Source organism: Embiotoca jacksoni, unplaced genomic scaffold (assembly GCF_022577435.1).
Source record: "Embiotoca jacksoni isolate LCO1_2020_lvr unplaced genomic scaffold, fEmbJac1.0.p SCAF_10, whole genome shotgun sequence".
NCBI classification, from domain to species: domain Eukaryota; kingdom Metazoa; phylum Chordata; class Actinopteri; family Embiotocidae; genus Embiotoca; species Embiotoca jacksoni.
Genome location: NW_027185230.1, coordinates 9,655,397 through 9,769,643, shown reverse-complemented (window position 1 = coordinate 9,769,643; position 114,247 = coordinate 9,655,397). Strand labels below are relative to the sequence as shown.

Sequence of the window (114,247 nt, the reverse complement as noted above, 5' to 3'; positions counted from 1 at the left end):
TGCTGCTTCAGGCCTGAGATGTTACTTTTTTTTCCTTTTTTTTAACGCTGATGTTTTTAAAGTGGTTTTTTTTTGTGGTTTCGTTTCCTTCCTGTGTGTGTTTTTTTTTTTTAGTGACTATTAAGTATTTTGAACTGTTGTCTCCTCTTAAAGTTCCTCTGTTCCCCCCTTAAAAGACAGAAAATGACCCACGTCAGGCCTCTAATGGTAGAAGGCATAAAAAATACAACAAAATACACACGATATGAAAGTAGAACATGCACAGGTTGCCAACTTGCATACTAAATTTCCCCACTGCAGGATTAATCAAGTCTTATCTTATAAGCTTACTACTATAAATCTGGCTTTCATAGCAGTCAGTGCACAGCTGCTGCTCAATAATGTGTGCATATAACTTTGTATATTCATGCCTGTTTTGCATGCAAATAGCTGTTGGTAGTTTCTTTTTTTTTTTCTTCTTTTTTTTTTATCACCAATGTTTATTGTGTGTGTGTGTGTGTGTGTGTGTTTATGGAGTGTTGTCTCTGTTGGACTGTAATGATATACTGTCAGTCTGCTGCTAATAAACAGGACCACAGTGAAGTTCAGACTCCACTAGCCATTACCACCAAGAAGCAGCTATATGCCTGTTCCCAGTAAAAACCAGTAGGAGGCAGTGTGGTATTTTGGTTAAATAGATTAACAAGTAAATGTGCCTTCATCACTCTTCAGAGCATTTAAGTTCCTACTACAAGATGCAATGACACTTATAAATTGTTTCCAGTTCAATCTGCAAGTTATAGGTGGTTATGTCCAAACTTTGAGTCTCTACTGAAGAACTGCACGTTGAGCCTGCCGTTCTTTTGGGATTCATATCGTAGCTTCTACTTCAAACATTCGTTCATCACAACATTGGTATTTTTCTTGTTTGTTGGATGTGGTCGAGGTTTAACAAAGTCTGCGAGCCTTCACTGTGATCGCTCAATGCAACAGATTCTGCCCAGTGCAACGGACATAGTTTTGGATGTGCATATTCAGATATAATGTGCATGCAATAAGAAAACCCAAAGAACAACAAAAGGAGTGACTGCAGCCATCAGCATTTTCATAATAATGACACACTTAGAATGAATATCTGCAGCTGGAGTCAGCAGAAAATAACTACAAAAATCTTATTTTTTGAGTATTTTGCTAATAATGTAACTGTAAACTTATTTAATTTTAACTACTCTCAATGCCACTAGAATTTGGTAACCACCATTTATGACTGAATCCCATTTAAAGTCTGGTTAAAAAAACAAAACGCCTGGTGGTTAATCATTAAGGGTTTAATGCAAAAACTCAGGGCTGTGTGGGATCAGATTTCATCGATAGTAGAACAAACACACTCCACCAAATCTGGATTCAAATGTTTGACAAATGTAAATGGAGAAATAGAGAAATTTCTTAATTGAAATAATCAGAACTGTTCTAACTTTGTCAGAAAAGTGTGCGTTCATAAAAGAGTCTATCGTGGATAGAAAAAGTATTAACTTAATGCTGTCCTCGGCTCCCAAAGAGACACAAAACAACCACAAAAAACTATAATAAATAAGTGCAGTGAGCATGGTTTGTGATTGCTGTGTGTCTCTTTCAGTCTTGAAGTCGTCATGAAGATGTGGGGCCTTCACATATCTGTGCCCCGAGGCCTGTTGTTCCATCATCCGGCTGTGTGTGTGTGTGTGTGTACACACATGACACACACTCTTAATCTTTCACACCTGCGGTCCCTTGTTTAAGTACTTTGTCATGCTACACTTGCGACACTATTTCCATAATTGATTTACAGAATCCAACTTGTCTGGTGGAAGAGAGGACACACAGCCACTGAACTGTGGGAAGCTTCATAATGGAGACACCACATCACAGCAGCCGTAATAAGCTCGGCCATCTTAAAACTGTTTCGCATGAGGACCTTGATGACTGGAGAAGAAGTGGAGGTTCTTATTTACCACATACCACCCCCTCTTTTAGACCCATTTACAGTTCAGTGCTGTCAAAGATGGGAAACTTCACAGAAATGCAAAATTCAAAAAGATGAAAACCTTTCAAGAAAAAAATACTTCCATTTTAATGAATGTGTGGGCAGCTCTATCAGACTATATCTTTTAAAATATGGCAGTACTCCAGCAGGTTAACTGTTCCAGGCAGTGCCAGTGACTGATCTGACTTCTCTTCTCCACCAACATTCACCACTCTGGTCTCCCACATCTAACATCACAGTGGAGAGAGTGAGCGTCCCTCCAGCTGCAGCAGAACCAGTGTGGACTGGACTCCTCAGCTCGTCCGGAGGCAGTACAGCGGCGGAAGCTCCACCTCACAGGGAACTCCTCAAAAATACAACGTATGTCCCGAAACCCCCTTTTAGTATTGAATGTTTTGTTATCAGATGAACTGATTATGTGCGGATGGTATTTATTCTGTGAATGTAGCTCAGAAGCCCATCAGCCTCTTCCTGGTTTCAAGCTATGGCCAGTTTGTTTTTGTCCATGTTTTCTCGTAATCGTAAGAAAACAGCATGCATATCATGAATCATGTGGTTACAGTCCATCTTAGTGGTGCATTAAATTATATACAGTATATATATATTTTTTAGAATGAAATAGTAAGAATATGTTAAAAGTTACAAATTACTCAACTTTTTGACTTTCAGATTTGTTAAATAGTTGAAATATACATCGAACAGTCATAACATTTAAAACCACTGACGGGTGAGGATTGTAATGTTCAGTTGTTCCTCAATTGGTCTGTCTGCTGAAACGTAGTTGTGCTGTATAGCTTCCTTGTATGTATCTTATTTTACAATGTAAACCTTCATTATGACTCAGTTGGGTCTTTGATGTTCACTTATCCATAACAAGCACTTTTATGATGGAAACTATGTTCTATTGTAAATCTCAATCCCAAACAAAACTAGACAAATTTTTGTTTCAGCCATACATGCAAGAAACCCCTCAAACATTTACATTTTATCAAGCTACTCCTAAAAAAGATTATTTCTGCCAAAGGGGGCAATGTTAGCGTCTCATGCCAAGGGTACATTTACTTTTCCCACAGAAGAATAGTACATCTCAGAGGAATAGTACATCTATTAATATTTTATATTGAGTAAATGATTAAAAACACTGTGTTTTTCCCACGTTTAAGTATTCCAAGCCAACTATTTTCATGATTGTACTTAACTTTCCCACAGTATGGTCCTTGTTGCTTTAAACGTAACACCAAAGGAGCAGCACGTGTTTCATGTTAAAACTTCACTGTCTCAGATATGTTTCAGGCCTGCATGCTGTAAGTTCAGGGGATGCAGTATGTCTGGGTGTACCACTGAGCACTGAGATGGAGCAACATAAAAAAAAAGAAAAAAGAAAAACGGAGTGCATTTCTTACCCCCACCCCCGCGCCTGTTGTAAAGACAGCAGAGCAGAACGGCGGCGAGCAGCAGCCTGAAATATAGCTCATTTGTCAGTGACACGGGAACGCTTTGACCTTCTCGCGACAGGCGGGCTCTGTCGACTCAGCGCTTTCTCTTTTCTCGTCGAATTACAGTCGTCATCCGCATGAGTGAGAATGCCCCCCCCCCACCCCACCCCCCCCACACACACACACCGCCACCATCCACGGGAGAAAAGCCCTGCGCACGACAAGGAGTAGCCTATAAATCGACAAGCAGGTGGTGTGGGAAGAATAATATTTAATACGGATGTAACTGAGGAAGAAACACAAAACGGGCTGGTCTCGACCAGGTTTAAAACGTCCCTTTAAACTCCTCCAAAACTGGACTGTTGCGTCGATGAAGGCGTTAACATTTAGTACGGAGGTGTTCAGGATGATTTAATAAGGAGTAGGACCACCTTTTGTCTAAATTTAGGGAAGCAAAAAAAGTCCTACATAAGATTGCGAATTCAGAAGACGTGGACAGCTGTCCTGCCTTTTGAGAACAAAGTGTTTGTGACGATGTGAATGCAAGAATTGTCATTTTGAAATATTGAAACATCCTGTAGCTGCTTCTGTAATATTAGTTCATATTCAGGCTGCTGTTTGACCAATCAGAGGCAGAAACCTGCTGACTGAATGCTGCACAATTCAGCTTGCAACCTACTGGTTTGGCTGCGACTACCAAAGAAGCCGTGAAGCCCTCCTGTTTACGACCTTGATTGAAACGATATACATGATTTCAATGAATAGTAGATGTTTATAGTGTGGGAAGAGAGAATCGGGTTTAATTCAGAGGCCTGAAACATAACATATTGACCCTGAAAGGATTTTACAGGAGGAAATGGATACGACTGAAATCCTTCCTCTAATTAACGAGCAGTATGCCATACACATAAGAGAACATTTGTCAGGTTGACTAATGTAAAAAATGCTTTGAATTTGTTTCTCAAAATTCTATACCTCATCCAAAGATAAACTCATTTTTTGCCGCTGAAGGTCAAAGGTCACCGTGACCTCACAAAACACTTTATTTGTGGCCAATAGTCAAGAATTAATCCGCTAATAAAGACAACATGTCACGCAAACGTCTAACGAGATAAAATGATGACCGTGAGCGCGTTTCACATTTGGTCCGGTTCTGAATTGGTGACAGTTCAGAGATCTTCTGTGTTGTCGGGTTGAAGATGTGTGCGAAGCATCAGCGTTTTTAGAATCTGTAGCTTCTTTGAAGCCAAACATCCATATTTGAGGCATCGTCTGCTGTCATGGCAACAACTTCGCGTAATTCTAGTTTCCCCCTCTTAAAGTTTTTTGTTGTCGTCGTTAGAAAGAAGAGAGTTGTGTAGTTTTTTCCTTCTCTGAATTGAGGGGCTAAAGGTGGAGGGTGTCGCATCGTCGGACTGTAAAGCTCTTTGAGAAAATTGTCAGGTTTTTGGCTTCATAACTAAAATGGAAATGATCTTACATGCTCTCACTTTTGTCATTTATCTTTTTACTAAACTCGGTAGTTCGCGACGTTTAGTTTGTGTTTGTGTACAGTTTCTGTAAGCGTTTATGTAAATACGTAAAGCATAGCCGCATTCACTGAGAGACGGGGCTGCTTAGATAACGAAAGCCAGCTGTGTAAAGTACTTGTGCTTTGAGTCTGTGTTACTCTGATCCGGGACGATGAATAAACAACCAGCAGGCTACACTAACGCGCCGTCCTCAGACAGGAGGCTCTTCCTTCTCTGTTCCTGCAGGTTTCCAGGGTTTGTGCGATATTTAGAAACGGTCAAATGTCACCCGGTGAGGCTCCTGTGTAATCACTGCTGCTGATCTCGTCATTTATTTACAGAACATGTTTTATTTGTATTATTCAACTCGAGCTGAAAAGTGTGGCGCCGGAATAAACCAAATAACACGCGCAGAGGCTTGTACGCTTACGCCTTTATTTTGTGTGTACAGTCGACCTTTTCGCTGCACACGTAAGGAAATCACCAGTGTTGCTACATTAATGATAGCTCTGCTGCACTCTAGTGTCAGAGTCGGTCAGGAAATGTAAAGCATCCATTTTTAATATCATTAATTATTGCTTTATTCTATAGTTACATTTTCTTTTTTTTTTTTAATTTTTAAATGACACTTTAACATGTTTTTAATGTTCCTTTATATCTGTTTTCATGTGAAACACTGCATTTCATTTTCTTGCTGTAAAGCACTTTTAAGCTGCATTTCTTGTTAGAAAGGTGCTATATAAATAAAGTTTATTATTGCTATTATTATGATTATTATTATAATTATAACATGTCCAAACATCTACTGTTAGAGAGGCCGAGTGCGACAGACGCTCGGTCTCTCTCCGTGGTGCTGAATTGTCAGAGCAATAAAAGCACAGGTGGAACAAATAACATTAACAGTTGCTCCGTTTCCTTTTAAATGTGTTGAGCAATCCTGAGTGAGACGTCATGCTCAGTTCGAGGGCTTCGTGAAAACAGATCCGGTCCGCTGCTGCTGCTTCTTCTTCTTCTTCGTCTTCTGCTGTGACACAACAAAATGTCGAGTGTAAAAAAGAAAAAAAAAAAAAAAAGGTCTGTTGGCTAATAATGGCACCGCTGGCTGGAAGAACCGTGACAATATTAAACAATCTTCACTGGTCCATCAATTTGAAAGCAAGACGATCAATACCGCTCTTGCGTTTGTGTTTAAATATGAAGCTGCATTCAGCTCTGTACAAACAGTGAATAACTGGAGCTCCGTCCAAGAACATCCACCCATCGACACTCGCAAAGCTCATTAGACTTTATATTTTGTTTTGTACAACTGTAAAAACAACAGGATGTGACTTTGATTTGTAGCTTGTTAGATAATGTGGAGTTTTATGGAAATTATAAGAAGTAGAAGAACTTGTTATTCTCCATTACAGAGAGATAATAGCATCTCCATTTAAAAATGAATGTTCAAAAGCAATAAATCATTTAAAAGGTTTGGATCATATCATGTTTATCCAAGGCTCACCAGGCCACTAAGTAATTAGTTTACTGGCTTAAACGTTACAGTTAAAAAAAAACAACAACACCAAAATAACTTTAAATAATTCAAAAGGGGAATGCATGAGCGAGCCTGGAATTATTTATGAGTGTGGTTTAATGTGCCACAGCGGGAGTACAGCTTACATAAGATGGAGCGCTGCTGTAAACACCAGCTAGGTGCACCTCACTCATTTTCTATTCTGCTGAAAGACTTAACTGTAGATCTGAGAACAACAGTGTTCTCACTGTCTCCTCGACACCGGCTGACAATATTAATAAGAGCAGCTCTTCCACATGTCTGTGTGTACTTATCGACGGCACACTGGTGTCGAGGAAACTCTGCGTGGAATTTATTGGAACGATGATTTGTATTTTTTTTTTTTTTTTTTCACTCCCCATTCACTCTGACCGTTCACTGAGTCATCCACAGGAGTGTTTGATGCCTCTTAACCTTCAGGAGACTGCTGGTAGTTTTATAAGAGAAGGACGTCTGAGATGGAGCTGCTGAAATGAGTTTAGAAGTCTGCTTTATAGATCTTCAGTTCAGTCAGACAGAAAAAAAAAAAGAAAAAAAGGAAAATAAGATGATTCACAGGAAAAAACGAGAGACCCACATCTTTTTTTTTTTTTTTTTTTTTTTGTCAATGCTGCATGTTGATGTAGAGAGTGTGCGTGTGCGTGCGTTTGCGTTTAGGAGTGATTGAGGTTGTCTCCGACTGTGTGCCAGCGTTCACTCCGAAAAATACTGGAAGATACGATTCCTCAGTCCACAGATAGACCTTTTCACTTCTAATCTTAATTAAATAGAAGACCAAGACAAATAGCCCGAGGCCATAAGTGGACAGTTACTACAATGCCGCGCTGGATTGTTACCAGGATGGTCATAAATCCATAAATCCAGTTACTGTTTACAGCCGGGTTTCAGGATAACTGCCTTCGCTATCCGATAGTGTGTGTCCGAGGAACGTGTGAGGAAAGCTGAAATCCTGCCTTGCGGTGCTGCGTCTGCTTTTCTTCCCAGTCTAAAACACGTTTTATACATCATCATATAGCATCACATTTTCATTTTTACATTTTTCGACCCAGTTTTATGAATGACCTATTTTTGTGCCTTCAATAATTAATGTGGGCGACGTATTTTAACTCCTGAGAAAAATATCTCTCTCTTCAGCTGCTAAACTCTCCACTGTGATCACTAGCTTGAAGCTCGTTTGGTGAATTTATCAAAGTGCTTCTTGTTGAAAATGTCAAACTTTGGTTTGTGCGCTGCCGTTTTGAACTGTCCAGTCTGGCATTGTGGCTGTCGCCATCTTGATTTTTTGGAGCCATAATTGACCATATTTGGATGACCTTAGCTAATGACACTATAATGACTTGTGGGAAAATAATTACTGACTTTTTATTTCAGGAGAGAAGTTGATGCTTTTTGAATGGGAGTCTATGGAGCTGGAGGCTTTTTGGAGCCAACCTCTAGTGGCACTTGGTGGTATTGCAGCTTAAGACATTTCTGCGTCGGCCTAATTTTTCAGACTTGGAAGCTACGAACACTTTTTTATACAGTCTGTGGAGAAGTTGATGCTTTTCAGATGGAAGTCTGTTAGAGCCAGAGTTTATTTTTTTATTTTCTTCTTGTGCCAGCCCCTAGCGGCCATAAGTGTTACTGCACTTTAAGACATTTCTGTATTGGCTTCTCTTCGAAAAAAAAACCTTCTCTTCTCCATGTGAAAACAAGATAGATTTGAATGGAGAGACGAAAACCAAAACCCCTAAAACGCTGAGAAGATTAGGTGATAATTAGGTGATAATTTTCAGTGTTTATGAATACAAACGAATGTCACAGTTCTCATTTATTACTTCATTCGGAACCAGCTGCACACACCTGACCATTGCCACCCATCCTGAATACCGTCCTGAATACATTTCTAGTATATCGGTCGCTCTCGGTTCACCTTTGCCAAATTTTTGACATATTCTACTAGAAGTATTCTACTTGTTTCTGCACATTGTTTGTGTGCCAACTTTGACTTTAACTCCACTTTCATGTCCTTGGATTGTTTTTCTGGGTCTATTAGACAACTGAACTGTCACTGCGACACCTTTTCTCATTCACGCGATCCAGATGTTATTTAAAAATATCTCCTTATCTATTAAATAATGCATGCAGCATTTGTTATTTTCCAAGTTTTCTCTCCAAAAATGGGACATGAATCCAGATAATAATTATTTCAGAGAAAGGTGGCCAAAACTGATGAGATATTTAAGTTAAGATGGTGGATGGTGAAATGGCTTTTCTATAATAAGGATAGAGATGGATGGGATGCCTCTATTAGTGTCTTTGTTTCCAGTACTCTGTCTGAGGGTGAAAATGAAGGTCTGGAAGATGATGCTCGGACAGTAATGGCTGCAGTGGCTTCTGGAGCTCATTATCTGCACACTAACTACAGCAAAAGAAGCCCTAATGAATACGCCGAGCCGGTGAGCAAACCGACAGGACGAAGCCACGTCCTCTCCTCGCTCCTCGCAAAATAATGGCCACTTGTTAAGGAAGTAATTAAGAGAGGGAATCATTTATGAGTTGAACCCGTCAGCTCTAACGACATGAGAGAGCCGAGCCGAGGACGTACCGTCGCAGCCACATTCACTATCCGAGGACTTCCCAGCTGTGAGTCGCACGCTGTTTTATTGATGTGTGACACATGCAGGAGTGGGAGGGAAAGCCGTCTTGGAGGCTCATCTGCTTGTTGTTGTTGTTGTTTTTTTTTTTTTTTTTTTTTTTAAGAAGGATCCTCAGCTTAATGCAAATCAGCTCTGATCAATGACTGAAGAAATGATGACACAAAACAAAATCGGCTCACCACAGATCCATCTTTTTCCTCTGCACATATGAGCAAACCTCCTGCCGCAGGATCTCAGCAGCACTTTGAAATCTTTGAAGGGTTCATGGCGACATTTGGTGCTGAATAAGTGCACAGTCAAACACTTCTATCTGCACTTTTACACATTTAAAATAAATAAATAACAGAATTCAAAATGCAAGTCATTTTAACCAATGCAGTTGTTAAAACAATGTCAAAAAATATATTCTTTATTTTAAGAAGGTTTAATATAAACTGCGTTTAAAAAGAGACAAGGTATGTGATGATGCTGCCTCTGCTGATGAAGGACACTGTAAGTGCAGCCCTGTTGTGAAGTGACTAGGAGACCACGTAGAAACAGCCCAGCTGCTACTTGTGCATATAGATCACGTATCTCTTCCATTTCCAGCCCGAACACACCTTTCAGCTTTGAGGGCACCCCTGGCTCGCTGCCTTTGGGAGAACTTTCTAACCACTGCGGTGACCTCGAGCTGTTGCTAGCTGGCTGCGTTTTAGCAAAAAAAAAAAAATGCTCCTGTGAGAACAGGTGGAAAAACAAAAGAGCAAAAAATGAACAGTGCATGCAGGTTTAATGGGAACGTGGCCATAGTTTTTATGATGCGGAAATCACGGCCGAGTTTCTGTCGGTGTCTTCGCTGCCAATAATGATGCTTCCAAAAACTAAAAGGAGTGTTCAAACTGTGTTTTTACCCCCAAATCCCATGTTGAAAGCCTCAGGTGAGCTACCATGTATTTCTGTTGATAAATTATGATTAAGGCACACAACCTTTTCGCATTGTGAAAATAATTAGACCGTGGTAGGAGATCAAAGTGTGGGGCCATCCGCACAAATATGAGCTTCAACTTTCTCTCCCTGATGCTGGACACCAAAAATCAAGTTAAAACTGCACTCTACATTTAAAGTAGCTATTTATTGTGACCAGTCCAAAGCACACCTGTGCAACAATTATCTTCCTGAAATAATCTTCCTGTGTCACACCTGTCATGTGGGTGGATTATGCTCACCGACACGGATTCAAACACATTTTTGCAGAACATATGAGAGAAATAAACCTTTCATTTGCATAGAAAAAGTCTTACTTTAAACTATGAAAAACCATGAAAAATTGGAGCAAAGACAAAGTGATATGTTAATATTTTTGTTGAGTATATTTTAGCTGTTTTACAATATGGGGAATTATTAAAAACCAGTTGGGGTAAAACTTGATTGAACGACCCAAAGCTACGAGTAGAGCTTCACGCAAGCAGCAGCGAAGACCATTAAACCATCAAATCTTTCCCTGTTTTGGATGTTTTTTGTGTTTTTGTTTTTCCGTAGATGATCTCTGAGAGAAGGAGACAAATCCTCGATGGACTTCCTGTGGTTGAGCAGTGGAGCGTCTCACCAGTCGGGGCGATGGATTCAGTCCACTTCGTCTCCAGGTAAGCACTGAGACTTCACCACACTCCAGTTCACAGGAAAAACACACTTTTAAGTAGGTGAACAGTTGCTTTATTTAATTCGGTTTATTATTTTCTCAGAGCTCTGAATTCTTTTATTATTTTGAATATTTTTCCCAACTTGGGTTGGTTGTGGGGCAACGAGAAGACGTTAAGTTTCATAAAAGACAGAATACAGAAAAAAAAAACCAATTGTCAAAATGTCTATTCGTACTAAAGAAGTTTTTATTTAAATTTTTGAGTATTGTTGTGGATCTTTAACTTTTTAAACTCTGTTTTTTTTTGTACAATATCACTTGTGTAGCCACTGAATACAAATTTATGGGGATCTAGAAATAGTCAGGCGGACGGCGTTTTCAGGTACACAATGTTAGCTCAATTAGCCACTTGCTAGCAAGCTGTTAACACCAGCTGTTAACTGCTGATAAATGCTGACACCTGTTAATTCTGCAGGCTAAATCAGTGCTTGGTGGCTAAAAATGAGAAACCTGCTTTAATCTACCTCTGCTACAAAAACACTCCTATGAATTTTCATCAGTAAATCTGCGGTGTTATAATTATAAAGTGCATCATGAGCCATGAGCCATGTAACATGTAGAAACAACAGGAGACAGTGGAAGTTCGTCTGAGATCAGTTCACTCTGCTGTCATTTTTCTCTCGTTCATTTGTGCGGTGACGGTCGGGGCTGCTGTGTGCTAATGACTCTCTTATTGACCGTGCGCCTCCGCTGCCCTCTTCAATGATGACCGTGCTGTTTTTAAACCCACCTCTGAGCTGAGTCACTGTGGCAGCAGATGAAATAAAATGTCTGTGACACTCAGCAGCAGGAAGTTGGTCAGTGACGGCAGTAAAAGATCACCGCTAGCCGCTGTTGGTCTCGTGTTCCTCAGAGCTGCTGCCGCACGACATCGGCGGACCGTGAGGTCGTTACAGGAGGCCCGAATAACATCGTAATAGGATTACTGCTGTCATCGACAGTTATTTCTGGAAGGCTCTGCGCTCCGATACTGGACTGTGGGCTTTGATTCTATTAAATACACGCGTGATATTCACACGCCGTGACTATAATCCCTTTAGAAAGGGGATGCATGTAAAGGATCGACGAGCGCCCTCCGTCTCCACCTGCTTCCACTCCTCACGCTAGATATCGCTGTTCTCCACCCGTCCGCTGATCGATGCCCGTAGTCTTTTTTCACCCTCGCCGAGGTTCCATCGTGTCGCCTCGTGTCTCCCCCGGACGATAAATCAAACGTCAAACCCGGCGAGGAGCGCTCGATACTTCACCCCCCGAGGTGTGCAGCCGACCCGACCGAGCTCTCCTCAGTGTTATCGAGCCTTCAAACTTCTTCTGTTCAGTTGTTGTGCAGGCGCTTTATCAATTGTACTTGACATTCAGTAATCATATTCAATGAAGCTCTTGTGTTTTGGGAGTAAATAGATATCTGTATACACATTTAGATGTAATAAATGTAAGGGAAGTCAAACAGAAATGTAAATGCCCTTCGTATTTTATGACAAATTGTAATTTTAGTGGCTGTCGTGACTTTTTAAACCAACTGTAGACAGATTTGTGGAAACGGCATCAAGCTGGAGTGTTTTTCTTGGCAGTGGCTGACTGACTTCTACATCAACAAGCCCACATAGGGATGTCTATTCATTGTTAATAATTTAAACTGGGGCAGCCCCGTCGTTGAATATCTGTGAGGACCCGTTGTGTTTTTAAGTTTGTTTTCCACTCAGGAAGTGAAAGCCAGCAGTCGAGGCGAAGTAGCCTTCACTTTGATGAGCAACGGTGCACGGTTTGTATCCCAGTAGGCATTACTTTATATATACGGATCAGCATTTCAAGCAAAATTAATATTTGAAAATCATTCTGAACTATTCGTTTTGAAATCGACTTCTTGGGTGGGACTTACCAGTAACTCCAGTTTACCAGAACCATAACAAATAGTTATTATTAATATGCTGAAATTATAAATTGCTTGCCCTCAGCTCTGTAAAGTGTAATATCGGGCTAATCCAACAAGGTTGGATGAATCTACACCTTTCATTCAGGAAGTAGTATGTCCTTGGAAATCAGCATTTGTGTCATGTCACAGTTAAGTTTTACTTTTTAATTAGCCATATTCTCAATTGCCGTAATCAGTCTTGGCAAAGCATTGGTATTAAACGTAGTCCAGTCCTTTGCCGATTTGGAAAATATCTCAGTTGTGTTTGCAGCTTTTTGTGCTAATTCCTTCAAGTGGTTAAAAATGTAATGATGCAAAAAAAACGTAACTCCATGTAAACAAAGTCTAATAGTTCCACTTCCTGTCCTGTGTGACTGAGCAGTTGCTGCTTCTGTAAGAGAAACCGTATTAAAGTCAGTTCTTCACGAAGACCACAACAGACTGTAAGAGTGAGGTGATACGTACCTTAACTTTGATATACAAGTAACATAAAAGATTGATCAGAAGTGTCTGGAAATCGAAAATTCTGTATGGAGAAGCAGAGAATCGGCGATAAAGTCATGATTAATAAACACTGAGGATGGATTCAGCTGACCAGGCATAAACTGACAGGACATGCTCAGTCAAGGAGGAGAGGTTCAAACACAATGTGTGGTGGAAACACAAAGAAGGAAGGAGGAACATTGAGTGAGGACAACGGTGTCATTTTCTGTTCTGGTGGAAAGTCTCCTGGATGGTTTCTCTCTTCTTCTATTATCCTTTCTTTCTACCTCTCCTGCTGTCTCTTCAGCCAACCTCTGGCTGACAAGGAGGGGAAAACCAATTAACATCACTGTCACTATCCATCTATTATCCTCCATCCTAATGGGAGATGACAAATTATGGAGTGCTATGTGGGATACTGTGGCCCACCTCTTGTGTGAGAGAGAGGGAACAGAGTGAAGGAGCTTCATCCAGAAATTACTTCTATAACATGTAATCTGGGTTTAATTCATCTTCTGGCACCTCTGTTCATTACATTTACAGATATGTAATATCACGTCAGTATGGATGTAGTTTAGGTATTGAAATTTGGTCCTGGATGACGAGGCATTTTTTGATACTAGATAGTGTTGCAGTAATTCAGTCTGTACTAAGTGGCAACCAGCAGTGACGTCACCCGTTGGTTTGTGAACGTTATGAAGCCTCCTGTTCAGCTTCGGAGTGGTTTGGAGCAGGAAGTGACCATATTTGGACGAGATGGGGGAGGAGCTAGTGGTGAATCTGACTGATCTGATTGAAAACCTGACGATACTACGTCCCGCCCACCGATAGGTGTAACCTGACTGCACCACAGGCCTGTCAATCAAACAGACACGCCCCCAAAAACACTTCTTTTTGAAGCATATTTTCTATTTAATGACAGATTATTTTCAGATGGACCTCCAGAAAACTAATAAGAAGGAGTGACTTTAGCTAACAACACAGAGACAACTGGTGGAGACATTTTATTGACTTTGTATTTGATGAGAGAAGTTGAATGGGAGTCTATGGAGCCGGAGGCTTTTTGGAGCCGACCTCTAGTGGCACTCAGTGGTATTGCTTCTTTAGGCCCTTCTGCATCAGCTCCTGCAGAACCTGCAGTTTTTCTCACCCTCTCACCACTTCCTTTCTTTTTCCCCTCACTTCTGGTCACCACCTCTGAGTTCTGTATTTCCTCATCTTGACCTCTTACAGCTGGATGTTTCAGCACCTCAGGGAGAAACTGAGTCAGTGTTCATTTCTCTCCTGATACAAATATCCACCTCTGCTCTACCTTGTGGGCACGTCACGGCTCTTTGTGGGAAAACACAATGTTCTCATCTCAGGGCTGGTGAACCTCCGGGCCTCCACCCCCTCTTTAATCTCGCCACCTCTTTGGCTATTAGCATCTCCAGAAAATCACGCATGAGAATCCGTTTCCTCATCTTGTATTCGTTCCCATTTGTGTTGTGATGCAGCTCCTGTCTGTTTTTTCACAGAACCCCGGCAGTCTACAGGTCAGCTCAATAACCTGGGAGTGATTACATGTTGCTGTGACTGATGTGCCCTCGCTGCACCGCTGCCCACTCATGCCTCATCGCATTAAGTTTCACGTGACACTTACTCACGCATGCACTTGACAGCATCCTACACACCCACACACCCACACACACACAAACACACACCCACACACACGCCATTTGCAGTGCCGGTAATTAGTACACACGAAGTTTGTGAAGAGAGGACTATCAAGATGGTATTTCTCCTCTTTGTTCGTCTTTTCTTCCATTTGTTCCAGTGATGGAGAAAGAAATGAAAGATGAGATGAAGGTGCAGCCCTGAAGTGTTTCATAGCATCATCAGGTTCATGTCAAAAGGGGGATGTTTGGTCCTTTTAATGCTCATAATATGGGCTGCTTCTTTTTGAAGAGAGGAAACACTCATTTCTGAAAAGGATAACAGGAAGATATTAAAGTACGTAACACAAAAATGTTGAGCTGATTGCTTTGTGCTTGTAGATTTTCAGTTCTTCTATTCAATCAAACCACCAAATAGTCACTTAAACAGCAAAGTGCCATCATCAATAATTACTGACAGTCAGGCCCTCAAAGCACAAATTAAGCAATAAAAACTAAATTTAATACTGAAATTAAAGACAATATTAAGCCAAAACAACATCCAAAGTTATGCATGAGCAGTCTTTAATACAATAAAAAAAAAAATAAGATCAAATTTAAAATGATAAATTGGGTCTAATCTGCAATACTTTAAGCAAAAATCTCAACCACTTGTGCCTCTAATTGAGCGCTTGCGTCATTTTCCCCTGTAAGCAGCAGAGAGATTTGACACTTTGGCATTTGCAGAAGGTTTGTAGACAAAAGTGTCTGCTCTTTTTGGGGTTTGGAGACATGACACATAAAAGGTCACAGGGCGAAGGAAAAATCAGGCTGTTGTCATGGAATTTAGGAGCAGGTTAGAGAAATAGGAATGGACTCCAAAAATAGCATTTCCACTGGCTCATTGACTGTATTTATTCTTATTCTCCCTCTGCAGCTCAGGTTTGAACATTAATCAAAAAGCCTTCGACCTCCGTTTTATTCCAGACATAGAAATAAGCAGTTAAAGTGTAACACAGCAGCACTTTCAGCTGTACAGAAAGCAGGAGATATTTACCTGTAAACTCACCCCGCTCGCATTGTTCATTTATCCACCGCAGCGCAGAGCCCGACCCTCTCAAAGCTGCTGGAGTGATAAAATAAACTGTCATGTCCGGGTCCTGGCGGTTCAGGTTGCGAATTACAAACTCACAGAACTGTATTCAGACATAAACAAACGTGAAATACATCATAAATTTCTAATAGACAGCACATTCAAATTAGGCTAGAGTAATCAAAGACGTATCTTTTTGTTAGACACCAGTTGCTTTGACTTGTGTCCTCCTATTTCTGTACTTGTTTTAGGGTTAGGATGTAAATAAAAATGGACGTAGCTTACGGGTCTGAAAAACGAGGCCAATGCAGCTTGTCCAATCCCCCAGCTTGTCCAAATATGGTCACTTCCTGCTCCAAACCGCTCCGAACTAGCAAGATGGTGACGGACAAACTCTGAACTGGACTGAACTAATGTTCACAAACCAACAGGTGACGTCACTGCTGGCTGCCGATTGGTTCTCGGTGCTTATTTACTTGTTTATTTACATGATGTACATGTTAATTTGCATGTACATCAGGGAAGTGAGATCAAGTCCATCTCTTTGTATGTTGCCGCCCCTCCGAGCTGATTCCCCTCCTCTCTTCCTCCTGCTGTCTCCTCCTCCTCCTCCTCCTCCTCTGCAACCCTTTACCCCCCTGTGTTAAGAAATGTAATTAACCTTGGTTTAACCCTGCTGGATATTCCAGAGGCCATTTCTCTTGCTGCTCAACATCACTCGGTGGTATCGCAACCTCACCGGCTCTTTTATGAGAGGGTGGAAACAGAGGCCAGAGATGAGCCCAGACTGAACAAGCTGCATCCTTTCTGTGTGTGTGGAGGGTTAAAATTACTGATGTTGATTTATGAATGAAATTCTTCGTTCCTTGTTGATATAATCAAAGCAAAACTCGAATAAATGATTTCAAAATGATTCAAAGTAAAGTCTCGTGATTGGAACATAATTTGTCCCTGACTTTGTATGAATCAGTCAGTTTTGTTCCAAAGTACTTACTCAGTGGTTTGGAAGTTGTGGCAAAAACAAGTAATTAACTACCTCTCCAAATGCATTATCAAAGGTGTGTTTGTGTGTGTGTGTGTGTGTGTGTGTGTGTGTGTGTGTGTGTGTGTGTGTGTGTGTGTGTGTGCGCGCGCGCAAAGTATGAGCATGAAGATGAGTGGAGTGTGTAATTACAGTGGAAACAAAGCAGTGCGTCCTGATGCATCCTAAAGCAGACCTTGCTAACAACCCCCTTTGTTTTTTACGCATGAAATTATGCGCCCACCAAGGCGAATAATTAGAAATCAATTAAACTCCGTATCACACATCCAACTAAATTGCTGAAAACAATTTTGCAGCGTATTAGTGAAGTGTTCTCCCCGAAGGCTGTACCATTGAGAGGTTTGGAGAAGATTGCAAAACATAGTGAAGAGGATGTTTAGTAGAGAGTTATGTGCACATTTAGTTTCTGTATAAATGAGAGTTTGTGTGACGGTCAGTTGCCACACAGATGCAGAGACGCACATTTGATAATTTATTCTTTATTTATTCACAGTGAAGCAGGTCATTTTTTTACAGTTACAAAAGCATTACATATCGAAGACCAAATGTACGTGTGATGGTTGTGTGTGGCGTGATGCGTTACTTGTGGAGATGTGCAGGGACCAAAAACTTTGGATCCAAGTGCTTTCATGGTGCAGCTCGATAGCGTCCTTCCTGAGCAGCCTTGGAGTCACATGTTGGGTGATTCGGAGGTCGGTTGGACATCATTTCAATGTGCAGGCTGTGATTTGCACCAAGAGATAATTTCCTCTTTTGCTAATTTTGTTTAGCCGGGCTCTGTGGGCCTGGTCATCACAGCTTCCATCTTTACTGCGATTAAGAATCTGGAAACCTTGTTTTCTTAGTCTGCACTCGGTCACTGCAAAGGGCCAATCAGTGACCAGTGGGCGTGGCTACAGTACATTGTGATGTTGTTAAAGTTAAGTATTTATTTCAAACCGTAGCTCCTACAATGGTAGTGTTTTTTGTTTTAGCATAGATAACGCAGAGCTCTCTTCCTCTGAGCTCTTTCACTGTGTCTCCTCTGTACTCCCGGCGTCCGCCCACTCACCTACTTGCATCCTGCAGATGAGCATATTTTATGATTGATCAAAGGCTGCGGGTGAAGGTTCATGAAAAGGGATGATCGAGGAAAAGGAGAGATGATAGTCTTATGAGACTGTTCGAGTCGGTGTTCAGATCAGGATTAGAAATCCTAATATGTTACTGCAGGAGCAGATTAGTGGCAGTCGAGTGCCTCTGTGTTTTGCATGTGGCTTCCTTGAAACTTGTGTGTGTGTGTGTGTGTGTGTGTGTGTGTGTGTGCGTGTGTGCGTGCGTGCGTGCTTTTATTCATCTCCACCCTCACATTAAACAACAGCTGTTGTATAGAAATGAAAATCTGCATTTTTATTTGAATGAGTAAGAGGACCGTCCTTCCAGGCTTCCTTCCTCGCTCATTGAGATTTCTCCCGTGATGGTTATTTGTGAGAGCGGAGGAGAGGAGTGCTCATTCATTGGACTTCATAATAGCCCTTCTCCAGCCATGCAGAATAGGACGGGTTCTCGGGGACCGCTGCTGCTCCCTGCCCAGACGCTCGTATTCAACTCTTTTAGCCTCCAACCTTTTTTTTTTTTTTTCTCGGAGTCATGAGTCACTGACACTCTCCAAAAGGAACAAGTACAAAGACACTTTTAAAAAACACTGCAGACATGTACACACATATATGATATATACATAGACACAATGTTTAAGTAATAGTTTGTAATTAAGGGCTAAAAAGGAAAGAAAGGAGGGATTTTTTTTTTTTATTTTAGCAGCTAGCAAGCTTTTTATTTTTTTTTTATATTTCCTCATTGCTGTGTCTGTATATTATTCAAGAAATTGAACATGAATATATTTAAAAGCAAATTATTGACTGTCTTAAAACTGGAACTTGAAATGGGACTCACATTGGACAGGTTTTAACCTCTGCCAATAGAAATACTTTTTAACCTTGTTGACATGTCCATGTGCTGTTTTGTATCCGCTAGAAGATGCATCATGAACGAAATAAGCAGTCAACACAAAGGCTGAGCATTTCCACTTTGGATTTGCAGTTTACCAATTATTGGTCCTGATTTTTTAATATTCAAATAGCCGTTCAAATATAAAAAATCTATTAGTACACGCGACTCGTTCTTTCTTGTTGAGCCGCCATTAAACAACACGATGAGAAGAAGAACATGCTGCTGCCAAGCAGCAACCAGCGGTGACGTCACCCGTTGGTTTGTGAACGTTATGAAGCCTCCAGTTCAGATTCTGTCCGTCACCATCTTGCTAGTTCGGAGCGGTTTGGAGCAGGAATGACCGTATTTGGACGAGTTGGGGGAGGAGCCAGCGGTGGATCTGACTGATCTGTTTGGAAACCTGATGATACTACGTCCTGCCCACCGATAGCTGTAACCTGACTGCACCACAGTCCTGTCAATCAAACAGACAAAAACCAGACTTTTTAAGCTTATTTTCTAATTAATGACAGATTATTTTCAGATGGACCTCCAGAAAACTAATAAGAAGGAGTGACTTTAGCTAAAAACACAGAGATAACTGGTGGAGACATTTTATTGACTTTGTATTTGATGAGAAGTTGAATGGGAGTCCATGGAGCCGTAGGCTTTTTGGACCCAGCCTCCAGTGGCACTCTGTGGTATTGCAGTTTAAGGCACTTATGCATCGGCCTCATTTTTTGGACCTGAAGCTACGAACACTTTTATATTCAGTCTGTGGTTGTTACAGGTCATAACACACCAACAGAGGCTGTAGAAGAAACACCTCTGAGTGCTTTCAGATGCGTAAGAGATTGTGTTTTTGAACACTAAAATCCTTGTATAGATAATTCAAACAGCATTCAGATTTCTAATCACCCGTGTTGACTTTACTCACCATTTCAACCTCTATGTTCAGTACTGAGAATAATCAGAAACCTAAAAAAGGAATTTACATGCCACAATATCCTGGTTTCTATTGGAGGTTCCATCGAGGCCTTTTGAAAGCAGGATAGGATTTTTGTGTGTTTTATAGACCAAATAACTATAATTGAAAAAGGTCTTGGCGGATTAATGAATGATTAAAATGAACCTTACTTGCAGCCCTATAAGAAGCCCCTTATAATCTTGCAGAGGAACATTTAAAAGGCTCATTTAGTGTCATTTAAAGTGCTAAAATCCGTAAAATGATAGAGAGTGCAATTAAATTTGAATCCTGGTACTTTTTTTTTTTTTTTTTTTTTTTTCAGATGAAGTATCAGATGCAGCAGCTCTCTTGTAAACTTGCTCCCGGGAGCCACATCTCCTCCCTCAGCCTTTGTTGCCGTCGTGCCTCCAAACTCGGCAGCCTCCCCGCATCACCGAGCCCCTGCCAGATACTGCTGTGCCGTATTCAACGGAAACGCTCGCTGTTGTTCGTATATGAGGCAGACCTACTATTGATCTCAGTCTGGCTATATACTCCTCCCTGCCCCCCCCTCCCCCTCCCTCTCTCTCTCTCTCTCTCTCTCTCTCTCTCTCCACCCCCCCGACCCCCCCGACCCCCACCCACTCTCCATCGCACTCACGCTTCCCACCTCCCGTCAGCTCTCGGCTTTCTTGGACTGCTGCAGAGAAACCGCTGCATCGGAGGAGACCAGAGAAGAAATCTCGGCGCGATGCCCACTGAGGCTGTGTAGAGGGGAACAGGGGAACCGGGGAACCGGGGGGACGGACGGACGGACACTTCACTCTCACCGAGCTCGCTGCGATGCATCTGGTCCTCTCTGGATTGTAAGTGGCTCTTTTTTTTTTTTTCCCATGTTAAAATGTGCCCAACTGTTACTTCGTCTCCTGCTGCACCACGCTTCAGTGTAGATCCTGTTTTTTTTTTTATTGGTCACTGAATATGCAACACGGAGAGAGTTCACCTGCAGATTAAAACCGCAGTAAACTGTGCGCGTGATCGACGGGGAAGTTGGGGGAACTTTTTAAGTTGTGCAGCACGAGCATCATTAAGTTGGCTTTGCAATTAGAAAATTCCAAGCGGCACGCGAACTGTATTTGATCAGAATTCACGTCTATTAATCAGAACATTTTCTACGTTTGTTATTCTGGTAAAGTTTTTTTTTTTTTATGAAATGCTGCATTAAAACCGGGGCTGCAGCTACAGGCTACTTTTCACATCATACGTGTGTGTCGGTGGGGAGGGAAAAGGGGGGGGGGGGGCGCCGCCGCGTGCTGCCATCCTGACGTGATCAATGGTCGTAGGAAGATGAGTCGGTGCACGCACGCCGAGGCAACCCCGAGCTTCCCCGTCCGCCGCGCGCGCACGTGCAAGCAGAGAGAGAGAGAGAGAGAGAGAGAGAGGGGGGGGGGGGGGGGGGGTCTGCAGTAGGTGCAGCGCGGAGAGGGAGAGCAGCTCCATCCGTTAAACTCAGGAGTCAGCGCGCGATGCGGCGTGATGTTGATCGGCTCACTGTACCGCCCGCGCCGTGAGGATTGATTCCCAGGCAGCCAGGACAAACCCAAATCTAATTACGGGGACGCGACGTGCGTCAAAAAAAGACTCGGTGGTGATTGATGTTGCTTCGTGGTGTGTCCCCCTACCCCACCCCACCCCACCCCCCGGAGCCTGCTGTGTTCAGGCTGCAGTAGTAAAGGAACAAAGAGGAGGAAGTGACTGATGATGAAGCTTTCCTGAAACATCCCATTCAGCCTTCTGGAAATTGTGACCAGGTGTTTGCTCTGACTGGATAAATATCAATAGATAGCCAGTAAAGTCAGTAAATGGATGTTTGCCTTGTGCCCATGTACCTCGGTGTTTGGTTTAGATGACGATCCAGGTGTTCAGTTTCTATTGTGTGTAATCTCCGTTTCATCTCCAGTATAGAAAACTGAACACAAAAGCCGGTCAGCAGCATCATCGACATATTCAGACGAGCAGCTGCTCCGATAAAGAAAGTGCACATGAAGTTTCAATGGGAACACCGTGAGGAGTTCCCCTCCAAAAGTCACGATGTGAGGTTGCAGCTTTCGGTGGGCGGCGTGTAGTATCGTCAGGTTTCCAATCAGATCAGTCAGATCCACCGCTCGCTCCTCCCCCAGCTCGTCCAAATATGGTCATTCATGGCTCCAAAAACAAAAAACAAGATGGCGATGGTCAAAATGTCAGAGTGGTGGCTTCAAAACAGCAACTAACGGGTGATTTTACAGCGTGCGTGAACAAACTTTTAGTGGTGTTTGTAGGTTTTTGGATACTTTAAGAATGAACCAAGCTAGCTAACTTATCGATTCCAGTCTTTATGCTCAGCTAATCTAACCAGCTGCTCTTCGTAGATTCATATTTAGTGCACACGAGAGGTATTAATCTTCAGGAAATAAGCACATTCCAAATTTATTGGTAAAATAAATAAAGCTTATTTAGTTTATTCTCATTTTGGTCGAGGCCAAATCATGGTGATATAGACTAATGAATACTAACACAATATAAGAATACAGAAAATCATTGTTCTGCTTTTAACATTGCACCGATCAATCACACACACACACACACACACACACACACACACACACACACACACACACACACACACACACGCGCGCACACAAAGTCTGCATCGCGATTCGGTCCTCCACACGGGGACCCCCACAGCAGCTGGCCAAGCTCCAGCAGTCACTAAACCCTCACAGCCATCATTATATACAAGCAATCAGCGCATGCGCACACGCGTCAGGAGGAGATTCCACGCTGAGCCCTGTGGTGTTCAGTAGTTCCCTCTGCGTCAGTATCAGCGCATCAGTGCGTTTATGAATTCGTGTGTTTCCGCTCTTCCTTTGTGCTCCGTGGGTCTCCGAGCTGCGAGGCACGATGCAGATGTGTAACGTCGTGCGCGTTCATTGCTTTTCGTCTGAACATCCCCTCCGCTGCTCCCCCGGCAGTCGCACTGCTTCAGCGGCCTCCCGAGGCTGCGTGTTTTAAAGTGCCTGTTCATCACGCTGATTCTCCCTCTGCAGAATCGGAGCACGTGTTTCCGGCGGCTGCAAGTTTTGTAGTTTTAGCAGCTTTGGGATTCTGATCAAGCTTTTCCTCAAAGACATCACCTTGAGTTTGCCCGCAAGTGTTTAGTTATTTTTAAAAGGCTTTGGCTCTGTGTGCTCTGCTGTAAAATCCCCATCTGTGACCTCTGCAGTCACTGATTTGCTCGCCTTTTATCTCCCATGTTGGTCAAAATGTTAGTTTTAACATCTTCAAAGCTACATTCTTGATGTTGTTTGATGTTTGATGTTTGCAGTCAACTTGGGATAAAGATAAATTTGTATCCACTGATGATAAGGAAGTTTTCCATGAATGTAACTGCAAACATGGATAAGATTTAGTTTTCTTGTCTGTAAGAGTTGTGTTTTACGTCCAGTATCCTGATTTGTTATTGGCTAATGCAGCAGACAAGGTCACAGTTTGGGGATTTTTTTTTTCAGGGCTGATAAAACCCCTAAAGTCAGGAACTTATCTGTGTGATGAAAGGAAGTGTATTTTTAGAATTATACATTTTTAATAAGGGCATCATTATATAAATTTGAATTAAAGACAGTTACATGCAGCCTGTGCAGCAGCTCCCTTTATAAATGAAAGGGGCTGCGTTGGTGTTGGCGGGTTGCTTCTGGTACAAGTGCACCTGATCCGGAAAAGTCCAGTTTGAATTATACAGTGGATGCATGCGTCTGCACCAAAAAGCTGCACAATGTTTTATAATTCACTGATAAGATTTACAACCACAAAAAGTTATTACAGTATAAATAATGTTCTTTTCTTTTTTTATTTAACAGTTATGAGGCTTTTGCTTTGTTACATGCACCTTAACTGCATTATAATTTTTATTGTTGGCAAAATATCTACTTTTTAGGAGTCTTAAAGAGCTAAGAAAATGTTGTTAGATGAGTAGAAATGAATAAAAGAAAGAAAAGCTGCTGCAGCTTGATTCATTTGTAGGTCTTTTTTCTTTTTTTTTTACATATTTATTAAAATCACCAACTTAAATCGATTATAAAGATATGAATGACCGTGATTGTTGTTCTTTCCGTCTTTTAAAGACAGCGAATTCGAATGAACGTCTGACTTTGACAGACACGGAGCTGATCGAATGTCTCAGATTGTATACGAGTGTTTAACTGCGTCGGAGCTTTTGTGTTATTTCTGTTAAACTCTTAAAACTCTCTTGTGTAGCATCTGCACTGCTCGGCGTGTACTTTTATTCACATGATGTGCATGAGCAAACGTTCACTGCAGCCATCTGTGGGCACCGCAGAAAGCCTGGAGGGCTCTGCACACACCACTTCCATTTACACACTGTCAACCAGTGTGTCGCATGCAGATCCAGGATCCTATCTGGGTCGCTCGTGTTTCTAAGATCTCCACATCAAAATGTTATTTTTTTTTTTTTACATTTAGAAAAAGCTTTTAGGATACCAACATTGTCCGACAGGAAAATGATTTGGTCGCTTCGCCCGGCGCGGTCTGAGTCCGCCTCCCAGGGTCCCACAGCACCTGCAGAGTGTGTGCGACCGTATTGCATGTTTTCTCGTGTGTGTGTGTGTGTGTGTGTGTGTGTGTGTGTGTGTGTGTGTGTGTGTGTGTGTGTGTGTGTGTGTGTGTGTGTGTGTGCGTGCGTGTGTGTGTGAGTGATTAATGAATGTGGCCGGACGGCGTCAGCGGGCCATGACAGCACGACTGCAAGGAAATCATTTCTTCTCCCTCCGTGGACTGCTGATTCAGAGCTCGCTGGAATTTTGCTGATTTCTATAAATCGCCGCATAAAGGTGCTGTAATAATAACCTCAATCACAGCAGGAGGAACGAAGAGGGGCGGGGCAAAAAAGACATAAAAAGAGGCCATAAACAATATTAGCCTGCCCGGTTATGGAGGGTGAGGCCAAGGTTGAGGTGACTTCCTGTTTAACCGTATGCGATTCCTGACGTCAGATGGAGGTTTTGTCGGGAAATGAAATGTCACATTGGTTCCCTAGTTCCTGGACATTTGGACCGGACTTCTAAGAATAATCTCTTCAGCTTCAACTGCACTCAAAGGCTTCCAAATGTCAGCATTAATGTCCATTTGCATACGGAGGAGAACGGTTATCCTGTCATGAATAATGAAATGTCAACAGAAGAGCCACATCTTTCATATTCTGCACCGCCATCGGGACCACGACTTTGAAATTGTTGGATGAGAGAGACGAAGAGGACGGAGACGCACAGGAAGAGAGACAGATTGACAGTCGTAGAGAGAGAGAGAGAGAGAGGGGAAGGAATGGACACCAAGGGATCACACTATACGCAGACCTGGCTGTGTGTTATGCACCATTATTCATTTTCCCTCCATTATAAAGAGTTCTGTGAGCGTCGCAGGGCAGCGAGTTGATTGGCTGTTTTCTTCTTGGCCGTTTGGAGCAGAAGGTCTCAGAGCGTATCATGAGGTTGATCACGAGAGTTCAACCTTCAGTCTCAGACATCAGGCGCACAGTCGGAGGAGCTGCGTCACCCAAAATGAGTTGGAGGAAGTTGGCGAAGAGGAATGTGCTTATATACACAGAAAACGGTTCTGTTCCGGCGATGTTCAGCAATAAAGAAGAACAGCGCCTGAAGCTTTAGTAACGAACATTGCTGTGTGTGCATATACAACTCAGTGATATCGTATCAACACGAACCACCTTTTTAAAAACATATATTTTAACAAGTGATCCTGCCTAAACAGCAATATATGTAGTTTAGCAGCGCCTTAAAAAAAAAAAAAAAATTACCTGAGAGGTGGAATTAAAAAGTGCGGCGGCAGTTCCTGTTCCTGTAAATTAGCTGGTTGTTAGCATCGTTAACTGGTTGATGACTTGCGATTAGTTAGTTTTGAACAGAATTAGCTCTTTGTTAGCTGCTTGTCAGACCGTCAACACCGAGTTCTGCTGTGACCTTCTGAGGAAAAAACATTCTCTGTGAACCACCTGAACTGTGGAGCCATGGCAACATGCTTCTCCAACATGACAACGCCTCTGCTCACGGGCGATTTTCTCACCTTCAACAACACAGTCGTAGCTGCACACCACTCCCACTCGCTGAAGTTGGCTTCCGTCTGTTCCCCAAACACGTTACCTAAAATTTGATGTGTGCTTTCTGCTCAAGTTTCAGGTCCTGGATGGAATTGCGAATGTGCACTTGCCTCTGTTCACAAAAAAGCACGTAAGACAGATGCTTAGATGTTGATCAAGCGACTTCACTTGGAATACTTTGAACTTTTTTGATTGCACTTCATACAAAGTTTAGACCAAAAAAATATTTAAAAAAAATCAGTAACGGTCGGGGACACGTTGTAGTTACGGTTAAAGGAATAGTTCGACATTTTAGGCAATTAAATTCTCTTGTGCTAGATGAGTGGGTGACACCACTTTCCTGTCTGTGTAACTACTGTATTGATCTCCAGCTAGTTTAGCTTAGCATAAAGACTCTTGCTTTCCTTGCTTTCAAAGTTCAAAAGCACATCCACCCACATCTCTAATGCCGACTTATTAACATGCTGAATTTGGATTGTTTTATTCGTTCACAAACCCAAATGTAAAAGTGACGTGGCAGTCCCGCGTTAAACGCTGACTTTCAGGGGTGACATTTTATAGTGTACACACATCCCAACCCTCAAACAGCTGATGTTTTACATAAATACTGAGAATAAAAACCTGCAGCATTCCTCAGTTTCGACTTCACGTTACGTTCTCTACCGACTTACTTTGACTGTAGGACTAGTGGATGCAGAGTAAATTTAATCTTATCGTCCTGAAGCCACACAACTGTACGACTTTCCTCTTCGGCCTGCTGCACAGATGCCTTCATGGCCACGGGGAGGAGGGAGGGAGGGAGGGAGGGGAGGGGGGGGGGGGTCGTTTCTCATCATCCGGCTGTGTGCAAAGTTAGTTAGGGCACTTTTTCCGGCTTCGTTTGACTGCTGCATTGCACCAAAATCTCCCGGGCTGCTCTACGTCGCCGCGGAGCCCCCGGCGCCTACGTTCAAATGACGGATCCCGGCTGATGTTTTATCTAATCCTGCAGAGCAAAGGTGAGCAGAAACACCATACATCAACCTGCCACGGTCTGTTTGGGCACTTAACCCAGACTTAGTGACTCAGCGTGTGCCGTCCGCTCCACAGACTGCAGATGCAAAACAGAGAAGCATGTTCAGGCTACTATAGAAACCAGGAAGTTTCTGTTTTTATTCGCTGATAAGACACAATCATATCTGATGACCGTGCGGCTGTTGTATCATCTTACTGTACCACTACGGACAACGAGGCACTATAATGCTAAACAAATTAACGATTGAACCCCATGAGAACTATGCTGAGCATGTCAGTCTGCTCTATATGAATCATTTCACAGGTTGTCTGGCGCTGGCGTCGGTGATTTTGATAAGCAGATGCTAATGACAGCAGATCTTCTTTAGGTCAACACTGAGGTTAAAATGTGATAAGCAGTTTATTTTAATTAATTATGGAGGATTTAACATCAGCTAAAATATATTAATACCAAACTAAATGGCATCTTTTGTTTGAGAGCTGCTGTTTTTTTGGTCGTCGCCATCTTGGTTTTTCAGAGCCAGAAGTGACCATATTTGGACGAGCTTATGAAGCCTCCAGTTCAGATTTTGTTAGTTTGTTAACAAGTTTGTTAGATCTTGCGAGTTCGGATCGGTTTGGAGCAGGAAGTGACCATATTTGGACGAGCTAGGGGAGGAGCCAGCAGTGGATCTGACTGATCTGATTGGAAACCTGACGATGCCACGTCCCGCCCACCGATAGCTGTAACCTGACTGCACCACAGGCCTGTCAATCAAACAGACACCCCCCCCCAAAAAAACCCCATCTTTTTGAAGCTTATTTTCTAATTAATGACAGATTATTTTCAGATGGACCTCCAGAAAACTCAAGAGCCAACCTCTAGTGGAACTCAGTGGTATTGCAGCTTAAGGCACTTCTGCATCGACCTCATTTTTCAGACCTAAAGCTACGACCACTTTTATATTCAGTCTGCGGTCTGATAAACAGTCTTTTCTTGTCACGTGGATAACCATGAAAATGTTCAGCATAATTGTATTTGTTCAGTCTGAACTCTGTCAGTGGTTCGGTGGTGCTGAAGGGCTTTGCAGTAGAAAAGCTCGCCGGTGGTTCTCCTGCAGCAGTGTTTGGACACGCTGACTGCTGGCGGCTCAGCCTGGTGTATTGACAGGTCCACCGAGAGGCCATGCCAGTATGATAGCAGGGAGAGCCCCGGGGGGGGCGGCGCCGTCATACAGGCTGACATGTACTTCCAGCCTGGGAACATGAACCAGAAAAGATTCAGCTCTGACAGAAAACATGGCCACCAAAGATTCATTGCACATACATCCAAATATATGAGCTCTGCAGTAAACCTTTCTTTTGTGGAATTAATCAGACTCATCGTAAGCTTTTGTTGATTCTTGGTCAAAGCTGTGGCGATGCAACTTGTAGCTTTTGCTGAATTGTATTTAATTGATAGCGCTCTATAATTTTGCCCAAATCTATTTACGTTCATATAATATAGCCATATTTATAACTAACTGCTTTTTGAAGGTCAAAAAAATATATCTGTAGTCCTGCTGTGGAAATATTTGCAGAATGTGATGCAAGTATTTGTGCTTTTCATATCAAACTGACGTTTTTCATATTTAAAAAAAGCCTGAAATTATTAATGGTATTTTCAGTTTTGAGTTTTATGTGATAACAATGCAGTTTGTTCTCTCTGAATCATTTTCTTTCCTTATTCCCCTCTTAGTGCAAAATTTCCACTTCATTAGCAGACTGCAGTTTCTGTCAGGTCCGGTGGGAAGTTCGGCTTCCTCTGTGTAAAAATGTTCTTCTGGACTTCTTCTCTGTCTGCGGAGAAATATAAAGTCTGTAACCACTGACAGACATCTTTTAATCAAGTTAAACTTACTTCTCTCTGTGTGTCCCTGCAGGCTGACGGTCTCCTCCGCTGAACCCTGACAGGACGGAGGATCTCTCCACTCTGAGATCTACTGTCTCCATTTCAGGACTGTCTGGTTGCTTCCATCCAATGGAGTTGGACATCATTACGTAGTCATTAGTTTCCTGGCAGCCTGCTGGCTCATCAGTGGCAATAAACTGCCTCAAGTCATCCTCTGTCGGGGAAAAGAAGATCAGAAGAAAATAAAAACAGGTAGCTGATATTTGTTGCGCCTGGTGGCGTAAAAAGTGCAACGGAGCTGAATTAAAAGACATTCGGTGCCAGCGGTCCTCGAGCCAAGATGGAGGAGGCGCATAACAACAGGACTTCCTTGGTCAAAGGTGCCAAGGACATCGCCAAGGAAGCCAAGAGGCAAGCTGCCAAAAACTTCAGCAAAGCTTCTGATCGTGCCTCAGATGAGTACTCCACCCGTCGCAGCTACAACCGCTTCCAGAACGAGGATGAAGAGGAGAACTACAACAACTACAACCAGCAGGACGGTCACTATCCCGACAACGCCGCCAACGACGAGGACGGAGCCTCCAGCGACGCCACGGAGGGCCACGACGACGAAGACGAGATCTACGAGGGGGAGTACCAGGGCGTCCCCGCCCACGGCGACGGGAAAAAGCGGGACGGTCAGGTGGCTCTGGGCGAGCCGGTCTCCGACAGCGTGAAGAGCCGCAAGGAGCTGGAGAACGAGCGGCAGGCGGACGAGGAGGAGCTGGCGCAGCAGTACGAGCTCATCATGCAGGAGTGCGGCCACGGGAGGTTCCAGTGGCAGCTCTTCTTCGTCCTCGGGCTGGCGCTCATGTCCGACGGCGTGGAGGTGTTTGTGGTGGGCTTCGTCCTGCCCAGCGCCGAGACGGACATGTGCGTCCCCAACTCCGGTGCCGGATGGCTCGGTAAGGTGATACAAATGATAAGGCCCAGTGTGAAACCAAAGCATGTCATGCACCCATCAGTCCACCAGAGGGAACCGTGTCAGGGTCACGTTTGGCCTCTGCTGGACGGGAACAGTAAGACGCCCAACGAAAACCACGAGGTTTGCTTTAGGAAAAGATTATAACTAACGGCAACGTTGGCTTGGTAACAATAGCAAGAGTAGCTTGCTGGTGTCAGATTGGATCAGCAGGAGGGTTTCTCATCCTGTGATTGGTTGTTATGTTGCGGGAGCATTCGAAGAACTGCAGTTTTTTCCACATACAGTAGTGTTCAGTTTTCATCCCCACAGGTTGCCAATTGGTTTAGGGACCAGTTCATTGACGGTGAAACAACCAATCAGAGCAGCGTAGAGGTTAGAGCGTGGGTCCCTCCGGATGATCCAATCTAGCACCAACCACAGTCACCACGGTGAGATTTTTTTGTGTTAAACTTTGATTATTGCTTATTTAGTAAGAAATATATCACATATAAACAATATACTTTTATATATGTGAATACAAATCACATTTCATGGGCTTTAAAAAGGCAACTGAGCTGCGAGCTTCAAATTTAAAGGAAAGACAGTTTAATATGAATACAGAATATTCAAGCAAACAAAACATGATGGAAAACAGCAGTACTTGTGTTCATATATTGATTCACAAAGCTTGAAGCCCTTCAGCTTGTTCCCAGTCTGCCCGTGAACGGGTTCAGATTTTGATTTCGGGCTGAGAATATTTTGACTGTCACACCGTGGAGCTCCTGAATATCTGGAGGAGAAGTGACAGAGAGCCTCCTGAGTTCAGAGAGGCACAGTGAGCCGTCTGAAATCCATCCGGCTCTGCAGACACGGAGAGGCTTTCTGACCGCTGCAGAGAGAAGGAAGTGAAACAGGTACAGGAATTTCTGGGTGTAGATGGACGTAGTTTCCTGCTAATGATTTGTGTTGTTGATGACATGCAGCACCGAGAGAGTAGCGGTCGGTGACACTTTGCAGCCAAAATCCCGTTGCTTTTGGAGCTGGCGGCGGGTTGTCATGGCATCAGGTATTTGGATCCATGAGTAGGAGGTGTGTTAAACTGGAGGTCTCTCCCACACAAGTGTTGCGCGCGTTTCGAACGTGTGTGATTATTTTTCTTATTTCCCTCAGAGATGTATAAAACAGCAAATAAAAATAGCACCAGCCGTGTTTTCTTTCATCTCAGCGTCTTGCGTTCGTGAGTGTTGTTAAATGAAAGTTTCAGTCTCTTCCAAAGACCGGCAGTCGCCTCTCCTCGTGTCACATTAGGAATGTGGGGTTTTATTCTTCACCCAGATTCCTCCTGTATTCTGACTCATCTCTCAGTGGGAGACGGGAGGGAAAGAATAGCACCAATGAGTCATTCTAACAACTCGCTCACACGCCGCATCACTCCAGGACGCGTGTCGACGCTCACTGTGGATTTACTTTAAAGAGGAAAGCTCACACAATAGAACTAATTGGTGTTTTTATCAGGGGTGCTCGGTGAAGGTCGGCGACTCTTGAAGTGGTCAATGAGAGCGTCTTCAGTGGACGTCGGGTGTGAGAGAAATAACAACATTAGAGGGGATGATAGAGAGATGGTGTGTAGCTGAAAATGCACCGCAAGACTTCATGTTTTCAACATTAAGGGACTTATTACCATCATTATAATTACTGTTTAATTCATTGACATGCATGATTCCTTCTGCAAAAAACTGACGGAACATTCACGTAAACGCAACCAGCTGAATTCAAGTTATAAAGGAAGTTATTAGAGCTGTCATGAGATCAGGTTTATTTTGCTGGATTGCATACTGTAAAGTAATCATAATAATAATATATTTTCTAAACTAAAACTTTCTAAACTTACAAAGTGCTTTGCATATAGTAATTCTTAATAATCAAAACAAAAAAACAACAACCTGTGAATTCAAACAATCCAACAACACAATGATGATTTAAAACAACCATAAAACAAATTAAAACAGGGTATAAAAGAAACAAGAGTGAATCACTAAAATCAAAAGTGTATTTTAAGAGGAGATTTCAAAGATTTCAGCGACTCTGCAGACCTTTTTTCCTCCGGCTGCTCGTTCCAAAACCTGGAGGCTCTGACAGGATGTTACATCACAGCTTCAGACTAAAATAGATATTGATCAGGTCTAAACGGGTTTTTCTAGCCGCCTGCTGCTGGATGAAGGACTTCAGAACAGTAAACATCAGAGACATCATCTCATCTCATCGTCTCGGGACAAAATTGATGAATTTGAGACATGTATTCTTGAAACCGCTACTATATGTGAAGAGTTTTCTGACTACGTCTCAGGACACGAGTGCTGAGCTGTTCTGAGTGGACACACTCGAAAGCAGCAGCAGCAGCAGGCTGTCGGCATGGGGGGGGGGGCTGATAAGTGTTACCATGGTGATAACAGCGCAAACTTTCAAACAGTCTTCATCAGAAGAACTCCAGGTGTCGCAATCAGTTGTACATATAATTCAAATTAAAAAAAGTGAGGTGTGCTCAAAAACAAAAAACATGTCTTTTTGAAGCTTATTAATTAATTTAATTGGTTCGATAAGTACTGCTGTAAATAAAGGTGTTTCCTTTATGATAAAATACACAACAAAAGGAAATAAAATAGTCCAAAAATAGAACATTTTACATTTTTACTGTACATGACTTCTCTGTTTCCATTTATTCAATATATATCTTATAATATATCTTACAACATATCTTGTTCATTGATTCATTATCCTCCATCATCAGTATCTCTGTCTGTAATCCCAACTCTCTCCTTCCTTCAACATTTTAATTTCTTCTTTATAATATAAAAACATCCAGATCAGCGATGTTCCTGCTTTTCTTCTCACTGCTCTCGTCTGTCCTCTCTGTTATCCTCCTGATGTAATCCTCTCTGAAACTCTCTCGGTGTCTCTAAAACTGTCTCTCTGTGTCTCTATGTCTTTCTCGGTGTCTCTCTGTGTCTCTGTGTCTTTCTCGGTGTCTCTCTGTCTCTAAAACTGTCTCTGTGTCTCTCAGTGTCTCTGTTTCTCTGAAACTCTCTCACTGTGTCTCTAAAACTGTCTCTCTGTCTCTCTCAGTGTCTCTCAGAGTACCTCTCAAAGTGTCTCTCAGAGTGTCTCTCTGTGTCTCCCAGTGTCTCTGTGTGACTCAGAGATCTGAAGATCCGGTCTGGAGTTAATCTCTGCAGCATTGTGCTTCACTGCAGTTTAGCCATGGTAGACTGGCTCACGTAGCTCCCCAGAGAGAAGGGAGGGAGGGAGGGAGGGCTGCTTTCATACACTTCCTCCTCCTCTTCCTCCTCTTCTTCCTCCTCGTCCTCCTTCACCACCAGCACATATGGCTGTTAATTTGTCTGCGGGTGTTCTCCTGCACCACAGTTATCATTTGGAGGGTGTTTGGTGTGATGTGTGCCGTCTCCGATGGAGCCCTGCTGCAGGTGTATCAGCGGGTGAAGGTGTGTGTCTGAAGCAGTGTCAGCCTGGAGGAGTCAGTGTAACTGATGCTGATATTTTCTGAGGTCAAGCAGCTCTGTGTGTCGCGGTTACACGATCACAAACACCTTCGACAGCTGAAGCTAATCAACACAGCGTGGTGATAAATAGGCTCTGCTGCAGCTAGAGGTGAGATCATTAGAAATGCAGGGACAACAACACTTCCTACCATCATCTCTTCTTCACAACAAAGAGCCGTTCACCCTGTTACTCTCCAGGCAGAGAGCTCACGGGGGCAGAATTTACTCTATAACAGCACTATTGAAGGAAGAAAAAGAAGCTTAGGCACATTTAGTTCCATAGACTAATGAAAGATAAAAATCACTCCCACTTGAAATAATTTCAAATATAATTTTTACTTCATCGGCAAGTATTGATTCGATTTTATTTGAAAATAATATTTTTTTTAAATCACAATATTCTATCACCAGAATTCCTCCAGCTCTGAGTAATCCTTGTTTCACACTGTAGCTAAATCTGACATGTAAGAATGAAAGATTGTTGTTCTAAAATTCACTAAAAATGTGTCATTGTTCCTTTAATAAGAAGAAAAAGAGGCTCAGTGATGTTTCTGTTTCCTCCAGCTCAGACGAAAAATCGTATTCTGCATAAACACAAAAATTCCGACTGATCCTGAACACATCTTGAAAACTGATCCTGACGTGCTGATTAGAGTCAAAGAATTTAACATTCTTTAATTCAATTTAAATTGATTTAACATTCAAAGAATTGCAATTTTTTTTTTTTAATTTAATTTAAATTATTTAACATTCAAAGAATTTAACATTCTTTGGCTCTATAGGTTCAAATTGGTGTGTGATTTAAGTGATTACTCTTTATTTTGAATAAACTCCACATTTGCAGAAACAGATCAGCAGGTGTCGATGTAATTAATACCTGAGGAATGTGCTTCTCTCCCACGGGGGTCCTCTCCTCCTCCCCTCCTTTCCTCCCTTTCTCCTTTCCTCCTTTCCTTGTCTCCTCCTCTCCACCTTTCCTCCTTTTCTCCTCCTCTCCTCCTCTCCTCCTTTCCTCCTTTTCTCCTCCTCCTCCCCCTCCTTTTCTCCATTCCTCCTCTCCTCCTCCCTCCCTGCCAACCCTTGTCTGTCTCACTTCTGTTGAAACCCACCTGTCAATCACAGATGGCCCTCTGGGAAACAAGTCTTCTCCTTCTTCTTCTTCTTCTTCTCCTTCTTCTTCTCCTTCTCCTTCTGCTGCTGCTGCTGTTGCTGCCTGTGTGCCGGCGCTCTCCTCTCATCCGTGCCGGGACGCTGCATGGCGACGAGGAGAGAAAACAGAGCAGAAAGGTGTCAGGAGAGAATTACACTCACACATAAGAGCTAATTACAACAGAAAGAAAAAAAAAAGCAGCGTCCGTGGAGACGAGTGAAGACAGTTTAAGAGTTGGCTGAAGTAATCCCTGTGGGGGCAGAGAGGAGCTGCACAGTGTACCGTTAAAGAGAGCAGACTGTCTGCTGTATCTTAAGGAACAGATTAACAGCTCAGGTGGGCTCAGGACAACTTTACTAAATGTTTTACTTTGTACTGATATTAACGTGAAGTTACCTCAACACTAGTTACTTGACAACAAGCAGGTGTAAACACAGTCTGTATATAAAAGTGTAGGTCGCATCCGGGTCTGAAAAGAGCCTTAAAGTGCAGTACAGCTGAGGACCACCAGGGGAGGGCTCAGTAAATGTTTTCCACAAGTCGTCATGGTGTCATTAGATAAACTCCCTCCTACTGATCTGTGTTTTGGTCCTTCTGTGAATAATTCCAGCATTAATCAGATATTAGGACTCAAACAGATATGTCTGGGGGCGGGTCTGTTTGATTGATAGGCCTGTGGTGCAGTCAGGTTTATGGTATAAGTGGGCGGGGCATTGTGTCCTCACGTTGTCCATCAGATCCACCCAAGCAGCAACCATTAGTGACGTCGCCCGTTGGTTTGTGAACGTTATGAAGCCTCCACTTCAGATTCTGTCCGTCACCATCTTGCTAGTTCGGAGCGGTTTGGAGCAGGAAGTGACCATATTTAGATGAGCTGGGGGAGGAGCCAGCAGTGGATCTGACTGATCTGATTGCAAACCTGACAATACTACGTCCCGCGCACCGATAGCTGTAACCTGACTGCACCACAGGCCTGTCAATCAAACAGATACGCCCCCAAAAACAGGTATTTTTTTTTAGCTTATTTTCTAATTAATGACAGATTATTTTCAGATGGACCTCCAGAAAACTAATAAGAAGGAGTGACTTTAGCTAACAACACCGAGATAACTGGTGGAGACATTTTATTGACTTTGTATTTGATGAGAGAAGTTGAATGGGAGTCTATGGAGCCGGAAGCTTTTTGGAGCCAACCTCCAGTGGCACTCGGTGGTATTGCAGCTTAAGACACTTCTGCATCGACCTCATTTTTTGGACCTGAAGCTACGAACACTTTTATATACAGTCTGTGGATTCTCCCCTAGTTGTCCAAATATGATCACTTCTGCCTTACTACTTCACTACAGACGTGTTTTGTGCACGTACATGTACTGTTCCATACGCAGTCACACATACAGTTTTCATGTTGATTGCACCTTTAAATCCTGTTTTTTTTTTTAATTGAATTGTGGTGGTGGTGGTGGACATCAGATACGCAGCTGTTTTTTGTGTTGCCTTTAACAAACTCTTCCCTAAAACTGTTGTCTGTTGTCCAGCGCTTTTAACTGACCTTCGCTAATTTCCATAAAGGCCCTCAAGGTCTGACCTGAGATTGAACCGAGCAGAAAATCACCAATCCAATCTCAGAGGCATTCATACTGCGCCTCGGACGCCCCATCAACCCCGTCTCCCACCTCCCCCTTTATTACAGATACCCAGTGTGAGGAGAGCCATAAAACAAATGAGCTGCTGTTTTCCAGATAGCATCTCCTCGGCTACACGCGTTCAGATGTAGCTACACAAATCAAAAGACGTCCCCGGTTTGTGCAGGATGCAGCGCTTTTGTGATATTTTGTGTAGCGTCCTCTTTCCGCCCTGCAGCCTGGAGGAGATGCTCCTCTGCAGCAGCGGTGCGGAGCTCCAGCGGCTGTCACCTGTAATGAATCACCGGCTCCCAGCATCATGTCTGTGCAGCTCGATAAGACGCTCTTCTCCCGGCGTATCTGTCCCATCACCACAAACACAGCGAGGGAGGTGGGGGGACAGAGCCGGCTTCCTTTCTGGTGCCGCCTCGTCAAACAATTGCACACACCCCCCTCCACATGCATTAGCATTTTTATTAGCACGTAGGTAGAAAAGTGGATTATTTACTGGCCTGACAACCCTCGCACTGCCCACCACCACCTCCACCTCCACCTCCTTCATGCTGCATGTTCTTCAGCACAGGAAGAGAAATTACCCCAAATTTCCAGCAGAGGAGCAGCAGTAAGAGATGAACAGCTGGTTTAGAAGCAGGCCTGCGAGGTCAACGACTGCTCTGTGTGTCCCACAGACTCTTTAAGTAGAGTATCAGTCACCAGACAGTCATTTCATCCAGAGAGAATGAAAGCTTCATCATATCATGAAAGATAATCGGTTTACAGCAGTGATCACAGGTTTCCCACCAGTCAGGGAGTGTTTTAAAAACTCTTTTCTAGTCAGGGGATTCCATTATTTTATGGTCCAAAGTCCTGGAATATCAGGGAATTTTGTTTGCATGTTTAAATTTTAGTTGTCATTTATCAAAATATACTATTTTCCATGTAGTTTCAGTGATTTTAGAAGAGATTTTTTTTTTTCTCATTTCCATCCGTCAACAAGTCACAAGCACTTCAATAAAGATGTGCATTTTCTTGTAGCTGATTATGAAGGCAAACATGCAGAAAAATTGCGATTTTTAAGAGATTTGGCTACAACTTGAAGAATTTAAAGACTGACGGAAAAGCTGAATGTAAAGTTTCTAAACAGATCTACAAGGAGAGAGTGAATGATAAAGAGCATACTGTTCCCATTTGAAAAAAACTTTTGCACACGTTTTTTTTGCAGGAGGGTCAGTGTGTTTATACGGTGCACAAAACCTACAGTAGTTGTGTGTTTTGGAAAATTGATGGCAATAAAATAATGTGTCTGTTTCTTGGCTGCTTAGAACAGCAGCCTGTTTTTTCTGTTTATTGTAGTTCATCAAATTTCAGCTTTTTAGTCAGAAAAAGTCCGGAAATTAAACATTTGACGTGGAGTGTAAACCCCGAGATCTCTAAAGACGTCACATGACCGTTTCAGACGGGCGACCTGTCAATAGAAAGAATAAAAACAAACACACAGAAGCCCGTGAAGCTCATTGTGTTCATCGACCAGCAACTGTAGTAACTCCATCTGTTTTATGATGCGCTGCAGTGACAACATGTTTGTTATCCGATCTTCATCCTGGCTGCGGCGGTCTGGAGAGTTCGTCTGGAGTCAGACACTCTGAGCATCATTAGAGAGTAAATCCTAAACCTTCGGTGCAGAGTTGATGTGCAGTGTTGTAGACGGGACTCGCAGCTCAAGTTCAACTCATCTATGCTGAACTGCATTTATACAGACGGACATCTTCCAGGACCTCTCAGGAGAAGATGCTGCTGCTGTGTGTGTGTGTGTGTGTGTGTGTGTTACATGAACGAGTGTAAAAGTGTGAGATGTGTTTTATTCAGCAGTACACGTTTGATTGGGATCATTCACATCTCTGTCTGTCCCTTCCTGTCCCTCTGCAGGAAGCATCGTGTACCTGGGGATGATGTTCGGAGCTTTCTTCTGGGGCGGTCTGTCAGACAAGTTGGGCCGGAAACAGTGTCTGCTCATCTCCATGTCTGTCAACGGCTTCTTTGCCTTCCTCTCCTCCTTCGTCCAAGGATACGGCATGTTCCTCCTCTGCCGCATGGTGTCCGGCTTTGGGTGAGTTCACTTCATCGCTGCTTCTTCTTCTTCTTCTTCTTCTTCTTTGTCTTCATCTTTGTATTCTTCTTTCTCTTTCTCTTTCTCTTTCTTTTTGTCTTCCTCCTCCACTTCTTCTTCGTCTTCTTTCTCGTCCTCTTCCTCCTTTTATTCTTCTTTGTCTTCTTCTGTCTCCTCCTTTCACTTGTCTTCCTCTTCCTCCTTTTCTTCTACCTCTTTTTCCTCTTCCTCTTCTCCTTCTTCCTCCTTTTGCATCTCCTTCTTCCTCTTCTTTTCCTTCCTGTTCTTTGCTTAATTTTTTTCTACATCGTCTTCTTCTTCCTCCTCTTCTTCTTTTTCATCTTCTTCTCCTTTTTCCTCCTCATCCTCCTCTTCGTCCTCTTTTTTTCTCTTTCTCTTCCTCTTCTCCTCCTCCTCCTGTTCATCCTGTCTCTCTCTATCTTCAGTATTTTCCTCCTCTTCCTCCTGGTTGTATATGAAACAGTGGACCCTCTCTGAGGATTGTTCCCTCTCCAGCCTCATCTGGTTCGTCTGCTGCCTCTTCTCCTCCAAAGTCAAAGCACATGACAGGAGGTTATTGTAACATCCTGACATCAGCCCATCCTCATCCCTGAGTCAGCGAGGGAGAGGGGGGATGTTTCTGCAAAAACAAAGACGCTTGCAGACACGATCCCTCCACATGAAATGAACATCAGCGAGGTTTAGAGCTGCTGTGGTCTGCTGGGCTTCACACGTGTGTGATAAACGACACACGCTTCCCATCTGAGTGATCTGGCATCCGGTTACTGTGTGAACCTGTAGTTGCTCTGATGATCACTGAAGTCTATGGTGAGACCTAATATCAAATATAATCAGAAGGGACTGCTGTGATTGGTGATTGGTTTAAAACAACTAACCAAGAAAAAGTCATAGAAACAATCATACATTTTATTTATTAATGTGTGTGTGTAATGTGTACAGCATGTTTCCATAGAAACCAACACGACACACAGGATACCTGACTCTCCCTCAGCTCACCTGTGTTTAATTACAGTTGTATAAGACACCAGGAAGCTTCTCATTGTAGCTCAGTGTCTACCTTCACGGCTTTGCATTTTTAATTATCAGCTTTAGCTTTTATTTCAGCCCTAAATTCTCAGTCTGTCTGCTGAGGCAGGTTTATAGTGTGGAAGGTATTTCTAATGGCACCTGTACCTTCGGGGATGTGGAAAATTTTTGTGGAGATGTTGCCTGAACAAACGGATGCGTGCAGTTTCGAGCCGTGGTTGTAACGCTGAACAGATTTGTGAAGGCACGTCGAGCTCTCCGTCTTTTTTAGTTTCTTTCTGGGAGAAATACGATCTGATTGACTTGATGCTGCTTCTTTCATTAAGCTTTTCTTTACCTCATTAACTTCTCTGCTAAAAGCCGCCTCAACAAATAAGAAAGGAGGGAAAAAAAGATTCAAAGTGCCATTTTGTCAAATCACACGGATTAAGTTTCACTGAGCTTTTTAACACCTAATGATACAAACCTGTTTCTAAAACAGTAGTGCAGCTGTGTAAAATGTGAATAAAAACAGAATGTGATGATTTACAAACTTGCATTTAATTACAAATATTTCAAAGATAACATAAAATGTTGAAACTGAAAAATTGTATTGTTTAATGAAAAATATATACTTATTTTGAATTTGATGGCAGCAACACATCTCCAAAAAGTTGGGACAGGGTCATGTTTACCGCTGTGTTGCATCACCTGTTGTTTTAACAACACTCTGAAAAACGTCCGGGAACTGAGGAGACCAGTTTCTGGAGTTGATATGGTGAAAGTGAAGTATGGTCCCATTCTTGCCGATTTAAGATTTCAACTGCTCAAAATGGGGTTATAAAATATGGAAACACACTGTAGATCTTAGAAAATGTTTATTTTGTCTAAATTGTATATTTGTCCCTTTTAAAGTCAAACAAATGTAAATTACTCTGGAAGCAGGTGTCCTAACAAGGGAAACTCTGATTATTCCACCAAACCAGGTGTAGTATTGATTTGTTTGGGCCCTCTGCAGCCACATGCACTGGACTGTGTAATATTGACATCTTTGTTAAGACGCAGGACGACTGCGGCTGCACACACTCTCTCCGTGTTTCTCATGCTCTTAAAAATTAGCTCTTAGTGCACGGCTAAAAATCCAGACCAGAATTTTTGAGGAATAGTTCAGCATTTTGGAAAAAAAATGTATTAACCATTAAATATGAAAAATGTGAAGCTTTTGTAAAAATTAAACAGACAAGATAACAGAAGGTAATGAGATTAAGAGGTCCTTCCCAAACTAGCTGTTTCCCTCTGCTACCAGTGTTTATGCTGAGCTAACCAGGTGCTAGCTCATGATCAACATAAAGATAAACATAAATAAATGTAAAATGAAAAAAAGCACAAAAATGTCACGTGATAATATGTGATAAAAACATAATGTAAAACCACACAACTGTCAAGAAAATGTGTCCTTTTTGAGCCCGACTGATATATTTACCAGCTGATTTTATCAGTCGATAAAATATCTGTATATATATATCTGTATATATATATATATATATATATATATATATATATATCTGTATATCTGTATCAGCAATTATATTGGCCAAAATGCTAAGTTTATTTTACACAACATAAAGCAGCAATAGATGCTCCAAAGGCTCACTGCATATTAACACGCCATCTGTCCAACACGGTTCAGTATTTATTCACAGCACAGAATCAACTGTGTGAATCAGCTTCGCAGTTTATGAAGAAACCCTGAATGACCGATGAGCGTGAACTTCTGAACCACTCATAGCTCATCACAGTGAAATGTACCTGCAGGATCGGCGGAGCGGTGCCGATCGTGTTCTCGTACTTCGCGGAGGTGTTGGCCCGGGAGAAGAGAGGAGAGCATCTGAGCTGGCTCTGTATGTTCTGGATGATCGGAGGGATCTACGCCTCGGCCATGGCCTGGGCCATCATCCCGCACTACGGTGAGTGACCGCCCTGACCTCACTTACCTGTCCTGACGAAGGTGCAACAGCGCTTTAGCGGTAATAGTAAGCTTTTCCTGAACAGAAGTGATCTGGTTTTAACTTCTGGAGACTCAAAGTCTGAGTTTTTGTCAATAAAAAGAATGTAACTTACAAAAGACTCCCATTGATCATAGTTTCTGTAATATCGTGAATTATAAAAAGTCTATTCAAGACATGGGACGATGGGGGATTTAATCATTTCTTGGGCCAAATCCTGGAATATTTAGTTTTAGTTTTTGATTGCATGTTTAAAATTTTAGCTGCCATTTATTAAACGTAATAATTTCAATGAAGTATTTTTCTTTATCGTGTTTCCTGAGTGTTTTTATCACCTTCACTAATGTTCACAAAACTGGGTGTAACTCAGGTGCTGATGTTGATCAAGAGGCGTAACTTTGAATACCTCCTGATAAAAGTTATCTCTTCCTCGTCCTCCGTGCATGGCACTGTGCTGCGCTCCATTCCTGCACAACAGGAAGTCTCTCAACTTCTAAAAAATACACCGAAAAAAATACACACTCATGTTCCAAAAGCAAGAAATGACAAAGATGTTCTTTTATTTTTCCATGAACTCAGAAACTAATACAGAGCGTGAAGAAGTCTCCTGAGGCTCGGATCAGCAGTTTAAACATTACTGAAAATATAGAAAGCCGTAAAGTCTGACTCTGCTCCTGATGACACCCCCTGCGGTTCGGAAGCATCTCAACATGATCAGTAACGATCAGGGAGCGTCGCAAATAATTCCCCAACCATGAAGCTTAATTTAGAAATCAAGTCTCTCCAGGGGTGCAGACAAACACACGGCAGGTGGGAGTGTGGGCGGAGCGGCAAACAGAGAGAACAGCGAAGCATATGTCGGTGAACACGGTGAATATGAAGAGCTTTCACTGCACTCAGGGGGAGAAATGTTTCATTTGAAGCAACTTCCAGCAGCAGTTTATTGTAATCTTCACATAATTAAGAGCCACACTGCGTTTAATCAATATTTTTGTTCTTTTCAGGGAGTTTTACGTGCAAGTGTTTGAGGCAGTGTAAAAAAAAAAAAAAAAAAAAAGGTGGGCTCATATAAATCTAATAACGTGCAGCGAGGCCTAGCTGCAGGAAGTGTTTTAGAGGATGAGAACAAAACGAGAGGTATGAAATCAACCTGCTGTGGATGAAGAGGAGGAGATAAGGAGGACGAGGAGGAAGGGGAGGCGCAGAGGGCGCCTGATTTATGTGGCCTGTGTCAGGGATAATGGAAAGGTGAAGGGATACAGCAGAGGGCTGAATGGAGGGGGAGAGAGACAACAAAGACGAGGAGAGAAACGGTGTTAAAGGAGCAGATACGTGAGGAGGAAGAGGAGGGGTTCGTTTCCCAGTTCGTTTTCAGCTATGTTGACCAGATATAATGAAGAGAGCGGCTGTTTTGTGGACTCCAGTCTGGCATTTTGGTCGTCGCCATCTTGGTTTTTTCAGAGCCAGAAGTGATCATCTTTGGACGAGCTGGGCGGAGCAAGGGGTGAATTCAGCGGTGACGTCACCCGTTAGTTTGGGAACGTTATGAAGCCTCCAGATTCTGTCCGTCACCATCTTGCTAGTTTGGAGCGGTTTGGAGCAGGAAGTTACCATATTTGGGCGAGCTGTGGATCTGACTGATCTGATTGGAAACCTGACGACACTACGTCCCGCCCACCGATAGCTGTAACTTGACTGCACCACAGGCCTGTCAATCAAACAGACCCCGCCCCCCCGAAAACAGGCCTGAGGACGTCCTGTACTGTGGTGTGTGTGTGTGTGTGTGTGTGTGTGTGTGTGTGTGTGTGTGTGTGTGTGTGTGTGTGTGTGTGTGTGAAGGGAGATGCTCATAATTGAGGTCAATTGATTGGATGCCAGAGTTTTAACACATTTTTTTCCCCAGGATGCAGCGGTGTGTTGGTAATAGGTTCCGCCGCAGTGCTCTCCGCATCGAGCGGTGGACAAAGGCCAGATAGCCGTGTGTGTTTGTGTGTGTGTGTGTGCGTGTACATGAGTGCATGCGTTATTTGGTCTCTTTTTAAGGTGTTAAGAATGTGATAGTCTATAGGACCAGGTAAAGTGCAAGTAAAATGAATTTGTGTGTGTGTGTGTGTGTGTGTGTGTGTGTGTGTGTGTGTGTGTGTGTGTGTGTGTGGGGACATAAATCTTGCTGAGTATCTGAATCACTCAGCCGTCCCCTCCAGTCCATTATAGCTATAATCCCCCTAATGAGGTTTGTAGTGGTGCAGGCGAGAGCAGCCCCACACGCACGCACACACACACACACACACACACACACACACACACACACACACACACACACACACACACACACAGCGCATGATAACATATTTCAGACTCGACTCTGAATAAAAGTGTCCCTGGTTCCATCACATGTTGATACCTGCAGCGTGTTGATGATCACTGTGTCGTGTCTGAATTTGTAGTAAACCACAGGTTTTTTTATCCACAACAGAAAGTAAAGGAGAAACTTGGGAACAAAGCTGAGAGATGTTTGTAAAATATATAAGTTTCTTTCTGACAAATCAGTTTTCAAGCTTCATGCATTTCCAAGTTTTCACTGTAGTCTGATTAAATAAACTGTATATAAAAGGGTTCATAGCTTCCAGGTGTTAAAAATGAAGCCGATGCAGAAGTGCGTTAAGCTGCAATACCACGAGTGCCACCAGAGGAATATCTGTGTTGTTAGCTAAAGTCTCTCCTTCTTATTAGTTTTCTGTTCATCTGAAAATAATCCGTTATTACAAAATAAGCTTGTATTTTTGGGGGGCGTGTCTGTTTGATTGACAGGGCTGTGGTGCAGTCAGGTTACAGCTATCGGTGAGCGGGACGTAGTATCGTCAGGTTTCCAATCAGATCAGTCAGATCCACCGGTGGCTCCTCCCCCAGCTCGTCCAAATATGGTCACTTCAACCTGGTGACACCAGAGACTTCTACCTGAACAACTGTAGGACCTCACAGCGGCAGCGGCACATATAAACATCAGTTTCCTATTGAACTTAATAAGAGGTGAGAAACAGACGGGTTAAATGTGAAGAAGACATCCAGGAGTGTTTACATGTGAAGATGAAATGTCCAACCTTGAGGGAAATAAATACAATAAATGAAAACAAACTGAAACTGCAACAGCTTTAAAGGAGTTTTTGTGTCTTTTCGTGTCACTCTGACTGAACTCTTGACCCCGATGCTGCGCCGACGTATTTCTGACTCTTTCGACTGCTTTGTCTGCAGGCTGGAGTTTCAGCATGGGGTCGGCCTACCAGTTCCACAGCTGGAGAGTGTTTGTGGTGGTGTGTGCGCTGCCGTGTGTCTCCGCTGTGGTAGCTCTCACTTTTATGCCCGAGAGCCCTCGCTTCTTCCTGGAGGTAAAAAGAGAGACAGACGGTGTGAGGGTAGGGGAGGGGGGGGAGGGGGGGGGTGATGCTGGCAGCATCATCGTCTTCCTGTGTTTCATGTTGTAAACAAATCTGATGAAAAGACCAAAACAAGAAGCACCTGTCTCCATACACATTTATTTTAAATGCCTGTTTTAATATAATTAGCAATTTAGGTATTGGTAATCACATAAGCAGCGGTAGCCGGATAAGTACAGTGTGAATGATTCTGTCCTGACACGTGAGGATGAATACGTGTATCCCGATGTCTAAAAACACGTGTTAACCGTCTCGTAGATGGGTAAACACGACGAGGCCTGGATGGTCCTCAAACACATCCACGACACCAACATGCGTGCCCGTGGGGAGCCGGAGAAGGTCTTCACTGTGAGTACACCGCTCCTCGTTTCCTCCTCCTCTTCCTCCTCCTCCTCATCCTCCTCCTGCTGCTGCAGCGCCACCACCAGCACTTGACCGCTCGAGTGTCTCCCCCTGCAGGTGAACAGGATCAAAACCCCCAAACAGCTGGACGAGCTGGTGGAGATGCAGAACGAGTCGGCCAACCCGGCGCTCAAGGTCCTCTTCAAGATCCGGGCGGAGCTCAGAGGAGTACGACGCCCTTTCACGTCTGCTTTGTCTCTTCGCGGAACTTGTATGGATTTTAAATTCACTAACATTTATTTATTTTCTGACAGATCTGGTTGACTTTCATGAGATGTTTCGACTACCCAGTGAAGGACAACACGGTGAAACTGGCTGTAGTCTGGTTCACTCTGTCGTTTGGGTGAGACATGCCTCTGTTATTATCACGTCAACCGAAGCTGGACAGCTTAATAACAGTTTCTATGAAGTAGCGAGGAATCACCTGAACCAGAGCGGCCCTCAGCGGTGACATCGTCACGTACCACACGTCACTCCAGCAGCTGTTTCTGTGCGCAGGTTCTACGGGCTCTCTGTGTGGTTCCCCGACGTCATCAAGCACCTGCAGGCCGACGAGTACGCATCCAGAGTGAAGGTCCACAACAACGAGCGCATCGAGGACTTCACCTTCAACTTCACGCTGGAGAACCAGATCCACCGGAACGGAGCGTTTGTCAACGACAGGTGCGACCAGCCTCGTCCCGAGCTGTTCGTCCCGTTATGGGACGGCAGCATTATTCTCCACTCCCACAAACACAACACGGCACAACACGACGCAACACGACACGACACGGCACGGCACGACATGACACGACACGACACGGCACGACACGACACGACACGACACTGCAGGTAATATTAATCCTGCCTCCTTTATCTCCTCCACCAGCAGGAAATTAAAAGGCTTATCTCTCCCTCTGTTTCTGTTGCTTTCAGTCTCACTGTCACACACGCACTCTCACACACACACGCACACACACACACACACACACACACACACACACACACACACACACACACACACACACACACACACACACACACACTAGGCCATCCCTCCTCCTCCTGCTGCTGCTGATTCTCACTTACAGAGACCAGAGAGAAGACGCAGTGAGACGCAGGTTTTGTTTTTTCCCGTCGTCAGAGGAGGCTGCAGGGCTTATTATTATTATTATTATTATTATTATTTTGTTATTATTATTATATATTATTATATTGTTTTTTAGGTCTCAGTTGTCGAGCATAATTGCCATCTCCTCCCTCTCCTCCATCTCCTCCATTTCCTCCATCTCCTCCATTTCCTCCGTCCTCTTCCCTCTCCTCCCTCTCCTCCATTTCCTCCGTCCTCTTCCCTCTCCTCCATTTCCTCCATCTCCTCCCTCTCCTCCATCTCCTTCATCTCCTCCCTCTACTCCCTCTCCTCCATCTCCTCCAGGTTCATTGTTATGAAGTTCAAGTCGGTCACCTTCATCGACTCGTCCTTCCTCAACTGCTTCTTCGAAGACGTCTCCTCAGTGGGATCCTTCTTCAAGAACTGCACCTTCGTGGACTCCTTCTTCTACAACACAGGTGAGTCTCCACGCTCTGAGCTCTGAGCTCTGAGCTCTGAGGTGGTTTCCATCCGCCCCAGAAAATCCCATTACACCGCGGCTGCCTTCCACATAAGTCTCACTCATTCGCTGTGTCTCCGGCTGACAGTTCGTTCTGGGCCTGACGTCCAGCTTGAGCCACAAGCCTGAGGAGAAGGAATGGCCGTGAGCGTTTATGGCTTTGCTTTATGCTGCTAAATTACTGCTTAACCTGTCTGAACCTGCACAGATTGCCTCTCTGAACTACCTCTGACTGTATTTAACAAAAGAAAGGGAGCCAGGCTGCTGCAGAGTCTCACCACACAAAGACTCCTGTGGTGATCCTCTGTGTGTCTGTCTGTGTCTCTGTCTGTGTCTCTGTGTGTCTCTGTGCCAGCAGCAGCCGTAGACGGAGACATTATGTCTTCGGGTTGTCCATCTGTCTGTCCGTCCGTCCTGTTCTCGTTAACGTGATATCTTCCTTGAGGGAATTTCTTCAAATTTGGCACAAACATTCACTCAGAGTAGATTTGGAGGGCCAAAGGTCAAGGTCACCGTGACCTTACATATGTCCAATTCTTTGGAACACAATAATTTAGGAACGTCAAACCTCAACCAACTGTGAAGTCACCCATTAGTCATTATGAAGTTTGGATTGGAAACGTGACGATATTACATCCCGCCCACCGATAGCTGTAACCTGACTGCATCACAGGCCTGTCAATCAAAGAGACCCCCCCCCCCAAAAAAAAAATAAAAAAAAAAAAATAAAAAAACAATCATAAAAAAACCTGTTAACGGAATTTAATCAAATTTGGATCAATTGTTCACTTGGACTTAAAGATGAACTGATTTGATTTTAGGAGTCAAATATAACTCAAGAATTCATGCATTAATTAGGGCTAAATTTTAAACAAAAGTCAAACAGGTGAAGTGATGACATTTCATGTCCAAAAAGATCAAAGGTCAACTACACTGTAACATCAAAATGTTCTGCGAAAACTTGAGGCAGTAATTCTAGTAGTTTTAGTGTAAACCTGATTCTCTGAGTTTTAACCTCCTGAAGGGAGCTTTTCCTTTTTCACTGGCTGATTAATTCATCGCAGAAAAACAAGTTATTCGGTGGCACCTTCATCACAATCCAACACATGAACCTGTCTCATGGCTGCGTTATGAAACTGCAGTCGAATCATTTCAGAGTGTAAAATAGACTCGCGCTGGAGGAAAAATAAAAAGCACCAGAGGCTTTAACAATGATCTGAGAGAGCGGGAGCTGATTCAGACCTTCTGGAGGAAACATTTCCCTCCAGCACTCAGGAAAGAGCTGAACATGGAAACAGGGAGGGCACGTCAGGTGTGCTGCTAATGCCTCATGGGAAATGAAGTCTCTTTGCTCCCGGCGATGTGTCTGTGGAGAGCAGAGGAGGAGGAGGAGGAGGAGGAGGAGTGTGTTGGGAGAGGAGGAACGTTTCCTCTTTGAGTTTATTAATATATATTTCTTATTCATGGAGAGAGCCCACAGGCATCTCACCTATACACAATATTTAGAGTTTACATACAGGATATCAGTCTCCTATACGTGTATGATACAATACAATAAGATATGACGGGACTTTATTATAAGGCCGCTCTGTTCTACAGATTTACACACAGACTAAAACTACAATTACACGTATGACACTTTCTACAGATGTGCAAAACACATGACACCGTTCTAACAACTGCACATCACATCATATCTGATTAAACTACACGATAGTCTGATGCATAAAGAGCTCTTCAGCCTGTTGTGTTTGATTCGAGGGACTCTTAACACGTGCAAACAGTCAGAAGAGACTCTGATCCTAAATCTGAGCTCTGGTTGTGAGTAACTTTCATAGATTTGTGTTTGATTATATTGTTTTAAGCTTGACTGATAGACTGCTGAGTCAGACCGTAGAGCTGAGAAGAGTTATGTTTATGAATCAGTTTTATAAATGCAATGCTTTTTAACACACAAAAAAAATTGATATCTAACTGTAAAGGAACCACAGAAATTAAAGGAACGCTTCAATATTTCAGGAAATACACTTTTATTTGTTTTGTTGCAGAGAGTTAATGAGAAGATTAAAACCCAAATTAGTTTCGAAAAAGGTACAAGTTTGACTCACAATGTCATACATTTCATTTTGGGAATTGTTTCAAAAAAACAAATCTCTGGACTGTTTGGACGAAGAATGAAGAATGAAGATAATTACATTTCTTAATAATTGACAATTAATGAATGTATTTTTATTAATTACAGTTTGTCTTGGCAGGTTTTCTTTGTATTGTTGTGTTGTTTATTTGCTTTCTTCAGCTCCACGTCATGCTGCTGTAAACTGCTACAATGACTGAGATTTAACACCTTAATCTAATAGATGTTGTCAGATTGTGAATGTGTGATTTTTTTTTTAATGTTTTTTTTATTTTGACATGCTGTTGCCTGTTTGTTTGGTGCTTTACGCTGTCTTTATTCAACAAAATTATGTTTTTGGATGATAAAGATTTGAATTTAAATACAAATCTGCTTTTCAGTCATAAACACCACCAGAATGAAAAATAATGACATGAACACGTGCAGGTTTTAATATGTCCTAAAACATCAGCAGCCAGAGGGGGCATAAAGTCTTGAGATTTATTAACTTGCTTCAGTATTTAAACACAATTTAATCTCTCATATTTCCAGACATTGATGACGCTAAACTGACCAATTCGCGGGTGATCAACAGCTCGTTCCACAACAACAAGACGGGCTGTCAGATGACGTTCGACGACGACTACAGCGCCTACTGGGTCTACTTCGTCAACTTCCTGGGAACGCTGGCGGTGCTGCCCGGAAACATCGTCTCCGCCCTCCTCATGGATAAAATCGGCCGCCTCAGCATGTTAGGTATGACCCGAAGGAGCTGCTGTGACTCCTCGCGCGTTGGGATGAGAATAGTGGCGGCATCTCCTTTGAAAATGTCTCCGGTGATGTCGGACCTTGTGCGTCAGCGGGTCGTCGTGTGTCTGAGGCGTGTTGCGTTGTGTCCTGCAGGAGGCTCCATGGTGCTGTCGGGCATCAGCTGCTTCTTCCTCTGGTTCGGCACCAGCGAGTCCATGATGATCTTCATGCTGTGCCTCTACAACGGCCTCAGCATCTCCGCCTGGAACTCGCTGGACGTGGTCACCACCGAGCTGTACCCCACCGACAGGAGGTGAGCGCTCATACACTGCGCAGAGAACTCGGTTAAAGCGTCACCCTCACTGCAGCTATAACTCAAGTCGGAGCGTGTAACTTCACTGCAGCTCTCAAAAACAAAAACAAAAAAATTTGAGAGCAGAAACTCTACTGGAAGTATCACGTCATAAAGTATCTTTTCCAGACAAAACTCACTTTATTAATAAAACTATCACAATCAGCGGAATAACAGAAAGTGACGGGGATTGTGGGAAATGTAGCCTAATCATCAAAATGAGGAATTCTGTGTGATTTATTACTTCCAGCTGTAAGAGACTGCACTTTGTTATTGTGCATTCAGTCTGTGTTGAATTAACATCCGTTAAACAGCATTCAAAGCTCTTATTTTGACAGCCGATGGAGTCATTGTTTCTGTATTACAGTCACAGACTCTCTGTTCTGTATTGACATGCAAAGGAGTCGCCTGAAGGCTGAAGATTAGAGCCTCCGTTAAGAGAAACAAACTTCCAGAAAAAGCCTCCGTGTTTGTTTTTCAGGTATACAAACGTGTGGAATTCAGGAGGTTTTGTTTTGGTCATTAAAAGGTCTGCGGATCCACTTGGGTAGAGAGAGGACGTAATAAAACTCCTCACCATCATTATCCAGAAATATTCTACTTTCGGTTATCCAGAACTGAATGAGACACGCGTCCCTGACTCTGTCCTCCGTGTCCTCTGTCCTCTGTGTCCTCTCTCTGCCTTCAGGGGCACCGGCTTCGGCTTCTGTAACGCCATGTGTAAGCTGGCGGCGGTGCTCGGCAACCTGATCTTCGGCTCGCTGGTCGGCATCACCAAGGCCATCCCCATCCTGCTGGCGTCGTCCGTGCTGGTCGGCGGCGGGTTGGTGGGACTCCGGCTGCCGGACACACGGGACAACGTCCTCATGTAGACCTCGCAGGGCCGCGTGTTGTTTTACCAGGTATTTACTCAGAGTACTGAACAATAACAGGGTAGGAAGAAACAAGCATCCCTGTCATCAATCCTGCAGTTGTTATATAATAAATAAGGCTGATAATGTCCACTAACTCCAACACTTGGCAGGTAAAGGTTATTCTAATATTTCTGAGTGAAATACCTGGTAAATCAGAACAGTTTGACTCGGGGAGCTGTGGATGTGCAGAGCTGTCGGCATTCCCGCAGGAATTCAAATGAAAAAGGCGAGTTTTTAGAAGCTCTGTAGATCTACAGCTCGTTAACTGCAACAGGCTGTTTCCACACATGCAACCCAGTAATGCATGTGCCAAAGGTGCAAAAGGCTCAGATGTCCGACAACCTTCCCCGTCCAAATCCCACTAAAATCTCACTCAGATTAAAGGAATAGTCCGACATTTTAGAAAACACGGTAGTTTAGTTTAGTTTAAAGACTTGGAAGTGTGTGTGTGTGGGGGGGGAACACAGCTAGTTTAGCGTAAACATCCTTAAAGGTACAGCTGCAAAATTATTCTACCAACACCTCAGAAGCTCACTGATTAACATGTTGTATGTTGTTAGGTGTACAACGACACGTTTTGGTTTTACAGAGGCTCACACGCGGGACGATTTTCCTGAGGAGGCGCAGTAAGTTTGTGTCCTCCACACCACACCGTGTACTTGAGTTTCTGCACAGACTAAACATGCAGTGTATTAATTGTAGGTTTAGTCCCCGTAGGGCAAAGCTAGGCTAACTTTCCCTTCCGCTTCCGGTCTTTATGCTAAGTTATTTCATGGCACTGAACACAGTAAAGTCTTTACAACAGAACTTTACAGCATTAAAGGACGGGGGGGAAAAAAAACTCGGTCAGAAGCAGGCGTTTATTCATTTCGGTCTTATTTATTGCTGCATCAGAGTGCTCCTCTGTTTGTAGGTCGGATATCGATGGTACTGCTGAGCTCTTGTGTCAGTGCTCCACTACAGGTTGTTGATATTTAAGCCTTTTGCTGCAGGTTGCAACAGTGACAAGGCCATATAGAAAAAAAAAAAAACACACCAAAAAAAAAAAAAAAAAATCAATATTGTAGTTTTAGTCTAAAACTGGCAACTTCAGCAGCTACATTTCTAAAGTGAAAAGAAGTTTACATTTTCTGCTTTTTACAGTCAGAGACTTTTGGGATTTGAATCCTTTTTGTCTGAATTGCCCCCCCCACCTTCTCCCCTCCCACTTCTCATGTCCGTGTCCGTCTTGTGAGCGCTCCATGAAGGGCTTCACTTTCCGTCGCAGTTTGATCCGTCCAGAAGAGTTTATACTGTCGGGAACTTCTTCTCCGCTTTGCCTTTGTCTTCTTCTCTTTCTGTCTCACTGTCCTCGTGTCCTCACTGTGGTGGTGTCCTCGTTGCGGCTCCTCCTCCTCTTCTTCCTCCCGCCTCGCTGCTGCTGCTCCCTCCAAAACTCAAAGGCCTTTCTCGAATGTCGTGCCTCTCTCTCTCTCTTTCTCCATCGAGCCCGTCTCTTCTTCCAAACCTTGCTGGAAGCTTTGCTGCTCTGTCCTGCTTTATGTTTTTGGATCTCTTGATACCACTCTGTGTGTGTGTGTGTGTGTGTGTGTGTGTGTGTGTGTGTGTGAGTGTGTGTGTGTGTGTGTGTGTGTGTGTGTGTGTGTGTGTGTGTGTGTGTGTGTGTGTGTGTGTGTGTGGACAAACCCCAGTGACCATCTCCTCTGTGGAAAACCAAATTGTTTTATTTCCTGTTTTTTGCTCAAACATTTGAAGGATTTGATTCATGTGATAAATTGAAATTAAAAGCCATGTGTAAAGGTTCAGTTCACTCAAATTATATAAAAAAAAAAACATTTCCAGGTCGTGTTAATAGTTTTGGTTTTAGCTGCTGAGATTTTAGACCTCAACATGGTGGAGAGGGAATGACATCATGTTTGTGCTACTCGTGACTAGGATCAATTATATTTTGTTTAGAGTTTAGAGCCAAATGCCACAAAAAATTTAACTGCCCGTTTTTCTTGAAAATCGTTGGAAACTACTTAACTCACTGGGAGCAGGTTTAAAGGGGACTAATGGGACTATTTCCCCAGAGGACAGTAGATTTTAGTGGAAAGACATTGTTCACAGTAACTGAACTGGGCATCGTTTCTGGAAACACAGATTTAGGATTTACTCTTTTACAGCAACATGTGCTGCTCTGTAACGCCTGGCAGTATCTTCCTTGTGATGCGTCGAGGGAGCATGGGAAAATTGTTGCACCGAGCGTTAGCTCGTATGTGAGGCGTTTAGGAAACCTTGGTACATTATACTGTCTAGCAAGAGAATGCTAGACAGTGAGGCGTTTGTGGAGCATCAGTATATCGTAGCATCCAGTGGTACCTTCCATGTGAGGCATTTAGGAAACAGCGGTAAATTGTAGGAACAGAAAACAACCCGGGTTTCACTCTCCCTCTCGAAACTGCATCAAAACTTAAGATTTGTCTTTTTCTTAGATTTTATCAAATTGGCGTCGAAAAACGTCCACGTTCAGGAACCGATATCGAAGACAAGGTATCGTTACCGATATTGAAAATGATTGAAACCATAAACACCACAAACTGAATGACGTTCTCCTCGACTGCATTGAGGATTTCTGGGTATAATAAAAACTAAAACTATCCACGTTGTCTGATGCTACTTGTAGTAAAAATGAAAAGTGTTTTGTGGATTTGCGTGAACGGAGCCTTGAACACCTCTAACGAAACGGGACTCCTGCTGCTACAGCGTCAGTGCTTCGATGTAAAATACAAATCTGTAACGTGTTCTCATCATCGTACAAAAGAAGTGCAGAAAGTGTTTTAGTTATCACACGTGATGTTGTGTTCCTCATATATACGTCTCTCGCATGACCTCCGACATGCAGCTGTTTCCAACATCCGCTTCCTGTGTTTGACGCTTCCTCTCCGTCTGTCCGCTCTTCTGCATCGTCCTCTTCCTCTTCAGCCCACCAAATGAAACCCTGCATGTTTGTTAACGGAGTCCCTCTGTTGTCGTGTGTGTGTGTGTGTGTGTGTGTGTGTGTGTGTGTGTGTGTGTGTGTGTGTGTGTGTGTGTGTGTGTGTGTGTGTGTGTGTGCGTGTGTGTGTGTGCGTGTGTGTGCGCGCGCGCGCTTCCTCCATCTTTGGTGTCCTCGCCGCTCCTCTGCAGAGGGGAACACGCGTGATCCCGGGTCAAAGGTGAATGTATCATTCTCGTGTGTCGTCAGATTCGTCGTGGACAGGTGTTCGTTGTACTGAGTGGACTTTTATTGTGAAAGGGCATGCTCGTTGGTGAGACGACTGTGTGTACAACAACATGTGACCCAGCAGGGGTCCTCAAATCTGCACGTCGGCCCAACGGCAATCTGACCACCGACTGTCAGATTTGAAGACCTGTGTGTAGAAACATCTACCTGTCCTTGATATGATTTATTTTGATAAGAAAAGGCTCAAGTGAATGCGGTGTAAAGGTGGATTCCTCTGGTGTCTCCATATTGAATAAAGAGTTTCATTTGAACACCTGTGGGGGCTTCGTTTCACATTGTTCCAGTTTTCACCAGCAGAGGGCAGCATTTATACAGAATTCACCCTGATACTCCTCCAAATTATTCAGAGACTCACCGGGACGATCATTTTACAACTTCTTATCTCTGTTTTCATGTTTGTCTGGAGGTTTATGACTTTAACTTTTAACATGTTTAACCCCACCGGTCATAACTGAGTTTTTTTCTGGATGCTCCAAAAGGCTTTAGGTGAGATATTTTTAAACTTTTAAAAGAAAAAAAAAGATTTCCCTTATGATTTTTCAATATCATGCAACTGGTGTAAAGATCGGTTTAAATCCTTCTTATTGCACCTCAGGAAGAGGACGTCCTCCTCAGATGGAAGTAAAACACCATAAACAATATTATGTTGCCGCAATTATATTTTCCTTATAGGAGGTGTAATTTTTAGTGAGTATAAAACCTACTATTTCACTAATTTAACCAATATAAAATCAAAAAGGTCATAAATTCTGTGTTGGGGAGGTCGAAGGAGTAAAATTCATGCTTAAACTTCAAGGAAAAGTTTGTAACAGGAAGGTTTTCAATTGTTAAATATTACAATAAAAGGCTGAATAGTAAAGATACACACTGATGATTGTTACACAGAATAAAGGTGATAGTTTATTATAGAATAATAACCTGGTAACCCAGTATTATGTGTAATACACCTGCCTGTCCACTAGATGGCAGTGTGTCTGCCTCGCGAAGCATCAAAAATGACCTGCTTTAGGACGACAACAAATGTGTTTAAGATTAAGGGGGGAAATCAAGTGTTTGGGTTAGAAAAAACAACAACAACACGTAGCCAAGGTCACGTACTAAAATGACGTAGCTCTAGAAAACGCCACAGCGCCCCCTCCTGGATTCAAACTCCACCCTCCTGTATTAAAATTCTCAACTTTGCCTCCTCTAAAGGACTTCGTTGCATCAACAACAACAAGTTTATTTCCTTTCTCTTTCGTGACTAATTCTTTCCATTTAACATGTTTATATTTTTACCCACAGACCGAGGCGGCCGTTCAAATATCATTTCAGGAATTTATTATCTGCTTATTTTGCCACTCGTATAGAATTGTGATGTCACCACACATCCTCTCGAGACGGGCAGGAAATGCCATCTCTGTGAGAGCAGAGAGAGAAACTGGGTTTGAGGTTAGCCTTTAATTTTCTGCAGGATCGGTTGAAATGACGAATCTCTGGGTTCAATTTCGATTTAAAACTTTCCATCTGGCTGTTGGAAGAAGTTCATTTGGCCTCAGCGATATTTAGAATTAAATAAAACATCGACGTGAAATTAGACGGATGCACGTTTCAGACAGAGCAGTGTGGTTCTATTTATGATCACAGACAGTCAACATTATAGAAATAATATTTGTTAAAAGTCGGTCTTCACAGTATTTCTTGTCAACGCTCTAAAAGAAAAGATTTCCCCTTTTAAAACCAACGTTTGTTCTATTTTTTTTTTATCTCCAACTTCAGAATAAAAACACCACAGAATCCCGTTTAAGATCATAAACCAAAGTGTATTATTTCAACATTAATATACTTCCTTTTCATCTTTTATACACACATATATGCACACATATTACAATTTATTTATTTTTTAATCCTTGCTCTCTCTTCTGTCTGTCACAAACACACTCGCATTAAAAAAAAAACAGTTTATATATTAAAAACAAATAATGTAGCTGAAGTTAGAGGTCAGAAAATGATTACTTTCTCTTTGGATTCCAGCCACAGAGATCGTTTCCTCCTCTTCAGCTGCAGAAATCAGAACCAGAAGCAGTGTTATTGTTAACGTGCAGGTGTCTGTTAGAAAGAGATGCTCAGCGTCTTGCCTCTGAAAGTCATCAGGTAAAGTCTGGAGCCGGCAGACTTGGACATGACGAGGAACAGGAAGGGGTCCAGGGCGGCGTGGAGGCAGCACAGACACACCGCCACGTTGAAGGACACGTACAAACTCTGTGTCCCGTCGGCGAGCAGCTGCACGTAGTGGAGGAAGTGAAGGACGCCGGCGGGGATGAAGCACACCAGGAAGATGGCGAACACCAGCGAGCTGGCCTTCATGTACATCGCCCAGTCGAAGTGCGATCGGCTCAGCTCGGTCATGATCTGGGCGAAGCACACGACCGTGACCACCAGCGGCACCAGGAGACCCAGGACGGTCAGAACCAGGTTGTAGTAGAGCAGGAAGACGTGCGAGTTGTAGTCCAGAGGCAGCACGTCGTGGCAGGTGGTGCGGTTCAGCTCGGGGAGCCAGTAGCTCTGCTGGAAGAGCAGCTCGGGGATGACGGCGGCGCCGAACAGCGCCCACACGGCGCCGCTGACCCACACCGTGCACGCCCTCTTCGGGAAACTCTTGTACAGGAACGGGTACACCACGGCCAGGTAGCGTTTGATGCTGATGCAAGCCAGCGTCAGGGCCGAGCAATAGAGGTTGCCATAGAAACAGGCCGTGACCACTCGACAGGCAGCCTCCCCGAGAACCCAGTGGTTGCCATGGAGATGGTAGTGAGCTTTGAAGAAGAGGGAGAGGAGGAGTAAGAGGTCGGAGACGGCCAGGCTGCAGTAGAGGATGGCAGACGACACCTTTCTAACTTTAGTCACCAGCAGGCACAGGATGGCGACGTTGGCGGGGATCCCGACGGTCACCACCAACAAGTAAATAATGGGGATGACCCGGGTGCTCAGAGGCCCGCGGAGGTACGCCACCGTGCTGTTGCTTAGCGACTGCAGAGCCGGAGGGGAGAGAGCTGAAACGGGAGCACGAGTCCTGTTCAGGACCGACTTTACCAGGAGGACTGGGTCTCCTTTAAATGTTCGGGGAATAGCGACGTCATATACCAAGCTGCTGGTCTGATTCACCTGTTGATCTGCAACCAAAACAAGAACAGGAAAATCTAAATCACTATCATCAAATGCAACCTCGTTTACAAAAGAGTGGAGACGCTGTGTAAAATGTAAATAAAAGCACAATGTAAACTCGTATTTTAACTGAAAATAGACCAAAGACAACATGTCAAATTGTTAGAAAAATTACTCAGAGGCTTGGTTCAAAATCAAACATATCGGACATTTATTCTTGCAAGAGGGAGCAAATACATGCCACCCTCAAAGAGAGGTGTCCAGCAATGCTCCCCCCCCCCCCCGCCCCCCAGCAGTCCTTCACGTCACTCCTCCGTAGGGCAGCTTTTATACTGTGTGACAAACAGTTGACAGTCACCCCCCATTCCCTATGTATCTGATTTCGTATGGTAATATTGAGTTGGTTGTAGATCACAAGATAAGGACACAGAGGACTCGTCAATTAGATGCGGAAAGTAAAACAAAAAGGAATCACTTGCAAGTAAGAGAGAAAACAGAAGACACATTCCGGAGCCACAATGCAAATAAGAGGAAGAGACAAATCCCCCCCACCCCCCCATCACAAATGTTGAAACTGAGAAAGTGTTTTTGCTTTATAAAAAAAATATCTGCTCATTTTGATTTTGATGGCAGCAACACGTATCTAAAAAGTCGGAACGTTTAACAAGGTTAAATTCAAGTTAATTATATTTTTGTAAAAGTGTAGAACCGTTATGTAACATGGCCCCCAGACCAATGACAAAAACAAGCAAGTAAAATAAGAAACAACCACATTAACCACAGAGCAGCATAATTAGGCCCAAATATAAGATTCATCAAATAAAAAGTTAAGAGACATTAAAGTCGCTGCAACAAAAGAAAGTTTGACTCTTTTTCTTAAAAAATAACTTTTACTGTTATAAAAATAGATGCCTGTTATTGTTTGTTTATGAATTCTGTAAGTTGCAGCTTGGTTTTTTTTTCACGAATCTGATTCAAAATCTATTTTAAAAACCATTTCAACTAATAATGCTTTATTTTTTTTAGAGCTCTCAACACCCACACATTTTTTTTTTTTTTTTTTTTTTTTTTTTCAGTCTTAAACTTTAGAAAATCACCAGAAGAGTTTTTAGTTTGGCTGTAAAGTAACATGAAACATGATTAAATAAATCTCTTACCTCTCTGAAATGTGCCGCTGATACAGAGAACGAAAACGAGGACAAAAAGAAAAAGTTTCTTCATGTTTTGTTTGGTTTTGCTTTGTTTTGCTTTGTTTTGTTTTGTTTTGTTTTGTTTTGTTTTGTTTTGTTTTGTTTTGTTTTGTTTTGTTTTGTTTTGTTTATTTCAATGGAGCCGTCAGCTCGAACGTCTTCTTTCTCCTTTGGTTCGCTCTGCGTTCACGTCTGCTTTGTCTCCTCTGTGGTGCGTTCACTGCCGCTCCGTATCTCCTCCGCGGTGCGTTCACTGCCGCTCGTGTCTCCTCCGCGGTGCGTTCACTGCCGCTCCGTGTCTCCTCCGCGGTGCGTTCACTGCCGCTCCGTGTTTCTTCGAGGCAGAAACATTTCCCTAAATCCATATTTTCACGACTGTTTGTCAGTCTTGCGTTCAGACACCGTGATGTGTTCAGGGGTGGGGACACGACATGAGGTAATCATTCACAGAAAAACTTGTTAAACCAGGAAATGCCTGTCTGAGGATGATAAGCTTGTTGGAACATGAGCAGTTTTGTTTAGTCTTCACTTCCCCTCTTTTTTTATCTGAGATGTTTTATTAAAGTGCTGTCAAATATTTGTTCATAAGCAATTTATAAAAGTTCACTGATGATGCTTCAGCTGTTCAGATGAGTAAAAAATATCTAATGTATTGAAACTGAGGGAGATCAAAGTGTAGGTTATTGTTGCGCCGTCAAGATGTCTCACATTTTTATTACATTTTCAATTTTTTTTTATATATATAAACAGGAAATTTGATCTGCTTGAAAAATGTCACAACCTTCAGGCAGTGTTGGAAGAAATATTCAGGTCCTTTACTGAAGTAAAAGTACTAATACTACACTCTGAAATATTCAAGTAAAAGTACAAATACGACTCTGAAATATTCAAGTAATTTAAAACCTTACTGAAGTAAAAGTATGGAAGTATTAGCAGCAAAAAGTATGAAAAGTAAAAGTACACACTGCAGTAAATGCTCCCTGTCAGTGTTTTAGTATCAAATATGCTGTTTTTTGAGTACTAATACTGCTGCATTAATTTTTAATGTTGCATTTTTTTTTTTTACTGCTGCAGTCATTTAAGGTTGTGCTTATTTTAACCACTTAATACCCTGACGGATAGTTTATTCTCCAGTAATCTATCATATTTATTTATCTTAAAAAGTCTTGAGGATTTTCTCAGCTCATAAAAGAACATTTAAATCTTCAGTTTATAATAAAATTTCAAATTCAAAATCACCAGATTTGTTGAAACATGGAAAAAAAAAACCGCCATCTTTAAAGGACCTGAAGCCGTCTGATAAATATAGTAAAAAGTACAATATTTTTTTACTTTAGTGGAAGTATAGAGTTGTACAAAATACTCAAGTACAAGTACTTTCAGTTTGTACTTGATTAAATGTACCCAGTTACCCTCCAGCTCTTCCTTCAGGACACCTGCAGCTGAAGTTTAGAGTTTGTCTTTCTTTAACTGGAATAGATTTGATGTTGTGAGCGCCGGCGTCCAGCTGATACCAGATGCGAATTGTTTTGAATCTGACGTGGGAGGACGTGTTTTCACTGCCAGCATCCGCTCGCCTCACACTCATCACAAGACTCGAAGACGCTGCAGATACGCGGCGTCCGCTTCCCGTCTCTGACGTAGAAACTAAAAACATTGAGGATGACTCGAACCGAGAACAGACACCTGCATCTGAAACGCTGCTTCAGGATGGAGAGGTGATGTTTGCTGCACTCGTCCCATGTTTGACACTTGTGACGGTTCAAAAACTATTTTTAAAAGTTTTGAATGCATGAATGACCCCTGAACACACGCGCCAAGCAGTCTACATCAGCCTCGAAATACGAAGAAATGAAACATCCGTTTCAGAATGATGTTCCTCCTTTCAAAGGTCACGACTGCATATACAGCGAGCATCTGTTTCCTGTTTCCTGTCCGCAGTGGACTTTAAATAACTTCCACTATTCACAATACCACTTTCTGTTCTTATAATCAGCTTTATTTAAAGATTATTATTTTATTTTTTTATGACAAAGCAATTATAATAAAACACGTGAAGAAAATTCTTTTGAAGCAAATATTCAAAGCATTTTCAAATATGGACAGAAGTGACTTAAAGAAAACGAAAGTGCCCTTTTCCCCCCACAAGTGTCCACTAAAAACTCAAAATGATGGAAGTGTGATCACCACAACATGTTATTAAATCTCCAATAACTCTTTCCAGTTAGTTTCATAACTATAAATATGCTTTTTTATTTTTTTGTATCTGCTTTTGTTTGGGTAAAAGATGTTTAACTTACAAGAAGTTATCGAAACCGGGTAGAAAGAAGTTCCACATTTCCCCACAAGAGGGTGTTGTCGCTCTTAGTTACATGTACATTTTATGACCGTTAGAGACTCTAGTTTTATCAAGGTTCATTCCAGCCATATCCATAAAAATATACATTTTAGGACCAAAGAATTTACCACGCATAATTTAAAACATAAAAACAGAGCGGTGCAATGCTTAAAGTGCAATTCAAGAAATAAGTTGAAATAACTTAAGAAGGATTATATCTATAAAGCAGCCCAGTATGTCCTGGAATAAAAGACTTAATAAGGAAAGCAATAAAAGCTCGTTATTTAAAAGGAAATTGTTGTGATGGATGCAGAGTTCATCGTCACTTTTCCACCCGTATTTAAATCTCACAGGAATACAACGCTCACTGCTGCAGTATTTATGTCGTCATGTGGAAGATATTATGTTTTTTTTTCTCTCTCTCTCCCTCCTCACAGATGTGTCAGATAAGTTTGAGTGGGTTCCTACATGTTTCTTTGTTCATGCTGTCTGCAGCGGTTCTAGAAAAACCCTGGAGCAGTTTTCAGTCTTTACTTCTCTCTGACATCAGAATAATTAAAACGATACTCTTTAGAGGACAGAATCATAAGAATGTGATGCCCAACAACAGTTTTGTATCAATAATGGATCTAATGAGTGTGTATTTAGTGAGAGGTGTCACTTATTTCCCTCCGACTCTCAGCCCTGAAACTTTTCCTGCTTGTTGTTCTCTGACCTCTAGCTCTCCTGATCTGATTCACCCTCACGGCTCTCGTCAACATTGTTTCCAGATGTTAGGCAACAGTTTCTAAAAATGTCTGATAAACTAATTTAAACCACAAAGAGTTGAAGTTAGAAACCACCTGGTGAAGAAAGAGGGACATTTAGTACCTTTTTCAGAAGCTTGAACTTTCTCTGAACCATGAAGAAAAAAAAAATACATGCAACAGCTGCGGCCACTTCACACAATAATATTCTACATACATAACGAGCATATGTTCACCTTTAACCTTCATAACTTTTGGTCTCTATTTCAGCCAGATGCTACCAACACATCCAAGAACATAGTAAAATACTGACGGAGAGTATTTCCTGCAGTGTCCACTGTTACTTTTCATAGTTAAGCTAAATTTTTCTGATTAATATTTACATACTTACAACACATAGTTGTGTTAATCAGTGTGAAGACTGATTTGTGTCCCAAATATTATATGACTTTGTCGACAACACAACATCCTCCCTCATGGACCCTCCAAACGCTGTAGTAGTATTTGAAGTAGTACTGCAACTCAATCAAAACATCTGAATGTGTTTTCCTCCGCTGTGTCTATATAAGGCTTCAACTTCAGTCCAGTTTGCTTCAAACATACTTCCACTCAGCGTGTTTCTGCTGCATTAATCTCTCTGAAGACCAGAAAGGCAGAACTCAAAAATGTCACCCGACCTTTTCTGTAATCTGAAATGTTGTGTTTTGTGAAATATCGTTGTGTTTTGACCCTCAGGGCCACGTACTAACGAATGTATTAAAGACACTGAGACCGTGTGAAGGTCCGTGGACCATCTGAAACTCTGCTTACTCTGGATGACTCTGACTGAGAACAGAATGTGAAGTTCTCAGAGTTTACTGTTATTTTTTTAGTCTTTTAGGAACAATTTAACAACCTATTATTGAATAAAGGTCCCCTGATGACAAGAAAATGGTTCTCTGTTGTATCAGCTATGAAAACAACAGGAATTCAACTTGCAGACCTGGAACTGAGCCAGTGGCTTTGCTCTGGGCCTAATCTCCCTCAGTCTGTATCCTGCCTCCTCCTCTGGGCAGGGATGAGCTTCATGCTAGTTTTGGAACACCCAAACCAGCCGGCAACGTGTCCTTTGCTGTGCAAACTGTGTCGAGCTGCACTTTTTCTCACAGAGAAATTTAGAGCAGCTTTAGTTTTATTTCAGCAATTCATATTTTAAAGTGATCGATTGTGGACATGAACTTCCGGATAATTATCACCTCACTCTGTGGTTCCTTTGTAGCATCTTTCAGTTCTTTGTTTTGGTTCACTCTCACTCCCACTCATTGTTCCCCGCCATAGCAAAAAAAAAAAAAAACCCCGGAGAAAACACCCTTTAAACCAAGGGTGTCAAACTCATTTTAGTTAAGGGGCCACATACTGCCCACTTTCATCTCAAGTGGGCCAGACCAGTAAATTCATAGCATAATAACGCATACATTACGACAATATTTCTCTATGTTGAAATCATTGGTGAAGGTTTTTGGATGGTAAACCCTATTTTAAGGTCTTTCTACAATAAACTAGAAACATAAAGAGCAAAAACTCAGACATCAGCCCACTGTTTATCTGCCTGGGCTCTCTGCAGATTCCTCCAGAGCACACGTGGCATTTACGCTGTTTTTGAAGCAATTACTGGATCGATTAAAAAAAAAAAAAAAATTACAAAACGTTTGTACTCATAAACCTCCATATTCTCAGAGAAATGCAATTTATGTCTTTCTCTAATTTTCACACTTGGCAAAGTCATCCGGCGGGCCGAGCTGGACCCCCTGGCGAGCTGGACCCCCTGGCGAGCCGGATGCATCCCGCAGGCGGTATGTTTGACACTCCCGCTTTAAACGCTTCCTGTGCGACTCTAAACGGAAGGCTGGCAAAGTGAGGGAGGAGCTGGTGAACAGTTATCAGCTAAACAGACAGATATTTGTTTAAGAAGATTGAAAAGGTCAAAGTGGTGGACAAAAAAGATGACTCAGACTGGATACTAGTATCTGCTAGATGTGTAAATAAACGACTGTTAGCCAACAAGTTTGCCATAAACCAACTAAAAGGGGATACTATTTTTTTATTTATTTATTTATTTATTTTTTTTAACATTTCTACGCTTTTAGCTTGTTTCCAGTTCCAGTAAATTACATTTTATTTACTTTTTTTTTTTTTTTTTTTTTTTTGCCAATACATAGGTGAGCAGATAGACACGTGTCTTGTAGGCTATCTGTACGTTCAAATCTACTTCTCAGCCAGAAAACACGTGTTTACTTCCCAAAATATTCAGCTGTTCCTTTAACAGAAACTGGTGAGGCTGGTATAAGAATGGAGGCATGTTATGTTTCAAATATTTGTGCTCAATAGAGAGAGAGAGAGAGAGAGAGAGCGAACAATAAGAACCAGATCACAATGACAAATATTTTTGTGAGGAAATGGGTTCAGTCTGTGTGTCTGTGAGCTCAGATACTGAGGCCCAGTGGGTGAAAAGCTCCGGATGAGTGAGTCAGACTGCTCGCAGCCCTCCGTCCTCCGTCGCGTCCCTCCCTCAACGTCACAAACTCTCGTCTCACGCGGAGAGAGTAATCAGCTAATTCCTCTTTCTTTCTGTAACAAACACAATTTCTCGGACTGTAGTTTTAAACTCCTCTGTCCTCATTTCAGAGATTTATAGACACAAACATCAGGGTAAAAACTCCCTCCACGACTCCTTTAGGGAAGTCATGATGAAAAACAGTTGGAGGAGGGAGAGGAATTAGTTGTCGTGGAAGTTATTTGGTTATGTGATCTCTAGGAAAGAGAGGCAATTTTAATCTGAACAGTTTATATAGACGAGTAAACAAAAACTTAAAGAGATAAAAAAAAAAAATAGAAGTTAGGACGCCAGGTTTGCAAACGTCAGGCCACATTTACAAATTTAACTTAAATAATAACCACTTATATCATCCAAAACGATCAAAGAATATTACTTTAATCAATCCAAAATATATTTTATTCTAAAACAGACAATCTGGTGGAGTTTGTTGTAATTCATCATTTGTTTGACAAACAGAGGAAACACTTAGTGTCTCTTGGGATGTTGTGTTTAATCTGTCCTACTTTAAATAAAGATGTTGGTGGACTACAGAAACTTTCTCACTCCACTTGAGCTCACTCTTCATATTCAGTCTTCTCATATTCAGCAGCAACATGGACAAAGAACTATTCATGAACTTAAATGACAGCATGTTGTGCCTTCATTTAAAATCTCTTTGTTTTGTTTTTTTCGTTGAATACTTAAAATGATTGTTGAAAGAAATATTAATGTTTGTTTTTATGTTATGTGTAGTTAAATTGATTTCTAATACAAATCTATCCTTATGAAGAAACTTCTACAGTCACTGTGTTTTCCAAATAAGAAATATTTCTAATGGAATATGTGCCAACATACTATGTAGATCAATATCTGTTATTGTTGTTCAAAATGCCGTAGCTCATCGTCTCAAGGGAACTGCATGACCGCATTTTATTATCTGGCAGAAGAGTTTAGATTTTATTATCTCTATTTCTATTTACTTTTCTGTTGACGTACTTGTTTTTGGTCTTTTGTTAAATGCTTTTGTTGTGAAGCATTTGGCAACTTTTATTTTGAAATATGCGATAAATCTCTACTCACTTTTAATTTTTTAACTTGTGTTATAAAAAAAATAGACTTTCCTGGTGATAAAATCGGACAGCACAAAGATCTTATTGTACTTAAATGATGAATGAATATGCAAATTAATGAAAGGCAGCATCAGGTCGCCATTGGGAGCCCCCGTTGCCATGACAATAGCCTTGAAACTATTTCTTAGAAAACAAATAGGCTAATCTGGGATTTCTGATTGACTGAAGTAAACAAAATAAATTGAATATTTAACATTTGTTTTGTGCTATTTCTTGTTTTTTTTTTTGTGAATTATCTGCATGACGTCTGAAAATAAAACTCTTCTTTGTCCTCCCATAATTTATATTAAAAAAAAAAAACAGTCGTCGTCTCGCTTCTTTAATCTCTGATCCATCGTCTGTGTGACTGTGACGGGAAACAAGAGGTGACATCAGACCGCAGGAATGTGTGTGTGTCTGCGGTGTGATTGGTGGACTGGAAGCGGTCCGGACCGGCTGGCACCCTGGGCGGAAACAAACCGCATGTTTCAGTGAAGACGGTCAGTGAGATCGCGCAGCAGCTCGCAGGAATATCTACCGGGACCAAACACGGTTTATACCGAGTTCATTCGACTCTGCCGACTTATGAGCTCGTTTATCGGCTGCAGGATGTTTTCAGCGTCTCTGAAGTCGGTTGTGGTGGTTGTGGTTGTGGTTTGTGTCGCTGCTTCAGATGCAGCTAATAACGGTAAGAAAACCGCACGTCTCTTTATGAACTGTCATATTCAGGTTTGATTCTTACTGCAGATATGTTTCTTTATATGTTTAAATGGACCCGCTGACTGTACTCTATGTAATATAGACTTGTAGGTGTGATATAAATGGACTTTTTGTGACGTTGATTCAATGTTTTCATAACAAATTTGAGTCCTATCACTGTCCGACATCATGTTACATCCAAGAAGTTGAGTTTTAATCAGTTGTTTGGACAAAAGATGTTGTTTTATTTTTTTCAAAGATTAAGATCAAATACTTTTCCAACATTAGCCCAAGTTTTTCCTTTATCAGCCTGATTATTTAGTTATTATTTGTTCGATTAATCGTTAGTGAATGACATGTTTTGCCTTATTTTTTTTATTACACTATAAACCAGAGAAACAACGAATCATCTCATCTGAGAATGTTTGACTTTTTTTTTCTCACTATTTTTGTTTGAAAAATGACAAAACGAACTGAATTAGAGCGACAGCTAATATTTGTAATTATGGATTCATCATTTGATCTATAGCTTTTTAGAAAATAGGCCTCGTGTTCATAATCATAATTTTTCAAAACCCAAATTGATATTAAGATATTTTTAATGTAATAAAATGGAATTGCCAGTTTTTCCACATATCTGAATCTAGAGTCAGCAAATTATCTGGATTATTGTGTATTTAATGTATTAACGATTAAACTAGTTGCTTATTTGTTTCTGTAGATCGGTTGATTGATGAATCGAGCAGCTCTTCAATCTTTAACATGGCGTCTGTTTCTGTCGCTCCAGGAACAGTGCGCGTCCGGACCTTCCTGCTCTTCGACCATTCGGTCACAGATGAGCCGTTAAATCTGGATTTGCTGTATCCAGATGAGGATGGTGTTAAATTCAACCGTTCCTCGGGCGGTCGTAACGTCAGCGGTCTTAGGCCGCGGCTCTCCGATGAGGCTCTGGTGTTTCTGACCGGCCCGGTGTCCACCGTCCTCATCCCGTCCTTCTACACGCTGGTCTGCGTCCTCAGCGTTCCCATCAACGTCTGCGCGCTGCTCGCCTTCGCCCGGGGGATCTGGCCCAAGAAGCCGGCAGCGATCTACATGCTGAACCTGGCGTCCGCCGACCTGCTCTTCGCTCTGGTGCTCCCCTTTAAGATCTTCTACCACTTCGACGGAAACCACTGGCGGTTCGGCGCCTTCATGTGCCGCGCGGTCACCGCCGCCTTCTACTGGAACATGTACTGCTCCGTCCTGCTCATCGCCTGCATCAGCGTGGACCGCCTCCTCGCCGTGGTCTACCCCATCGACTCTCTGACCTGGAGGCGGCCGAAGAACGCGGTCGTCGCCTGCGCGAGCATGTGGGTCGTCTCCTTCGCCGGCTCGGTGCCGCTCGTCCTCTCCGAGCAGACGGTTCACCTGGCGGAGCTCAACATCACCACCTGCCACGACGTCCAGAGCTCCGGCAGCGTCGCGTGGCTCAGGACGTACTTCCTCACCCTCGTCTGCGCCCTCTTCTTCCTGCCGCTGGTCGTCACCGTGGCGTCCTACGCTCGGGTCGTCTGGTCTCTGAGCGGCGTCTCCCGCGGCGTCCCGGGGAGCTCTCGCAGAAGGAGCCGAGCGGTGGTGATGGCTCTGACGGTGCTGGTCATCTTCCTGCTGTGCTTCATTCCCACCAACTGCCTCCTGCTGGCCCACTACCTACAGCTCAACGAGGACGTGGAGACGAGCCGCGACACCCCCGACGGCTCCTACGCCCTCTACCTGCTCTTCCTGTGTCTGGGGAGCCTCAACTGCCTCCTGGACCCTCTGGTCTACTACTTCGGGTCGTCCCAGTGCCAGAGGCAGCTGTCCAACGCGCTGAGGTGTCAGAAGGTCTCGGAGAGCAGCCGGATCAGCCACTCGTCGTCGGACTCGTGCAGGTCCAGCACCAGGACCATGCTGAAGTCCAGCCGCACTGAAACCTCCAGAACCAACTCCTCCGTTAACAACGTGGACTCTTTCCAAGCGAGCCTCAGCAGCCAGTACAAGAAACTACTGGTCTGACTCATTCACTATATCTTACATTTTAAAGTCTTTAAACGACACAACTATGAAGTTTGAAGCTTCTTTACATGAAATGAGCCGACATCAGGAACAGCTCCCATGTTGCTTTCATCATGTATGATGACAGACGTGTCCTCTGACTGATGAATGAAGTACGAACTAAAGGAAGGAAGGAAGCTGTGATGAGATAAGGACGTTCTCTCTAGAACAGGGGTGTCAAACATACGGTCCCGCTGCCGCTTTGCCAAGTGTGAAAATTACAGGAAGACATAAATTGCATTTCTGTGAGAATATGGAGGTTTACGAGTACAAACGTTTTGTAATTTTTTTTTTTTTAATCGATCCAGTAATTGCTTCAAAAACAGCGTAAATGCGACGTGTGCTCCGGAGGCAGCAGCGCTCGCTGCTCGCTTTGTGACGCGTTTGACGTCAAGAGGGAATCTGCAGAGGAGAGCCCAGGCAGATAAACAGCGGGCTGATGTCTGAGTTTTTGCTCTTTATGTTTCTAGTTTATCGTAGAAACACCTTAAAATAGGGTTTATCATCCAAAAACCTTCACCAATGATTTAAACATAGAGAAATATTGTCGTCATGTATGCGTTATTATGCTGCGATTTTACTGGTCTGGCCCACTCGAGATGAAAGTGGGCAGTATGTGGCCCCTTAACTAAAATGAGTTTGACAACCCTGCTCTAGAACGACGTTTAATGTGTTTATTTCTGCTCCGTATGTGTCAGAGCTTCTGATTTTATTCAGTGACTCCATATATGTTTAGTGGAAGGAAACCTGCTATTTTATGTATTTAAATTTGGTTTATAAGCTTATTTTCAATAGTTTATGTTTCACCTCTGAAAAGCTGTCAGTCATGTTTGTGCACTAAAATAATACAGTAAACAACATGTTTTTATTTTGTCTGTGAGTAAGTATTTGTGACTGATGTTTTAAAATCAAACAGGAAATAGCTGAGACAAACACAGTAAACTGTTCGACCTCCTGCTGCCCCCTGCTGGTGGGATGTCTGCGCAAATGACCATGTCAGATTACACTGCTGTTCAGGTGCTTTTCTCTCCAGCAGATGGCGCTACTTCACTGCTGATAAATAGTAATGCGTGACCTTCAGCACTTCCATTATTTAAAGGCTATTGATGCACCTGTTCTCAGTATATTCTGAGGTATAGAGCTGCTAGTAATTTGTTATTTTCCGCACAAATTTATCACATTTTATTATAAAATGTGAGAATATAGTGAGTTATTGCCAATTACAGTTTTCAGAGCTCATCCTCAAATGTCCTTTTATACAACCAACAATACAAAACCCAAAAATATTCACATAAAGGTATCTTTATTATCCTCAAGAGTAAATCCGTCGTACGGTTGGCAGGAACAACCATCAGCAAAACAATTTAAAAAAAAGACAATAAATACAACATAAAATCCAGAGAGGTTGAAATAATACATGAGACAAGCTGTAAATTCTCCCATTTGAGAGGCCAGAACGAGCTTGATGTATCTGAGTGATACAACAAAACAGAAAATAATCCATCTGTTGATAGATTGAAGCTGATTTGAGTTGTCATGCTTTTGTCAGTAATATAATCTTTGGTTTGAATGATGGCGGTTGAGGAGATATGACTTTATTTTATCACCTGACTTTTTAGTTTTATTAAAAACATAATTTAGAAGTGACAGAAAATAACACATTTCTGCAGGCTGTGTTCATACACTGCCCATAAAACATATAAAACATGAAATCTTTACGTACTTTGTGAAATATAAACGTTTTATTTCAGAGACTGACTGATGTTATCAGCTGATATCGACCTATCACAGATATATTTTGGTATTGTTGTGTTGATTGTTCGATATGAAAGCTTATTTTTTACAGAACATCGTAATTTTTACATTTCCAGTGCACTGATGTCACTTTTTGTAGCCTACAATAAAGTTTATCAATAAACTGTAAAATATCCCGCTGCCATTAAATATCTTTGTTACAGGTGTTTGATGACCACATTTCAAACTATGTATTTATGGTGTATATCAGTATTTCCTATTTTTTACTTCCTGATATCAGTATCGGTATCAGCACCAAAAATCAGTGAGGCTGTATTTTGTTTAAGAAAATTATTTTTTAACATAGCTGGACAACGACAAAAGGATCGTGTTTGAAAGCAGCTGGATTTGATGTAAATTCTAATTTCTGCTTGTTGACCAGTGAGATCAAACTACTGGCATCATGAAACTACACCACAATGATGATGATGACAATGATAATGGTGAGAGACAAAGTTGTTGATAGTGAAGGAAGTGGTAGGGGAAACCACACAGAAACCTCAACGTTTGCACTGCAGTTTTCTCACACATCTACAGTCCTTCAGTCTTTATACAGTGATGTAGGGGAAATAATAATTAATAATGAGACAAATATTATATTACAGACTGTGGGATACTTATTTTACTTAAAAAACAACAACTTGATATACATACGTCACCATATTTATTATATTAAAGGCAATAGGAGGACAGTTATCACTGTCATTAATGTAAATCCAGACATAAAAAGTCAGAGTGGATATATACTAATAATACCCTCTGATAACTTGAAGGTATTTCAATACTTTTATCAGTAACTGTACCTGTCATGAGATATCATTAATATCTATATCTCTTACGGTTTGTTTCTGTCCTCCACCATGATTTACTCGCCTGTTCCTGAACTGCGCGTGCCGATCGTGGTCACGTGACTGTCTGACATCACGCAGGTATGAAAGTCAGCTGTTAGTAGGAGGGAATGGCAGTTAAAACGGACAACAGGAAGCGAGGCAGTACCGCGCCCTCTTCCTCGTTATCATTATTAATATTGGTATCTTAAAGGTTCATTCTTCAGCCATGATTCTAAACGCGCGATGGTTTCTGCTGCTCGTGCTCCTGTGCTGCGCGCACACCTGCCTGACGCAGGTAGGTAAGTCTTTCCTCTTCTTTAGTTCTGTCTTCATGTTTGAGCTGCGTTGGCTGACTCCAACATTCAGAGTTCGGGGCCCAGAGAGGATCTCAGAGACTCTGAATGTGGAGCTCAGGTTAGTTTGGTCCTGGACGGATCAACCTGTTAGAATTAGTTTGATCGTGATATAAAATGAGCCTCTGTGGATCAGGTGATATAATGCAGGTGACTCACGAAAATGAGGAAACATATCAGTCTCATCTTTCAACCTGCTGCAATTCTGCGTTCTGTGTATCATTTTAATCCTGTGCCGTCTCAGATGAGAGAGGCTTTACCGGCACCGAGACCAGAGAAGGCGTGTTGATCCGCCCCCACGCCGAAGACATCCTGACCAGCCCCCTCACCACCGTCTTCCTCCCGGTCGTCTACATCATCGTGTTCGCGGTGGGGCTGCCCACCAACATCTTGGCCATCTGGGTGTTCCTGTTCCGGACCAAGAAGAAGCACCCGTCCTCCGTCTACATGGCCAACCTGGCTCTGGCCGACCTGCTCTTCGTCATCTGGGTCCCCTTAAAGATCTCCTACCACTTCAACGGCAACAACTGGCCCTACGGAGACGGACTGTGCAAAGTGCTGGTGGCGTTCTTCTACGGCAACATGTACTGCTCCATGTCCTTCATCGCCTGCATCAGCGTGCAGCGCTACTGGGCCGTGGTCCACCCGCTGTCCCGTGTGCAGAGGGACACCTGCCTGGCCGTGTCCGTCTCCGTCTCCATCTGGGTGGTGGTGTGGCTCATCACCGTCCCCCTCTACCTGTACGACCAGGAAGTCCGCGTGAGGAACCTCAACATCCTCACCTGCCACGACGTCACGCGGCCGAGCCAGAAGAAGATGGCGGCCGGCTACTTCCTGACGATGGGGACGCTGGGCTTCGTGGTGCCGACCGTCGTCTGCATCATCTCCTACGTCCTCATGCTGAAGGCCCTCAGGAACAGCATGGCCGACCCGGCCATCGCCAAGAAGCGCAGGAAGGCCGTGGTGCTGATCGTCACCGTGCTGGTGATGTTCGTGCTGTGCTTCACGCCCAGCAACGTCATGCTGCTGGTGCACTACATCCTGCTGCTGGACAGCGCCGAGGACAACCTGTACGGCTTCTACATCACCTCGCTGTGCCTCGCCAGCCTCAACAGCTGCCTCGACCCCTTCGTGTACTACTTCATCTCCGAGGACTTCAGGGAGCACGTGAAGAACACGTTCCTGTGCCGGAGCGAGAGGACGGTGGAGAGGATGAGGGTCTCCTTCAGCGCGCTCAAATACTCCAGAAAGACCAACAGGTACACGTCTGACTCGGGGAACTCGGAGAACACGGGGAACACGCAGAGCACCGAGTGCTAGTAACACCTCAGAGTGTGAGCTGATTCCTTATTAATCAACTGTGGTGGAGAAGAAAACGGAAACCAAAAAAAGTCAGATGTGTTAATGACCTCCTGAAGTTTGTCAAAGTTACTGCTTTTTAAATATTGTAAATAATTTTATTTTTTTCATATCATACACATTTTAATAAACCTATTTTGATCTTCAGATTTATTTTTCAACTGGGGTATTCATTATTGCTTTGTTTTTTGTTTTTTTCAAGAAGTACAATTTTTTTTTTTTATTATTTACTTGTATAACTACATTCTCAAGTTTGTCAATAAAAGTAACTGTTTGACTATTTTTTCCCCCTCTTGTCACACTTTAGGTAAACAAAAACCAAAACCTTGAATGCAATGAGAAAGAGATGACATATTTTCTAGGCTTTAATTTATACAATTCTCTAATATTTTCTAATTTTTACAAAAATAGTTTGGTTGTGAGAGTTGAGACTGTTCCATCTGGTTTTCAGTTGAGCCAAAAACGTAATGATTTAAATCATTTTTAATCGTTTCATCCATTCGCATTGTAGTCACATCAATTCAAGTCATTATAATTACAGAAAAACAATTTGATATTGAAATCATAAATAATGCTGGTTTTTCCATCATTTAGGTATTAAATGGAATCACATGTGGTGTTAAAAAGGATCTCTAAACTCGTTAATGTCTGAGTCCTGCAGGAACTGTTCCTCTAACACTATGAGGATGTCGTAAAGTTCAAACTGGATGTTCATTATTTTTAACACACTAATCATATTTAACGTTTGTTCAAATCAGGTTTGTGTTTGACAAAATTCGGAATTAATTTGATTACTTTTGTGTAAACGAATCTTAACGTGAGAATTCACCCTCAGAGTTTCAATCAGATTCCTTTTTGGTGCTCAAATACCGACGAGTGTGTTTACAGAGTGGATTTTACAACTCTATTTATTCTGGTAAATATGCAGATATATTTCCTGCATTACAGCTGAGTTAATCAACTCGAGGCTTGATTAAATAAATTAAGAGACTTATTCATTTGTTTTTTCTGAGGTAAAACCAACCAGATGTCATATGTTTTAAACCTTTAATCCAAGAAAAGTTCACGCTTTTCCCAGTGTATTGCTATGTGTTTCTGCTTCGAGCTCGTTCAGAATTCATCGGTATCGTGATCGTGTCGCTGCTGTTCCATATCTACAGTCTGCTTTTTAAGTCGAATTGGTTATCTTACGCGATAAGAGGAAGAGACGCTGCTTAAACAGCCAAACAGGATGTGTTCACGTACACATTATTTCCTCAAAATGATTTAAAGTCATTCAAACACAAAGAGGAACATTTCACAAACTTTCTACAGACCACAAGATATTTAAGGAATTCTATCGAAAAATGTACCATTTTATGTGACTTATCTCATCTGCATAGTTTTCTGTTAAGTAGTTTATTGTCATTGCATGTATTACATGAAAACATTTTGTTTGGCAGAAATCCTCTTAATAGAATATACAAAATAGGATAAATAGAGAATAAACAATATAAAAAAAATATAAATATAATAAAATCCGCATGTTTTACATCAGAAAACTACAAACGCTGTGAATTCTGTAATAAAACCTAACAAGCAGAGCTGAAATTAAAAGTCAATTAATGATGAAAATCTGTAATGATGTCATTTTTTTTTTTTTTAAAGCTACATTTGATGTCTCCAGCTTCTTAAATGTGATATTTTTCTGCAGTTTCCTGTCTTATATTGCAGTAAACAGAGTTGTGAGGGGTGTTGTGGTGGTGGTGGTGATTCCCCCCCACCCCCACCCCCTCTCAAATCTCCTCCTGCAGCTGTGAGCTCATTATTTCCACGAAACTGAGTTTCAACCCGAAATAAAGAAAAAAAGAACCATTTAAAAAAAAAAAAAAAAAGAGCTGAAATCAACACCCTCGCAGACAGAACAGGTAAATATCAGTGATGTGTTTTACGAAACATAATATTGATCTGAAACGTATTCAACGTGTTTACTGTTTGTGTGTTTTCTTGCTCTCTAAAATTCACTGAAACCCGTTGAAGGGAAACCCATCCCGGTGCGTCAGATCTGGTGGACCGGGGTGGAGATGACGTCAGGGCTCCACGGGGCGGGCACGAAGGCAGGTAGTCTCGGGGTGTGTCCTCGCGTCCTCAGAGCTCCTCGGACGTTTAAAGAGGCTCGTCGGAGGGAGAAACCGTGAAAAGAGAAGTCAAACGGAGACGGGCTGAAACGTAGAGATGGCTCCGACTCGGGTTTTGTCGCTGCTGTTGGTTTTCTGCTGCTTTTCTGCCTCAAACGCCTCAAACGCCTCGACAGGTAAGACCGGAAGTTACTCTGCTGTTTTGTTCGCGTCGTAGTTGTGGGTTCGTTTGGGGACAGACTGCGGGAGACGCAAACAATCGTGTCGAAAGAAAGTTCAATTATTTCCGGTTCTCTATTCATGTTTAAATATTTAAAGCCTAGTATGTTAAAAAAAAAAAAAACCTGTTGACGGAATTAAGAGTTTAAGAGAATTAAGTTTTGTTTGACAGAGTTGATAGTTTTAACCTTGGGATGTGGTCAGCTTCTAAACAAACCCTCCCTGGAATATCAGGAAATGAAGCGTATCTAATATTTAAAAAAAAAAAAAAAATGTATTGGAAAATAATATTTACGAAGAGTTACTGAGGCTATTTGATGGTAAATTAAGACGCTTTTATCCTCCCAACAAATTCTGTTATCTGTCTGTCTGTCAATCACAGTCCGAAGCCTAAAGTATAGAGCTTGAAAAGCAGTAAACCTGTCTAATAAGAAATATAAATGGTTGACTTTAAAAAAAAAAAAAAAAAAAAAAAAAATATTTTTAAAAATCACTAAATGATATTCTGTCTGTTTGAGAAACCCCTAATATGTGTAATCTCGTGATGTATTTTCGGTATAGGAAACTTTAAAGGTCGAGGGTTTTTCGGGATTGTCGACCCAGCAAACAAAGGCCGAATTGTCGTGGATCCCGCCGCAGCCGAGACGCTGAGGAGCAGCCTCACCACCATCTTCTTCCCCATCTTCTACATCTTCGTGTTTGCGGTCGGACTTCCCGCCAACGGCGTGGCCATCTGGGTGTTCCTGTTCCGGACCAAGAAGAAGCACCCGTCGTCCATCTACATGGCCAACCTGGCCCTGGCCGACCTGCTCTTCATCGTCTGGATTCCCCTAAAAATCGTCTACCACTTCAACGGCAACAACTGGACCTTCGGCGAGCCGCTGTGCAAAGTCCTGGTGAGCTTCTTCTACGGCAACATGTACTGCTCGGTGCTGTTCATCGCCTGCCTGAGCGTGCAGCGCTACTGGGTCGTGGCCCACCCGCTGTCCCAGCAGAGGAAGAACAACAAGGTGGCCGTGGGCGTGTGCGCGTCGGTGTGGGCCTTCATCTGGCTCACCAGCGCGCCGCTGTACCTGTACGACCACACGGCCCGCCTCAAAGACCCCAACATCACCACCTGCCACGACGTCAGCGTCATACGCGACCTCTTCAGCCCCTTCGACTCCGTCAAGCTGCCCTACTACTACTTCATCTTCATGGGGACGGTGGTGTTCCTCGTGCCGTGCGCGGTGATCGTCGTGGCCTACGCTCTGCTGCTCCGAGTTCTGGGGAAGAACATGGACGACGACGCGGCGTCGAGGAAACGGCGGAAAGCCGTGCTGCTGATCGCCGTCGTCCTGGTCACGTTCCTGCTGTGCTTCGTCCCCAGCAACGTCATGCTGGTGGCCCACTACTCTCTGCTGAAGGACGGGGAGGTCAACAACGGGTACGCTTTCTACGTGTCCGCGCTGTGTCTGGCCAGTCTGAACAGCTGCCTCGACCCGTTCATCTACTACTTCGTGTCCGAGGACTTCAGGGACCACGTGAGGAACACGCTGCTGTGCAGGAGCAGCCGGACGGTGGAGAGGATGAGGGTGTCCTTCAGCTCCATGAAGTACTCCAGGAAGAGCCATTCCTACGTCACGGACGTCGGCGGGAACACGACGCAGAGCAGCTCCTGTTAGCGTACGCGCCGTCCTGTCGGCCTTTTTTTTTTTTTAATAAAAGACTTGAAGTCACCTCCGGGTGAACTCAAAGCGTCCCAGGATGAGTTTTAAATGTGAAGAAGACGACAATCTTCATCAACAGCTGCAGCATTGTGCCAAAATGTGAAATTGTTTCTTTCATTTTTCTCGATATAAACGGAGAGAAATACTGTCAAAGACTCGTATATAGTATAAAATATTTTTTTTTTTTAAAAATCGGACTGACTTTATTGCTGCTTTGAAGACTTAATGTCGTCCACATTAATCTGGTGCAACTGAGAATATATCGAACGCCAGTGCCATGAAATGTTATTTAAATTTTTACATTCTTGCAGCTAAGCATGTTTTATATCGTCGTTTTGTGCTGCAGCTTTTACTTTTATCAGGTTTTAAAGTTGAGGGAGCTGTGTGATGTTGTTACACAGTTGTTAAATAAAGGCTGAAACAGCAGGATGCAGTTTCTGTGATACTCCTTTTGTACTGTTGAGTCACCGACTCCTGTCCTGAAGACTCCTGGAGACGTTTGGAATTTGTGGAATGTGTTGTTTTGAAATTCGGGGTCATACCGTGTAGGAACCCGTTCTTTAAAGGAGGGCTTTAGATGTTAATCTTTTCGGATATTTTTGGAGAAAATAGTTTGACAGGGAGGAGTGTTAGAGTGGGTTGTAGAATGTTTGCCAGTGTGACGAGGCATCTTTCAGGATGATGTCAGCAGACCGTCCGCCATCAGGTTTCTGTGTCGGATCACGTCTCGCACCGATTTCAGACATAAACACTCGACATTCAAAACGGATATCTTGACTTTCGTAGTTGTTTTTAATTTGCTGCCCACATCAGTTTTTGGTCTTTTTCTTGGTTTCAGCGTTTTTGTTTCGCATTTTATTTTCAGGTGGGAACCCACCTTCTTCTAAAAGACAATAGAGTCGACAGAGGGGCATTGTAAACCAAAGTTAATCCTCTTTGCGCTTGTTTGTCTTCAGATAAGGGGTAAGGGCGCCGGCTGTGTGAATGACCTAGGACCCCAACCGAGGAGCCTTCCTTGCTGTTTTTAAATGGGTGAATGGATTGTAGTGGAGTGTCTCTTACCTTTTGTCAGCAGTCTGAGTTGAATACCTTCCTTTGACATGGTGGGGGAGGAGCCACGCCCTGTCTGTGTTACATTTACACAGCAGCTGTCTGGGGTTAGTGTGTTACACTGTGACCAGGACAAAGAAAAAAGAAAGAAGATAAATCACAAAGCACCCTGTGGCTGAAAAGGGTTTATATATTAGCATATCTTTATAGGTTAAAGATGAGTAATATAACCTCCAGGTTTATCATGTAGATGGAAAGAGTTGACATGCAGGGAGGGGCACTTCCTGTAACATATTTTATGAGGACGAACTCTTCTGCGGGAAACAAAGACGTGTTTATTCAGCCTGGATAAGAACATTAGGTTCTCTTTTATATTAGCAAGTTTGGGGTCTTTTCTACACAACTGAATCAATATTTCACTGCAGCCATGAGAGACAGTGTTGAATGAATGGAAAGGTTTGCATTATTATGGGCTGTGATTGTACCATGTGCACATTTAAAATGGCTGCACAACAAAAAAAATTGCTGCGTATTGTCTCATTTGTTTAACCCCAAACTAAAGTCTTTTTTTTTTTTTTTTTTTTTTTTTTTTTTTTTTTACTTTACTAAACAAAATGTAAATATAAAACAATGCAGACAAGTTCTCAATATGATACACAGAAAAACAAGCATGTGCATTTAAATAAGTACAATTATAACGTAAAAATAAAAAATACAGGTGACAGATAGACTCCATTAATGTGAAATTACGATGAAAAACGAATTAAAAACATGTCATTCCTTCCTCAACCAAAAGTCAAAAGTGTGAAACTTCTGTTATATTTACATGGAGCTGAGCTAGTTGTCTCCCCCTGTTTGCAGTCTTAGTGCCAAGCTGAGCTAACTGTCTGTAACTTCATGTGTAGCTGAGTGAGATCGGATTTCTGATTGTACTCTGGGTGAGAAGTTTCTGAGATGTTGAACTATTCAGTGCAGTCTGAATGCGGTGTTTCTAAAATAAGCGTGACCTGTTGCAACAGGCAATTCAACAAAAACCCGTTGAACCAGTTCTGACTGCAGTCTTCCATCACACTGGGTGTGTGTGTGTGTGTGTGTGTCTGTGTGTGTGTGTGTCTGTGTGTGTGTGTTGGTAGGAACAGTGACCTCTGCTGGTTCCTGTGTTGAAGTTGAGTTCATATTATATGTACTGTATGTATAATCTATTAATCATTCTGCAAAAGTAAAGTGGGCAGACTTTTTATTTATTTTATAATTTAATAACTACGACTATGTGATTTGACGTTTTCATTTTTGCTAAAATATAAAATGTGTACTAGAGAAGTTTATCACATTATAATCCCTGCTGCTGAAAACACAGACGTCCTAAAATTAAAAAAAAAAAAAAAAAACTACTACGGTTTTATTTTTACATTTAAAGACTATGCGTGACAGGGATATTCTCTTTTGGAGAGTTTAATGAAGAACTCCTCCAGCGAGAGCTTCGAACAGAGGACGGTAGATTAGTATTGCGGCCACGCATCATCGCTGGGATGCAGCTAAAAGACCGCTATTCATGTGTGCGAGTGAGAGGGTGGGCGAGAGAAAGAATGTACGTGCTAACGTGTGTGTAATCACTCTGACAGATCACACCACTGATCCACCGTCAGCAGAGAGCAGCTCGGTGCCGTTCAACACAACAAATCTCAAAGTACGAGCTTTTATTTTTGCTTCATTTTATTTTTCACGGTAGCTCCAAACACGTTGCACACATGTAGAAACTGACCTGAGAATGCCACGCAGACGGACAACAACACATCAATGGAAAATCTCTATGAATAAGAGATAAATGTACATAATACAACAGTACAGGATCAACTATACTATCATCGTACACAAACACACATTAGAACATTTTCTGATAACTTACCAGACAGTAAGAACAATGTTAAGAGTGATTATCAGCTCCTAAAATGTAAAGAATATTATCCATGTTCTGTTAGAAGTGGAAGAAACCAAAATAATGTGAGTGAATGATGTCAAAGAGAAAGGAAAGAGTGGAGAGAAGACACCAGATGAGAGCTGGTACAGAAGAGGCAGCTCTGAGTAACGGAGAGTCAGTAAGAGATTCATCGGAGCTCTTCAGTCTTTCCTCCCTCTCGTGTCGTCTGGCTGGCCGCAGGGAGCTGGCGTGGTGTCGGTGCCACCCAGCCAGTCCCAGTGGGAGAAGAACGGGGCAAAGTTGGTGCCAGGTCGCCGGTGGTGAGCGTCGTGCTTCGGAGCGCCGCCCCACAGGCCGAAGGGGACCAGGTTGTGCACGGCCCACGGGAAGTCGTAGCCGCAGTGATCCTCGGTGGACACGTAGACGTTGAAGACCATGAAGCCCCACGTTGTGAGGCAGTGGCACTGCAGCAGGATCGGGTCGACCGTGGCCCAGAACCCCACGCTGAACAACTCCCAGCCCGACAGGTACTGGGTGACCAGGCTGAACGGCTGGTTGTACTGGTGGTGCACGGCGTGGAAGGTGCGGTACAGCCAGGCAACCCGGTGGTGCAGCAGGTGCCACAGGTAGTACTGGAAGTCGAAGACCACCAGGCAGCCCAGGATGCCCAGGAGGAAGCTCCAGAGGCTGGGTGCCTCCCGGGGCAGAGGGGTCGGCGGCCTCCACAGCCACTGGGCCACGGCAGCAGGGAAGATGTAGAGCAGGTGGTTGTAGGTGGTGACGCCCAGCGTGGTCCAGATGTTGGGCATGGTGACGGGTCGGTCTGGATGCAGCCGGTACCGGTTGATGCGAGGCCAGGTGGGAGCCAGCAGGTCCAGCACAGTGTAGAGACCAACCAGGAAGAAGTAGGTGGTGACTGAGAGGACCACAGGGAAGAGAGGGCTACGCAGGAAGTCCTGGTGGTTCTGGAGGAGGTAGTCCCAAACGGGCTGCAGGACCAGGTCCTGGGACCGGTCCCCGGTCACGTTGTCCACATCCTCAGATCTGAGTAACCTGCCTGTGTTCATCACTAACTGGATGGCAGCCCTCTCGTCCAAAGAGGGCCGGTCCGAGAGGATTAATCCTTAACGAGCCCAGGAAAAGATAAAGAGGTTCAATCAGCCTCCTCCTATAGGTTAAGCAACCGCAAAATTGTCTGATGATGTTGTGCCAAATTGGAATGCTGGACTGTCTTAGCCTCTTATGTATGTTCAAGCCCCACCTCCACCCCCCCACCACCCTCTGCATTTTAAAAGAAGGCGCTCTGTAAAGGCCCTTTTTCATGGGCACAAGGAGCGCAGCCAGGACTCAGGAGTCGGGCCGCAGCAGCGCTCATTTTTGTCCCAAATCATGGAGAGAGAGCTTCCGCCTTCCTGTGAACTTCACTTGGTCACAAAAAAACAAAAAAAAAAACAACCCAACGAGGGCTCATATGTCAGCTGTTAACTTTAACTGAAGAAAAACATGAATCACACCACAGTGAGTTATATTCGCTCTCTCTCTCTCTCTCTCTCTCTCTCTCACACACACACACACACACACACACACACACACACACACACACACACACACACACACACACACACACACACACACACAAAACAGGCGCTCCAAACGGGTAATTAATCATCGAGAAGTTGTCAAATGAGACATTCATTCAAAAGCACTTCCTCTCTGATGCTGAATAAAAGCTTCGGCTGGTTTGAGTCTATTTACAGAAAAAAAAAAAAAAAAAAAGATTTCATTGATCAAAACTGAACTGGAGACGACAACTTTTGTTTCTGTGGTGCAGAAAGATGACATTTTATTGAATAACATGTGCTCTGGATGTGGTCAAGACAGTCATTATCAAAAGAAATCTTGTTTACAAGAGTTTATTACCACGTACTTCGGAAAAGCCGTCGTGATACCGTCCCAACACGAGGTGCATTTAGTTCTTATCAAGGTTGGAAGAAACAAATGAAGTTTAATTCAATTTACTCAGTAATTTTTAAGAATTTGTTATCTCGAATATTTTGTGTTAGGTGACTAAACCTAAACCATTATTTTGCCACTATACGCCTCCCTGCTAGGAGACCTCCCATGATGCACTGGGGAGGTCTTTCACTCTCCACACATTTATATGCCAGAATTACAAAACGTTATATCTCCTCAGTAGTTTACTTTTTTTGTTCTCTCTCTCTCTCTCTCTCTCCCGGTACCTTTCTGCATGTGTTTCTGGCTCTGGAGTTGCACGTTTCAGATGTATGCTGTTCTTTTCTGTCTCCGCTCTCCGCTTACCCATGATGCAGTTGGACCATGATGGCGGAGGGGCTGGCGGGCTCAGCGAGGAGGATGAGGAGAGGGAGAAAGACAACGCCGATAGTGGAGCTCAGTGTAGGACTTGTGGTGAGCTAAGAAACTAACAATAATAACAACAACATTGAGAGGTGACGATAATTAACATTAGGCTGCATGCTACCGCAGGAGCCCTCTAAGGTCATGTTGATAAAACTGAGCAAAATAAACACGAGCAGTGAACAAACTAGTTAAATTATGGTGATAACATGACAGTAAAATATAACTGTACTCCTAAATTAGCTGCTTTCCACTTCTCTAAATGCAAATGCAGTTTAACATTTGCCGGCAGCCAGTAATCTAGCCTCTTTATGTTTTACACAGAGCTAAAGATGTTTTTTTTTTAATGTTGTGTTTTTGGAGAAATATAATTATTTTGTGAACTATTTATCAACATTAGTGAGTTAGCTGGCAGCGTTTAGTTTGATTTATTTATGTATGAGGCTACAAGCATATCAGTGCTGTTTTAGAACTGAAAAACGAGTTTGGAAACCAGTTTTTTAAAATTTGGTTTTACAGTTTCTGCAGTGGTACTTTTATCATGAACACGTGAATCATCTGATTGATCATTTATCATATCTACTCTCTCCCTCTTAATACAGGATCCATCCAAGAAGTTCAGAGGCCTCCTTTTAACTTTGCAAGTTTTAAAATGTGTTCAAAGCGTCTTTATCTGTCAGATCATGTGATCAATCAGTCATCACGTGGACTTTCTCTTCCTCACAGGATGCCATCGATCGGATTCTTCGCAGTAGACAACTTTACAACCCCTCTTATTAAAAGGTATTTATGATTTTTCGTCTCTTTTAATCTACATGAATTCCTTTTTACACGTTAAAAGGTTTAGTGTTTTTAGGGATTAGTGCTCCTCACATATTCTGTTGGAAGAAATTTATTTTGGTCCCTAGAGCTGGTCCTTTCTGTTTAATATAAAAATAAATAAAATGTATGATATATAATGGGAATGTATAATAGAAACAGGATGTGCTTTGCAAAATTATTGTAAATGTAGGTCTACCACAGGGCATTAACAAAATCATAAAGTACACTTTCAGTACACGTTCTGATTTCCGCCAGTAGAGGGCAGCAAATGTCAAGTCTTAATCAAACGGTCACAGATGACACCCGTCAATAAAACCAACGTCTAACTAATGATGCACACTGTGACTTGTGGAAAACTCGAGCTGGTTAAACTTTGTTGTTGGAGTCCAGATTTGCAGCCAAGAAAATGTATGTTTCCACACCACGTGAAATTGATTTATGATATTTATCTTCACAATTCAGACAATATATTGGTGACAATGAAAGTGGCCTATTCAGTAACAGTGATTATTTTTTTATTTTTTTAAAAAAGCTACTTGAGTGATTGCAGAGCTCTGTGATTCATCAATAACATGCAGCGATGACGTGCAGAATGCTGCATGTTGTCTGGAGATTCTCTTCTAACCTCAGGCTTAATGTTTCCTGTGGATCCTTCATATCAAGTCAAACACAGAAAAAAAAAAATAACAGTGAAAGTCACAGAAGTAAAAAAAAAAATATAAATAACAGTTAGCTTCAGGCAGCAGATCTGACCGCCATCTGACCCACAAGTATGAACTCTTTCAAGGAATACAGTTTGGTTGTTGCCACGTTGTCAGATATGATAAGAAAAAGTGTCCGAGGGGAAAAATAAGGACAATCACAAACAATCACAGACGTTACCGAAGGTGTTGGTGACATCAATGAGAAGTGGAGCTTCACCACATCACTACTGAGCACCGCTCGGTGTCTGAGGAGACGATGACGGGGTGTGAGCCTCGCTTCACTCGTGAGGGAGAAAATAGACGCAACTCTGCTACAAGAGAGTCCAGGAAATGATGTGATCTCATTTATGGGCCAGTGAAGACAGGTTTGTACTAATGTGAAACTGTTGCAGTTAGAAAGTAAAGAGTGATGCCGCTGCGGAGAAACAACCGTCATCATCGGATCAGTGACATCTTTCAAATCACTTCTTAAAACTTATCTCTTTAGAAAAGCTTCTTATTAATTCTAAGCACACTTTTTGACTTTTTTCCTGCCTCTAAGACTTCCAATGTATTGTATTTTTAATTGTTGCTCTTGTCATATTTCTGCCTGGTTTTATTTGCCTATTTTATAAGTGCCGTCTAAATAAACTTTTATTATTATTATTATGATTATTATTCATCACTATAAAGCAACAAAAATGATCAATGAAGTTCAGGCGGTGAGAAATCCTCCTTAAATCGCTATCTATACTCAAACAGGTTGACAACTACGGTAATACTTCAGACCAGAACTTTCACTGGTGAAAAATTTGACTTAAAATGAATCTTATATACAATATTGTCAATATTGTCAGGTCTCGGTCCTACTATGTAAAATATCCTGAGATGACGTGTTAATATTTGGCACTGCAGAAATAAAACAGACTTGTTCAGTATCTTAACTGAACCACTTTCTCTGTGCTGCAGGACTGCAGGTCAAACAGGTTTGAAACATCATCAACATCTCCTCTGTCGTCATAGTGACCTTGAAGATGCTGCACACGACCTGATGGTTCACCAGAGGATATGAAATGATTCATCACCTGTCAGGTAGGAAGCAGACACACTTTTATTTATTTATTTATTTTTTGTCCTTATAGGACCACAAACAGGACTTTAAAACCCACGTTAAATGGCACTTGAACCCAGTGTCAGTCATGTTTTGTGTTTTTGTCAAAGGGTATATAAAGTCATGTTTAATAAATTATGATTAAATTAGAAGAGCACCGTGGTCATTAAAATAAATTTTTTCTTGTGTAAATCCTTCCATGAAAAAAGATGTTCAGTGCAGTAGATTATAGACATGCATCATTAAGATTAAAGGAAAAAAAAATATTTTCTAATAAAAGATGTAGAGAGAGAACCGTGGCTTTTCATATTCTAATAAAACAACTCAATGGAAAATAATTTACTTTCTATTGCTGAACATGTAAAAACATTATCCGTCCATTATCTATACCCGCTTTATCCTGAACAGGGTCACGGGGGGCTGGAGCCTATCCCAGCCCACTTTGGGCGAAGGCAGGGTACAACCTAGACAAGTCGCCAGTCAGGGCCAACACGTAGAGACACACGGAAACAAAGACCATTCACGCTCTCATTCACACCTAAGGGCAATTTGTAGAACCACCAATTAACCTGAGACACATGTTTTTTGGATGGTGGGAGGAAGCCGGAGTACCCGGAGAGAACCCACGCAGGCACAGGGAGAACATGCAAACTCCACACAGAAAGGCCCAGATTCAAACCCAGAACCTTTTTACTGTGAGGCGACAATGCTAACCACTGCACCACTGTGCCGCCCGTAAAAACATTATATTTTGTGCAAAGCTGATCTCTAAAATAACTCACTAATCTAAAAAAAAAAAAAAAAAAACACTTGAGCGTTTGATGCGGCGTCAGTTTGTGTCGGATGTTTCACTTCCTGTGCAACATTTACTACCTGCAGCTGTGAGGGAAAATGTTTCATCACCTTAACAAATGGAAAGTTATTTTCTTTGGGGCAGCGAGTGGAAGAAAAGTTAGAGGAGCAGCTGACAGCCAGCATCCCTCAGGTGCTGTCTTCAGGGGCTGAGGGCTGAATGGAGTGTTGTTCTCCACCGTCAGTAGTGACACAGTGACAGAGGAGGGGCGCTCACGTGTGAGAGCAACCGGCGGACACTAAATGACAAAGTACGAGAGCCGCAGAGGCTAAAAATAAACCCAACGATGAGAACGTGACGAGTTTGAAGCACAAGGTGAAACTGAGAAAACAGGAACAAGAGAAACAGCAAAGACAAACTCTTTTTTTTATACCTAAATAAAATGAAATGAAATGAATTAAAACCACCGAGCCTAGGAGGCAGAAACATGTTTATATCCACAGCTAGAACTAAATATCCTACTTACAATAAGATGGATTTATACAGATTTGGCAAAGCTATTAATAAGCAACAAAAAAAAACATGTATATTTGTGGAGGAAAGTAACTTTAAGGCAAACGTTGTTTATTGTTTAGCACTTTGAACAAGACAGGATATAAACATAAAACTATACAGAATAAAAAAAAGATCAAACCAGAGAGCAAAAAAAACAACCCTGCAGTGCAAGAAACAGATGAATCATTTTTTGCCTTTTTTGAAATAGTTTCAGGAATTTGAAGTGAAATGAGCTAAATTCCAGATAATCGGGACGAGCAGCTTCATGTTCATGTTACTGTAGATGTTGAACTCAGCAAGCTTCCTGTCTGAATTAAATCATCAGAGCAGGAACAAGTCCGACAGAAGAACATGCTGTATTTTGGTAAAAGTGGTGATATGATGTAAAAACGCTCCATTATTATAAAGAAGAGTTCTTTAATTCAAAATGTTACTGAGGTTCAAGGACACAAGTTCATCAAATCAGCAAAGTGCACTGAGAATATAGGAGTAAAAGCCAGATTAGCACATATTATATTGGATTATTATTACACATACATTAACATATATGTAGCATTTTAAGCAGCTATGATGGAGCTGATACACATTTTATACTCTTTACTGAGACTTAATAGTATTTTTGAACAGTCAGACCTTTTTATTTCAAGTGTGCAAGAACTTTGCAGTTATTATTGTAGTTTTATTTATATGTCAAATACATGGAGTGAAGTAAAAAAATACAATAATATCCAGTGAAATGTAGCTGTGTGTATGCAAGATTACAAAGTCACAGAATAACTAAAGTACGTGAGGAAAACTTAAATTTGTTTTTGAGTAAATGTACTGTTAATATTCAAACAGCTCCCATTTTACACTTATCAGCAGTGTATATGAATATTTAATAAATAGTTTATGCCACTGTGCTAACACTGTAATATGTTAATCAGTTACAGCCGAGCACATAAGGAAAATATTTTAATGAATATTTCTGTCCATTTAAAGTAAACAGAAACCTCCATCGTCCCCTGAGCATATTCACCTCCATCTTTTTCCACATAATATTTTCTCCTGAGCTGAATCTCAGGACATGAGGACATGAAAGCTGGAAAATTTGACAAAAAACTCAGGACAGTCATAATAATAATTAAAAAAAAAATGATATTCTTTTTGCTTTATTGGCTCACGAACTCAAATAAATGCTTTAAGAAATAAAAGAGAGAAAATGAAAAAGCTGCAATAAGTTGAGTTATCGTTGAACGCAGAGATTCAACCCTCACGAGCTTGACCTTGTTTCTCCCGTGTTAGGGTGAACACACCTGATCAGGTGGACAGGTGTGTGATGCAGTATTACGCAGAGCCGGAGTCACCTCAGGTATAAAGTATAAAGTGTTACAGACGTGTGTGGAGGAACACGCGTGCCTCTGGCTCTGGTGAATCCCCGCGGGGCCTGCAGGGTTACATTGGTACATGTTTTGTTTTTCCACTTAACTCCGCTGATTAAAACCCGGAAAGGAAGACGGTTACCATGGGCGTCTCACCTGTGGAATTAATTAGCGCCAGAAAGATAGAGGTCGGCCCACTCAACGTCTCTCCACTTCCTAATAAACAAGCTTCGCCGCGGCGTCTCTCATCACATCTGCACGGACTCTAACCAGGTGAGAATTCCTCTCTCACACAGAACTACTCTGCTTCGTCCTCTTATTTACGTTATAGTTTAGAGTTAATTAAAGAGGTAAAACATTTGTTTTCCAGGAAACTACCCGAGCTTTTATCCTCCCAGCAGAATGCCGAGCCAGCTCGAGGGTGCGATGGACGCCCTGATAACGGTTTTCTACAACTACTCTGGAAACGACGGCGACAAATACAAACTGAACAAGGGCGAGCTGAAGGAACTGTTGAACAGCGAGCTCACCGACTTCCTCACGGTAACGTGGACGTTTACACATTATGATTACTTTAAATCAAAGCTGTTATGTCATGTAGGGGAGTTTTCAGGAAACACCCTCCTCTGTGTGAGTTTTAATTATTGGGAAAGTGTTAGTTCACCACAGACCCTTCACGTCCCCTGAACTGATCTTTAATGACCAACCCTGATTGTTGCAGTTTGCTTGAGGCTCTGTACGGCGCCGGAGGAGGCTTCGTCCACTGAAAAGTCTAATTAAATGATGCTGTTTCCAAAGATGTAGCCTTCTGACCTTGATGGAGGAAATAGTTTTTTCATTGATCGCTATCCTGCCGTCGAAGTGTAGCTGCTGGTGGCTCTCACATGGCAGCACCGTGTGAAATGAAGAGCTTGGAGGAGGAGATAGATGGGGTCATTAGAGATAAGTCTGGGTGCTCCTGAGTCGGTGTGATAGCAGAGCGACTTCCAGTGATTGAGACCAACACGTACGGCCGAGGTCTGAAAACCTCCTTCAGTTATCTCTCTCTGTCCTCCCTCATGCGGACAGGCAGCCTCAGGTGCTCACACATCATCCTCATCCTCATCCTCATCCTCATCATCATCATCATCATCATCATCATCAGTGGCCCATGTCACCTCCAAATATAGACACTCCCATGATGTCATCACATCCCCGTGGGCTGCAGTCACCTCTGAGAATAGACGCAGCGGCAGCGAGACGGTCAGCCTCAGCTTCCACCAGCAGATGCTTTTGACACCCGAGAACCAAAGCTGGACAGATTATTAGAGATATTATACACTATATTTATATTAAATGTTCCTTTATGGTGTGAGAAATGCATGCACGGAGGCTGCCGTCTGAGTGTGAGACAGGGTTTTGCAGGAAAGGAGAAAAGGTTGAAAGTCAGATTTGAAAACAAAATAGTAAATAAGTTTGGTATTTTTGAGGAATTCTGGGATTGTTTACTGATAAAACATGGCAGGAATTTTCATATATTTATTCCTTGATGCTGTCTGTTGTCAACTTTAACCAAATTAGGGCTTAAATGTAGCTTTGAGTCTTTTGAAAAAATGCATACTTTCCTGATTAAAATAAATCCCCCTTCATTGTTTGGGGGTGTTGACTTTAATGAGGAAAGATCAGCGCTGCCCGTGAGGTCGGAGGCTGGAAAAAAGGAAAGCCGTGTCTTGTTGGTCGATGCTGGAGGAGACGAGCGGAGCAGTAAATGTGCCGTGAGATCAGCTGCAGCTCTCGGGTCACCGAGCAGCGACATCGCTCTGCTGGACAGAGTCGTGTCGCACACAGACGCCAGCCCTCGCCTCGAGTCAGTGCTGAACTCCAATAACAATCAGGCCACAGCATGTGTGCGCGGATATTTCCCGTATTATGACCGCACGTTGAAGGTTTGTTTAATTGGCCAAAAGGGGATCCGAGGGGTCGATGCAGGTTTAAAATTCACAGGAGGGATCATTAACATGATTATTTCTCGTCTGCTCCATGTTCAGTCCCAGAAGGACCCGATGCTGGTGGAGAAAATCATGAACGACCTGGACTCTAACGAAGACAACGAGGTGGATTTCAATGAGTTTGTCGTGCTGGTCGCCGCCCTCACTGTCGCCTGCAATGACTTCTTCCAGCAGCAGAAGAAAACCAAGTAGATGTCTAGCTTTAATGCTTTAACACGTTTAATGTTCCATCAGATGAACCATTGGTGGTAGCATTTTCTGCAGTATACGGTTATTAATTAATATTTATGAACAACAAAAAAAACGTCTTACCAATTTACAGCCTGGAGCTGTTAAACAGTCACCTGATGTCACATTAGTCATTTTAAGATGTAGTGAAGTAATAACTCATCCGTGGAGTTGTTCGTGTCGTTTTTTTCTATCATTTATCAAACTGTTGTTTTCAAACTTTTAAACTGCTGTCAGCACAATTAATTCGGTGGCCTTTCCCGTAGAAAAAAAAGACGTCTTTGTCATCCAGAAATGTGGCTTTAAAACCTCCTTAGTTTTTGTCCCAGCTGAGACTCGAGTTTAAATGTCAAATGTTTGACATCTAATATTTTCCTGACGGTGCGTTTAGTGTGCCCCAGTTTATGTTCCTCAGAGAGAGAAATACTCGTTCCCCCTCCTGCTGACGTAAAGATGCACAGGACCACAGTGAATAATCCAAGGGTTGACTTTATGTGTCAGTGATGAGGGTTTAACTGTACACTCTCTGCAACATGTAATGCTTTTAAATATGTTTTGTGTTAAAGATTTTTCTTCTTTCCTTATGTATTTCGAAATATTTTAAAATCCCTAAATCTATTTGTTTTTGATTAATATGTGACTTTAAGCAACGGCTTTTCAAATGAAAACTTACCTGAAAAAATATTTCACTGCTACTGAAGACTGTGTGGCATCATGTAAAAACTAAAAGCAGTAAATAAACAGCACCGTACCCTCTGGAAACGAGAACATGTGACTTTTTTGGATTATTTCTCAAAAGGTAAACACTGATTAAAGAAAGTACTATATTCAAAATGATAATGGTTAATGGATCTTATTTGATATATATTCTATTATTAAATCATCCAAAAAACAAGTTCAGTAGTTTTGGTAGTAGTTGGTCATTAACTCTGCCAGTTTTTGGTTTGTTTGTTTTGTCAGCAGGATAACATTAAAACTACCGGCCAAATTTTCAGAAAACTTGGTAGGAGAGTGAAGCATGGACCAAAGGAGAAACGGTTAAATTTTGGATCACGTGGAACAGTGTTGAGGCAGATCCAAAAATCTTTTTTACCTTCTATTAACATTGCGAGATTGCCCGTTTGGCCTTCTAAATGTCATGAATCTTAAAATCCAGTCGATGGTGGTAAAGTTCAACCGCAACAAAACATAGGCCATTCTGATAAAATAAGATGGCTTTGATTTAAAACCCACATTCACGGGTACCAGAAATCCTCTCGGATACACTTTGCCCAAACTTAATGCAGCGAGCAGTTTTTATGGAGATACTGGGAGAGATATTCAGACACGCTGAATGACAGGCACACAGAGAGGGCCCTCCCATACGCAACGACCCACCAGGATTTGCCTCAGTTTTCCCAATGGCCAGTGCACTCGTGGACAGTGGTTTTAATGGGGGTGAAATATTATTAATTTAGGTATTTGGACCATGACAAGTTACAGTATATATAACCAAAACACCCTTTTGTAGATGGAGTGGAGTAAAAAAAAAAAAAGATATTTCCCTCTAAAATGTATAAATAAAGCAGCATAAAATGGAAGTATTTGAGGAAAGTACTTAAAAAAAAAAAAAAAAAAAAAGCCCCTCTGCTTGAGTAACTTCCCACAGCTGTGAGATGTGTGAAATGGGTGAGTGTGTGAGATGTGCGTGTGCGTGAGTGTGTGAGATTTGCGAGTGCGTGAGATGTGCGAGTATCTGCTATGGCGAGTCTCACTCAGCTTCCCCTCACCGGACCGCCTCACAAGGCGTGAGAGGCTGTGCTTTTTGGAAATGACTGTGGAGCATGTCTGGATGACGCATGGTGATCCCAACGCTCTCGGACCACCTGGGTCCAGCAGCATCAGCCGAACACACGGACGCGTCTTCCCTTCCAGCAGAGACGCTGTCCTCCTCCACCTGGAGGACAGGCGTGTAAATTGGGTTTTCTGAGGGTTTTCCTCTGTATGTCCGTTTCCCCAAAAGACAAGACCGTCAATCTGCAGTGACATTCTCAGCTGTGACATGGAGGAAAATTACTGAAGGAAAATACAGTGACAAGTGTGAAGCTTTTATGAGCGCAGATGGTGCTTGCGCAAACCCTCACTGTTACAATGCAATTTGTCTGTGATTGGCTGTAATCGAGCAGGATAATCACCATGGGAGAACGCCATGCAGTAATTATGTTTTTTCTTCCATTTTTAAAAGGTTGCAATCAATCCTAAGTGTCGTTTGATCATTTTAAATGTGGATATTTATATTCTCGCTCTTATTATTTCCCTCCACCTCTACATGTCTATTTCCTGTGAATGTTCAGGAACTGGCTTCCAGCACAGAAAAACGTATTCCCAGAGAACATAACGTTTGAGTCATCAGTCGGGACCAGCTCATTGCTTCCTGTGTCAGAAGCATCATGAAGTCCTGTCAGTGTGGGGGTAAAATTAGACAAATTATGCCTGGATATTAAGAAGCAGCATGACAAAAATACTTGCACCTGAGGTGCACGTGCAACTCTCACATTTTTCAGCCAGCTAAGAGGCAGTGTTGTCATCATTTTTCATCGAGATTAAAGTAAAGGTGAAACTACATTTGATAATGAGTTTGTTACTCAAAATGGATTTTCATTCTATTCAACCTTCATCCAGGAAAAAAAAAAAATCTCTTTTTTAACAGACTCCTGGCCAAGACAGGCAGCAGCACAAATTAAGAAGAAATAAAGTTAAACAGATTTACAACAAGACAAGCAGAACGGAAGTGATCATATTAGGATGATCTGGGGACAACTGAGCTTTTCAAGAGTCAGTTTCTAATTAATGACGAATTATTTTCAGATGGACCGCCAGAAAACTGATAAGACGGAGTGACTTTACTGAAGAAGACCATGATAACTTGTGGAAAAATTGTATTGACTATGTACTTGATGACAGAAGTTGAATGGGAGTCTATGGAGCCGGAGGCTTTATGGAGCCAACCTCTAGTGGCACTCGGTGGTATTGCAGCTTAAGGTACTTCTGCATCGGTCTCATTTTTCAGACCTGGAAGCTACGAACACTTTTATATAGTGTATTGTTCCTGCATCACCACACTGTGTTGGAGTGTGAACCAGATAGTTACTGCTGCTGGATTATTTGCAGTATTATCAAATGTGTACAAGATATTAATATTTAATATTTGGAAGTGAACTGTAAACAATGACGAAGGCAGGGAAAAGGCCTGGAAAACTTCCCCTTGAGAGACGTTTCCACATGAACTACCACATAAATCCAGATTTCTACAGGTCGATTTGGTGCATTTAAAGGTCTCCAGGAGAATTTTTCCTCACTCCAAGTGTCACTCATCCAAATGTATCTGCTACCTGTGACGAATGTCTTTCAAATATGCCTCGAGCCCTTATCTCCCACATGCTGGTCGTGCCCTGTTTCGTCACTTTGTGCGTCACTGTTTGTGTCACAACTCCTCATTAGGAGTGACCTGTGTGTGTGTGTGTGTGTGTGTGTGTGTGTGTGTGTGTGTGTCTGTGTGTGTGTGTCTGTGTGTGTGTGTGTGTGTGTGTGTGTCTTTAATGGTTTCATTCTCTTAGCTTAAACAACAAAGTCAGCTGTTGATGAGAAAAGTGAAGATGTGATATTAACCTTGAGCATAGAGGGAAGGTTACACAGCTGCAAGTGTTACTGAGGAATATTTGAGTGCATCCATCTGTCTGTATTGTGTATTTTTTTGTGGCTGATTTGGTCCACATAAAAACGTACTCCTATTTCATCAAATTAAAAACATCAATATAAAAGAAATTAAATCATAAAGTTAGAAAGGTTAAACATATACACAGAAAGTAAAAATTTCTTCATAATCACTACGGATGTGTACATGTTAATTGGTTTCCTGCCACTTGGATGATGCCAATTTGCTGATGTTTATCAAATTTGTAAACTGTTTGCCAGTTTAACATTTTACTGTGAGTACAATCACCAATAAACACGAAAAATAAAGTAGAGCTGGGGTGGTAAGTTTTTTAGTTATTTGATGATAAACTGAAGCATTGAATAAAATGAATATTGTATATAAATTACAACAGCAACAAATATTTTGGCTTCATGAATATGCAAGTCTGATATTTCGAGACGCGCCGCACTCAAAATATTGAGTGTCTGCATGTGCTCCGTGCCCCTGCTGAGTGATTGGCAAATTGTTGATAATCTTCCCCTCAGAAAGGCTAAATTCAAATGTCAAGCGTAATTTTCTCAAGTTGTAGAGTAGCACAGGAATTCAGACCTGTCAATCTGAAACACACATTTGGACTATTTTAAAGAGCTGTGACTGCTGCACAGCTTCAACTGATTGTTTATAGAGTAAATGTACTGTACCATGTTAAATACTGTTTATATAACTACATAGGAAACAACCAACAGACCATGTTGTCTCAGATTATTCATGTCATGGAGTAAATGCGTCACCGGGCTTGTTCATTAATCACATCACTGAGCACAGAGGGAATACATGGGAAGCTGCTGGAGATGGTAACAGTACAGCAGAACACACTTTCAAACATATGAGCTGGAGAGAAATACACCGTACACTCATGAAGTAAAACATGCGATGTCAAATACAGGACGTCAAAATTTAAGATTTATATATATTTTTTTACAAAGGTTTTCAGCGTAAAACCTCTGATATCTTATTTATCTGTGACTATAAGATTTTTTAAAGGACATATTTTTGACATGAGCACATTAGTTTATTTATAGTTAATCACAGGTTTTGCTGGAAACTGCCACTCAAAATGCAGCATTTCCTCCTGTTTGAGTAGCGTTTGCTAAAAATGGACATTTGGGATATCATTTTGCCTTCTTTGAGAATGAAGCTATGACGACACGTATGGCTTTTTTTTTTAAATTTTGGACGACATTAAAGAAATACGACTTTTTTGTGCTATTTCTGACGACATGGTGTAAGTATGACTTCCGTTCAACTTCTGGCAGGCAACACAATGGTGCAGTTGTCAGTGTTGTCATCTGACAGTCTAAAGGACCTGGGTTCAATACCCACCTGCTTCTTTCCATGTGGAATTTGGATGTTCTTATTGTATGACTTTTTTTATGATATTTCGGACGACATGCTATAGTATGACTTTTTTTTTTTTTATCATATTTCGGACGACATGCTATCGTATGACTTTTTTTAATCATATTTCGGACGACATGTATGTATGACTTTCGTATGACTTTTTTTTCATATTTTGAACGACATGCTAAATAATACTACGTGCTATAGTATAAATTTTGCTCATATTTTCAAAAACTTCAGGTGTGACCTTTTTTCATATTTCCAAAGACATGACTTTCTTTTCATATTTTCAACAGTATGTAATTTTTTGGATCAGACATGCTTGTCTTCAGCAGGAGTTGAACCAATGACCTTCTGACTGAGAGGCACCAGGTTTAACCACTGCACCATTGTGCCTGTGATAGTGAGACTTTATTTTGTGCTTTTGATGACATACATATAGCATGACTTATTTTTCATATTTTGGACGACATTCTATAGTATGACTTTTTTGTCATATTTTGAATGACATTCTATAGTATTTTATTTTTCACATTTTGGATGACATTCGATAGTATTTTTTTTTCTTCATATTTTTGACGACATACTATAGTATGATTTTTTTTCATATTCAGGATGACATGCTAATATATATAAATATATATATATGTATATATATATATACACACATATATATGTGAGCGTGTATTCATATTTGTTTATGGTTTTTATGCATAATTATATATGTATATATGCGTATGTATAATCACAGCATAGTCACAGTGTGGGCAAATGTCATTCGGAATCCCTCAGTGTCGATACCATGATTACGCCCTTCCATTATACGACTTCTGAACAAACAGAAACATTGCTGTCTGGGAAGATGTAGCAATAAATACCTCCAAAACTTTTCCCTCAACTGAAACTAATGAATTGAAAGTTATTTAATGGAGCAGTACACAGAAGAGACACGACGAGGGGCAGGATCTTCATCTGAACCGAAATTCATCACTAGAAAACCTCTCGAAGTAGAATAGCATCCTTGTCGTTGTCTTCCTCCTCCAGCCAGTCAAGTTACAGTTTTCGTCCTTTTCTTTCCACACTCATGTAACAGTGGACCCTTTGAAGGAATTTGTCCAAAACAAACTGACTGGCGGAGAAGCTCCTGGTCCCCACTCCTTCTCCAACATTGTGAGTGTGCTGGCATCACAGTGTGGTAATTGCAGAAAATCATCGGCTGTCCTCATCCTTCCCTGGAATACATCCCCAGCTCTCACTGCAAAGCCAGAAATATAATCAAGGAGCGCTCTCATCCTGGACACCACCTGTTCAACCTACTGCCCTCTGGAAGGTGCTGCAGGTGCATCAAAAGACCCAGGAAGGGTTTCTTTCTCTGGGCCATCAATTCCACCAACATACAAACATGATATGAGGAATGCTGAGACATTTTTTAATAACATTCACAGTGCAACATCCACCTGTGAAAAAACATTTTGCAATACTTTGAACTATTTAAAAAAAAATTAAGTATTTTTTTTTATATTTTGATATTCATAGGATGTCATTTTTTGTCTGTTTGTCTCAAATCTGCACTTATCAGGAGTAGCACTCCTAATTCTGTTGTATTTTTTTTAGTGACCATAAAGGATTTCCATATTCTATATTCAATATAACTGATTCTGAAGTTGTAGCAATGACAGCAGATAATGCTTCAAATTTACTGCAAAGAAGCTGCAAATCATAAAACGTGGATGCTTCTCGAACATCTTTAACCCGAAAGCACAGAAGATCTAAACAATTAGTTTCAAGGTGAATACCAAAGATTAGTGTCACACATTCAGTATCTGACCAAATATGGTCACAGTCTCCCCTTCTATTCCTGAGTTTATAGCATCGTACCACACGCCTGTCAATCAAACAGACAAACCCCCAAAAACACATCTTTTTGAAGCTTATTTTCTATTTAATAACGGATTATTTTCAGACCGACCTCCAGAAAACTAATAAGAAGGAGTGACTTTAGCTAACAACACCGAGATAATTAGTGGGAAAACATTTACTGACTTAGTATTTGATGAGAGAAGTTGAATGAGAGTCTACGGAGCCGGAGGCTTTTTGGAGCCAACCTCTAGTGGCAGTCGGTGGTATTGCAGCTTAAAGCACTTCTGCATCGGCCTCATTTTTCAGAGCCGGAAGCTACAAACACTTTTATATACCGTCTGTGATATTTATCTGAAAAACAGAGCTGACCACAATACGGAAGAAAATACATGCTATGCATTTGTTATCTTTTGCCAGCCTCCTTTTACATTCTGATGGAAGATGACATGAAACTAAACTCAATTACAGCAACATGAAGCGTTTGCAGAACGATACCTGGAAGCAAACAATGTAATAGTTGTACAGTACTTTACTAAATGTAAATTAAATTTTCATACCCATTGAAAATGTGATGATCTCTTTCTTGTAAGGTTGAATGTGTTTCTGAGCAGAGTGCTGTGCTGCACAGCTTTGTTTCTCATATATTAAAAGAGGAAGTATGTTTTTGGCATCACTGAAATAAGAGGAAAACCACAGCTTAGTGCTTTGTCATGCAGTATAGTTTTATTACAAAAATGTTTTATCAAATTTAACTGCATCCTGGCAATGAGTGCTTATATTTATCATATTTATCGCTTTACCTTTACCCTCTGCGGCAGAAAATGGCTCAACACATTGTTGCAGTCACACAAACAGAAGGTAACATTCGTTTTAGCACCATTCCTTTTCAACAACGTTGATCACAAACCCATAAAGAACAGAATAACAAGACCATGAGCCTCATCATCTTCATAGATATGCATATTGTACACAGAGCATAAACAAAAACAAGAGCAGTTCCACCAAACACAAAAGGACACTTAATTAAAATTGATTTAGCAACGAGGCAAATAAATAAAGATGAAACAATAAAATAAATAAATCGAAAGGCCAGTAAATTTTGGAGTCTCATATAATACCTATGACAGTATGTGTTTTATTTTTTATTCACTTTTATGTCAATGTCTCTGAATTTCAGACATTTGAACTAATCAGAAGGACCTACCGGGTGGTTTTGTTGGTTTGAATAAAATAATCTAAAAACATTTTTGCAGTCAGATGATCCTTTTGTCAGGTTCTGATCTTGTTCGGTTCGGTTCAGTTATTGAAACAGAAATCTTCCACGTTGTTGAGTTTGATGGTCTGGAGTTCCTGGCTGTCCAGTAGCCTGTAGCTGAAAGACACCCGATTGACAAACTTGCCGCTGGACACCATCCTCACCACGGTGTTGTCACAGCCGATCTTCATGTGGGCTGCAGGGGGAAGAAGAGGACATGTCACAAATCTCAGTTCATCCAGAGGTTTGTTTAAATGAAGACGGAGGTCTGTGTGGACTTACTGGGTCCCGTGAAGGAGATGCAGAGGTCTGTGATAGGAAGCAGCTTCGACGTATCGATGCCATTTCCACCCAGAAGCTGCACAAAATCTCCAGATTCTGCACATCCAGGCATGGACCTCTATGGAAGACAATATGGCCAATGAGGGACATTCAGTTCATCACAGTACGTTAGTTTATCAGGATCCATGTGTTACAGAATGACATAAATTAATCTGAACAAAAATAACATACAGATGAAAGAAATGTTTCTCTGTTTGTATCCAGTGGAAGAGTAGAATATCTCTGATTAAAACTAGAGCCCGACTGATTTTATTTAATTTTTTTTACTGAACATAATGTAGAAAAACATGCTTGGTTTGAAATCATTCTCTTATTATTATCTATTTAAAATTTTTCTTATTTTTTTATCATGGTTAAATTCCCAGTAAATTTTCAGTTCAGTGATGTCGGTGAGGACAATAAACTGCCAAATATTCTGCCTCCATCAGATTCATATCTGTGTCACAAATTTACAAAATTGTTTGATAACTACATTTGAGATATCACTGCAATACATACTGTATACATATATACTGTCTATAGATATAATATCTGCCAATTTATTGATATTTTATCATTTCTTTACTCCTCAATATCAATATTGGTATCAGCCTAAAAAAATTCAGCATCAAAAGGACTCTCATTAAAAAGGAATTTGATTATTAGATCTTTTTTGGGCCATTAGGGTGGAGAAGGAATGACCTGAAAACACTGTCATATTGTCATCATTTAAAGGTCCCATATTTTATATTTTATCCTGTGTTTGTTCCTTAAATAATCCATAAAAATATTTTTTCTAATTTTAAGTACCAAAAATTATCTCAAAAAAGTTTTCTCTCTGGATCTCCACCAATAGAACGCTGTTTTGTGTCTGTGTCTTTAAGGTGCATCGATATCAAGGATCCTCTCCTCTGATTAGCTGACTCATTTCTGAATGACGCACACCAAAACCAACCACAAGTTGCTCACGGAATAACCGGTCTGTGTTTTCTTCCAGACAACAGGTTGGACAGCGGACTGTGCTGCCAGCGGGCATATGAGATGAGCATGAGTTTGTGACATCACAAACTTTCAAACAACACAGTTGCTGAAAATGAGCCGTGCGTTTCTCTGTGGACTGAATGTTTTGACACTTTCACAGTATTTATATAAAACCTAGGCTTTATAATCCAAAAATACACAGAAATCTGAATTCATACAATATGTGACCTTTAAGTTGAATTAGCTAACATGTTAAGCAAACAGCTACTGAACAGTTTGGAGTTGTGTTTCTGACCACCTGCTGAATTAAGTCCAACATTCAATCGCCTTCCAGCTCTGCTTTCGTCTCCACCAACTCCAGACTGAAATATCAGAATTTTTAGCAGCTCAGTGTTTCACTATGTTCTGTATTTCTAAAAACAGCTGACAGTTACAACTGAACCAAAACTGTAAAATGAAGGGAACTGCAGAGTCAGATGATAATTTGATAATTCACCTGTGAGGTGCGCCTTCATGCGACCTATTGTTAATATAACAATTTGATATAATGCAGCTTTGACCAGAGACCACAACAAACAGGTTCATTCTGGAAAAACCCAATAAATTACCTGTTTCATTTTTGCAAAACTAATAATTTTTAAACTACGGATGTAAAAGCTAATCATGTTTATGTATTGTAATATTAAAACTGTACTTATGGTTAAGTCTTTAAAGGGTTAGTTCACTCAAATCACAACTGTTTTCAATGTAAAAGTCCTGTTTGTGAGGATTCCTAAATAGCTGATGCATTTCTTTTGGAAAAACACATCGCTGTTGTGTTTACCAAACTGTAACTCCTCTCTACTTTTAGTTCCCTGAACAACAATATTTCAACTCGTCTCCATTAAACTGAATAAGTCTTCAAACCCTGACAAAAGAATCTTGTGAGCCCTAAAGGCATCATTACAGTGTGTTTAAAGAATTTGTTCACCTTGGGGAAGTTGCTGAAGTGACCCAGGTTGAACTCTGAGATGTCGATCTCCACCGGATAAATGATGGAGAAGCTGCAGTTCCTGTGCTGCTGCGGGATCACCATGGTGTAACTGCCCTCTGGTGACTGGGAGATGACATTACAGGCTGCAGAGAGACGAGCAGAGGATCGTTGTGAAGCAGGGTGGATGATTTTTAGAGGAACATACAACATGAAGGATGATTCATAGATACAACAGAGTGGTAAAAGAACATGTACTGGGGCATCGAATCACAGAGGTCAAAGGTCAATTATTCATATGTTTATGGTCGGTTACATCATCCTCTTTTCATTGATGTAGAATTTATTTGTTTATTTATTCTTATCTTTATCATTTAAACAGATTTTTGAAGCTCAGATAAGAGTTATATTTAGAGATATTAAGAAAAAGTCTGTCAGCAGGTGATTTTAAAGTAAACAGAGTGATGATTATTTTGTAAAAAAACATCTGCTTTAATAGTGAAATGAACTAGTTTTGGGTTCGATGTGGACTTCAGGTTTGCCCCCCTCCCTCCATGTTACTGCAGAACAGCCTCTGCAGAGTGTTCATGGTTCTGACCCAGAGACATAGTGATGAAGAACTGTCTCTGTTGGAGCAGCTGATGAGTAAAAACCCCTGCCAGGCTCGTGTCATCACCTCAGAGTCACACATTACCTGCTGAGACGAACGAGCTGACTTTACATGTGTATATTTGAGAGTTTACGGGTGAACTCACGGAAGGGGTTGATGTGCTTCCTGACCATCAGGGTGAAGCTGCTGCCGGCGTTATGAATGCGGAAGAAGACCATGGCCACGTTCTGAGAGGAGCGCACGCTTTTCCTCAGAGACCCTGAGTCGCAGTAATCCACGTAGCGCTCGTGCACGGGCAGAGGGTGATCGTGGGAGCTGGGGAACTTCTCTCCTTTCATCACCCAGCCATCAAACACCTTCAGGGGACACGAGAACACAGAGGCTTCAGCCGAGGAGGATGTAAAAAAATATTCTTTAATAACAAGATGTTTTGGTATTCAACTCTTTATATCATCATGTTATGTGAAGCCTGCAGAGAGTCAGCGTGGGCAGGGGTGGGGGTGGTGGAGGAGGGGGCTACAAGGTCAGGTCACCTAAAGTAAGCAGCTTGAACACAATTGGTTTAAGTTAAAGGAGCTTTTTGTCTCATCAGGAAGGGTTTCTAAGCTTCCTCAGTGTTGAAAACAACAACAGGCTGCACAAGAAAAAAAAAACACAAACTGTAATTATTAAATATACACAGAATGTTATAATAGACCTGTATGGAGAAATGATGATGCTGCTCTACACTGTTCATATGTAAGAGGAGGTAGATGTTGTGACTCTGTGAGCTCACCGTGATGAGGTCTCCTCCCCTGCAGTCGATGTCCACGCCGTCGTACTCCACACTGATCACCTCGTTGGGCTCCGCCATGAAGAAAGCAGCGCAGCTGAGCTGAGGACGCTCCGCTGTGAAGGTGAACTGACCCTCCACTGACACCATGTCCAGACACCCTGAGAGGAGCACACATCCATCAGACTACAGGTGCACATCAGAGATAGAAAAAAAAAAACCTCCTAAAGATGGATGAGATGTGTTTTGATTTTGTTTAAACATTTTATTTAGAAATTTGATTACATAATGTGTATTTTCATATACTGGTCCTTATTTTTTTTAATTAATATAATTAATTTATAATGCCAATTAAACCATTTTAAGTCAAGTCAAGTCTCCTTCACAATAAAAAAAAATGCAACAATTTTTAGAAGCAATAAAAGAAAGGAATACAATTTTAAAAAAAGGGTGAAATAAAAAAGTGACATGTCAGAGAAGACAATATATAAAATAGTATAAAATATATATAAAATAGATTATGAAAAGTTAAAAAGGTATGTCTTAAGGTGTTTAGAGACCTAATTTTAAACCTAAATTAAGAAAAAGAAAGCAGTCTGTTAAATGTCTTATATGTGATATTTACAAAAGATAAATAAATGCTAATTTGTCTCTTTTTCAAACATAAAAACAAGCCATTATATAGACTTCACGGGACTTACGTAAAGGTCGGCGGTACATTAACTCCTCAGGTATTTCTCTCTTGAGTTCCGAGTTGAAAAATGAATATAATTCATCTTTGGAGATTTCGTTGTTCTGCAGGAGAAATAAAAAAAAAAAAAACGCGTAAAGTTTAACAGGAAAGTTGAATCGGTAAATCTTCTGAAAAGTGAATATCAGTAAAGTTTCAGCGTGCTGCGACTCTTACCTCGATATATCTGGAGTCTCCTTTGAGGACCGACAGACACAACACCAGAAAGAAGAGTTGCTCCCGGAACGTGCGCTCCATGACGCGCATCTCTGTCTGCACGGCGCACCTGAGCGGAGGAATAGTCTGAGCTGCTCAGCGGCCGCCGCAGCTTTTTATACGACCAAACTCTCTATCGATCCGGTGACACGGTGGCTGTCACCCACCGTGGACCCCTCCTCTCCACTGCACCCCACCCCTTCCCTCCCTACCCCTCCCTTACCCAACCGATTGCGTGGTTGTGACGAGAGCAGGGATGAAGAGGAAGCAGAGAGATGGACATATAGAGAGAGACACAACACACAAATCACGCGTCATCCTCCATCAAAGTGTCCCAGGTTGCTGCTGCAGTCCTTCCGCAGCCATCATCATCATCATCATCATCATCATCATCATCATTATCATCAAACAGCTGATCCATGATGGAGACTTACTTAAATTTCCCCACACACGTTCACTTTCTAACTTTCCTGATTCTTTTTGCAGGTAAACATTAAACAAAATAAATAAAGTGGAGCAGAACAGTTTTAATACTCATGTTTACATTAGAATGGAAACTCTTCACTCAGATTTTAAGGATACTTTCATTATGAATCAAAATTTCATGTCTGTAAATAGAAAATTAAAGCAAACTCACTTATGATGAGGAAAAATAATGATGATCTTTTATATAAAACATCTACAACTGAACTTCATCTGCTGATGAAAACCATGTGATATTATTTTACTAAATGATAACTTTTAAATAGGACTTTTTTTCTTTTACTATTTCTCATAGGTCAAGATAGAGTTTCGAAGCAAACAAGGAAATAATGATTGCGCAATGAAAACAAATATAAACAAGCAGAGTGAACCAAACTAAAACTGCATGGGAGGAAATCAGGATTCATTCATTTAATTTGATTTATCAATTGAATTAAATTTAACGCCGAGGGCTTTCTGTCTCTGAGCCATAATGACGAAAGCTAATCTGGTAAGAAAACATATATTTACATCAAAACAGGCATTTAAAGGTTGATATTTAATGCTATTATCCCTGCAGGGTACAATACTTGGTATATATAAACTGCTTTGCCCCAAAGCTGCATCTTACCGAATCAAGAAAGGAATAAGGAGATGTAATGTTTAAGACATAAACTGATCTACAAATAAATATGAGACTATAAAATCATAAAAATGGCACCAAAAACAATCCCACGACGCTTTCTTTTTATTTGAAGTCAAATGTTGATGTCTATTTATCTCAAAGTGTTTTATTGTTTACATTTATACTTTCTTATTAACATGACACCTGTAAAGCGCTTTGAATGTCACTAATCTTAATGAGAGATGGATTAAATGAAGTTTGACTGTGAGGATGTAAGAGCATCATCACTATAAAACTGAATTTACTTTTTCTTAAGTTACACAACTCTGTCTTTTTGTTTCCGTAACACATTCATATGGTCTGAATTTACAGTCTCAGTGGTTTGTGTAATTAGAAGGAGAGTAAACTAACCTAATGTCTGCAATTCATGCACTGACAGCAGATCACCTGGAAAACATAGATGAATGTTTGAGGGAGGAGGTGGACCTGAGAGAGATGCAGGAATCTGTTCAACTGTCTGCTAGTAAAACTGGAAACTTAACATTCACCCTGCAGCAGCGTGGAACTCATGTAACAACCTGACATGATTTATACAGCCTTCACTTCACACCCTGAGTCCGTTCACTGAGCTGCTTTCACGCCTGCCTCGTGCGATCCGGTCACAACAAACCCGGCGGCCCTCGGCACTGCAGTCTAGCTCATTTTCAGAGGGTGAGAAGACTCCAAACAAACATTACATGCTTTTCTATCTGGGAGAGTTTAATACTCCCAGAGTTTAAAATCTGAATGATAAATTGTAAACAAATCACAAATGATGCCACAATACCAAACAAGCTTCATGCCAATTTGTTGATTATGATTTGGATTCATTTCTCTCATCATGATTGTGTTTTTGTCACACATCTGGCTCTTCCTTTAAAACCACACTGTAGCATCTGTAAAGCATCATTTACATGTTTTCTGGGCAGAAAAACCTCATTAACAGTCAGATTAAATCAGAAAAATACACGACTGATGAAAAGTTTCCGGCTGCATTCAGACTCTACCGAAAGTCAAGGACACTCGGAGCCTGTCGTCCACCTGTCTGGACTCGGTCTCCGCCGTCTGCAGGTGCCGCAGGCTGCTCAGAAGGTCAATCCATTCAAATGCAGAAATTGGACCTCTGTGTAATCCACGCTCAAAACAACATGTTTGTTTCTGCAAGATAAGGTACGAGTGCCGGAATAGATTCAGAAATAACATATCAGAAAATGGAAAATCCATGAAAATGCTTTCACATGCCCAGAAGGCAAATAGGATTCTGGATATGTTTTATATTTTATGAAATATGTCACAAAGTAAAAAAAAAAATGTTTTCATTTTGTTTCACCAATAAATAAAGTAGACTGATGCCTTCCATATTAATGAGACAAAGAAGAAATAGTTAAAATAAATCCTGATCTAAAAACCTTAAAAATAATTCCGAGGTTTTCTGTCCAGTTAAATAATTATCTTCTACTGAACCAGTCAGAAGCAGGTGAACACGCAGGGATCGCACTTTTATATTTGAATGTTCAAGCTTGGTTGAAACGCAGCTTCACACGATGCCTACCGTTACCCAGAACACCTTTTTCTGTCTGCACCTGTAACATCATTCTGTATATTTCATGTCAATCACAAAGACCCAGCAAACTATTAACAATTAACCAATCTTTGAAGGGGGAGATGACAGTTGTTTGAAACATGCTTCAGTATAAACACTGTATGTTGTTGTTGTTGTTGTTGTTAACGACATTTTGATACGTTTTGACATATTTTTTTTGTTTCATCTGTTGTTTTGTTTGTCACAAATTCTCCGGATGTGATTTCAAACTGAATGGCAACTTTTCAAACCCACCTTTTTTCCACCTCCATTTAGATATTTTATCTCCTCCTTCTTCTTCCCACGTCAAACATGCGTGTTTTTTTCAAGCCTAGCGGAGGTAAAACGTGACACTGACATGGTGTCCTCTAGTGGACTGACGGGTGTATGACATGCTTTGGTGTGATGCTGCGATGGAGCAGTTTTAAGTGGAAATGCTTTCTTTCTTTTCTTCATCTGGACGCCAAATTACATGTTTAGTTTCATTCCTTCTGTACTCGCGACATATTGAAACTCCAAACACTGCATTTATTTTCTAAAATAAATATGATGTAGAGAGCACTCACCGGGTTCGGAGCATAATGAACCCTTTAAAGACAAAGTAAACCTCCTATTTTCTCTTTCCAGGGTTTTATATTTTGTTTATTTCTATCATTAATACACCACGTCTCCTACTGCATCCACTTCACCTGGTGAGTTTAGCAGAAATCTGATGGCTGCTGCTCTTTAATGGTGGAGATTTTCCATTAAACATACATTTTAAATTACAAACACTTTTCATTAGGCACACAGATTTGATGTGTTCTGAGATTTGCATACAGACGTCTCCATGTGGTGACAGTCATTAAACCTACTTTCTGCCTCTTTAAAGCGACGTGCACAGTGAGTTTGTACTTTCTGATGAATCTGTAAAGAAGGCGTCCACTTGAGCAACTTCAGCTTTTCATTTGGCCCTGAGAGCTCTGGCTGAATAGCAGAAGCCATTAAGTGCTAGTGATGAAGCTTCATGAGGCTCCATCAAATTTAGATGCTCCCCACTATGTCCTCTTTAGAACTTATGTACATTATCTTTCAGTGGGGCGTGCTCCCACATAATTACTGTCCACTTAAGCAAATAAGAGTACTCAAATATACTTTCACCGTCGCAGGAGGAAGGACAAACATCTGTAACTGCAGCTCTTTGGACAAAGATGTCTCCACTTATGATCGGCTGTACTCTGAGTAGAGTTACACACCACTACTATAGGGAGAGGCTCTGCAGACATGACAGAAAGCAGAGATGATGTGACACTTAATGTGACATGTATATTCAAAAAGCAGAGTACTAACAGTATACAGACAGTCAGTGAGGTCCAAGATGTAGCTGCACTGCCTGGCTGCATGGAGCTGAAGCTGTGTATGTCCGTACTGTAACTACTCTTAACATCTGTTAAAATTAATCATCTGTAAATTGATCAGATATGAAGTTTAAGTTATCTTAAAAGTGAGTTTTTTTCCTTCCCACTGCCACAGGTTTCTTGTTAAAAGTGAGTTTTTTTCCTTCTTGTTGTTGGAGGTTTTCTTCCTGTTAAAATAAAGTTTTTCCTTCTTGTTGACGGTTCTTTTTTCTTCCTGTTAAAAGTGGACATCATGAAAGTCTTCAGGATTCATTGTCTGGCAAGTATAAATGTTTGTACCAAATTTTGTTCCAATACAACTTGTAGATATTTTACAGGTTAAGAATAAACTCTAACCTGCTGGTTGGACTTCAGGGACAGTAATTATAATCCATGCTCTGGTGGAAAATGAACGTGTGCACTCCATGAAACAACTGGTGAAATGTTTGAATGTGGACTGACACAGATCAACATTTTCAAACAAATCTACCCTAAAATAGTCGACACATAACCCGTCAACTAAAACGTCACACGGAGAGCCCGAAGCTTCGCGCTGACATTTCTGTTAACGTGTGCTTCTCTGGCATTTTCAAGACCAGATCCTAAAAACAAAACAAAGTGTATTTATCTGTTGGTTTTCATGTAAGCATTCGTTATTGTCAAGAGTTTATGAAAAAAAAACGGAGATGGCAGATAAGAGCAGCACACGTGCCAATGCAAATTCACACGGTCTGCAGCCAAACGCTGTGACTGAGAAGCTGTGACTGGACTGAGATTGTTGGTATCTCCTCCCCCCTGAAACTGATAAACAGCCCCCTCGGTCAGCAGACATTACACGCTAATGAAAACTTACGTCACGCCTCAAATTTAAAGTCACACCTCACTGACGGTCTCCTGTCGATACTGTATATTCGGATCGGACTGATATGAAGTAGGACAGAGAGGAGAGGACGTCACACCGGTCCAGGCTCGATCATATCCTTCTGAGATAACTGAGAGGCTGCAGCACCTCCTCCTTCCATCAACGCCAGCGAGGAGGGCAAGCAAAGACACGACCACCGACCCCTGACATGACAGCCAAGTTATTGGTTCTTTGTTCAGAGTGTGAAATCAAAATCTTTCATCTTTCTATTTCATGTATTACAAGTGCAGTAAAACAAGGACAATATTTCATAATGAGACTCGAAGGAGCATTTTACAACAGGTTGTGGTGATGTTAAGTAAAATAATAAATGAAGCTGTCGGGTTCATCTTCTGAAATATTTGATCAGTCTAACATGTCTTCTGTCATCCTCTAGTCTACACGAAGCAGATGAAATATCTTCACTCAGCATAGAAAAGAACTGCATCTACTGATCCATTCCTGTTTCCTGTAGAATAAATCTAAATGACCTTCCTGTAGGAAATAGTCACATCAGCACTAAAAAGAAAATAAATAAATAATGGGCATTAAAATGACTGTAAACACGTGTTTTATAGCTTATTCCTTTACATGAAAATAACTAATTGGAACATGGGTCGATGATGAGAAAGTACATAACTGTATTACGGTGGATAATTTTTAAAAGAGCACTTTTACTTTTCACGCCCTGCTGTCTTCAGTAAACTGATGACTGAAGTGAAAGGTCTGCAACAGCCGCATAACCTCAGGCATCATGTATGTCTGCACACACACACGCATGTAGGAACAAACCTGCACACACACACACACACACACACACACACACACACACACACACACACACACACACACACACACACACACACACACACACACACACACACAGGCTTATGTTACACTTTGATGCACGAAGGAGGCTTTCACCCTTGTGTGTGTGTGTGTGTGTGTGTGTGTGTGTGTGTGTGTGTGTGTGTGTGTAAAATGGATTCAGTTTAGCCGTGTATAATTCAGATTTAGAGAAACAAAGGCCCGCTGATGTCATAACGGTGGAAGATACACATTCTTGCAAGTTGAGCAAAAGAGACTGAAATCCTGGAAAACAGGATGAGAGGACATTCCGCATCTTCAGCTTCCAGGTGTCTTCACCTGTTTTACTCATTTCTATATTTCATAAACAGTCAAGAATTAACACTAAACATTCAGTTTATTTATTCTATAGGGAATTATTTTGCCATTTTTTTTCTGTTTATTTGATGAAACACAGCTGTTTACTGTTTACATTATTGTTTCCTGTGAAAATGCGTCCTTCCATTTTAATCCATTGTTGATTACTGACAAATATGAATCAGGTTTTTCTTCAGTTGTTCTGTTGTGATTTGCTGTCATTGCTGCTTGTAAAGAGAGATTCCACCCACTGTACTTCTCACGCCCTCTGCTGGGCTGCAGAGGAATTACTTTTTTTTTTTTTTTTTTTTTTTTTTATTTTTTTATTTTTTTCTTAATTGGACACCTGAACATGTTTTGCTGATCAATCACACCCCTGGATTAAACCATCTGATTTAAACAAATCAAACAAAATGAAATTCAGGGGTAGAAAATAACTACCCCCTCCTGATAATGAGGGTCAGCTCATTGTTTTTGATTTTAATCAAATTTATAATGTTTATTCATTTTTACAAAGATAAAAAAAAAAGCTATAAAGTAAAAGTTTCTTCACTGAATCTAATCTAAAGGTTTATTATACGTGTCAGTAGCTTCTGCTTAGTGATGTAAAAAAAAACAAATTGTGTGTGAATATCTGGAGACAAAGCCTCTTCTTAGTTGATCTAGACTTTGAAATTAACATCTTCCTATCAGCACAAAGATATTTTCCAAATCAAAAATATGTTTTGATTTGAATCTTGTTCTGGTGTTCAGTCTGGCTCTTTTCCACTTTACTGTGAGACCTGGATACGACTCCTGTTAGAACAGGGATTAAAACAGTTTGATCACACAGACAGTTGCTCTGGTTTTATGTGCTGACATCGAGAATAAAAAAAATTTCAATCTTTCAGACTTGCATAACTCTCATGTCTTGTGGACGATTGATTCAGTCAGCATCCACATTCCAGGTAAAAAAAACACAAAAAAAAAACGAACCGTGTCTGATGTGGACAAACTGCAGCCGGAGGTTTGTTGTTCAGCTGTCAAACATCATGTAAATGTCACGCTGCAGAGTCGAAGCGTCTCAATATGAGCCCAGCTCCTCCTCCCCTTCACCCCCACATTCCCTTCTCTATGAATATGTACCAGGCTCTCTGCTCCTGTTGGTTAGAAACTGAACAATGAACTGCCTGAGACTAATCGATGCACTCAGCGACCCGTCAGGTGATAACATAGAACAGACAGATCAATAATCTTCTATTGACTACCTTCTATTTTCCTCTGTCGCTAGGAAATTATTTCATTTGTAGAGCCGAGCGTCTCTCCCTGAAAGTCCTAAAAAAACTGCCGTAATACAATTTTTTATATAAAATGGATTGTAACAGAGAAGTATCCCAGAGCTCTGCAGCCGACCTGATGTCACACTGAAGCTTGTAATACACTCGTCATCCACTAGAGGACACCGTGTCAGTTTCACGTGAACTGAAAGGAAAGATTTGGGCACCAAAAAACACCACATTAGGTTAATGAAAAGATGAAGGTTTGGGTTAAAATAGATCATTTTACATGACTTTATGTATATCACGTAAGTTACTATTACATGCGATACATAAATTAAACACGTTAAATAATATATAACAAATGTACGTAACCTGAAAGAAATCTACATTGACTTCTGATGTCTCACAGACGTGGACATCGTTCGTCCAGATTAAATCAAATAAAAATTCTCCGTCATGTGACCTCCTTCTGTGACCCTGGTCATACATGCGTGTATCTTTTACACTTAGGTTAGTCATCCTCTGGTGGACTGTAGAGTATATTACACACTGTGGAGCGATACCTGACGGCCTCAGCTCAATGGAGCACTTTAGGTAGGTAGGTAGGTAGGTAGGTATTTACTTGATTAATCCCCGAGGGGAAATTTTTTCGCTACAGCAGCATACAGAAGCAATAAGATAATAATAGAAATAATAGAATAAAATACTAGAATAGAATATAATAATAGAAAAGCAATAAAATAGCAGTCTTTTACTGTCTTTCAGCTCCTTGTTTTAGTTTTACAACAGTTTGATTCAGTCTCAGCTGTGTTTGCAGCCCAATTACACGTCATATCAACAGTAAAAGAAGTTAGGCTTTCACAAACACATCATTAGATACTGAATATCATTGGCTTAAACTGGATATCAACATTTTACTGTTGTTGCTGGTCAAGGAGGAACTAATGTTTATTACTTTATATCCTGTTTAGTAGTTTAATTTACAGCAACATGTATTTACTCTAAGATAGGCCTACATTTTAGATTTAAGATGATTTCTGAACGTTTAAAGTAAAAATAGTGAAAGTAAATTAAAAATGATCAGTAAAGTGACCAGGTGTCCCACTTTATTTTCTCACTTGTCCTGTATCCCACGTACTGATTGGCTCTAGTTTTTAAGGGACACTGCAGGACAGACACTTTTCTTTTTGTCCAAAGTGCAGTGAAGACAGCAGAGAAGGAAACCAAACAGGTCAGCAGACTGTGCATGTACAGCTGCACCAAGACCTTTATTTACTTTGCATGTTAGTTTGAAAAGTTGCATTTAAATAAAACATAAATTTGTTTATTCCTTCACGTGTTTTAAAGACCTAACCTGTATCCCGCATTATATATTCGGTGTGTTTATTTTCTAATTTGGATAGACATAAAATATCAGCATTGTGTTCTCCTCCAGTTTATACAAAATTAAAGTATTTGTAGGTCCTTCCTGTCTCTGTTTATGGTATAAACTCGGTGTTTTTTTTTCTTCATCCTGTGGTCCTAACTCTCCTTCCACCTCTCTGCTGCACGGTGAGACACTGTTGGACACTAGGGCCGCACGGACACCGAGTCTGCGCGGTGCGGTCTGAACCGGGGAGGTTCTGAAGTTCAGAGGCCGACATCGAACCAGCCCTCCGGTCGGTGCCTGCAGAGACCCGCGGCAGCTCAGACACGTGCAGAAGTGAAAACGTTTCTATTATATTTATTTTAATGTCGTATTGAAGGAGGAAACATCGAGGCTGTAAGAATGAGTCTGTCAACAGAGGCGGTTTCTCCAAATGGACCTCAACAGGTAGGAACTCACTGTAATCAATAGAAAGTCCTGCTGGGAGGGAACAACTTAAGGCCTGTATGTCTCACTCTTCAGGGAAATCACTTCACTTTAATGCAGAACATGGACAAATAATTATTCTTTTGAATCGCACAACACACACTAACAAGCCACACTCTGCTTACTTCTCATTAAGAGCCACAAAAAAAAAAAAAAATCATAAATATCCGAATAGAAATAATATTAAAAATAAAATTGACATGAGGGATTTAAAGAAGCTCACTGTGGCTATGTGGACAGTTATGAATTAAAATGTGCTATATTAGAGCCTAAAATTACTGTTATTTACTCCTCTGTGCTGCTAAAACAGATTTATTTTACTTTTATCTCATCAAAATGATTTAAACAACAAGAAAACTTTTTTTTTTCCACATATATGTAGTTGATATAAATAAGTAAACAAGCAGCTCTCTTTGCTCTTAATGGTTGGAGGTGATGTGTAAAACTCACAAAAAGTAATTTAATAGCTGTTTGTAATTGTTCTGCCAGACTGGGCTGTAAAAAGTGGGAACTTTAAAACCCCAAAATATATAACTGAACAGCTGTGATTATGAACTCTGACATGTATGAAGAGATATGTTGGTTGTCTGTGTAGATGTTGTTTGAACCACCAGTTGAACGTGTGTCCGGCCACCAGGGGGCAGCCTCAACAGATCATTTAATACTGCTGATACAGTATATACCGTAGAGTATATAGAGTTCATAAATAAGACAGCTTTTACTTAAAGTCTGATCATTTACTTTTTGTGAAAATGTTGAATTAGACTTGAAGTATCACTGCTGATCTTTAAATGTGTGTCCAGTTTTGGATGTTATAGCTGCTGCAGCTCATTTTAAATGAGTTCAGTGGTTTAATGTAACAATGTCTCATATTTAATCAGAAAATCACGTTTTCATTGACATGCACTGTATGTAAAATCTTAATATGTAAAGTAGCCTGTACTTAAAGCAAGTAAAGAAATACAGCAGAGTAAAAAGAAAATTATTTCTCTCTAAATTGTAGTGAAGTAGAATTTGTTAAGTTAAACTGGTATCTGCTAGATTAACTGGACTTTTCACCTAAGAGTTGTTCTCCTTTAACATACAGCTCTTAATGTTAACTTTTCCTTATTCACTTTAAAACATTAGCATCAAAAAGCATAAGGCCTGTTTTTCCATCTCTTATTTTTAAGGTATCCTACCTAATTGCTCCCCAGATGAGTCAATAAATCAACTCTGTGTATTAATGTGGTACGTGTGGACTAATCTGGATGAAGTGATGCTGATCTTTGTTTTAGTGTCACTAAAATTATACGCTTTGCTAGAAGGACGAGTCAGACCTGCTCCTACATGAAGCGTTAAAGAGCTCGTTTCAGGATCGAAAATACTGAATGATGAAAGAGTGAATGTTTGAAGACATGCTTTAATTTACCAGCAGATGAACTGTGTGTATGAATGGATTCTAATATCTGAACTTGATCTAGATACCTGTGATGTAAAGGAGATATTTAAGAACTTTAAACAAGCGGTAGATCTGACTGATTTGATAGGAAACCTGACGATACTACGTCCTGCCCAGCTGTAACCTGACTGCACCACAGACCTGTCAATCAAACAGACACGCCCCCAATAACACGTCTTTTTGAAGCTTATTTTCGAATTGATTAATAATTAATTAATCATTAATGAATTAATCATTTTCAGATGGAACGCCAGAAAACTAATAAGAAGGAGTGACTTTACCGAAGAAGACCATGATAACTTTATTATTGATTTTGTATTTGATGAGAGAAGTTGAATGGGAGTCTATGGAGCCAGAGGCTTTTTGGAGCCAACCTCTAGTGGCACTTGGTGGTATTGCAGCTTAAGACATTTCTGCATCAGCCTCATTTTTCAGAACTGGAAGCTACGAACACTTTTATATACAGTCTGTGATTTAGAGTCTTGTTTCTGTCCATGTAGCTAATTTGCGTTCACTCTGTCAGCTGCTGTCTGCTATGTCTAAAAGCTTGATGGATGAGAGCAGAAAGAGTGAACCACAACAGTAAAGATGCAGGGAACCAAAACAATGAGCTGAAAGACACTAAAACAAAGGGTTAGAGATGAGAGAAACTGTGGAGCTGAACGATTATTCTCTGTGAGAACCAGTTCATGTCGTCATGTGATTCATTATAAAAAAAAAAGATAGTTCAGGTTTTTTTATAGACCAAACAATTAATTGATTAATTGAGGAAACAATCAGCAGATCAACATCATTGGTGATGATGTCACATTCAAAGGTAAGGTGTCAAAGATCACCCTAAATCATTTTGTCACGCTCACTAACACTTAAATTTAAGATTATATGAAATCTAAAAACTAGAAGCTGAAAGGTGTTTCAGGAAGTGAGTGTCTCCTCATCCATCCTATGTCATACTGACAGCATCACTGTGTGTCTAATTCAGCACCGCCAGGCTGTACATGACCCCCGGAGTCAGAGCATGGCCTCCTGGGAGATGAGCAGGTCACGGCGGAGAGATGGAGGTGATATAATATTAGTGTGATGAGGGGAGGAGGTGGGGTTGTGGTGGGGTGGGTGGACCGCGGCCAATGATCAGCAGGCAGAATCACTAAAGTAGAGAAACGGAGAGATGCATTCTCTCCACACACATCATGTCACAGAGGATGAAGCCGGATATAAAGCAGGAGGTGATGAAGATGAAGAGCAGCCAGCTGGTTCCGTCCGTTTAGTATTTTCAGGCCATCAGCTGGTTTCAGCTCGAAATACGTTTTGTCCTCAATATGATACCGAAATCAAAGATGCTGCTGTAACGGCGGCCGAAGAGACTCCGGATTCATGAATTAAAGAATCATCTTCCCTCCATGTTCTCTAACGGAGGAGAGCGGAGGAGAGAGCG

The 114,247-nt window shown here is 41.7% G+C and overlaps 9 protein-coding genes across 13 annotated transcripts in view; 6 read left to right on the top strand and 3 right to left on the bottom strand.

The window, feature by feature from the left end:
* Positions 1 to 20,437: 20,437 nt before the first annotated feature.
* LOC138207659 (synaptic vesicle glycoprotein 2C-like) lies at positions 20,438 to 54,430 on the top strand. Its single transcript, XM_069165051.1, has 13 exons — positions 20,438 to 20,762; positions 28,981 to 29,893; positions 38,148 to 38,328; positions 41,170 to 41,321; positions 44,613 to 44,746; positions 45,053 to 45,142; positions 45,254 to 45,364; positions 45,451 to 45,539; positions 45,695 to 45,859; positions 46,611 to 46,744; positions 49,451 to 49,654; positions 49,802 to 49,961; positions 50,689 to 54,430. Exons 2-13 carry the CDS (start codon positions 29,290 to 29,292, stop codon positions 50,870 to 50,872), a joined length of 2,208 nt encoding a protein of 735 aa, XP_069021152.1. The 5' UTR covers positions 20,438 to 20,762; positions 28,981 to 29,289; the 3' UTR covers positions 50,873 to 54,430.
* A 666-nt stretch (positions 54,431 to 55,096) lies between these two features.
* Positions 55,097 to 59,148, bottom strand: LOC138207667 (proteinase-activated receptor 3). Its single transcript, XM_069165063.1, has 2 exons — positions 58,481 to 59,148; positions 55,097 to 57,331 (listed from the first exon to the last, which is right to left on the bottom strand). Exons 1-2 carry the CDS (start codon positions 58,542 to 58,544, stop codon positions 56,271 to 56,273), a joined length of 1,125 nt encoding a protein of 374 aa, XP_069021164.1. The 5' UTR covers positions 58,545 to 59,148; the 3' UTR covers positions 55,097 to 56,270.
* Positions 59,149 to 65,765: 6,617 nt separating this feature from the next.
* On the top strand, positions 65,766 to 70,014 carry LOC138207634 (proteinase-activated receptor 1-like). Of its 2 annotated transcripts, none has more exons than XM_069165017.1 (2): positions 65,766 to 65,969; positions 66,768 to 70,014. In XM_069165017.1, the coding sequence occupies exons 1-2, from the start codon at positions 65,867 to 65,869 to the stop codon at positions 68,012 to 68,014; spliced, it is 1,350 nt and encodes a 449-aa protein (XP_069021118.1). In that variant the 5' UTR covers positions 65,766 to 65,866; the 3' UTR covers positions 68,015 to 70,014. The 2 variants fall into 2 exon arrangements, with proteins under 2 accessions (XP_069021118.1, XP_069021111.1); XM_069165010.1 differs by having other exon boundaries at positions 66,702 to 70,014.
* Positions 70,015 to 70,821: 807 nt separating this feature from the next.
* Positions 70,822 to 72,897, top strand: LOC138207647 (proteinase-activated receptor 2-like). Of its 2 annotated transcripts, none has more exons than XM_069165038.1 (2): positions 70,822 to 70,972; positions 71,275 to 72,897. In XM_069165038.1, the coding sequence occupies exons 1-2, from the start codon at positions 70,921 to 70,923 to the stop codon at positions 72,348 to 72,350; spliced, it is 1,128 nt and encodes a 375-aa protein (XP_069021139.1). In that variant the 5' UTR covers positions 70,822 to 70,920; the 3' UTR covers positions 72,351 to 72,897. The 2 variants fall into 2 exon arrangements, with proteins under 2 accessions (XP_069021139.1, XP_069021130.1); XM_069165029.1 differs by having other exon boundaries at positions 70,822 to 70,976.
* A 1,613-nt stretch (positions 72,898 to 74,510) lies between these two features.
* f2rl1.2 (coagulation factor II (thrombin) receptor-like 1, tandem duplicate 2) lies at positions 74,511 to 76,863 on the top strand. Its single transcript, XM_069164985.1, has 2 exons — positions 74,511 to 74,682; positions 75,287 to 76,863. Exons 1-2 carry the CDS (start codon positions 74,604 to 74,606, stop codon positions 76,387 to 76,389), a joined length of 1,182 nt encoding a protein of 393 aa, XP_069021086.1. The 5' UTR covers positions 74,511 to 74,603; the 3' UTR covers positions 76,390 to 76,863.
* Positions 76,864 to 79,130: 2,267 nt separating this feature from the next.
* Positions 79,131 to 80,599, bottom strand: ch25hl2 (cholesterol 25-hydroxylase like 2). Its single transcript, XM_069164996.1, has one exon. The coding sequence runs from the start codon at positions 80,467 to 80,469 to the stop codon at positions 79,603 to 79,605; it is 867 nt and encodes a 288-aa protein (XP_069021097.1). The 5' UTR covers positions 80,470 to 80,599; the 3' UTR covers positions 79,131 to 79,602.
* A 6,618-nt stretch (positions 80,600 to 87,217) lies between these two features.
* s100z (S100 calcium binding protein Z) lies at positions 87,218 to 90,087 on the top strand. Its single transcript, XM_069159744.1, has 3 exons — positions 87,218 to 87,376; positions 87,474 to 87,646; positions 89,131 to 90,087. Exons 2-3 carry the CDS (start codon positions 87,506 to 87,508, stop codon positions 89,281 to 89,283), a joined length of 294 nt encoding a protein of 97 aa, XP_069015845.1. The 5' UTR covers positions 87,218 to 87,376; positions 87,474 to 87,505; the 3' UTR covers positions 89,284 to 90,087.
* Positions 90,088 to 96,957: 6,870 nt separating this feature from the next.
* Positions 96,958 to 102,181, bottom strand: crhbp (corticotropin releasing hormone binding protein). The gene is made up of 7 exons (XM_069159730.1): positions 102,073 to 102,181; positions 101,867 to 101,960; positions 101,169 to 101,326; positions 100,539 to 100,749; positions 99,784 to 99,929; positions 97,794 to 97,911; positions 96,958 to 97,707 (listed from the first exon to the last, which is right to left on the bottom strand). Exons 1-7 carry the CDS (start codon positions 102,160 to 102,162, stop codon positions 97,553 to 97,555), a joined length of 972 nt encoding a protein of 323 aa, XP_069015831.1. The 5' UTR covers positions 102,163 to 102,181; the 3' UTR covers positions 96,958 to 97,552.
* Positions 102,182 to 113,961: 11,780 nt separating this feature from the next.
* pde8b (phosphodiesterase 8B) overlaps positions 113,962 to 114,247 on the top strand; it is a 35,731-nt gene continuing 35,445 nt past the window's right edge. For all 3 annotated transcript variants that reach the window (XM_069164958.1, XM_069164950.1, XM_069164941.1), the window contains exon 1: positions 113,962 to 114,247. This exon is cut by the window's right edge and continues 416 nt beyond it. The gene's annotated coding sequence lies outside the window, so the exon portion shown is untranslated.

Bases quoted from the DNA above. Each gene is read 5' to 3' on its own strand.
- LOC138207659 (XM_069165051.1), top strand. From the start codon at position 29,290: ATGGAGGAGGCGCATAACAACAGGACTTCCTTGGTCAAAGGTGCCAAG. The intron at 38,329-41,169 runs GTGAGTTCACTT...ATGTACCTGCAG, and splicing joins CGCATGGTGTCCGGCTTTGG to GATCGGCGGAGCGGTGCCGA. The intron at 45,143-45,253 runs GTGAGTACACCG...CTCCCCCTGCAG, and splicing joins AGCCGGAGAAGGTCTTCACT to GTGAACAGGATCAAAACCCC.
- LOC138207667 (XM_069165063.1), bottom strand. From the start codon at position 58,544: ATGAAGAAACTTTTTCTTTTTGTCCTCGTTTTCGTTCTCTGTATCAGC. The intron at 57,332-58,480 runs GTAAGAGATTTA...TTTTGGTTGCAG, and splicing joins CAGCGGCACATTTCAGAGAG to ATCAACAGGTGAATCAGACC.
- LOC138207634 (XM_069165010.1), top strand. From the start codon at position 65,867: ATGAGCTCGTTTATCGGCTGCAGGATGTTTTCAGCGTCTCTGAAGTCG. The intron at 65,970-66,701 runs GTAAGAAAACCG...TTGTTTCTGTAG, and splicing joins TTCAGATGCAGCTAATAACG to ATCGGTTGATTGATGAATCG.
- LOC138207647 (XM_069165029.1), top strand. From the start codon at position 70,904: ATGATTCTAAACGCGCGATGGTTTCTGCTGCTCGTGCTCCTGTGCTGC. The intron at 70,977-71,274 runs GTAAGTCTTTCC...GTGCCGTCTCAG, and splicing joins CACCTGCCTGACGCAGGTAG to ATGAGAGAGGCTTTACCGGC.
- f2rl1.2 (XM_069164985.1), top strand. From the start codon at position 74,604: ATGGCTCCGACTCGGGTTTTGTCGCTGCTGTTGGTTTTCTGCTGCTTT. The intron at 74,683-75,286 runs GTAAGACCGGAA...TTTTCGGTATAG, and splicing joins CGCCTCAAACGCCTCGACAG to GAAACTTTAAAGGTCGAGGG.
- ch25hl2 (XM_069164996.1), bottom strand. From the start codon at position 80,469: ATGAACACAGGCAGGTTACTCAGATCTGAGGATGTGGACAACGTGACC.
- s100z (XM_069159744.1), top strand. From the start codon at position 87,506: ATGCCGAGCCAGCTCGAGGGTGCGATGGACGCCCTGATAACGGTTTTC. The intron at 87,647-89,130 runs GTAACGTGGACG...CTCCATGTTCAG, and splicing joins AGCTCACCGACTTCCTCACG to TCCCAGAAGGACCCGATGCT.
- crhbp (XM_069159730.1), bottom strand. From the start codon at position 102,162: ATGCGCGTCATGGAGCGCACGTTCCGGGAGCAACTCTTCTTTCTGGTG. The intron at 101,961-102,072 runs GTAAGAGTCGCA...TTTCTCCTGCAG, and splicing joins GAGACTCCAGATATATCGAG to AACAACGAAATCTCCAAAGA. The intron at 100,750-101,168 runs GTGAGCTCACAG...TGTCCCCTGAAG, and splicing joins GGGGAGGAGACCTCATCACG to GTGTTTGATGGCTGGGTGAT.